General features: G+C 45.5%; 2 protein-coding genes and 1 long non-coding RNA gene across 3 annotated transcripts; all 3 read right to left on the bottom strand.

The window, feature by feature from the left end:
* Positions 1-38,555: 38,555 nt before the first annotated feature.
* LOC142578224 (cytosolic non-specific dipeptidase-like) lies at positions 38,556-61,663 on the bottom strand. The gene is made up of 11 exons (XM_075687628.1): positions 61,571-61,663; positions 59,813-59,986; positions 57,927-58,082; positions 55,851-56,008; positions 53,683-53,757; positions 51,630-51,774; positions 46,115-46,214; positions 42,928-43,099; positions 40,215-40,300; positions 39,457-39,617; positions 38,556-38,697 (listed from the first exon to the last, which is right to left on the bottom strand). The coding sequence occupies exons 1-11, from the start codon at positions 61,661-61,663 to the stop codon at positions 38,650-38,652; spliced, it is 1,368 nt and encodes a 455-aa protein (XP_075543743.1). The 3' UTR covers positions 38,556-38,649.
* Positions 61,664-64,170: 2,507 nt separating this feature from the next.
* LOC142577796 (uncharacterized) lies at positions 64,171-66,333 on the bottom strand. Its single transcript, XR_012827067.1, has 3 exons — positions 66,158-66,333; positions 65,687-65,751; positions 64,171-64,290 (listed from the first exon to the last, which is right to left on the bottom strand). It is a non-coding gene; the product is annotated as an uncharacterized LOC142577796 (long non-coding RNA).
* A 3,064-nt stretch (positions 66,334-69,397) lies between these two features.
* LOC142578223 (cytosolic non-specific dipeptidase-like) lies at positions 69,398-98,854 on the bottom strand. The gene is made up of 12 exons (XM_075687627.1): positions 98,771-98,854; positions 97,887-97,956; positions 95,847-95,970; positions 93,960-94,130; positions 91,674-91,832; positions 90,366-90,523; positions 83,950-84,094; positions 81,791-81,935; positions 80,255-80,426; positions 74,668-74,753; positions 71,292-71,458; positions 69,398-69,445 (listed from the first exon to the last, which is right to left on the bottom strand). The coding sequence occupies exons 1-12, from the start codon at positions 98,799-98,801 to the stop codon at positions 69,398-69,400; spliced, it is 1,476 nt and encodes a 491-aa protein (XP_075543742.1). The 5' UTR covers positions 98,802-98,854.
* Between the last annotated feature and the right edge of the window lie 26,059 nt (positions 98,855-124,913).

The raw sequence follows: 124,913 nt of genomic DNA, 5'->3' as shown, positions 1-124,913 counted from the left end.
TATTCCGCGAAGCAGCTTTTGCGATGTCCGCGCTTCTAGCGGCTGCCATTGCTTCAACATTGCGCTTTTTTTTTTTCGTCTTTCGCTTTTTACTCATGTCCTGCAAAGTAAGAGGTGGAATTCAGTTGCCTTTAACGTGCCTCACAATGGCTAGCAGCCCCTGCTTTTCTTCTTAGGGCGCTTTCTCATGAAAGAAGAAAAAAACACTCTCGGCTAGAATAAGGCACGGAGTTCAACCGGAAACGCCAGAAGAAGAGGCTGTAGCATCACCCACGACTATTTAAAGATTCAGTAACCCTGCAGAGATATAATTTCGGTGAAGGTATTTCTAGGTTGTCCTGTGAAGGATGTTCAGAGACTCGCTGCTTTCTCTCCACTGCGAAACGGAGTATAGCAGGCGCTGACGTCTGCGTGTAAAGCTTGTTGTATTCATCGAAGTTTTGCACTGAAATCGAAAGCGCTCGGCAAAAGAACTGTTCCCTGACTAATTTTGACGTCGTCTATCCAGGTAAAAACTCGCGCGAACAGAGACACTACGGCAACTGCGACAAATATATGACACAGAAAGGCAGCTACTACCTACTAGCATATCAGGCTACCACCAATCATAGGGAGTGGATCTAAGGACACGGTATGGTATCGGCCACGCGTATTAAAGAAAGAAAAGTGAAAAAAAAAAAACCAAGAACAAAAATCATGGAAAAAGCATACCAACGAGTTTATGTTTTTGCGTACGCAAAGCCGCTTGGAGGCGCTATTTATAAAACCCATTAATTCGAGGGCAACCGCAAGATATTGCGACTCATCGCAAATCTCGATGACAACGAGTTTCGGCAGTGATCGTTCATTTCGGCACAGATTCTGCACTGCATGAATGCTAGCTGCTTGGTATGCTAAAGGCTCCATCGCATCACCGTTGGAGTTTTGTCTGAACGGCGCACTCGCCGCCGTAATCCGTTCTTGCGCGGTCCTGTATCGAGCGCTGTTTCCTTAAATAAGTAGTCAGACTTCGCACTCTGGTACTCACGATCGGTCTGTATACGCCCGCCTCGGCTCGGATGTCAGGTGGCGCTTACATCAGCGAGCTAAAAAAAAAAAAATGTCGAATAAAGGTTGGCACGGGACGCCTGCTCAGTGATCAGTTCTGAAGTCTACTTGTCGCTTGTTGTTTTCTTTAACGTCCGCTACAGTGCTGACTCAAGACTAGAACATGACAGACGCTAGCAACTTGACTATGCCAACTTAGCGAGAAGTGGTGGGCATACACAAACGAAAGACAGACAAAGACGAGAGATATTATAGTAGCGCTCGCCACTTCGCGCTAAGTTAATCATCAGCCTATTTTGATGTCCACTACAGGACGAAGGCCTCTTCCAGCGATCTCTAATTACCCCTGTCCTGCGCTAGCTGGTTCCAGCTTGCGCCTGCAAGTTTCCCAATTTCATCACGCTACCTAATCTTCTGTCGTCCTCGACTGCGCGCGCTTCCCTTCCCTTGGCACCCAACACATTCTGTAACTTCCATCATGCACCGGTTATCAGTCACTGCGCATTACATGGCCTGCCCAGCTCCATATTTTTTCTCTTAATGTCAACCAGAATATCGGCTTTCCCGCGGTTTCCTCTTTGACCCACATCACTCTCTTTCTGTGTCATAACGTTACGCCTAACGTTTTTCGTTCCATCTCGATTGCGCAGTGCTTAACTTGTTCTCGAGCTTCGTGTTAACCAACAAGTTTCTACCCATAGGTTAGCATCAACAGAGTGCAGTGATTGTACCCTTCTCTTTTCAACGACAGTGGTGAGCTCCCTGCCAAGATTTGGTAATGCCTGCCGTATGCATTCCAGCCCATTTTTACTCTTCAGTAAGTTTACTTCTCATGACAAAGGGGTCTCTGTGAGTAAGTTAAGTTGCCATAGTCAGAACAGATTGTAAGGTCAACTAGCCCAGCAGTGAGTCCTTGTAAAGACTGTAGAAACGATTTTTCAGATTCAAGCTCTTGCCGCTACGAGACTGCAGAGGTGCACTTTCAGCAGCCTTTCTTTTGAACGCAGAATTCTCAAGTCTGGTTTCCACAGGCCGAAGCGTGGGGGAAACTACTGTCCAGAAATAGGCAGCTCCGAAAAGCCACCAAAAACCAGTTAGATCACGTTATAAATCGATATACGTGCTCAGGCGCTGCATGCCAGCTGGCAAGCGCCCGTGGATACCTTGCCATGGAAGGATAGCTTGCACGTCTCCCTATACACGCGAACATCAACGCGCTTAGCTCCCTAAAGGTGCTCGACAAAGGTAGTTTTTTCCCCTAAAATAAGCCATGCGGAGAGAATAGTGCTTGTGTAACTTCATATTGCATGCGGCAGCTAGTGGGAATTGGGAATATGTGTGCGTGCAGTGCAGTTGACCCGGAACGCTATCTTACAAAGCTGCAAACGAACACGAGCAGGGCGTCGAACCTGAATCTTCGTGGTTTCGAGACCAGTGCCCTCCTAAGCGAATGCGTTTGCGGGGCGTAGCTTGTCTGAACGCACCCAAGAAACGTAATGCTTCGAGACGCAGCGAGAGGCACACCGCATACTGAACAGCATTGATGGTATAGTGTCAGCGTGCGTAAAATGAACAGTACTCATATGAAACGTACATAAAGGACATGAATAGAAAGGCGAACACATGCAGCGGATACAAGTGATGGCTATTGGAGAGGTGGAAAGAGAGCGCGATGGCAGGGAGCACATAATTTCGGTGGCCATCTTATCGCACGATACTGCGAAGTAGGCGAAGACATTTTCTCTCTGTATCTTGCAGGTACAATAGGACAAATTGCTTATTTCGCCAAAATTATTATGCACAATTAAATTTCCGTCCGTATAAGCTTTGTGGCTTGGGGGGCCGATTAGACAGACTCGTCTCCGAAGCACATTATGTATGTAACGCAGCTGCGTATAAGTTAAAAAAAACTGGCATGGCAGTTTTGTCAGGTTACAGGGAAGCTCCAACCGCTAGGTACAAAAATACGCTTGTAAATAACCGCCCGGCTAAAGGTAAACCATGCATAAAGCAAAAGTAATTATAATAAAAAATACATCGGAATCAGGCAAGTACGCAGAAAAATAAAGAAATTATTCAAAATGTGAACATAACTCCCCAAAATAAAAACACGCGCATAAGAAACGCCCCAGATACATTGTTCGACGACGGCGCATAGCGAATAAATAGCGGAAATTGATCAGTTACTTTTCTTCATTCAGCCTTACTTTAAATGTTCAAACGCATAATCGATGACTTTATAAAACCGAAGATTTGTTTAAATAGAGTAAAACTAGCTTGGAACTTATTGAAGTGAAATATAGAATAAGAAAAGCACAGGCTCTCATTCTATAATTTGTCAAGACCTGTGGAGTTTATATTCCTCCAAGAGTCTAAGTAGTCTATGTATAGTATCTTGAATATTGAAGGTAGTAAAGTAGTATATTTTACTTATAGCATGGACATAAAGCACACTGAAACAGTCCATAATGTCTAGTGGATCTTCTGCAAAACGTGTACCATATGCGAGAAGAACCGCAATTTTACGTAGAATGGAATTTAATGATTTTAACTTTTAAGGAGATAGTGAACCGTTAACTATTAAGACGTACCTAATGATACACTCTTCTAAGGCCTTACATAGCACTTTCCTGAGGGTGATGTTACGAATTTACCCTAAACTATACATTTAGGCACACACTAACCTTACCTGCTTTGCTACGCATTCAATATGGACATTCCAGTATAAAGTATAATTGAAATGAAGACCTAAATACTCGCACTACGCAATAAGGTCACGTAAGGGTAAGAACAATTCTGGCGTCTGCTGTTATGTCGGAATATTGGATGTGAAGGTGTTAATGATTTGTACTGACTATGGAAACATATTACGTTAGTTTTAAGTTTGTCGATAACCATTCGATTTTCCTTAATATCAATCTACTGAGCACATAATCGACTTTATTTCGAGAGATTGCAATGCGTTTGAGACGCCAGTCAGAAATACTCCAACTCTGTTCAATGCCATGCCTGTCCATAAACTAAAATATATTTCTGTTCCATTTTCCAATCACAATCTTCGTCTTTTCCAATCCGCTCTACTCCCAGAGTAACATGCAAATGGTTGGTCCAGGCAGTGGTCAAAAGCGTCTTTCTTGTGACTAAAAAAAAAAAAAGTTTGATACTTTTCTTTTTGCTAGCGTCTATTATTTTTATTGATTGAACTTCATTATGAACGGACCCAACTCAACAGTAGTAAGATTTTTTGTAGTGAAGTTAGTTGCAGGAGATTCTGTCAGAATCGGTTGCCACATTATATCTTCCGATATAGTCTAGAGCCTTCTGCCTATATTGAAAAAGTCGTACTAAATTTTGCGCATTGCAAGACCCTACATCGCCTTCTTTTCTTTCCGCTTGCCGCTGTATTGGTATATAGCTAAAGAATGTATACCTAATGCGTTAGAGCGTCTGTGTGCAGGCTAGCGCGCAGGAAGCATTTTCGTGATATTTTTTAAATCTTTTGTTCTACATGAACAGCACGCAATTTCTCGAAGAAAGCACTAACATGCAGTATGGCCGGCGTGGAAAGCGGTACATCGTCTACGCACCGTGGATTCGAACGAAAGGCTGGACAGGGCCTCTCACACTGCGTCTGCAGACGTGAACTGCAGCAGCTGAGGAACAGTCAGTCTTGTCAGTACATTGCACCTGTGATGAGATACAATTTCTTTTTTTTTTGCTCTTAACCGATATGCATGGCAGTGTTAACAAAGACGCGTTAGCGCTGCAGCTAAGGTGGCTGTTCTCGTCGGCATGCGAAGCATGTGGCATTAATTTTTGTCAGCGGTGTCACAGCTCCCTCTTTTTTTTTTCTGTTCACACCGGTTGTTCATGCCAAACTTGATGACCCGTGCCTCGTATGCTTCTCATAAATGAGTGAGCAACGCTGGAGACGTTGCGCACATCTGCATGTGCGCGGCGTTGTAACGAGAATGAGGTGTCTCTTCCTTAACGTTCTTAGTTACGCCGGTGAGTCGCATAGAACAAAAGAGCGTCTATAGGTTAGCAAGCACTTTCTTGATGTTTGGGACACAAGCTTGTTGCATATGTGCTTCTTACGGGAGTGGCCTTCATTCTTTCTTCAGCAGAACAAAAAAAGACGGAACACGGTAAAATGATACTAGTCGCGTATTAATCTTGCTGACTTGACACCTCCGTTTGCTTTCTCTCCTTCTTCGCTGTTATCGGAACTGGCGGCGTGTGGCGCCGTCGCGAACTTTTGACAGCGCCGTTTCTCTGAGGCTCACGTGTCCCACCGACCGCGTGGATCCCCGTCTTCCCTTGTGCAGGAGAAAAATAGGGCGGAAGGCGGAAAGAATAAAAGACGATGTCGGGTCTTATAAAGCGCAAAATTTAGCGCGACCTGCTTTTCTGGTACGTGACAGAATGCATGCAGTCGTCTCTGCATTGCAGCACGTCTGAAAATGTGTTTTCAGTGTCCCAATGTAGTACTTGCTTGCCGGTGATTAAACGCGCTCTTTTTACAGACCGGTGGCCCGGGATCAAATATGACGCCTTGTAGTTTCTGCACTCCCACTAAAGGAACTCAACGGTTTTTGGAACCGCGTTTCTATACAATCTAGATAACCTCCTGCAGAGGGAAGGACGCACCGCGAATTTATATTGCCGTGTTTATTTTTAAACTCTTAATTTCTCATTTTATTGAGCAACTTTGTGACAGATTCAGAGGTATTTCGTTCTGCTTGACCTTCGTGTAGCTTCTTCTTATTCAAGAAGACGTTTCTTTAGCACGAAGTGCTTTCTTCTTGAGGAACACTCTTCTGTGCTTGGGGTACTGTCTGACATCGACACTTACATGCTTGCACCAATCACTGCCAAGACAACGTGCTTTCATAAACAATTCCAAAAGGAGAACGTTCCCCAGCCTTTATTGAATTTTTCTTTAGAGAAAACGGAATCTCCATGGCGGACGTGCCGATGGTGTATAATGAATTTATAGAGTTTCTATGCTGCGACGGTGGTCTATCTTTCTGAAACATTTTAGTGCTGTAACATAACGGAAACAGAGAATATTGACTACGCCGCCGATAAAATTGGGCAAAGGCGGTGGTATCGATATTTTCTCAAAAAACGGTGCCAAAAATAATTGATGTAGTAGCAGTTGAGCGTGGAATTGAGCGCAGGATTTGATCCGGTTGAATTTATGACAATATTCATTATGAAAAGAAACGCCTGTACACGATTAGCATCCCTGGAGTTAGATGTCCATTTGCATTACACCCAACTATCTGTAAGAAATGTAGAATATTGATAAACTCTCTTTCAAGGAAAATAATAGGAAGGAGTACATATTAATACATAATTTTTCAAGGGGACTATTGCAGTGAAAAATACTTGTCGAGCACCGGCCGTGTTAGTTGTTCGTGCTTGGTAATTACTAGGCGGCAATGTCTCACTTCATACTTTATCTCTACTTTGTTATCACTTTACTTCCCCCTTCCCTCTTTCCCCAGCGTAGGGTAGCAAACCGGATCTTCCCCCCTGGTTAACCTCCCTGCCCCCCCTCCCTCTCTCCCCTCTCTCCCCTCTCCCTCTCTCTCTCTCTCTCTCTCTTTTTTTTTTCTCCGCAAAATCACAACATGGCAAGTTCTGCGGGCACGCGACGCTTTGTGACGGTGATAGTCTTTATTCGCGCATTTTACTTTGACCCACAGTCAACAAACCTTCATAGCCTTTCGTTTACATGATGTTTTTTTCTGTAAGGCGCATTTGCCGTACAAGCAAACCACGCGTTACAGGCGGTTATTAGCAAAAACAGTAGTTATGGTATACGTAAAATTGTGTGGTCTCGAAGTTGATGCTCGCTCGTTGGCTTAAGAAACACTACGCGCAAGTCTGACAGGAAAAGATAAAAAAAGATGAAGTAATCGACAAGCATTGAAGCTATTTTAAGATTCAATTGACTAAAATTATTGGGCTACTTTCAAATGATAAACAGGAGGAGATATTCCAACTAAGTCAGCATATAATAACAGGCGTTTCATGTGTACCAGTGTGATACAGAATTTTGTATTGTATCACAAATCGACGCCTGCTTGCCTTTATTTCTCATGGTCGGTTGCCTAGTTGTCATTTTTAACACCGTCCGCCATATTACTTAAAGACGTCCGCAAGACCAACATGTATGGATCTTATTTAAGCAGCCGACAGCAAACATTACAAACCGCGCATTCATTTTACTGTCTTTTCCGAGTGGGTAATTTTTTCTTTTCGTTCTTTACTCTTCAGACGAGGATTTAGTGCCACATTTTAAAATCACGTATAAGCAAAGCCACTAGTGATACTTTGGTTCCATGGCCGTAAATCAGCCTATGCATCACCTGTGCACACACAAGGGGCCCATATAACTATAAACTGAAAAGCTTTTTAACTATAGATTTTTAAATGTTTTTTTTTAAAGATAGCGAGAGAGAGATAGAGAGGTAGAGATAGCTTGAGAGAGAATGATGAGTTTAGCTCATTCACACGCACTAAGCAAGGTGCCTTGTATATCCGCAGTCGGGCACCAAAGTCTTTCGCCTTCAGGTATACTGCAGAAGAGCTCGTGCTGAGGCGCCAGCGTTTTTTGAAAAGCAACCATGTGAAAGTGACGGCGCTGAGCCCATCTCATGCACCTCCTGGGGAGTTCAGAACATTCAAGACCTTTTAGGAAGTGATGTAGAGCTGTCAGGACCCTCAGAGTTCTTGAAGTGCCATAGAAATACTCATAATGCGACTTGAATGCTTGATCGGACAAACCGTGTGAGCGGCCCACTTTTTAGGGGCATAGCGCGCTGTTTGCGCACACTTAGTTCGGCCACGAGTGCCGAGTGGTGAAATATAAATATCATCGTCATGGTCAACCTACTTTAAGTCCACTGCAGGACGAAAATCTCTCCCTCCTATCTTCAATTACCCCTGTGCCGCGCCAACCGATGCCAACTTGCGCCTGCGAATTTCTTAATTTCATCACCCCACCTAGTCTTTCGCCCTCCTTGACTGCATTCCCCTTCTCATGGTACCCATTCTGTAACCCTAATGGTCCACCGGCTATCTAACTTACGCATTACATGACCTGCCCAGCTTTCTTTCTTTCTCTTAATGTCGATTAGAATATCGGCTATGCCGGTTTGCTCTCTGATCCACAGCCTTCTCTTCATGTCTGTTAACGTTACGTTTATCATTCTTCGTTCCATCGCTCTTTGTGCGGTCCTTAACTTGTTTTCGAGCTTCTTTGCCAGTCTTCAAGTTTCTGCCCTATATGTTAGCACCTGTAGAATGCATTGATTGTACAGCTTTCTTTTTAGTGATAATGGTAAGCTTCCAGTAAGGATCTGAGTATGTCTGCCGTATGCGATCCAACGCAATTTTATTTTATATACACGCCCGATTACGAGACTTCTGCGAGAGAACATTATACAGCCTAAATTCATCCGCCGGCTTCGCTCTCGCGCAGTGTTCTACAGTTGGTCATCTCATCATGCAGCACACCGTTTCCCCCACCGACTACCCCAATAATTGCTCTTTCTTCGGTGCCAGTCCAACACTGTATATACCACATCCTATGGGTGTGCCCGAGCACCCACCGCGTGCTCCCCGTATTCCCAACACTGACCCCACATTCCGGGAGGCGTGGAGTATCAACCCTGGCTGATCACCCGGGATCTCGTGGTGGCCACGTGAGTTCTAAACTTAGGACTCCACACGGATGGCGGAATCACATATTTCTTTCTTTCAATAATTTTTCTGTTTCTCTTCGCACTCGCTTTACGACAATCGCCTTCGCACTCACCCCTCTATAATGCGTCTGGTCTTGACGGTGCACTAAATAAATAAATAAATAAATAAATAAATAAATAAATAAATAAATAAATAAATATGAGATTTGTCAGAAGGAAACACATGAGTTCAATACACTGCAGTGTCAACTGGAGAGGAAAACGAATTTTCTCGCCGGCATAAAATTGATGACTGCCACTGAGCGCCAGCCGCATGACATGGAAAAAAAAATTAGGGCCCTGACCTCTCCCTAAATGTAGCGCCAGGCAATGCACCTTTCTCGCTTTTGTGTGCTCAAGACTTTCTCGAGACGCCTTGTAGATGCGTTCGCTGCGCACATTGGAAATGCCGTGATTCTTTTCACTGGGATTCAGGCGGACATGCAATAGTAACGTTTGTTATTCACCGCGGCTTTAAAATTTCGGCCCTCTCTTTTATCATGCTGCGTCTTGGGGCTGTATTGACGTGCTTGTAGCGAAACTTGATAGATGCAGACAGTCGGGTAAATATTCTTCTCTCGGCGACGCCTTTTCAATACGCCTTGAGTTCAGACAGCAGTCTAGACAGGACCCCCGTGTCCTTAGGTTTCGCATTCAGGCTCTGTAATTCACACAGCTACTTCTCTATGAATTCAGTGAATAGGGTAGCGTATATTTAATACCGAAACATTTTCCGTCTGCTTTTCTTTTTCCATCGGCGCCTCCAATAAGCAAATATTTACATACACTGCTTCTAAAGCACTTCACGATCGCTGGGTATGCAAATAACTTTTTTTTTCAGCGGCTTCGCTTACAGTTCTTAACGTCGCTGAAAAAAACAAAACAAATTTATATGCAGTGTCTCATTTATCCCGTACAGCATGTTAGGATGAACCAGAGTCAGGGCGTTCGGTATCTGAGTGTTTCGGTCGGCGATTAAAATAAAAAGAACGGTAAGATTGGAACATCAAGAACAGCAATGAGTGCATTCGCCTTAGTCGCGTGGGTTCGATCACGTGCACGAGGAGAGAGAAAGGCTTGGAAACGCTGTTCATGTTTTTCGTCAATTGTTGCTGCGTGCTGTATACAGAGCTGCACATTGTCTGCACAAGCAGACAAAGAAGCGCCAAAGTGCGCGCAACAAATCACGTATGCATGTAGCTGATGGGACTTCGCTCGTTGCCATTTGTATTTTCTGTCTTTGTTGAGACTGCTCGGAATATGCAGTATTCGTGTGCCTCCTACAGGTAGCGCCAAGTATGTTACATTGATGCCACATATTGTTGTTACTTTGGTGATGGCACATGTGTTACATTTGTGTCACCAATTGGCACACTGCTTTGACACTGTTACACTGTGTAAGATAGGTCCGACGTCAATCTTCCTTACAATTCGAATAAGGTCCCGCATGAATTTAGGAACTTCATTGTTGTACAAACTTGTTCTTCATGTGGAGCTATATACAAATAGTTCTGGTCTCTTTTATGAATATGGCTTCAGGTGGGAGGCTGTCTTGTTAGCACAACTACTTGTACTGCGACATCATTTCAGATTGAGTGCAGTATTCTCATTATTTAAATACTCTAAAATGTGCTTGTAAATAGATGTAAATTATAAAATTTCCAGCACAATTGCCTAACGTAAGACTGTCTCTTTACATAAGCCACACTGACCAACCGAACAAGTGCATATTACAAACATCTAGCGAATCATAGGGATATTTAAAAATCTAAGTTAGAGGAAAACTGGCTGCGGAGGTTGGCAGCACTAATTGTATACGTCGTTCAGCTATGCCTTGTGCGTGCGGCCACTCGTAGGAAAACGTGGAACACGTTCACTTAGGCTGCTCTAAGATTCGGCAACATAGACGTGCTTTGAGCTCAGCAGTGAATTACCTTGATGACCGTCCTTTCAGTGTGGAAACGTTGCTTGGGCCATAGAGTAGCGCTTAATTACAGTGGTCTTCTCTCAAGCCTTAATATCCTTCTTCAGATAAAGTAGTCTTGCGTTTATGTACTCGTATTACCACTTAGCAAGCCCTCGCGTGTTTCTTTATGTTATTATATATTATTCTATTTACTTGACCGGTTGATCTGTGATTACTTGCATAAACTGCAGGACGTGCTGTTTTAGTCGCTCGCCTTATTTTTCTATACTGGCTGTTCAAGCACGTTTTAAAAATGTGCTTGAACACATCATTTTCACATCACCTCGTGTTGTCATTCTTCGATATTGGAACGATTTGTCGTTTGCGGAGAAGCAAACGATTCAATAAGTGGCAGTAGTTCCAATAACTTAAACAATAAAACCACTCAGAAGCACCACTTGCAACCAAATTAATTATGGGGTTTAACATTCTAAAAGGAAGCCGTAGCTTGGGGCTCAGTTTTAGCTTCGACCAAACTGGAGTTCCTTTAACGTTTACCCAAATCTAAGTACACGAGCATTTCTTATTTTCATTCCGCCGCCCTCGGCATAATGTTTCTCGCTAAAACACCTACAGGGAAATCTGGCGCCACCGTCTATGAGAGTTTCCTAAGGGGGCTCTGTGCCGTCATGAGAATGACGCTATATGTGTCTGCGAGGCCTGTGTTGGCTGGTGTTGTAAGAGGCTAAGTCTAAAAAGTGGATATGGCTGCATAAATAACGCGTTCTTTAAAGTAAAATCTTCAGAAAAGGTTTTAATTCACCCATATTACATCTCCTAATGAAGTTTACTCACCTATAATGCATAACCAAGCGAAGAAAAGCAAGAACAGGCGACAAACTGTTCCAAACCGAGCGCAAATCTTGTCTTCTGTCCTCCTACTTCAGCGGCTCGCTGATACTTCTTACTTTTCATATAATTGTACATGCCATAACAAGTTCTCATATTCAAACAAAAAACAAACATGTTTTGTGGAATAATAAGGCTAAAACAGCTTTCTACGTGCTGTTTTAGTAGAGAATGAATCATTGTGGCAGATGGAGCGTTGCTATAGCCAGGCGCACGTTCAAAGCGCCCCGGATCTTCGAAAACGATGCCAATCCGAAGTCACAATATACCGGAATTTCCATGCATACCACAGCGCAGCATTGCCCGATTCCCCTATAGGTGATATAGTGTGAAACTCTACGGCCTCCGGAATGTAGCCGAGTCGAGCCTTCGACTCAGACTCAGAGAACAGAGTCGAGCCTTCGACTCTGTGGTCAGCAGCAAAACGTTATGACCACTCAGCCACAGCGGCAGCTGGCTCCATTTGGGACAAGAAATGACGTACCAATATGACTAGAAACACTAGGCCACGACATTTAGCGAGAGCGCTTGTACAATGGCGTTATATGCTGTGTGCGCGTTTCGAGGAAACGCAAGATAATTTTCTAAAAGCGCGCACAGACGTAGTTTTGCAGTGAAGCCCTATCTGGCATACAACTATTAAACACTGACAGTCGAGATTAATGGATGTCCTTGTACAATCGAACCGGAGCCACTAAGGCTTCTGCGTAACGACCGTTAAGGCTTTGTGTCTGAGTTGATTTAAAGCACCGCGGAGCGGACAGCACTGTTCTTTTCGTGCTCTAACGTATGTTTTCTTTTAAAGCTGTGAACAAGAAACATTTACTAAGCATTGTCCTGCACGTTCTCTTCTGCGCAGATCACCCTTCTCTTACTGTAAAGCATGATTTACAAAAGGTGAGTAATTGCAGATAGGGTATTGAAGATGGGGATGACGGATGCAGCCTTTCTGCACCTGTTCACCGTACAACGCTGCTGCACAGTGCAATTTCGCCAAAAGAAACAGTGAAAAAATGCGTTGAACGGATTCAACATAATTTATTTAACTACTGTGAACATGCTGGCATCGTAGCGAAGGTCTGTCAAAGGGACGTCGTTTTGTACACGGGTTTCAGAGCAAAGATTGTGTCATGGTTATGCACGTACGTGCATACCTATAAACTATTATGATTTTATCACAAAAAGTTAATATATTTAGAGCTTGACCAAGAATGTTGTGCTGACACCAATAATTTTACTATTTCTCACTTGCGCCTGTAATTTAGAGCGTACCCAAGATATTTTTTCGGGGGAGGCGGGGGGGGGGGAGGGTCAGCTCAAGGTAACCTCTCCATGCAAATGAGGCGGAGAGGGATGCATCAAAACTGAGAGCTGGGCAGTTGGTGCGGTTCCATCTTAACAAAAAATGCGCGAAAAAGACGTAGACGAGAAAGAGAGAAACGCCCGTGTTTGTCGTTTCTCTCTTTCTCGTCTACGTCTTTCTCGCGCAATTTTTCGTTAAAGGGAATGGGGGTACCTTTACTAGTACAAATGCGAATAATGCGAACCGTTCGCCGTAAAGACGCGTAAACCTGCGAAAGAGAAATGAAATAAGGTTTATCTCACAGGTACGCCTGTGAGATACACCTCCCATTTACTTGACAAACAAGGAACCACATCATATGGACTCGCGCAGGAAAGAAGCGCAGGAAGAACAGTAAACAAGCGAAACTGTAAAATAATGATTTCTAGTAGCGTTTCTTAAATTAGTTCTGGAAGAATTATAGAGAAATACATATTTGCGGAGCAATCACATTTTTTTGGATCCCTCGTTTACTGCTCTACCAAGTTAATTGCACGTGCAAGCCAAAACTGACTCGCATTGTTATTTGGGAAGTTGCATAACGATACGTGGCCTCCACTCCCGTACATCCGCGTAGAGCGCAGGACGCTGCGGTTCTAGACATACTGCGACCACTGCGAAAGGTTAGAAAAGCACCCACATAAGCACAGCAGGGAAGGGGCTGAGGGGACAATGAGACAAAGGGCTGAGGGGAAAATGAGGGAAAAACGAGACGAAGTAACGGGTGACATCCATATTGCTTATGAATTTAACGGCTACTGCAAGGTTTCATGATGGGCGCTGTTTTGCATGATCTTATTTTCCACCTTATCGAACCCGTATCACGGGATATGGTTCCGAGGTTATGCCAGCGTCGCGGCTAGCCGTCATTCGAGGAATTAATGAAGCAAAAGGAAAATTTGAACGAGGCTGGCGTTTTCTCCGGCCGCAACTCGTCCCACGAGCGTACAGACCAGCTGACTACGAACCGAATCCCTTTCCTGGTCCCTGGATCAGTCTAAACAAAGAAAGTCGAACTAACGAAGCAACAACAACGCGCGTGACCATTGCAATAGATGGTGACAACTGAGCGCATCTCAAGTTGATTGTAGGGTCACCGAATCGATGAGAAAACAGGCCTTCACTCCCCTGGGGTTGCCGATAACTACCGCCACCGAAAAGGAGAGAAAAAGGCAGCAAAATGTTGACAGCCGAATGGCTGTCGAATCTCAGGATTGATTTGGCGGCGCTTTAGAATGTGTGTGAGGAGCGGTGGCGTGGTGCGAGGGGGGGGGGGGGGGTTATGCCGCATAATTTCGCCCCCCCCCGATTCCTGGGTACGTGCCTGGTTTAGAGCAAGTTTAACCGGACACGGACCGTTTTTTAATCGCCTGATATTTCGATCCCGTCGATTATACACACCTTCTCACGCCCCATCAACACCAGCTTATTCAACGAACTCATAACGGCAAACGAAATTTGAGAAAAATGTTTTGTGAATAAACTTCATACACATTTTTGTTGCACAGATCATTTTTGCTGCGATTTTCGAGCAGTGAGCCTGTTCAAAACATCCCAACAGAACAAAGTCAGCGAGTATTTAAAGCAGCATCACACACTTTCAATATTAGAGCAATTCCCAGTATTTTCACCAGATTTTATATTTTACGCTTGCACGCCCGTGTCGTATTTATTCGAATTTAGTCCGGCTTTCAATGGAGACCAACTCCCAAAATTTTGCAAGTTAGAAAGAGAAGAAATTTCCCTCGAGTGTAATGCAAACGAAAAGAAAGGCAGTCGAATGCGCAAAGAACATGCACCATCGTCGAGATGTTGCACATTCAAAATGATGGCATGCCGAATTGACGAATTTCATACGATGCTACCTCGACCTCGTTCAGTACTTGATTACGCGAAGTCGACATGTCAAAGGCATGCCGAAGTGCACAATTGTCTGAACTTTCTCTGAGCGACGCCTCGAACATCTGCGGACTCATTCGCCTTTGCCTGTATGATCTCCGTCGTCACGGACATTCCCACTTCTCTTTAGCGTTCTGATAAAGTCGGTAACATCCTGTTCCACCTCGTGACATCGACATTTCTGCGGTTGGCAGAATCTAGCGGTTGCGGCCAAATTGTTGGTTCAGACGCGTTGCCGGCACTCCTGTGTCTTCAAAGCGATCTACGACGTGGCCAAAGTGCGCACCCGCGGGGGCCTCATCTTCAAAGCAATCTGAGATGTTTGCAGAGGTCACGTAGTGCCGGTAGCTTCGTATGCGCTGTGATTTCGACGTTTCATTCGCGTTAAAGCCAGAGATGCACGCAGGTGACTTGCTGCAGCCGCGATTCTTCACTTCAGCATTTTGACAGCGAGTTTCTGCGCTCATCGAGCGAAATGTGTTCACGTGCACCTGTGCGCACGTGACACCGTACTCGTTAATTTAGTTAAAACACGTTGTCGGGCTAGTTGGTTGGAATCCATCATAGAATGTGTAAGCGCGGCTGAAAAAGGACACAGAAAGAAACAGACACACAAAGACAGCGCTGTCTCTGTGTGCCTGTTTCTTTCTACGTACTCGTTGAGACAGGCTTACACATTCTATCATTGTTAATTTAGTTAGTAAGCGAATGTTTACAAGTTTATACGGCCGATAAAACTAATATCCTTACTTGGTACAGCTATCTACTAATTTGCTATCGCAATAGGTGCTTTGCTATTTGGGCGGATCTGCGACTTCTTTTGTTTTAGAAATCGGCCTACATTCGACTAAATACGGCATCCTTCAAAGTGTAAGGTTGTCGGGTTGGTGATTCATAGGTTCAAGTTAATTAAATGTGAACCACCAGATATAGCAAAAATAACCAAAGATGTCTAGAGCAAGCAGGATATGCTGACGATTTGAAATGCATGAGATTAAAAATATTATATCTGTTTGAGGAATATCCTTTTTTTTCGCAACTACGGATTTTACACCTACCCATGAGCCCAGGTGAGCGACCTGGTGCATCCCTTTCGATGGACAGCGCAGTACCTTTGACAAAATAGATAATGAAGTCATACTGCACCTGTGAAATTCGAGTGCGTGTCTTTGGCATAGTTTGCGTAGGAAGTTCGCAATTAGTTTATTTTGTTATCTCCTTCATGTCAATTGAAACACCCCATCAGAAGTAGCAAGCCCTAAACACATGGCATGGCGTATATATATTCCGCATTCATTAACCCGTTTTTGCATGTCACAATGCCGCCTAAATATTCTTCATAATTGCAAATAGTGTAATGTCATAAAGAGAAACTACACGGGCACCAAGTAATAGCAACACTTCAGTGAATTGAAAACTATGTTGAAAAGAGGGAACTAGGGACAGAAAAAAAAAAGAAAAAAAAGGGGAGGTGGGGAAGAAGGGAAAGAATATTTGCACCTACAGGAGATCTGAAAGTGACAGACTATTGATGACACACAAATTGTCCTAATTACGATTAGCCTGATGTTTAGTATCGGGATTTTAAAATCATGATGGTAGAGATAAGATTAGATTCTCGAAATCATGGTTTTGTGCTCTATAGGATTCTGTGAGTAAGGCTGAGTGCACGAAGCGGTATAAATGCTGGTAAGAAGGAAACCAAAAGGAAAGTAGTCCAGCGAGAAAAACACATTCAACCAGCCCAAAATAGCTGAGAATCCCGAAATGAGTCCTTTCGTCTGTCTTCAACCCCCCTTCAACTACGCTATCAAAGAGCTGCCAGGAAAAGACGCCACGTCGGCCTTTTTCTCCTGTGCTGTCTCAGCGCGCCTTAATTTCCTGGAAGACCCGCGACACCCCCTTTGTCTGATAAGCGCAAACACCGCAAGCGGAAACTTCGCTCTCGCTACGCGGCTGCCGTCTCTGGCTGGTTGGGCACGGAGTTCAGTGTTTGTGAAGGTGGCTCTGTTTAGCAGCACTCAAGAACGATATACTGGCTTGGATCCTTTTCTTTTTCCTCATTCGGCGAGCTTATCAGCGTCGCGGCATATAAAAGAGAGGGCTTAGAAAAGGCGAAAGAACAAAAACGCAAAAAAGAAGGAAGAAATTGTCGCAGGGTCAGCAGCTGGCTTTGCTTTCAAAGCTGTGCGGTACTTCCGACGAAAATCATTACCTTGGATTGTCCCACACACACATTCATTGGCTCTATATATACACGAAAGCTCTATGGTGATTCACAGCGAAACAGCGTTTCTTTTTTTCTGTTGATAGCAACTATATGGATACTCCAGGCGCATTTCTGCCGTCGCCGTGAGGTTCCGTATGAGTGAAAGCGTGTGAGGGTGAGCCAGCGAACGCGATTCAATCTTGCGTGCGCGAGCGAGGAACGCGGCCCTCTCCTGTGGCGCGCGAGGCAGGAGGGGCGTTCTTCTCCGGTGGTTGCTGCGGTGCCTCGTTGTTGAAGGTAGCGACATTAAGCGACATCTGCCGCGCGCGCCACCTTGGAAGTTCCTGTAGCAGGCGGCGCCCAAGCTAAACCGCGGTGCCGCGGCATTCGTGAGGCGAAAAAATATCCGCACACGCCCGGAAATAAAACCTACTGGTGCCTGACTGTGGTGAAAAACGAAAGAAGGGCCCGAACTGCTAAATATAGTCCTTTAATTTCAAATGAGCGCTGAAAGAAAAACGCTCGAGAGAGCGGAATGAGGGCTTGATCGCCTCGATTCCACATGTTTACATTTAGTTCGTTTGCGCTCAATGACCGCGCGAGCCTTGGTGATTGCTTGCGCTTAATCCCGTTTGCTCTGTTAATTCTTTTGCTTGTAAGTGTGCTGCGTACGCACAGCGGTTACTTTGAACAAGGAATTCGTGTAAAAAAGAAGGCTGACTGTCGCTTGGACCGGGAAACTTTCCACATAACGTCGCTGAAACGTGCCATCCTCACGGCAACTAAACAACATCCTGTGTGAGTGTGTGTGGAAACGAGTGCGCCAACAGTCTCCTTGCCGCTGAGTGTGTCTGTCGCGTAGCGATTACACGACGACTGTTGTGTTTTGTGGTTCAGTGCTACGAGCGAGTGCAACTGTCGTGACATTCTAAATTAAGCGGCGCTATGGATCGTGTCAGCAAGTCTCCTCGACCGTGTTCGGGCTGCCAGCGCGATCTAATCTGGCGGCACACAAACATCGAGCGTAGCGTGTGCGCGTGTGTGAATGCGGTTGACTGTTCTCGTGAACCGTGCGACGTCGCCACGCAAGCTTGAATCATGACGCGCATTGTTGTGTTTATGCCTTTTCGCCTCCGTGTACTGCTAAAGCCCGTTAAGAATTAGAGAGCCCTTATAAGAAACGCACGCGAATTAGCTTAGCTATTACTGCACTGTGTTTTGCTGGTAATTCGTGTATCGCTTCTGCCTTATGTTAATTTGCAGTTGTGTGTTTTCATCAGTAAAATGGCATCGCCGATTACTGAAACATCTTCGAGCGTATGGGAAACTTGGAAGGAATGAGCTCGCAGCTGTATGTAATGTACTTTGATATATTGTATTATACTTTACTATTTGATGGCCTGTAGCAGTGGCTATGCAGTATTTGTTTTTAAAAGCAGAGTAATGCAGACACTTAGGAATATATTTATTCACATATGCAGTGCACAAAATACGATAATGATATGGGGAGTTGAAAATGACTTTTTGGAGATATTGTAAAGTGCAGTTTACAACGCGCGCACAAACACAGGAAAGTGTAAAAGTAGAATTCGCTGCTAAAATGTGTTATTCTTTTATAGCACGTAACGCAATGCGGATATTTATCAGCGAGTTAATGCGCTTCTGCCCCGCTATTTACTGGCATGCTAGGTCATACTGAACTTGCCAAGTGAACGGGCTCTTAATGCACTAAAATCAATAATCTCCACAAATTTCGGCCGTCAACATTCATGCGCGCAAGTGAAATACTATCGCAGCTCTCCACACACACGTGTATACTTTCTCTCGCACCTTCGTATCGCTCTGCGTTACTTTCCTCGCATAGTCGTGCAGTTACCGACGGTTTAGTCTTTCCGTCCAATTCTATGCGACCACATTCATCTTCTGGTTAGGATTTGTTTGCCGCGCGGGATGCAAAATACCTTCTTGCCTTCTTCCGTCTGATCTCGGCACTCACCCGCACAGCAACACGACATTTCGGTCCTTCGAATCCTATAGGTCATACTGAGCTATTCAGCGGGCTCCATAACGAACTAAAATAAATAATCTCCACAAACTTCGGCCAAGCTCCTGATCTCTTGAATTTTCGCTTAGCGTTAACATATGGTAAGGAATGCCAGAAAAACATTAACCACGTCAGGTCTATAGCCAACTTGACACGAAATAGAAGCTATTATGCTACAAGATTTCCGGAATATTGGTTTGTGCCATACCCACGTACCAACTATGCGAAACAAAAGCTCTCATATACTTTACCGCATTTATTAAATAAGTTAATGAACGATGGTATTGATGTCTTTTCTTGCAGTAGAAACAAGTTAATAAATTACTTTGGTGCCTATTAGCCTTTAATGTCTGTATAAGTAGGCTTCTTCTTATTGAGTTATGTATTTTTTCTATTGCTATCTGCTGTATGTACACTTGTATGAGAACGTTTACTGTTTTTTTGTTTTTTTTTGCCATGTGTTTGTTTACTGCTGCTGCTGTCACGAGAAGGATTAAGGACTAGTCAAGTTGCTCTTTTGTAACTTTTTTCCTTATATCCTCCATAAACTTGCATATTTATGGAAATAAATTCATTCATTCATTCAACATTCATGCGCGCGAGTGAAATACTATCACAGCTCGACACACGCACGTGTATACTTTCTATCGCACCTTTGTATCGTTGTATGTTACTTGCCTCGCATAGTCGTGCCGTTACCGACGGTTCAAAGTCCTTCCCTCCAATTCTATGCAACCATACTTTTGTTCTGGTTAGGTTCTGGTTGCTGCGCAGGATGCAAAACAACTTCTCGCCATCCTCCGTCCGGTTGCTGCACCCAACCGCACAGCAACAAGGCATTGCGGCCCTCCCAGAACGAAATTATCGCAGCAATGTGCGTAGCACAATAGGCGAAACGCGCGCTCTTCGCCCGGCGCGCAGGAACTTTCATGGCGGCAAAGGGGCGGAGCAAGGTCACATGTCACCGATCAGCCTATCGCTGGCGTCGTCGGCTGGACCAAAGCCTTTCGGTACTTATGGCGTTTTTCACTGGTCGATTCGGAGCAGTATTTCTTGCTCCGCGGCAACGAATCCGAATTTCACTGGTCGATCTGGAGCGGGTTCGCGCGTTCCACTGGTCGTTTCGGATCAACTCGCTCCGCGCCGGATCGCTCTCACTTGCTCCGCCGCCGAGGCGCGGATTCGGGCGGAAATAGCTCGCGTCACTTCCGTCTTCAAGCGAAATCGGTACCCGCTTGGTACGCACAACATTGTGTTGCTTCGCAAAATGGCTGCGTTCGGTGCTGCTGTAGCGCTCGCGAGCGATGAGAGCCCGGACGACAGCGATTACGAAGTGACGCAGGTGCTGTACGAAGACTTCTGTGCACGTTGTCCATGCACAATCCTTGCGGGCGCGACATGGAAATGACGGACTATGCGACTGCCACGGTCAAATTACACACGGGGAACGGCGAGTTTGGTTGCCGTGGAAACGTACAGAACGGAAGTAGGGCATGGTTTTCGGAACCGGTTCGTGCGACGTGTACGCAGACTTCCTGTGTGATCCGCCGCGGAGCTTTCTTGCGCTCCACTGGCCGATTCGGATTTGTGAAACCCGAGCGCTCGCTCGAGGATTTCGGCGGCCGCTCCAGATCGACCAGTGAAAAACGCCATTAGGGACTTTACTCGTCTTCCTCACGCGCCGCGCCGTACTGAGTGGAGACAACCGTGGCGTCCACTACGGCGTTGGCCACGCGAATTGCGGATGCCCTACGGACGCGTTGCCGGCGCTCGTGTGTCTTGAAAGCGATCTGCGACGTGGCTAAAGTGCGCGCCCGCGCGGGCCTCATCTTCAAAGCGATCTGCGATGTTTGCAGAGTGCGCGTAGTGCCGGTAGCTTCGTATGCGCTGTGCTTCCGACGCTGTGTTCGCGCTGAAGCAAGACATGCATGAACGTCAGTTCGCTTTCTGCTGCCGCGATTCTTCACTCCAGTGTTTTCACAGCGAGTTTCCGTGCTCATCGAGCGAGATGTGTTCATGTTTAACTGTGCGCGCGTGACACCATGCTGGTTAATTTAGTCAGTTAGCGAATGTTAAAAAGTTTATACGGCCGATAGAACTATTATCCTTACTTGGTACAGCCATCGACTAATTTGCTATCGCAATCGGTGCTTCGCATTCCGGGTGGAACTGTCGATTTTTTAGATGTACGAAAGAAAACATCCTCTCTCTCTCTTTCACCCCCCCCCACACACGCGCGCGCGCACGCACAAAAAGCTAACATAAAATTTTGGGCAACGTTTTAGCGCCAGCACGCAAGGACAAAAGGGCGACGTAAACACCACCGAGCAGACAGGATAGAGCGTCGTGATGTCTACATCTCCCATTTGTTCTTGTCTGCTGGGGCTAAAATAGTGTGTAAATTCGAATGCGAACACGCACAACACACAACAGAACTACAAATGCGAAAAGACTAAAGTTTCTTTTTAAAGGCGAAGCTTGCATGCCGAGTTCCACGCACGTTTTCGTACGTATCTCGCCTCTAACGTCGCACGCGATTTAACGGGATGGAGCCATCTAGGAATGGTGCAGCGAAGAATTAGTGTACGAGTTTAAAGTTTCAAACATAGGGTTTCATGCAACACTCACTAGAGGTAACTGTGGCGCTAGTGTCTGTGGGAGTTCCAAGCAGGGTGATTCAGCCAGAGGTGATTCAGATTGGTGGCTGATAAATGGACTTAGCTAAACTCTGTCCCTTTGGCTTCAAACGGCATTGTGACTCATTATTTCAACTCATTATTTTCAACAAAGTGTGCTCTTATAAATAATTAAATGAACATTAATAAAATTGTTAGATGACAGGATTCTAACACAGGATCTCTAGCACACAAGCCTGATATTGAAACAATTACGCCTAGGACGGATGCGTCTACAAGCGACATAGAACACCTTTCATCGCGGGCAAATGAGCGAAGCGCGTGGAGACGTTTGGCTCGTTTTCATCCGCACTTGCTTTAGAAGAAATTGACGCATTAGAAACACAACGAGTGGAGCACGGCACTATGTATCGCCACTGAAAATTGAAACAAAGGATTTAAAGAGATGAATTAAGTTCTGGGGTTTAGCGTGCCAAAACCTCAATGTGATTATGAGGCACGCTATAGTAGAGGACTCCGGATTAATTGTGACCGTCTGTGGCTCTTTAGCATGCACCCAATGCACGGTACACGGGCGTTCTTGCTTTTGACCTCCATCGGAATGCGGCCGCCTGGGTCAGGATATTTTGATCTCGCGAATTTGTGCTTAGCAGCGCAACACCGAAAACGCTAAGCAGCCACGGCGCGTGTTTAACAAGACTAGAGGGTGCTCTTATAAACACTTCGAATAAAAAGTTCGAGTACTGTGAGCGGGAGCGTCGCATAAAATTGCAAACACAAGACGGTATTTCCGAATAAGCCATCGTCAGGGCCAGGACATAGGTGGACTAATATGAAAACACACACACACAAAAAAGAAAAAGTAAACAAAGGGAGGGACTGTTGCACCCCATGTTTTTTAAGCACGCTAAAACAGACAAGCCACTAACAATGGCGCTCTTGCTTGTAGCTTAGGGTATGACTGCACTAACGAGAGAGAGAGAGAGCGTAAACTTTATTTTCAAATCAACGAGATTCGAGTCCGGCGTCCTTTTAGTGGGTCTGGGCAGCCGCCGCGGACGCGGTTCCGAGACCTTGTCTCGAAGCGGCTTCCTCGGCTCGCTGGACGGCCCAGAGTTGTGCTGTCAGGTTCGAGCTGAGCAGTGCAGTCTTCTAGCGCGAGCGGAGGCTGGCTGTGGAAGAGACAGAGCGGTCGGCACTGCCCGACTTGTTTATTAAGTGCCGACACTCCCATAACATGTGATTAAGTGTGGCAACCTCGCCACACGATCTGCATCTGTTTGTAGTGTACATGTCTGGATACATGGCGTGTATGAGTCTGGGGTTTCTGTAAGAATCCGTTTGTAATTGTCTGAAGTGTACTGCTTGCGTCCTTTCTAACTATAGCGTGAGGGATCGAATGGGTATACGCGTCTTTGTAACTGCTAGTGTGTCGCGATGTCGTGAAACCTGGTCATACGATCCTCCCACGCCAGACGTCTGCAGTACCCCGCGGGGGCTCTTCCTCCGATGATGCTCTGTGAGTGAGGCCTCGAGCAACGCGACGACGAGGGTGAAAATTTATTTACAGGAGTGCCGAGAGGTTGGCCTGAATCGGCGTACTGCAGCCGGCTGCTCTCCACTAAGGAAGGAAAAGAAATGATAGCATACGGTGATTATAAAGAATAACGGTGCATTCTTAAATTACGCTTTAAACTACGAAGTAAAAGAGTGACGCAACCACTTGAGGATTTACTGTAGTTCAAACCAAACGGTACTGTGTCCCACCGTTGCGCCGTTTTTACCCACTGACGGGTTTACGCAGGTTTACTTTGGATGAACTCGCTGATCAACTCGCACATTTAGGCACTGGACAAAATTTCTACTAACGTCATCTCCGGACTGCCCAATATGCCCAATGTTACTAAAGTTGAGATCGGTTGAGTTGAGTTGAGCTGAGATCGGGAGTTGAGTAGGACGCTGGCAGATGATCATATAGAGTGATGATACGCAGAAGTTGGCTGGCATTACGGGCGCGTTCAGTCTGTTTATAACGGGCAAACGGGGACTTGTGATAGCCCTTGGCAGCCAACTGTATTTAATTCAGATGATGCTGATTATGATCCTGTGAAAGCGTCCCAACGTGATATTAGATTGCCGGTGACATATTTGCTTGAAAAACATATTTATTTCAAGTTCGAGAATATGTCATACATAGCACAATGTCACACTGTCGAGAACCGTGTCGTACTCAACGGAAAAGGAAAAAGAAAAAGTAAGAGAGTTCGGTGACACAAAACCGTCGTACGATAGATCTCTTGAATGTTGTGCTGCATAACTGGGTGCACGACAAAAGGGAAACCGGAATACGCTTATTTTCGTGCAGCACAGGGAAAAAGAAGTGTAGAAGATATTAAGATCAAGGGGCCTGCATTTAGCCCCTAAATGTCACCGTTTAGGCGCCAATAATTTAGCTCTGCGTACGAGCGTATGCACATAAACGTTCGCAAATGTCACATGACTCTAAAAAAAAAACAGAAAAGAAAAATCCTAAGGCTGCTCCCATTTCCTGACCGGAACGCGAAGTGACAAGGACGACACCCGCACTTGCCGACGTATGCTGTTCTGGCCGAGCCGACTCGAGCGCATTAGGACTCGTCGAGAAACGTGTGCGCGATCACGCTCAATTTGAATTCCCGCTGTAGCCAGGCACTATAATTTTGCACGGTTGACTGTTGCAGAATAGCGTTTGGACGCGAGAGCTCACTGTATGGCCGAAAAGCGGACATTGGAAGCGCGCGCTCTTAGAGCCCATTAATAACCAGCCAACACGGTGGACGAAGGTCGCGCTGGCAAACTGGAGCAGTAAACCTGTGTGTTCTGCGCATTCGGTGCTTTGCAGTGCGAACAAATAGGCTCGCGATGCGAATGGGTCTCCATCAAGGGCTTAGGAACTACTGTTCTTATGCGTACGTTCGCAAATGCCGTGTTCAGACGCGGCTGTGCTGTAATTAGGACGAAAACAGAAGAAACGAAGAGAACTGCTCGTTCTATCCATTTTTTTTTCCAGAAACAGAAAGAACAGTGACGTATCGAAGAGCCCAGGCAAAAAAAGAAAAGAAAAATGAGAGAATATCACGCTTTTATTCATGCCTCGAGCTCTGGCATGCGAATTCTTACACCATGCGACTTTTAGAAACTGGCAGAATACGTTTTATTATGTTACAATATTAAACGCCACTATGCGTAGCACAATCCTACAGAGTGACTTGAGCTTATGAAACAACACTGCGTGACTTCTCCGCAGTATAAATGATAAGACAGTCAAATGTAATAATTACACACGTGTTTTCTCGCACCCACGAGCAAGCAGATGCGCGTATACGCGCGTCCGCACTCTGAGGAGCATGCGCACTCGCGCTCAAACATGGATACCTAATGCGTTTACTCGCGGTTCGAATAACTTTAAAGCGCAAACACTTCACAGCACACTACGTGCACGTAACTAAACAGTGTTTCAGTACTGAACGATGTCATGGATTTGATTTCCCATCGCATTTTGCTGGGAATAGAATGCAAATATGTGTGTCTAGCACTTGGGCGTACATTAAAGAGCCCCAGCATTCATAATTAATCCATAGCCCTCCACAACAGCACCTCATAGCCCCGCACAACGCTTTGCGATGTTTAACCCCATATACCAATCATAACGGCTGGGCCTTCGATGACAATGTTTCAGATCGCATCCCCAGGCCTACTAGTCTTCACAGATACTTGCAGTTTTGCCAGTTTTGTCTATCTTTCAGCGATTTTAAATTCTGGAGTCATAATAAGCCCTCCACTGTCCAGCTTCAAGTCCGCTCTCACTGTGAGCTCAAAACAGGGGCCTTTCAAAAATGAATATACTTGAAGCGTAACAAGTACGTAACAAGCGTCACGTAACAAGTTAGGATGTTAGAATGCTTTGGCGTATAGCTTGATAGCTTGTTCAAGAGACTTGGAAGCGTACGAGCGGATAAACGAAAGCGTTCAATGTATAGCCCAACTAGCACTTGGGCATGGAGGAAGGAGGAACGACAGTTCACACACATAGCCCTAACTTCCAACAAAGTTAGAACGCTGGACCTTGGTTGCTGGAAGTTATCGCTGTGTGTGCGTCCTGTTGTTCTTCTGTGTCAACGTATTAGTCGTGATGCACTTAACGCCTTCGTGATGACATGTAAACAAGCCTAAAACACAACCCCAATCTGTTCGGGCAAGAATAATTAATTTCTCAGCGAATCTACACGGTACATCACAAGTTTAAAATTGACCCGACTTTCAGACAACGCAAAAGCCAAGGGGACGTTTGCTTTCACTTCCCCGTAGACTGGGCGCATTCGCTTGAGGTTGACTGTGGCAAGGCTCACAAGCATGCAGTACGCACACGTGCAATTGGCCAGTTGTATATTTCGCTATATCGGCAAACCTACCTGCGAATGCAAAACAATTCCCGTCGGCCTCATCAATTTCGCCTTGTTCCGCGCTCAACAGTGGACAGGCAAAACGCTTGAGCAAGCGCACTTTTCCACACATCTCGCCTCACCTAAGCAGAATGGCAGACCAAAGGATATGGAACCGCAAATAAGGAACCAGCGCGCGTACTCGTGTTGCCACGCCTGATGCCCTCCCCGCTCGCACCATTCAAATGCGCCTCCCAGCTTCCGCAGCGCTATCAGAGTGTATTAGAATACGGTTGAGTAGGGCTAACGGCTTGGGCGGCGCATGCTTTGCAGTGAGGCGCGCGACGACGAAAAATACTGTGGCGGCGCTGCGGTCTAAGTGGATTGGCAGCATCAAGGTTGCGCCGTTGTTTTCTCTTTTAAAACCACTCATCATCATCAAACTGCTGGCGATTCTGCTCGGCGGGGTCGTTCGTACTGCTTCGCGCGCTGCTGTTTGCGATCAGTACGCTGAAATGGTGTTTGTAATTGGATACGACATATATTTATGCCTCAGGGATAGATGCCTTTCTTTCTCTACTTTATTTAATTTTATTGATATTTAATACGGCACGGTGAATGCACGTGCATTGCGGCCGCAGTGTCGGCTTTCCCCCTACTATGTTATTGTAGGGCTCCCTTTAGAGAACAAATATTTTACAGCGCAGCTGTATACCTCTACCGTCTAAGGAAATTTTCGTGTCATTGCCGTGGTATAAGCAAAAACTCCCCATACGTGGGCCGGTCCCGGAGATAGTGCTATGCCTGGCCGACCCGCGGCGGAGAAGGGGCCCGCGTACACAGCTTCGCTGGTCATTCTACTTCACAGAGTGGAAGGGCACTGAGTTTTCTTTCTTGTTCTTCAAGAAGTATGTATCTCTCGTGTGTATTTTTGCGCATATAGTTTTTCATCAGTGGGTCTTGCAGAACGCCGATGAAAAAGAAAAAAAAAACATATGTAAACGTCCTGCTTGCCGCTTCAAACAAATAAAACATATCGGTACCATCCAGCGCCCTGTATTCAAGTTTACGGGAAGTATTCTTATAGAAAGAGAAAAAGAAACTGCAGTGCAAAATTTCATTCATGTTTCCGTCTTCCTCGCGTAACAGCACGCGGAGTAATTGGCACGCGTGTTCTTTTATTGCGGTCGGCACTCGGGACCCAAAAACAGTTTTAGGTAGCGATTATATATGCTAACAAACTATAGCAACCTTCGGCCCGTAAGCCGTGGGAAATTTTTTGTGCAGTCCATGCTTAACAACAACAACAACAACAACAACAACAAAACTCAGTGCCATTCCACTCTGTGAAGAAGGATGTCCAGCGAAGCTGTGTATGTGGACCCCTTAATGGCGAACTGCACCTCCACCGCGGGTCGGTCCGGTATTGTGCTATCTTCGGGATCGGCCCACGTATGGGGATTGCCTAACGCCTGCGTCACCTCCGCCGCGGGTCGGCCTGGCATTGCACTATCTTCGGTATTTTTTCTTCTCGCGGACGCGATAGTGGAGAAGGTAGTTGTTAGCAGCGTCGCTGCTAAGTGGATATGGCGTTGCGCTGCTAAACTCGAGCTCACGGGTTCAAAACAGATCGCGCAATTCGATGGGAACTAAATGGAAAAACACTCGTGTAATTCTGTTTAGGTGCATGTTAAAGAACTCCAGGTGGTGAGATCTGAATAGGGTGCCTCATGCATATCTGCAGCCGTAAAACGCTAGAATTTGTTTAATTAAAGAAATCAAGAAAAAAAAAAGGTGGTAGCTGTGTTCTTCGGCTTTTTTCTAGGGATGTAAACGAAAGAAATTATTCTCGGTTCTGATTTGTGAGAAAAACATGTTCTATGAAAAACATACGATATTTAATACCTAAATGTAATGCCGTTCCCGACTGTACGTCCGCTCAACTAAGCAGCGTCTGTATTATAAACGGCTACCTTCAGTTATCCGGTGCACTATCATAAGGACAATAATGAAGCATTTAAAGGAACGGCATGCTTCCCATACACGTAGAGCTTTTTATAGATCCGCTGTGTTCGTTGAAGAAGATAAGTGTGCTACCACATTGGGCACCCAGTTTTAATGGGTTACAGTTTTGCAGACATGGTGAGACTGTCAAAAAATGTTTTTCTTGCCTGAATCAAGTTTGCAGATTTACAGGGTGTCCCAAAACGAGGCGTTTATATTAAATGACAGCTAGGAGCTTGTTCAGCAGAACTGATTAGCCGGCGTGCGTTAATTCTCTCAGGAACTAGTGCGCCGTTACGCAGCAGCCACGACTCTTCAGCAGCACAATCATTCGGAATAAGAGTCCTCACTTGCATCGGCCCCTCACATTCGAGTCTTCAAAAGTGCTGTTATTTGTTACATTCGATTGCAAACGGCTAATCAATAATTTTTATTAGTGAATTATGAAGTCGAATACGATCTGAATAGCAAAAGCCATTCGATTAGGCTATATGTTCTACTTCATTTCGCCTGCTGGCAAGTTGAAGGAGATCGCCAGACAAGCCACGGAAATTACTTTGGTAAAGATTTCCCGGTCTCCCCGATTCAGTCTGAGTACATTGGCAATAGCTTTTCCCTAAAACTGTTGTTCATATTAACGTCCAATAATTGCCTTGATTCCTCTTGTCGGAAAGTCGATTGGTTCATCTGGGGCTGGCGCAGCTTTTAAAAGAAACACGCTTATTGTGGACGGGAGCTTTCACTTTTGCAATCAGCGTACTCACAACATTTGATAATTTTTCTTTTACATATATGTCGTGGATATATATGTCTATGTACCCTTGCATTTACCTAGAAGGTCATCTGCATTTCTGCTCGCCACGCAGTTAGTGAACCTGGTTTATTTCACTATAATATTGTTTTTTTTATCATTGTCCCTGATCAATATTCCGCCAACATGAAGCGTGCGTCAAATGACACGATATCAATAGCATTTTCTTACTTAGCTTCATGTTGCAGATAGGCGGCCTCAGTGGCAAAAATTACGTGTTACATTTAGAAAACAATGTTAAATATAGCAGTTCACCTGGATGAAACTACAATTGTTACCGGCCGACGAGAGTCGCGGGCGTACCAATGCAAGTATAACCATAAAAAAAAAAAAAGCCTTACTGCACAGACTTCACAGAAAAACTGGGCGTCCGCCAGCGACCGCGCAACGAACGCGCGCTCGCTAGCAGACGAGAAACTTGACAACGAGAGCAAAACTGAAGACGTCATGTTGCATAACCCATGCCTCAAATATGTATACGTAGCGAAAAGGCGTCAATATAAATGTGCAGTGGAAATAGAGCACTATTTTAAGAGCGCACGCGCGCAGTCGCTCTCTGGGCCCGCAGCGAAATTACGTTAAATATGCCACGAAGCGCGTCTCGCCCTAATACAGTTCGCTCGCAGCGCCCCCGCAAAATTTTTCCACACGCGGCGCCTCAGCGGGAAAGCGCCGTTCGGCCCACTCGACCGTACACTCCAGTATACATTCGAGTGCTATTAAAGCGAGGGCGGACATCTTGGCTAAGGGGAGTTAGGCGAGTGGGAAAGCCTTGGGGGCTCATAGAATTTTGCATATCGTCTTTTGTGCACCGACAAACCCCTGTCCGCCTTCCTGCGTGAGAAAGGAAAAAAAAAAGTACGAAAAAAGGAACTGAAATTTTTCGCCTAGCAGGATGCCAGCAAGTATAACTGGCGATATTGCCCGATGATCGCCCCAATGTGGCCCTCCAGCTGTGTTAGCAGGAGAGAATAATTAAACGCGGTCTTTCAGAACCAGCCGCTTAGTACGAAGTAGAGTGTCGCTTTATTGTTACTACACTCTTTTGTTTGAAACGAGGGGCTGAAAATAATACAATATATGGAACTCTGCTGTGGCAGCACAAGAAAGAAAAAGTGGTAATTGGGACAGTGAAAGCTCTTCGGCAAAACCGTCCCGCTCTCAGCATTCAAATTTATGTTTAATCAAAATGCCATCGGCATATCGCATTTACGCACGTATCTCTAGAACCGCACGTAGCACGGACAACGTTAACGTTTTATTCTGCTTCACCATTATGAGCTCTCCCGAACGAATGAATGAAAAATGACAAAGATGGGCGTACCTATTCGCGTAATTAGTGGCATACTTGCCCTCTGGTGGTCTTCTGAGCCGTATAATTACAGTGCTTATATGGCGATGACATTATGTTTTTTTTTCTTTTTTTTTTAGTAAGCGTTAGATTGATTTAACATTCGATCGCTTTCGAAGTCAAGTTATAGCAGCAGGCGGAAAACGTGCGGAAATCCTGCAAAATATTGTGCCGAATTATAGCATTATTGCCTTTCTGATAGAGAGTGAAGGAAAGGAACATCACACTTACAAAGTTAGGGCTGGAGACTAGAATTAAATTCTGGCGAAGAAACTTGCTCAATTCGATGGTACAGAACACTTTTTACCTTTATTTATCTGAGAAATAAGGCGTACAAAACTTTCTTTCGACTCACGAATGCGGTATTAAAAAGCCGGATGTGTCCTTCCGGAAGCAGAATAATTGAGCTCATTGTTATTCAAATGCTTCCCAACTTAATGGACCCTTTCTTTTACGATGGCAACTTTCCCAGAAACCTTTTTTTCCCGCGTTGCGTAATTTTTTTCTCGTTGCGCTAACTCAAGCGTCGGACTGACGAAAGAACGAAATCGCACTTTTCTTGCCCTTCTTCTTGATCCACAATACGATCTCCTTATGCGGCGATGAGACACTAAAGAGGTATGTTTCGCAATGCCAGAGCCGTTTGAAAAACTTTATCGTTATTCGCGAGAAGTAAGTCCCACGCACCAACGCGGACATTACTATAACTTCGGCTTCGATTATCGTTACGGCAACGCTCGGAATTATCACGCGTTAACTTGAACAAAGCGCTCAACCAAATGTGCCGGATACTCAATGTGCATTTTAATACCAACGTAACTTGAGATTGGGGCTTCAGTTAACTTTGCTTTCTCTTCCCAAAGTTCTCCTCTTGCAAGCGATAACTTTGTTACGGGCTCATCGTAGGATGCGATTTCGGTCTCGTTGTGTCGAAGATGGTCACGTGGCTCTTCAACGTAGAAAACGAGCAAGGAAAAAAGTTATGCAGATCCAGCGCGCATCTCAGAATCTTTGTGAAGCGACACCTTCGTGAAGTCAGTTAATCAGGTGCTGTAAATTTACACATTGCATTCACGCGTCTTTGGCGCAGGGAAAGCTGGCGCGCGCGCATGCGTTGTGGCGCACACGTGCTACGACATGTGACACACGCGGCGATCATATCAAAGAGCAAGTTCGCGTTGGCACGGTAGAAGTTTCCGTGCGATTGTGGTGGACGAATGGTTGGAGCATAGGGCTGATGTGCTGCGGAACCGATGTTGGATTCCATCAACTGGCCACGTAGTTAAGAAGTTTTTTTTACAGTGTCTGAGATATTCGGTAAGAGAGCAGCACCATCCAGCAGCCACGGAAAAAAAAAACGAAAAAAAAAAAACGGGAGGACTTTCAAAGAAAGCTTCGGTTAAAAACACTGTGATAGTAGCCGGAGGATTTGAATTGAAACTGTTCTGCTCGAAACGGAAGTATTAAGACTGCACCTTTTGTGGGAATCAGCGTGATTCGTATGCACATCGTAAGCCTCTGTGAGTCCTATAAAGCAAACTGACTGCGGTTTGACTAGAATAATAATAATAAAAAATGTGAAGAGGTCACAGTTGAATGTATACTTTCATGAAGCGAGCGTGGAAACAAGGATTTTCGAAGCGACAACAGAGAATAAGTGAATAGCATAGCGATGGAAAACCTGGGGGTTAAAGATGAAACTATGGGTAAAGGTACCGCCTCTCTGAAGATATTCTCACCCAATAAAGAGGGTAGCAAAATTGAAGATGAGTCCGTGGCTTAGTCGTGGCCTAATCACGAAAGCCCGTCCTAGGTTGAGAGTTCACGTGTTCGATGCCGAGTCGTACCCATTTTTCTTCGCTTTGCTTTATAATCTAGCTTAAACGAAGTTGGTGGCTCGTTCCTTGGCCAATTTTTTCTGGACGTACATTGACATCCGATCCCACCATTGAAGTAAAAAAATAAGTGTAGGTGCCCTATGAATGCTTTTGCACGTCACCACTGTACGATATGACCTGCTTCGCTATTTAACGAATGTGTCGAACGTTGGGCTTCGTTATAACCTTATATTTGGACACTTTGTCTGCGAGTACGCAATCCGTAGATCAAACGCTGAAACAGCATCAGAACAACTACGGTTATCTACAACGGTATCCTGCCTGACTATAGCTGCATTCTCTGCATTGTCCTGTATTTTCTATGAATTCGTTCGAATTTTGCAGAATGCAGCTAAACAACAGGAAACAGGGAACTTTCATACTTGTGCTGTCTGCGATTGGTCGGCACGCCTTGGCTGTTATTTCCAACGTAGCGATTTGCTGGTACTTGCTCTTACGAACAGTTTAAGCCTAGGAAATATCGTGTGATAACGAGCTCAGGTGAATTATCGTCTGTCATTAAAATAAAACATTACGTTATCAACTTCGAATTGTTATGATGTAGGCATAAAGCGACTGCGTCGATTCTTCAAAGGCAATAAAATAGTATTTTACGTCTGCGTACGCGCATCTGTATGCAGTGCTTGTAGGAAAAGATTGTCAAAACGCTTAGCTCCCTTGTACAGTATCTTCTAACTGATACTCATATAACTCGTCATACGTTCGAACTGCTTAAATCTAACTTTAAAGACCCTTTCATTTTGATATTTATTTGTATATTTATTTTAATTTTATGTATTTCATACTGCGGATAAACGATCCAAGCAAGGGAGGGTGGTGTACAAAAACATGTGAAGTTAGATATGGTAACAAAACATACATTAGTAGGTAGCAAGGACGAAGTGGGTGGTAATGGGTTCCACTCCGCAATTGCTCGCGGGAAGAATGAATATCTATACAGGCTAGTTCTCGCGAATATGGGCTTGATGTGGTGACTATGCTGGTGACGTGAGGCTCGACCGGTATGTTTGTCTAAGTAACCGTGTGGTTGTGTTCCCAGGTTTCCAATGTAGACAGAAGCTAAACAGTTAAGACGTGCAGAGTTCCTTCTTTGAGCAAGCGGTTCTAGATCGGACAATTGTATACTGTAGCATGGCCGAGGCTGAGTCAAGTCGTTTGAGCCGTTTGTAGACGTAGCGGACAGCTAAATATTGTATTTTTTTTCCGAGTTTTTCTGCATTTCCCTCAGTAAAAGGGTCCCAAACTGCACTGCCCAAACAGCGCTGCTATTTGGGGGCCACATATCCAGTCACTGAAGCTTTATTAACTTAAAGGTACCCATGAGCAGTAAGTGAACAATACTAGTTCATCTGACATCGATATCTATCTCAATGTTAATGCTTTTAGCAGCCAGTTCATTTTTTTTCATTTCCTTGCACAAAACTGGGGCTCTGTACCTCTACTTCCTATGTTTATACACTTTGTATGCACTAGTGTACTGGCGCCAAGGCCCTTCAGCTGTTGGCAGACATTGAAATGAACAATAAACAATACGCGTTTAGTTGATAGCATTTGCTTTATGTAAATTTCACTTCGTATGAAAGAACGCTACACGCCGACATTCTAATAACCGATGTGACAACATTAGCTTTGAAGCAGGACATCGAGCTAAATTATACGTCACTTTTATCACACCGTCATCAACGCTAGAGGGCCATCCCATGGCTGCATCCTTGCGGTGCCACTGTTAAAATGCACACATGCGTTTGTAGCGAAAATAACATAAAAATGAAAGTGTGGATACACGTGTGAGCTTGCTTCTCAGTATTAGAAATACAAAACAGTAGTATGCAGGGTAGAGAACGGTGTGTGGCAGAATTCGCTTATTGCCAACAAGTAACACCACACAGGCTATGAAAATCGCGGCAAGCTAAAACACGTTACAAGTCCGCATTCCCAATTTAGACTGAGAATATTTTAAACATGCGCAACTCGGAGCGTGGTAAAAATGTGCTGCATACAGAATGAAAACGTAATACAAGTAAAAAAATAGTTGCTTAGCAAATGACTGCGAACGTTCTGTCAAGCGAGCGGCATACACATGTTTTGAACGTCAGTAGCCGCACACTGCAGCCGATTACGTCCGAGTGCTGTGATCTTACTCAGGCCACGAAAAGACATTAGGCTTTAGTGGAGAATATGAAGCGCTTTCCCTTCCCTCACTTCCTGCGCGTTTGCATGTGCTAATTTCCTCGTACAGGCCTGAACTTAACGTGACGCCGCATCACAAAAGTATCTTTCCGTAACTGGTTTTAGGATGAAGCGTGAATGTCCTGGAAAAAGTTATGGGAGATCATGAGATCAGTAGTCAGCGAGAGGTAATATTTTAAATAGAAACGATGAGCTCATATTTTATGGTGGATTTGAAAGCTAGTGCACGCGACTCTAGAAGCGCTCGAAAACATTATGCGCGGGATTTTACGGCATCTTGGCAGAACTAGACAATTCACTGAGTTTATATTATTACCTGGAATCACGTAACAATATATTCCCATATTTAGATGGAATAAGGGGCATTTTCAGGGTGATGTGTTACAAAAAAAACTTTGGAATTCGGTGTCTTATTAAGGGGCTAAACGAAAATTGCTAATTCATTGTTTCTTGTCTTTGTAGAGGCATTAAATTAAACGCTTACAAGCTTTCCGCGCTGCCATGGGAGACTCAGAGGCGGTAGCTGTTCTATATTTGAAGAGTATAGGGTCAATGTTAGAGAGTTTTAGAATAAGGGGCCCCAAAAGTTTGGGGCTCCAAAGAGTTTTGCGGGTGTTAGATTTGGGGAACGCAGAATTAGAATAGGGCTTTGCGTTTGCGGTTAGCGTCTTGCACTGACGGTGCCACTACGGCGTCAAAGAAAATCTATTAGAAATAATTAAATAAAATATACCATTTATAACAAGAATAATTTTGACTTTCGTGTTTTCGCGTTTAGTTACAATTTAGAGGTTATTCTATTAGCAGCAAGCAATTAATTGCGCTTAGTTTCGAGTAATCAACTTTACGTGCCTTCACCAGCCAGGCTAAGGCGTGTTAGGCCTACGAGCCATGAAATCGACAATCGAATTCGCAATCAGCGGTGTCTGATCAATCAATCTTCATAACACACGCTAGTTGAGAGAAAGCAATAACCGCAGTCACTTCTCCTAGCATGGGAACTTCGCGCATTACCACGAATCGAAACCAGTTTGGTGCTAGGTTGGAGCCGTCGCTCCGATAGATGCCGCCATATTTGTTGACGCAAATATTTTGGGGCAGCTTTTGGGGCTCCCGCTAAATCAGCGAAATAGCGTGCCCGACGCAAAACCCAAACGCAGTTTGCGTCTCGCGCATGCGCAGTGGCTTCAACACTACTTCTTTGAGGCCCCAAAAGTTTGGGGCCCCTATTGTAAAACTCTGTATTATGTGTGATGTGCACCGAATGTTTTGAAGTGCGTCAGCTACTTACAACAAATCATTTATATAAGCGTTCCAGTTCTTTACAAGCGTATTTTATAAGACAGCTAGGAAGTGTGGCCAATGCCATTAAAATACTCAACATGATAAAATGTTCACAAGGTCCCATACGTAATTTGTGGGAAAAGTTTCAATGTCATCAGTTAATTGCAGCCTTTGCAAATATTTATTAAGCAAGTGCTTGAAAGCGTTATGCGACCGTTATTCGCTATATTTTCCAATATCCCCAGAGACCTTAACGCTACACCGAGTTTACATTTAGTGAACATTGGGCGCAGGCTAAGTGTAATGGGTGGCGGAACTTAAAAGTTGCTGGTTTAATTATGATATTTCCAAATAATCACTGAACCCTCATTTTCTCTCTGCTTGCATGCGTTCGACGAGTCACATGGTGGCTATCCCTGAGGTCCTTGGTAAACTAAGGGAGGCACCTCCTTTATGTTTGGTGGCGATAAGAGGCAGGTTATGGGCAATGCGTATTTAGGCGAAGTACAAAGTTTGTGGGCTAATTGCGGTCCTTGCACTAAATCACGTATTCAACCACCTCGGAATGTTATAAGCGTGTTTTAAGAACGGTGCAGAATTTATCCCGCTGCCCTGATAGGACTCTAAATGCCACCAAGATGAAATTTAATGAAGAAGGAGAGAACTTCATCACAAGTAAGAATTCGAAATGAAACTTGTGTGGAATAATTGTAGCTTTTGGGAAAAATTTCTTCAGCAAGTTCTCGAAAGCGTGATATATACGGTTGCTTACCACTATATTTCCCAGTGTACAAAAAAAAAAAAGCTCTACGTCACCCCGCGTTTGTATTAGGTGTTAGGGAAATGTTAAATATAATGTGCGGCAAAACTTTCACATTCATAGGTTAACTAGGAGCTTTGCAAATAAATACTGAACCCCCTTCATGTATTCGTGCGTTATACGAGGCGCCTGCAGTGTATTCGGCGTATAACACGAGTCGCCTTGTTTATATTTCGTGAAAATAGAGGGGATATTATGGGTGATGTGTAGGAAAAGCTTGAAGTATGTGGGTTTATTAGCTGTTTTGCAGTAATTTACGTATGCAAGCACCCCGGAATGGTATAAGCATGTTTTATGAAAAGTGCAGAATTAGCCCGCCGTCCTGGGAGCACTATAATTGCCACTGAGATCAAATTTAATGAAAACCAGGGAAACAATATGGTGACGTGCATGCGAAGTTAAGAGGGGGAGAGAGAAGGGAAGAAGGAAAGGCAGAGAGGTTAACCAGACTATGTCCAGTTTGCTACCCTACACGTGCGGAGGGGAATGGGGAGTGAGAGTTAAAGTATGTGAGTTAAGTATGGACCTTCCTTAAGGTTCCTTAAGCGAATGCTCGAAAGCGATGTATGCGGGCAGTGTTGCAAACAGTTGAGTCCTATGTTTCAAAGTGTGTGGTTTGATTGCAGGTAACCCGCCGTGGTTGCTCAGTGGCTATGGTGTTGGGCTGCTGAGCACGAGGTCGTGGGATCGAATCCCGGCCACGGCGGCCGCATTTCGATGGGGACGAAATGCGAAAACACCCGTGTGCTTAGATTTAGGTGCACGTTAAACAACCCCAGGTGGTCAAAATTTCCGGAGTCCTCCACTACGGCGTGCCTCATAATCAGAAAGTGGTTTTGGCACGTAAAACCCCAAATATTATTATTATTATTATTACAGGTAACTTAAGCAGGGAATGCAACGGCTCGAAAGAAGCAGCTTCGCTGGAAATGCGGCTGTGGTTCTGCAAGGTCACACGCGCCTGCTGTAATTAAAAAAAATATATTAGTCTAACATTTAGATTAGCAAAGCAAAAGCACGGCTCTTTTTCAGAAGGGAAGTACATAGGGGCATGCACTGGCTTCACACTCCGCTGGTGCAAAGTTTCGGGGGCTGCCACTCCAGAAGCACTACTTTAAGATTGCCTTGGCCAATCACGCCAATCATCATACCAGTACTTGATATGCGTATACCTTCGACGATGTATAAGTCGTACTTCCTCGTAGGAGCAAATGGCGGGAGCGGGGATGCAGGATTCGCGGGATGCATAGAGGTACCTCGACAGGGGGGGGGGCACAGTTGCACGGCGCGCTAGACTGTGCAAGGCCTTCCACCGTGCTCACAAAGGGATGTAGAGCAGAGTAGAGTGCTTCGTTTCACCACAAAAGTGTACTTACGTATATGAGTCGTCGTGCGTATACATGCCGATGAATAATAATCGCATGATATGGATCCATAATAATATCGCCTTGCACTCGCTCAAGTGTACAGCAGGAGGACCTGCGAGTTCTTCTTGGAAGACGGCCTATTTTTGGGGCTGTTGTACACAAGAGCGGATGAAACGCTTTGTCACCGTTGTAGGTAGGGGCGCTTCTCGCCATTGAGCAACTATTTATTTGCACTGCACAATAGCCGCCGATGAAGTTTTGAGCGACAGCGATGAAAGGTACTGTTAAGATGTTGCTTTCGTATGACTTTGCATAGGCGTAAATGAAATCGTGTTGAGTCCCATTCTCACGTAACGCACGCGTCGAATGACCGTTACTAGCGATATCTATTGAAGATGGATCAACGTGCGTTGTATTTTTTTGCACTGCGTGTACTCGACATTCGTTACATACAGAAACAATGCTTTTCTATGGGTGCCGGGCGGCGATGCTAGCGGTGTGTGATTAGCGTTTCTTTTCTTTTTGGTCATGCTGAGTAGGGAGACAAGTGTGCAGAGTATTTTGTGATTGAAATGTGGCCTTGAAGTAGCTCACTTCTTTGTGGCATCTGGCGCTTCCGTGAGAAAATGACGGGAGAAGCAACTTCACGACGATGTTTTGGTGAAGCTTCTTTATTTAAGCCAGTTGCTCACAAGTGAGTGAAAGCAAGGAAGGTGGAAGTTGTTTTTCCTCTGGTGCTGAACCATTCGACGCTTCACGGAAACCTGGCGACTTCGTAGCAATAAGCTGCGAACAACTTCGCCTGCAAATAAAAAGCAAGGTTTAGCGCTGCGTTTGAGCTCCTCGGATGGATTTCAAACAATACGCGGAGTGACAGAGCGCGACGCAGCATGTGATGCGACGGTAGAATGGTTGTTTGCAAAATAGAGCACACGGGGATGACGAAAGCAGCTCACTAGTGAAAAGTTGTCGCACATTACTTTCAGGATATGACCCTCGTAAATGCTCGTGTCCTGCCAGGAATAAAACCAATCGGCTATTGGCGTCAGTGCTGTCTATCTGTGTTCCTTTGTCTTCTCTTCAAAGCACAGGCCTGTGGTTTTAAGTTTTTATTTTTTATTTTGTGCCACTTCTATGTTGCGACACGGTAAGCCAGCCACAGCGTTCCAGCTGCTGTGGACATGTGTCGGCCTAATCGGATGTGCTAAATATCTACCTTGCTGGGCTACAGAGCTGAGTCGTTGTGTTCAACCACTGAATCCTTCCAAGAGGCACCCATGCTCACTGGAAAAGCTACATATGACAGCTTGCTGCTATACTTGTTAAGGAGTGAAACAATGAGCATAATCGAGGCACCTCACCAAAGCCCCAGTGGGTTTGCCTCTTGTTAAGGTTTTTTTAAGCGTTTCTTTCTCTTCTAAGATGAATCCGTACCAAATAGGCCAACAACACCTTCTTTATACTCGCTTTATCTGAGTGCCACAATTATTTTACCAGAATATTTAGCGTCCATTGAACTATATTCAGAAAGCCGTACAGGGGATGCCATCCCTCAGCTCACCCCTCGAACCAAGTCATCGACGGCAATGTTCTCGTTGACGCAGTAGCCGCTGGCCGCACTGATGGGGACCTGGATCGTGTTGAGGCTCGCTCTGGCGTACAGCGTGAATGCAGCGGCTACGCTGGCACCACTGCGAATCAGGCCTGGCACCGTGCCGTACACTGCAAAGGACAGAGGGTAACACAAGCGCACCATGCTCTTGATGTGGCCGCACTCGGAAACACACACCCATTATTATTTTGCTTGCCGAGGAACCCTGTGTTATAACGCTCTCATGGTGTTTCATTTTCAAGAGCCAGTATTTCCTATGCTGTACATTATATATATATATATATATATATATATATATATATATATATATATATATATATATATATATATATATATATATATATATATATATATATATGCTAGGGATGGTATAGCACGCCTGATAACAGAAGCGAAGTCTGCCGCAAGGGGTTCTGCTTAAAACCTCTTGCTGAACATTGTGCATGTTCTAGAGCAATTTCTGTTTGTGGCATTTGTAATGTCCACGTCATGAGATTACAATGATGCATGATTAAAGAGAGCGCAGAAAGACGAGCAATACAGTCGATAGGACGAGAGCTCGTCTTGACGCCTTCTATCTTGTGCCCGTATATTTTTTCCCGCGCGCGTTGTATTCACCATCAACGGTATCCAGCTAGCCCCCTGACCTTGCTCTACTATACCCTGCAGGATACTGTATACTTCATTGCACTTGTGGTAATAAATACCTTGCTTGACGGCAGCTTTCGCGGCTCGGAAATTGGCGGTTCTTGGGTACGTTGTCCACGGCTCGCAACTGGTTGTCATCGTGACCCTGGTAGAAAGAGCGAGACACACTTCACATTTAGCCAGCAGACGACAATAGAGAGAGAGAGAAAAAAAAAGAACGCTTCGCAGATTTACGTCGATCTGAGGTAACTGATACTTAAAAGACAGAGAAGCTATATGATCGAGTTCTCACACCTTTCGGAAGCGTTAGGGCACTGTTTGCTGGCTTTGCTATAGTGATGATTCACTACCGATGCCACCTGTGCGTTCCCATTGACGCCCTGGTAACACGCCGCTTCGGATCTCCCATTCTGCTTGGTTCACACGCTGGCTGCGTTGCTGGGCACCGCTCACAGCTTTCACCGCAGCAGCCGTACAAATTCCTAGTTCATCTCGATCATGGAGCCGCCAAAAACGTGACAACTAAAAATTACGCAATACTGGCTAAGAAAACCACGCAAAGAAGTTGTTATCTATTCCAGGGAGGTATACGAAAGGCAATTATTTTTTCCATGATGATCGATAATTACGGTTCAAAGCAAAAAAGAAAAAATCGGACTCTGCCTGTTATTTGATTGACATTTGATTCAAGAGCACAACGCCGCACGCCAACCTTCACCGGCGCGCAAACAAGGCTGCGAAACCTCCCTTAACAGCTTCGCTGCTGAGTTGAATGAACAAATGTCATCCTCAACATGCAACACGACGGCAACAACGACGGCACAACGATGGGCTCGAATCCAGGTTACGTAATAGAGGTTTATTACCTGGTGGTTAGTACTGCCAACCGCTCGTCGTTATTGATACATGCCCCAAATCCCGCCGCGCGGCAGGTGAGTGGCTATGATGTAGCGCGTATGAGCACATTCGATTCAAGTGCCAGCAGCGGCGGCCGCATTCCGATATGGACAGAACACAAAGAAGCTCGAGTACCGTGCTGTAGGCGCGATTTAAGGAACCCGTCGTGGTGGCAGAAAAATAGTCCGCTGTTCTCCTCTATAGCGCCCCTGATAACCGAAAAGGAAAACAGAAGCGCGAAAGAAACGAGGACGAGACAAAAACACAGGACTGGCGCTTTTTTTTTTATGTTTCTTTCGCGCTTCTGTTTTTCTTCTCGGTCACGAACCAACTCATCTAAGGAGGTGCATTAGTAACTCCCGAAACGCACTGTGCAATTTCGGGATGGTGAGCCCTTAAATTTAAATACGTGCCAAAGACGCCATGAGCACTTCATGAAGTACTTTTAACAGAACAGAAAGTTGGTGGGTCAGTTTGTACGAACGCATGATTGGAAGACGACCGACGAAGCGTGTGCCCGCTCGTTTTCCCCCCTTTTCGTTCTTCTTGCGCCGTTAGACTGAGCGTATTCTGAACAGCGTATTATCTGTGGAAAACTAAAGTGATGTTTAACAGTCTCGGAAGAGAACAGCAGTTTACGATAGGTAGCGAGGCACTGAAAGTGGTAAGGGAATACATCTACTTAGGGCAGGTTGCGACCGCGGATCCGGATCATGAGACTGAAATAATCAGAATAAGAATGGACTGGGGTGCGTTTGGCAGGCATTCTCAGATCATGAAAAGCAGGTTGCTATTATCCCTCAAGAGAAAAGTGTATAACAGCTTTGTGTTACCAGTACTGACGTACGGGGCAGAAACCTCAAGGCTTACGGAAAGGGTTCTACGTAAATTGAGGACGACGCAACGAGCTATGGAAAGAAGAACGATGGGTGTGACGTTAAGGGATAAGAAGAGAGCAGACTGGGTGAGGGAACAAACGCGAGTTAATGACATCTTAGTTGAAATCAAGAAAAAGAAATGGGGGGCACGGTCAGGGCATGTAATGAGGAGGGAAGATAACCGATGGTCATTAAGGGTTACGGACTGGATATCTAGAGAAGGGAAGCGTACCACGGGGCGGCAGAAAGTTAGGTGGGCGTATGAGATTAAGAAGTTTGCAGGGACGACATGGTCCCAATTAGCACATGACCGGAGTAGGTGGAGAAGTATGGGAGAACCCTTTGCCCTGCAGTGGGCGTAGCCAGGCTGATGATGATGATGATTCTGAACAGATAGCAGATAAGCTTTTTTTTTTTCTAGCATGAGCTCTAAGCGGGTTTGCCATGGCAAAAAAGTCCACATGGTTCTTACTATAGCTGGTTCTCACCATGCTTCTATGAAGACAACCACTACTACCAGCGTATTTTTCGGCAGCGGTGGCATCAGCCGCGTTCACACGAATGTTATAGTATATATCGCGCATCAACTTTCTTAGCGCACGACTGTTATTTTATGCGACAGTGTTTACGCGTGGATCATCCTCCTTCGTCAGAAACAAGCCGGTGCTAGTTTCCGGCGAGCGCGTCTCGCCGGTCAGTGGAGCACACGACGGCAGCCGAGGCAGACTTCTCTCTCCCTCATTGCGATAAGCCAGCGTGAACATGTCCCGCGATAGACGACTTGTACCTTCTCGAAGCTGCCCTCCCTTGGCGCATTAATGCGATTGCTTGGCGCATTAATGCGTCGTTTTCATGGATCCGACGAGCTAGAAATGCGATGCGATGCGCCACTTCTCGCAATCATATGTAAACGCTGCTATTGAGCCTATGCGCTGGGCCTATTGAGCCAGTTGGGTCTGTATTGGGTCTCATTCTTTGTCTGCGGCGAAATACTTACTTCAGTCTGTTAGGACTATTGCGCTTGGCGAACTCGCTCTCGAGGTGCCTGGTGATGAGTTCGCACACTTTTTCGCTTCGCTGATATTGCACTGTGCGAACGGAGAACTTGCCGATCACGTGACCTGGAATCACCGCCTTCTCACCAGAACCGGAGTAAGCTCCCTGTATGCCTTTAGAGAAGGGGAAAAAAGTGAAAGCAAAGTTATCTGACCAGAACAGTGGCTCGCGACAGGCTTCCAAGTCTGCGTCAAAGGCGACGTAGCTGCAAGTAAAGGAATGCCCAAAAGGCTATGTAGAATGGCATTGATAACGGGATGAATTTTACATAGAGGCCCTCCAAGACACTGTGAGTTCGAAGGCGACCGAGCCTTGCGTTTCGGCTACAGGCTGTTGCCGTCGTACGCGCGGTGCTACAAGTCAGTAAGACAGTGCTCGTAAGACTATGCCACAGGAGGCGAAATAGGTTGACAACGCAGGACAGGCAAGTGAGACGACGAGGAAGAGCGTGCGCGCGACTGCGTGAAGCTTGCTTGCAGGCGGATCGCATTAATGTCTCTCGTATATGGACAGGTCGACAGCTTTTACTTTGGTTACGACCCACCGTGGTGGCGCAGTGGCTTTGGCGTTCCGCTGCTAAGCCCGAGGACGCGGGATCAAATCCCGGCCGCGGCAGCCGCCTTTCGATGGGGGCGAAATGCGATAACACCCGTGCATTGGGTGCATGGTAAAGAACGCTAGAGGGTTAAAATTAATCCTGAGTCTCCCACTACGGCGTACCTCATAATCATATCGTGGTTTCGGCACGTAAAACTCTAGAATTTATTTTTAAAATTTTGGTTACGTTACATGCAGGACCTTGTTGTCGTTATAAAGTATGAAGGAGGTACCGGAAGGTCGTCCGAGAAGGGCACGTGCTTTTATATGAATTATCAGAGGTGGTTTAAAGACCCTTTAAGGTGGGGATTCAGGCTAAGTGGCTCATGTGGTTCGCGTCATGCAATGAGTATAAGCAGGGACGTAGTGGAAAGAAGGACATCAAACACTGACTTTATAGCGGCTTATTTTGAATGAGCGAACAAATTGATGAATGATAAGAGATATCGGTAATTCTTTTTGCTGAAATGCAATTTGCATGGTGCACATAAATACGGTTTCGCTTTCAAAAATGGCAAAGATAATTGTATCGATGTACAAAAGCTGCTCTGTGCTTGATCAAGGAGATTACATCTATAGCGTGGCTGTCATGTGGCTATGGCTAATCGCTCAAATTATGCAGGTAGATGTGCTTTCGCATTACTTTTTCTTGTCAACATGGATAGCTGGGCGAGTTGATTATTATTTACTTAGCTTGCGGCGTCTGGGCGACACAGGACAAGCACACAACGCTTGTTCCATGCGCTTGTCTCTTTCTGTTCATATAACCTCTTTTTGTTGGAAACACGATTCGTACGATATGTCAAAATTGAACACAACCTAATGGCTGGCCTTCTGCTGGCCAGTGACAGCCTCGAGAACATTGCAATAGCAACATTGGAGAAACTGAGTATAATTGTGCGGACTGTACGCAGGTGCAGCCAGTAGTTGGTTAAGCGCCGACTAAGTCAGAATGTGAATGCTTTACTTACACCTTGCTTCGGATGCCCTTGAAGACCAGCAGCACGACAGCCCTAGTGAGCCCTAACTATCGCGCTCGCCAATGGTCAGCGTGCTCTGTTGTCTCGAGAGAAGTAATGCGAAGAGAAATGAGGTACTTGGGAGTACCTCTAGAATGCTATCATGATAGCGCGACATATTGGACAGCGCAGACGCATGATACACGTGGAAAGGCGGAAAGTTGGAAAGGAACGAACTTAACGATTTTTGCTAGAGCCACCGTGTGCAATCTGTTCTTTATTAGTAGGCTGTGGTATGTAATGCAGGTGTTACATTGTGCAAGGCTCAATGTGCAGAAGCTGCATCGAATTTTCACCATTTTCGTGTGGGATGCGCAATGGGAAAGGTGCAGCCGAACGAATTTGTTCAAAGGAGTCAAGAATGGTGGATTGGGACTGGGACACCTTTTTTTTTGCGGCAGATTGTGAACAGGTTTCTTTTCCTTCGCGACGTCAGAGATCCTTTATTGAGCACCGCATGCCAAGTAAGGCTCGGGCACGCGTTGCCAGACTTTGTTGTTTCAACCGAAACACTCACGGGAGGCATTTTTGGATATTTTAGAGAAGTTGTCGCAAGTGTACGATTCCTTGCGACGAGGTTTTCACATGAATATTTATCTACTGTCAAAAAGAAAAAAAAATCGTACAAGGATTTGTGTGACGTTCTGCTGGAGTCCATGTGCAGAGCCTTGTACAGTGGAGGCCCTGGTAGGGACGTGTTAAAGGGAGTAAAGAAAATGCAAGTTGTGCCAGGGGTTGAAACCTTTTTTTTAAAATTACACACTGCAACGTTGCCAGTAAAAATGTTTTTACAGGAAAAGGGCTTATTTCTTCCATGGGGATCTCACTGCCTTTTCTGCAAACAACCAGAAACGATAGATCACGTTTTTCTTCACTGTTGGGAAGGGGTATTTTTTTGGGACGTACTACAAAGAACGTTAAAGAAACAATTTCCCCTCGACCCTCAGGGAATACGGTATCTACCCATTACTAACGAGGATGATTTTCCGTTTGATTTAGTAATGTTAATTGGCGTCCACAGTATTTGGCGCTCTCGAATGGCAGGTTACTACTGCGATCCCGACGCACGACCAATGCGAATTTATTTCCGTGGAACTGTGCATCGGTTTGTTGAGATTTTGAAGGCCGGTGGCGATACTCCCGAGTGGCTGTCAAGGGTGGAGCCATTGATGGCTCTAAAGGAATTTTAATGTGGCGAAGCCAGCCCCCTACCAGGCTGATTGTCAATACGACGGGGTCATTGTATCCTTTATATTTTGTTTTGTGATTGCTATTGCTGTTCTTTCTTTGTCAAAGTCAGGCAATAAAGAAAAAAGAGAGGCTGCTTTTAATGAAGGAGAATTGTTTGCTGCATGATACTTTGTGCGCGGCTGTCATTCGCGAACACGCACACACGCACGCACCCACACACTCTCTCCCTCTTTCCATATCTAGATCTCTATCTCTCCCTCCAACTCTCCTCCCATTTTGTCTTGACCATTGATGAAATCAGAATCGCTCGATTTAACTTACCATGAATGCTAAGAGATGGGCACTGCCAGATACGCTTTAATGCCGCTACCTTGTCTTTTTCTGTCAGCTGAGGCACACCCAGATTCTTGCGAAAGGTCTCCTGGAAAGCAATGTCCGTGAGTGTACGATTTGATTGTCATGCTTGCTCAAAGAAGCAATCATGACCTTACATAAAGCCTAATTTTGTTTGACACTTTGACCGGATCTTAAGGAACATGGGAGAATGTAATAAATAATGATGGCTGTACAGATTGTACTTTCTGACGACCGCATTGTTATCGATGAATGATGTCAAATGTGCGGTAAAATGCACTGCCGTTATTTTAGCTAGCATAATGGCGAATAATGCTTTTAAATGTTAGGATAACGTGATACCCTGTGTAGACATTTTCCGTTGAATAAGTAAAGAAAAAGTGTTTTGGTAGCTGAATGTCTGCCCGTAACACAAAACGAACTAAAAGAAAAAAGAACATTGATTTCGGTTAAACGAACAGTTTGTTCAACGACACTACTAGTGAAAAAGGCCTCGAGGAAGTACATATGACCGTTACAGTGCGGTCAAGAGGACTGTTTCTTGGCAGAGTTGGTATTTGTTAAAAGACGCAATTGCTGCAAAGAGGGCACACGTAAAAAGGAGGCTTGGGGCTACTAGCAAGACACGCAGGAGAAGAGGTCACTCCTCTACACTGTTGACCAAACGGGCCCCGAATTGATAACCAACCTCCTCCAACCAACCCGAGCAGGCAACAGTGTTATTCGAGACACGTTTCCGGACCTGCCATTTGTCAAAAATGTGAGGGAATACTCGTGAACGCATCTGGGCGAAACAGTGGGCAGCGATCACTACATCCTCAGCATCTCAGTATCCGCTTCGAAACTCAAGAGAACAATTGGCGAAATTAGGCTCACCGACTGGGGGGGCCCATCGGCAGTAGCCCCCGCGTGAGAACGGTACAACGGACTTAGCGGAATAGATGCAGCACCTCATGAGGCTCACATCTAAACCACCAAATTCATCTAGAGCATGGTCGAGACGCCCGAAGTCGACTACCGGCTCCTAACACATGTGGGAAGCTCGTGAAGGCCTCCTTAAATGGTGGAAGAGACAGCGGTTAAACCGGAAACTCCGTCTCCGAATCGAGCAGATAACAGAAGAAGCCAGTTTTGCCCCTTGCTCAAGTGCACCCCGAGTACGGCACAGACGCCGCACAGACGCACATATCACACAGACGATCAGGCATCCTGCGTTACCTGATCGAGCCCGACAAGGCCAAATTGGCAACCAGTCGGACACTCCAAGAAATCGCTCACAAATTCCTCGGGACCCACCAGGGATTGATTGCCGCCTTAAATACCGGATATTTGGGTAGTGACCCCGTGCGACCCTGTTTCCTAAGATACGAAGGGGGACCAGGACCAGTACTGGACGCTCCAATCACGGAGGAAGAAGTGTACGCTGCGGCGCGAGCCTCGCAGCGCAACACCATTCCCGGGGCCGACAAAATTACCAGCGCCATGATTAGAAACCTGAGCCCGATGCATATCCTGGACTCGACCGAATACATAAACGAAGAACTCTGGAGCAAGGACCACTTACCGAACAAGAGGAAACACGGGGAAATCGTGACTATTTCCAAGCCCGGCAAGAAGCCAGTGATCGACGCCCTGCGTCCCATCTCGCAGACTTCGTGCCTCGGCAAGCTGTACAAGAGGGTCATCGAAGCCCACTTCCAACACTACACAAAGTGCTGCGGCCTTTTCCCTCACACCACGCTGGGCTTCAGGCCGGGACTCTCTGCGCAGGATGCTTTCCCAATCCTAACAGAAGTCCTCAACGGCGTCCCGAAGGAAGGAGAAGACCTCCTGCTCGCACTCGACTTGAAGGGGGCCTTCGCTAATATCTTTCACGAGGCCATCCTCAAGGACTGAACGGCATCAGGTGCGGAGAGCGCTTCTCTAATTACGTCAAATCGTTCCTGACGGGTCGGACGGCGACCATCGGAATAGGCCAGACTCGATCGGATAAGATCGACGTACCGAACAAAGGAACGCGTCTAGGGGCGGTAGTCTCCCCGATTCTCTTCAACATCGCGATGCTAGCGCTGACCAAAGAGCTGCGAAAAGTGCCGGACCTTGGTTACACCCTGTGCTCAGACATCATGCTCTGGGCCACCAAGGCTCCATCGCGCGAAAAGAAGCAACCCTTCTAGAGGCTGCGACGGCCGTGGAGAGATTTAGGGGAGTGAGCGGGATGTGTTGCGTGCCCGAAAAGTCCGAGGCGATCCGGGTGCATGGAGGTGAAATATACAAGTCCCCCGACATCGTCGACTTCTATATAGAAAGACAGAAGATCACAGAGGCAATAAGACCAGGATTTTGGGTTTTTAGATCCAGGGGTGCTATAACGTAAAACTATTCCAAACTTTTCTATTTCATTTCTGCAATCGGCCCTCCACGATTGGTCGAAAACTTTTTTGGACAACCCCTACTTCACCTGTCTGTCACGCGATGTCATGAAAACCGCGATCGCTCCCCATCTGATATGACGTGTACACGCTGATTATGCATGATTTGACCGAACAAAAGAAAAATAGCTATTTATGATTGGATGTCTTTTCGCCATTAGCCCTCGGCTATTGGTCAAACATTTTCGGGCTGCGGCCACTTCACCTGCCTGTCACGCGACGTCACAAAATCGCAAGACCTAACTGCGTCAAATTTACGTGTACGCGTTAAAGATGCATTAAATGCCGGAAAAAACTGAACTTTCTTCTGAATAGCCTTAGGTTGCCCCGTTCCGAAAGGAATATGTTTTTATTCCAATCTCCTGACGTCAACTTTGCGTAACCACCGACGCAAGCACCGGGCGGTCACCCGCAGAGTTGTCTGAACAGACCAATCAAACGTTCTTCTCGTTCATAGAAGGTCACTTTGTTTGCTTGAAAAACGAACGACATTGCCTACGCTGAGCGGCTTGTCTTATCTAATTGGCTGACAAGAGGCGAGAAGCAAGCTCAAGTGGAGAAGGATCCGATGGGGCTGAGCCACTGCACTGAAAATCGATAACCGGATGAAGAGGGTGGTGCCAGCGTCTGCGATTGGTCCACTTTCCTTTACTTAGCCTGTAGTGGCAGGTCAAAAATCGTGGCGGCATACAACGGAAGCTTAATATGCCGCTAAAACGGATCCTCAGCAAAGAAGAGTTGGCAGAGCGAGGTCGTAAACGTGCCGAAAGTGCTCGAAAACGTTACACGGCCACGCAAAAAGATTTATTGTACGAAAATAAACTCATGCTTTCCGGCAGGTTCGAGTAGCCGGTGCCTGAGCGATCGGCGACAGCCATCTTTTATTCCTTTCGGAACGGGGCAGCCTGCGGCTATTCCGAAGAAAATTCAGTTTTGTTCGGCATATTAATGCATCTTTATCGCGTACACGCCACTTTGACGCGGTGAGTTTGTGCGGTTTTGTTACGTCGCGTGACAGGCAGGTGAAGTGGGTCCAGCCCGAAAACTTTTTGCCAACAGCCGAGGGCTAATGACGAAAAGGGGTCGAGTCAGAAAAACTGTTTTTCTTTTTTCTGTCAAATCATGCATAATCAGTGTGTACACATCATATCAGATGGGGAGGTATCGCGGTTTTCGTGACGTCGCGTGACAGACAGGCGAAGTGGGCGTGGTCGAAAAAAGTTTTTGACCAATCGTGGAGGGCTGATAGCAGAATTGGAATAGAAAAGCTTGGAATAGTTTTACGTTATAGCGCCCCTTAATATAGAAAGCTAGTTGCTATGTGTACAATATAATCAGCATGCATATGATTACATTAAATCTTTGTGTGCCCTTTTAACTCTTTTGCTGCTCTAATATTAGACGTTATTATTCAATGATTGGTGGTTATAGTGGCGATAGAGAGACCCAATTTGAACTGCGTGCTCCTGCTTTTAATCGCCGTGCCTATACTTAGCGTCAACTTGAATGATTACCCTACAAGATAACGCTACTGTAATTACTAGAGAGACATTGCAATTGCTTTGTTGAGCACCTGCAGAGTAATTTATTTATTTAGCTATTTTCAATACTGCCAGTCTCTATATCGAGACCGTAGAAGGTGGGCATGTTAATACAACGTGAGCGTACAACGTGATACAGCACATTTCAGCGAACAAGAAGCCTGTGTACGAAATACAAAAAGGAAATAGGCTACATAACTGTAATAACAGACTCTAATACAACGTAAATATTTACAACCTAGCAGTCTATAACTTATTACAATCTAATACAACATAAGAAATTGACATGAACAATGTAAGACTAATTTTACATAAATATGGGGATCGTTTTAGTAGTTTAGTGCTTATTATTCTCTATCATGTTACAAAATATTGATGGCAATTCTATGTTAGCTATAAATGAGTCGAGGCACTTCCACTTCCTAACTGCAGTAGGGAAAAATGAATACCTAAATGTGTCGGTATTGCTAAAGTACTGAATTGACGTTTTGTTATGCTTACGACGTGAAATCTGGGACATAGAATAAGTTAGTATACGTTGAAGAATGTATGTTGAAGCGGTAGTGAAGCAGATTATGCATAAATTTTAATCGAGCTCGCCTTGGTCAGTCTGTCAGTGTGTCTAGTCCAAATGACGCTAGAAATACTGTGTGCGAGTCAGTACGTTTGTATTTGTTATAAATAAATATCATCACTTTTCTTTGAATTTTTTCCAGTTCACCAAACCGTGTTAGCGTACTCTAGTACTGAGCGTACAAAGGTTTTGTAACATAGAAGTCTGATGTGACTCGGAGGAGACCCCAGAGACCTTTTAAGCAAGAACAGCTTACGAGCGGCTGCTGAGGTGATGTTGGCGATGTGTTTGTTCCACTTCAGGTCAGATGCCAGAGTTAGTTCTAGATACTTGTTTTGTTGAACTTTAGCGTCGAGGTATTCTTTTTTGTTGCTACCTTGACCGACACTGATTTGTCGGTGTTGATAGACATTTGCCATTGTTCGCACGAGGAATTTATCACGTTAAGCCTTCTGTTCAGGGTGAGGTGGTATTCGTAACTTTTTATTTCTTTATACGTAATGCAGTTATCTGCAAACGGTCCTATGTTACATTCAATGTGAGTGACGATGCCATTAATGTAGACTAAACACCTTAAGACCTGTAGACTAAATGGGCCTTAAGACCAAGCCTTGAGGGACGCCAGACGTGATAGGAATTATATCAAATGGCGCTGATGGTGATAGACAGTGATGTTCATTACTTCACGAGGATCCGTCGCAACAGCAAAACATCACGTCGCCGCAGATGTCAGACCCTATGTAGACGCAAGGGTGCGAAAAAGACGAGAACATGAAAGCACACAAAACGTGCATCTCAAGTGATACCGCGTTTGAACTACAAGTTGGCCCATGCGGCGTGCATTCGGTCTGTCTCCATGTCCTCGACCTTGTCGTACCATTGCGTTGATTCTTAAATATGCACCAACTAGCACGAGCCTCAGTAGAATGTCATACCAGGTCGAACAGGGCGTGTTCTAGAATCCGGTTCTCATCTTCCGTGATGGTGGCCAGTTCATCGCAGAAGCCCGGCACTGTGACGCAGCCGTCATCATCAGTGAGAGAGTTGAGCAGACTGACCAGGTCAGACATGCCTTCGAAGCTAGAGACAAGAAAGGGTGAAAGAAAGAGTGAGATAGAAAGAATGTTACGGAAGGGGCAGTGCGAGATAATACACACATTAGTTGAGCGCTAGCGCCGATAATTTGGCGATCTGTTTCATATTGAGATTATTCTCTCCAGAAAGAATGAATCGGGCGGTAATAACCGCAGCACCCTCTTCAGTCTTTCTGGTGGGAGCAATGCCATGGAAGAAACACCAAAATTCAAGCGCACGCAGAAACCGTAGAAGTTGACTATCGAAGTAAGCTTCTTGTTTTTCGACTACCTTGATCACCTCGTGCCTCTGTCGAGCTACACACCTTTAGACTAAATTCATCGTGATAGCTTAGTGGCTATGACGTAGCGCTGCTGAGCTCGAGGTCACGGGTACGATCCCAGCCGCGACGATCGCATATCGATGGAAGCAATGAAATCCGAAAATTTTTTGGGGTGTCCCCTATTACGGCGTGCCTCATAATCAGATCGGAGCTCTGACAGTTAAGACTTCGGAATTTAATTTCATATTTGTCTTAAAGAAGCTTCAAGTGCAGCGCCCCTCTTCAATGATTTAGGGCCACTCCACTGGGGGTCATCTGTGTAGTCTTGTACAAAGTGCCAGCCCCGAGCGCAAGTGTAAACAAACACCACTGAACCATGTCTCTTCTGCCGCGACCGAGCGCAGCTGCGCCTCCGCTGCGGCGCGGGGTTCACGTCATCACTGACCCAATCAGTCGATTGGCATTGCGCCCTACGCACGCCTTCATCTACTCCTCAGCCCTCTCGCAGCCTCCTTTCCACACTTCCTATCAAGTAGCTCCCGTTGCCTCATTCCCTTCTCCCCTTCCAAGTCTAGCCACAGCAGCACCAACAAGTGGTCTTGCCAGCTCCACAAACAAATAAAAAACATTTTATCATATCACGAGCAAAAACCACGATTTAGTTGTGAGGCGTAGTGGGGTACTCCGGATTAATTTTGTCAGCTGGGATCCCTTGAGATGCATCTAAATATGCCTGCACGAGGGTTTTCGCCTTTTGTTTCCAGTGAAATGTGGCCGCCGCGATTGGGATCCAACAGGCGACCTAGATATCTGCAGCGGAACGCCATGGCCACTGGGCTGCCACGGCGGATTTCACACAGAAAGCTTAGCTTTAAATACAAACCAGCAGTGTTTCCAGTGAATAAGACTGCCCTGTTCGAGGGCTCTATAGTCGGGTACAACTATATAGAGGCAGAGGAATTTGCCCCTCAAAGGTGGATGCGCACGAGCCTCCGCCAATGGGCGCGCACTCTAAACTGACATCATGGGCCGGACGGCCGGGGACTCCGTCGACGGAGAACATGGCAGTAGTCCCTGTTCGAACTGGGCCGAGTCACGTCATCGGGACTATTTCTTTAGTCGCGGAGGTAATGGGCTGCCGCGCTTCGGTCATCTGGGCGGAACATCTCCTGCCCTCTTAAGTTGTACCCTAACATAGACAAACTTTGCTTACATGGACAGAGAGTCTGAACAGCTGAACAGATACACCTGTTCTTGCGACACGCGAAATGAAGCCGCCACTTTTAGGAAGAAGAATAAATTCAAGGAATTCGACAATGAATATGTATTTGAAATTACTTCGCACCATGGGTAATCGCTGATTGTTATATGGTTACTCGTTCACACAGACACAAAAAAGTTCAGTACGTTGACACTCGAATACTACCGAACGTTACGAAGTCTAACCAACTAAAGCTGCACAAACACCCGTCTTCATTAGCTTGTTTAGGCCGTAAACTCACTAATCTCGTCGCCTGTCAATCATTTCTCGCCTGCATGTTCTCTAAAGCAAGCTTAAGACATCGACAATGCACTTTTATACGCCCATTTAGTTGAAACAGGATACTTTGATAGCCGTCCATAGGACTCACATTGTTCCTCCATAGACGCCAGAGTGCAGGTCTTGACTGGCACATGTCACGTCGACTTGGAAGTAGCACATGCCCCTGATAGAGATTTCAAAGGAGAATGTCGAGAACAGGCTCAAAGAGGACGTTCCGTCCATACACTGATACGGCTGACACACAGATATATCTCGCAGACACCTCAATGACCATTTTAGTGGCGCTTGTAAGGTATATATTGTCGCGTTGCAGTGATGTTGAAAACACAGTAGCAAAAAATTCGCCGATTATTACGATCCTACTTAACGTGAAATTTGAGCGCAGCTTTATACGTGTTTTTATTTCGTGATATATTGGCTGGCGCGGACAATCTGTCTCGTGCGGCACGCTGCAAATGGAGCGAAGTGTGGCGCGACCGCCTGGCTAATCGGAAGATCGCGAGAGGCAGCGTGGGGGTGACGCGTGGCCGCGATTCACAGCAGCCGTCGGAAACAGATCTCCGCCAATGCAGCGTTTTCTTTTCATATATAGTATCGTTGAACGCGCTCGCCGCATGCCATCGGCGAACAGACGACGCGCCTTACTCTGGCGCCATCTCGTAGCCATCGTCACCGCAGAGCGGCACTACGCTTTTCTTCTCGCGCTTTTCCGATACCATCCTCCACTTTCCGCCTCATGCTTTCACTGTAGCCTCTTCTACCGTTCTCCTACTCACGCTCCGTTCGCGTTTCATCCCCTGCTGCGCTCCGCGTTCGATTTTTCAGCCATCGCTATGCTCATTTGCTTGGTTACGCCGACGACGCCGACGCCGGGGCACGCAGGAACGGGAGCTTAAGAGCTGCGCCCCAAAAACTGCGAATGACGAAACTAACTCATTATTGGACGGACCTGTGCGCAGAAAACAGGTTAGACTCAAAACACAACGGTAATGACGAGCCCAGTCGGTGATTGCCGAAAACCTGATCTGTGTGTCAAGCACGTCGGCGTTTATACATGACTCGTCGAAGGTGCCAGCGTAATCCCTGGTGCCCGCGTGCCTTGCAGAAAGTACCACACATTTCGTGTCGCGGATACAGCCTGATTACACAAGGTTCGGTGAGAACATACTCAACAGATAGGACCCACGATAACATTCGAGTGAGTTCCAATCTTGCGGGTGCGTCTTGCGCTGAGCGCTATCGTTGTTAGCGAGTGACATGCAGTCCCCGAGAAAAGGATAAACAAACGCACGTGTCAATATCTACAGTAACCAGCTATAAAAAACACAGAAAGAAGCGTGCATATGCAGAGCACTGATCATCATCCCGTTTTAGGGAGATCGTTTTGTTCGTATAGTGACGTGTAATACAAAACTATTGTGTTGTGTGTTACAATTAGGAATGTGGGCTACCTGTCTGTTGTGAACTCAACCAACGTTTGAAAAGCAGGAGGGGCACTGGAATATTTCAAGCGGATATTACGTCATATAATCGTACCTGGCTCTTTCTTATTCTTTTGAAAAAAAAAGGTGCTGACACGATTAGATCGCCTATATTTTCCCTCCGACCTTTTTTCGCCGGCCTAACCACTGCTACCAAGTTATGAATCGATTCAAGGCGCGTATGCAGGTATCGGGACGTTCCTGAATGTTTGCACCATATTTATCGGGAAAGAACCTTGTCTAATCAGGTTGCAGATGTGAAGCAAACGGTGGTGCTCACTCATATCAGATTTCAATGAGCGATGCCTGTGCTCACCGCTATCATCGTGCTTTGAGTGTAACTTGTTTTTCTTGGTTTTCAAGTTCATCCAATAATATATTAACTTCGTTAGTCACAGTTTTTGCTACTACCTGGTTCTTGACTGTCACTAAACGTGACAATACCCGCGAACTAAACAGCGATAGCTGATGTGCGATGATGTCGAATAAAATGCTCTCAGAGGTTGGTGATAGTCGCACAAAGCTAATTCACGGATTTTATTATACTGGTACAGGATCGCAAATACATAGGCTGGTAATTAAAGGCTACGTGCGTCATGAAACTGCGCGAAGTGGGTGTAGATAATGGAGGCAAGAATGCATCGCATTCGCGCAGCTTTTTCCGTAATCATCACTTACCAAATAAGTCATCTTTACAATTCTCTGTATTTCGCAAAGGAAATGTTAACAAAACGAATTTATGTCAGGCACCGAGAGAGAAACCAAAATATCGTACCTCAGGCCGAAGGAAATGCAAGGTTTACTTCCTTCAAGCCAGCAGCCATCTGACAGAACAACGCTGGAGATTCTGCAGTAAAAATCGGAACTCATCGTCGACTTGATATAATCCATGACTTCTTGGGAGCCCACTTCCTTCGTGGAGTCGATGACGAACTGTTCAAGAACAGCAGAAATTTTTACATCTCTTTTGCTCACACCTCCTTGCATGCTATCCTTCTTGAATTTCTTTCTCTACGTGATGATGCAATAGCGACTGACATGAAACGTGCGAGGACATAGCGTCGGTTTAATTAAACTGCACTGCATCTAACATGTTTCCGTAAATCAAGCTCTTCGTTAAGCAAAAAAAAAAATCGAAAAAAATTTGGAATAGAAAACGAGTTTTTGAATTAATTTCAACCCCCTGGGGTGCTTCAACGCTGACATTTATCAATGCTCACCTTAATCACTCTGCACTTATCTCTCTCTGTTACTCGTTCATACAGTCTCCCATTAATTACGGTATATCAAGTTGGGGAAGTATATAGAGCTCGCACTTGATATTATTAGAAAGAATGCAAAATCAGGTCATAACATTGCTTACATTTAGCGCATTGCACAATAACTACAAAGAATTCCTTACTGACAATGGATTTTCATAGTCGATGAGCTAGGTAGTTACAATCTCGGTATACTTGTGTTCAGATATATCAAAAATGAAGGTCCGACTGCGTAAATTCTAGCAGCATATCTGGCCAATACTAACAGTACTAGGTTTGTTTGAGACAATAACTTACTTCTTCCGAAAATACGCACTAACTATGGTAAAGAGAAAGTAATATTTTCATCTTTTTCATTGTGGAACAAAATTCCACCACTACTAAATTTCTTGCAGCCTACTTACTCGCCTAAAAAACAACTTACGAAAATTTTAATGATGGACATAACCAACGTAGCGATTGTTATTGTGGCATGCTTTGTAATGCCAAAAATCTTGTCCTCTCTTGTAATATTCTTCTTTGTATTTCTTACACATATGATAAACTTTCTTACCCGCCGTGGTTGCTCAGTGGCTATGGTGTTGGGCTGCTGAGCACGAGGTCGCGGGATCGAATCCCGGCCACGGCGGCCGCATTTTGATGGGGGCGAAATGCGAAAACACCCGTGTGCTTAGATTTAGGCGCACGTTAAAGAACCCCAGGTGGTCAAAATTTCCGGAGTCCTCCACTACGGCGTGCCTCATAATCAGAAAGTGGTTTTGGCACGTAAAACCCCAAATATTATTATTATAATCTTTCTTGCTTTTTCTTTTGTAAGCTTTTACTTCCCAACACGCCCGCCCCTGCTTCTTGTTATAGCCCTGAGCTTCTGATTACTATACTTGCGTTTTATCAGCTGTTTGCGTATCTTTGTTTTGCACTGCGTACTTGTGTTTGGTTTGACTCTGCCATTGAATTTCGTTGTATTAATTGTAAAACATTGTATGGTGTTCGTTTTTTTAACACTCGCCGTTGTTAAAGTTATACTGCACGCTCGGACAAATAACTTCATAATATATTTTGTCGCTGAAACTTCTTTACACTAAGTCTGTCATGATGGGAGGTCCTCCGTGGAGTCTCCGACTACGGAACCTGCTCCTGTATATGACACCCATAGAAAATTAGGTAATGCTATCGAATCAATAAAATATTTAAAAAATCTGAAAGTGCAGAAGCATCTTCCGGTGTCAATTCCATATTGTAATGCATCTGCAGCGGCCGCGGAACGAACCTGCACCCTCATGCTCCGAAGCAGAGCGCTATAGTCAATGAGCCACAGAGCGGGGTGAGTTCTCATTACCTCGATGATCATTTGCATGAGTCGTCACCAAGTTTAGGTATCATTTCTGGAGCAGTGAAACCTAAAACCGCGCTTCAGTGTCAGGCCAACTAAACTGGTCCATCTGCAGCATAACTTAACTTTGTAAGATATGATACAGACACTATAAATTTTGCCTGAAGCGAGAAGTTATGCGCTCCCGTTTTTTTAAAAGTGTTCACATTGTAGCAAACACGAAAGAGGTGATTGTCTTCATGGAGTCTGTGGCACTCACTCTGAGGTTGACAGGCAACGCCACGCCGGCTATGTTGAACGCCTTCAAGGCCCATATCCAGGCAACCATGGGCCCTTTGCCAGCAGCACATCCTCGGCCGTAGACCTTGCCATCCCTATCTTCTGGAACGAACGGCTCCGTGTCCCAGCCATCCGACTGCACAAAGTGAAGATTTCCTTTTTGGAGGCAGAAATAGTGATTGAAGGAAAGCCCGTACCGAAAGTTACACAAATCCGCATATCAGGCCTCCAACTTCAGAGCGACGGGGGAAGCGCGGCAGCCCTGCAACATCTGGGGAAATCCACAGCGCAAATCATGCACCTCATACGTCGTGTCTTAAACAGACAACACGGACTGAAAGAAGCCAACGTAGTCAAAATGATACACGTGCTGATTACCAGTAGACTGACCTACAGCACTCATTATTTTACATATACAAGCAGTGATGCGCTTATGTTAGACACTCTTCCTATAAGCAGGCGTTGGGGCTTCCGCAGGGACTTCCACCAGACGCATGCAGGAGCTCGGTATGCACAACACAATACGCGAACCGATGGTGTCGCCCCTCGTGAGCCAGATGGAACGGTTAGCGCTCACGGAGGAGGGAAGAGCTGTCCTACGGCATACAGGCCAGTCCGTGCCACTCAACGAGAGGGCACAGAAGGAACGCATACCCCCCGAACATGCGTGAGAATATATACGTGAGCATGTCGCACCAGTATCCAGGAACATGCATCCTGAACACAACAGAAGCCGCCGACGCGCTCGCACGGAAGCATTACAAAAGAAGTACGCCAATTCTCCCGACACGCGGTACACTGACTCGGCCAGGTACAAGGACAGAGGTGCCCACGCTGTCAGCGTCGGGGGCTGCGTCCTCCGTGAGATCGCCTCGGCAACGATACAGCGCATCGACACCACAGGAGATGAAGAGGTAGCCATAGCCATAGCCATGGTCGTGGACCTCCGAAAAAACACACATCAGGATAATCACAGACTCACACGAAATATGTCTTAACTACGCAGCTGGTAGAATTTCCCGAACGGCGATCTCCATTTTAAGCACGTCTACTTTTCCCGAAAGGGCCACAATAGTATGGACACCCGGACACGATTCTGTTGCTGGGAACCTGAGGGCCCACGCCTCGGCTCGAGCGCACACTCGCCGAGCCTCACAGCGAGACAGCAGTGACGAGGCGAGTTTGGAACCAATCCCAAAACAATTTCACGCCACACTTAACACTACAGGCGCAGGAAATATTTCCCACCGCAATACTCCCTCACGTGCACCGAAGCAGCTTCGTGTGGAGGCAGCGTATACACCTGCGACGACAAATCTTTGCGTCTTTAAATAGAGAGCTCTCTCTCTCTCTGTAGCGAGACGGGACAGAAAGACCGCAAATAGACATGACGTACAGTCAACCACAAAAGTTTACGGACCAGGGGATCTCCGAAAACGTTCAATTTCCGAGCAGCCTGTAACAGCAGTCAGTAAAACCGAACATCACAATGTTTGTGAGGGTTGCAATGTGTCCCCGTGTGTCTTCTTTTGTCCCGTCTTTTAATCGCGCTACCGTACACCCCTTGAAGATCACAATGTTGTTCACATACACTGGTAGATGCAGTAAACGCGTGTACTGGGCTGCGTAATAAGGCTGCGCAGATTTTCTCAGATTTCCGTGTCCCGTAAAATTTTCTGATTGACTCTGAATCATTATGAACACCACAGCTTGAAGATGCCTGTTGATGTTCTACACTCAGGCCCCTTGTGTTTATAACGTGAGTTGTAACGTTTAGATATGCATATTTTCTTGCTTTGAATGATTTTACCCTGTGGACGATCTGTATATATATATATAAGCGGACGAGAATGTGATGCAGCGTACTTTTTTAGCCGGGTGCACATCTAGGTAGCCGTATGCCATCACAGTGTTCTTGCTGTTGTCGTATTCCGTGGAACCCAGTAGAACCGGAGGCGTAGACCGGCTTTTGCCGTACCAGACATTTTGGTCCCCCATCAGCGGCACCAGATCCACACGCACACCTTCGTTTTCCAGCGCCTGCAAAGATATTTACACTCAATACTGTACGCACGCGATTTCTTTACGATTCTGCTGGAGAGACTCTTCAAAAACTGTTCTACTATTAAACTTAAAAACTTGCTTCACATAGGCAAAAACGACCACATTGTACACTGATGAACTTGGCAAATAACTAAATAACTAAATAACTAAATAAATAAATAAATAAATAAACTTTTGTTCATTGCGCAAAATAGATGAAAGCGTGAGAAACAAAAGTCGTCGTTAAGGAAGCTTGGTGGTTTGTGTGAACCGCGTAACATTAGTAGCAGTTGAAGTAAAGAATATAAGAAGAAAGAGAGAGAGAGAGAGAGAGAGAGAGAGAGAGAGAGAGAGAGAGAGAGAGAGAGAGAGAGAGAGAGATGAAGAGGAAAGGCAGGGAGGTTAATCAGATATCAGTCTCCGGTTTGCTACCGTACACTGGGGATGGGAGTGGGGGTTAGACAGAGAGGCAAACGCTAAACACACACACACACACACACACACACACACACACACACACACACACACACACACACACACACACACACACACACACACACACACACACACACACACACACACACACACACACACACACACACACACACACACACACACACACACACACACACACACACACACACACACACACACACACACACACACACACACACACACACACACACACACACACACACACACACACACACACACACACACGCGCGCCGGTAGATCGCACAAAGCGCAATAGCGCTTGCACGGCCTTCTTCTGTGACGTTAGGTCCCTTCGGTGGTGCAGAATTATTTTTTCCGATAGCGGTTGGTCGTCCAGTTGGTCAAGTTCGTGGCGAAGGCATTCCCTCTGTGGACTGTACTGCGGGCAAGCGCGCAAAATATGGTCAATTGATTCGCCATGGCCGCAGTGGTCACAGGTTGCGGTGTCGGTCATCCCTATGCGGAATGCATAGGCTATAGTGAAGGCAACGCCCAACCAGAGTCAATACAAGAGCGTGGCGTCTCCACGGCGTAGTGAATGTAGCTGGGACAAGATATATAAATATCGTAGGTAAACTTTACAATGGAAGAAATTTTTCACATGAATAGAAAAGTGAATGCAGCTGCAGCGAGATATACAAAGTAAGAATGCAGACCTAGTTGCTGTTGTGTGCACGAGAACACACGAAAGGACACGTTTTTCGTTTCCATTCAAGATCACGTGCACGTCAGTTGAGTGCGAGAGAGACGGGTGGCCGTGTGTCCCCGCGCTCCATAATGAATATTGCAAGTAACATTGCAAGGCTGGGCAAAACGCGACGAGGAGAAGGAGGTAAACAAGGCGGACGCTCCGCGTTTGTTTTGACGATCGATTACTGACTATCCGGATTGCCCGTGATATAATGGACAAGTGTGCGTCAGGCAAGCCGTTGGATCGGGATGTCGAAGAAGCTAGCGCTCAGCGTGAAATTCGGAGGACGTTTGCTCATTCTGGTCGAAGAAAGCCGTATAGGCCCTTACCCATAGAATCAAGATTTAAGTATGGGCTTTTACGCGCCAGAAAAACAATCTCACTACGAGGCACACCGCAATGGGAGGCCCCGACTTAATTTTGACGCCCTGGGGTTCTTTGAATTCGGCCTCGAACCCGCGACATAGCCCTGAGCAGCGCCCCGCCATAGCCGCTGTGTTATCACGGCGGGTAACATGCGCAGTCAATAAAGCCACACAGTGTATCGTAAAGAATCCTGCAACTGCTCCAACAAACGTGTGCCAATCCGCCAGTGGCATTGGGGTGCGACGCCAAAGAAAGTGCAATAAATGTTCTCGGCCCCAGCTTTTCTAAAGGGTTCAAAAGAGCCTAGGGCTTCTTACAGACTGTCTCTTTGCAGAATTCGATACAGACAGAGATGTCCACCTTTATGAAAAATTGTGTTCATTCACCTGATGCTCTGTTCAAATTTGTTGAGAACGTGATCTCTTCTTGAAACTGCAACTGCTAATTGTGTCTTATATACAAGTATTCATTTACTACTACTACTACTACTACTATTACTACTACTACTACTACTACTACTACTACTACTACTATTACTACTAATTATAATAAACATTATTTTTGCATTTACGCTGCACAAAAAGCAGACCGCATCAACTGTTTTAAGGCAAGCTGAACTGGGGCTCTTATGACCGAACAATTCAGCAGTTAAAGTAAAAAATAGAACAATGGGGCTCAGTTATATCTCCGCTCCTTTTCAACTTACTCATGCTGGGTCTCCCCAGCAAACTACGGGAAATCAAAGGAATTCACCACCTTATATACGCAGACGATATAACGATTTGGGCGGACCGCGGCAGTGCACAAAACCGCAAGTTGGGGGTTCGAGTCCCTCCTGGCCTGCCACATAATTAAGGCGGTGTTGTAATTTTTGACGGCGAAATTGAGAACGAACTACAAACGGCCATTCACAAAGTCGAAGAGTATCTTCAAGGAACGTTCCTCAAATGCTCCCCGAGCAAGTCCGAACTACTACTTTACTGGCCCACGCGCAGAGGCATGGCACTAAAGAGCTACACGGTATCCCCGGGAGTACGAGGAAATCGGCCTGTATACATCCAAGACGCAAACGCAATACCCAAAGTAAACAAGATCAAAATCCTGAGAATTATCATTGAGGCCAACGGAGCTAACGGTGAAACCGTGAGGAAGATCGGAGCCAAAGTCACCAGCGCCATGAGACTCATAAAGAGGATAACCAACACACATGCGGGCATGAAGGAAGAAAACGTCATTCGACTGATACACTCCTTCGTTGTCAGGCCAGTTGTGGTAGGCGCCTACGTAGCCGCCTACCACAACTGGTACGTCGCGGAAAAGAACAAGATCAACGTGCTCATAAAGAAAACATACAAGATAGCCCTGGGCCTCCCGGAATCGACGAGCACCGAGCTCCTGGCCCAGCTGAGCATACACAACACCCTGGAAGAAATAGCCGAAGCACAACGCATCTCGCAGCTCGAACGCCTGTGGACCACCACGACGGGAAAGCACATTATGAACAAGCTCGGCATAAGGTACCACAACCAGCACGGCCATAAAATGCAAATTCCCAACAAAATCAGAGACACCGTTACGGTGGCAAACATCCCAAGAAGCGTGCACCCCGATTACAACCGAGGCAGAAGAAAGGCAAGAGCCGAGGCTGTGCTCCGTTCATTCGGCAGGGAGAGATACGCGCGCTTTGTCGACGCAGCCGAATATCCGAAGGGCCAAAAATACTCCGCCGTAGTCATAGACACAAACTCCAAAATCAGAATCGCATGCAGTGTATACACCAAAAACTCGGAAATAGCGGAGGAAGTAGCGATCGCGCTGGCCCTCCCATAAATGGATTGCGAAGTCGTACTAAGCGACTCGCAAACGGCAGTAAAGAATTACCCCAAAGGTAGAATTTCCAAGGAAGCCTTGTCCATTCTGGCCAGAGCGGGCAGATCCAAAACCGCGAGCTCGAGGATGATATGGTTCCCCGCGCACGTCACCACGGAAAGCGACGCGCTCCCGAACCTAAACGAGACGGCGCGAGACATGACCCGCCGCGCCGAACAGAGCAACGCCTCTCGCACGATAGCGAACACTCCTCGCGCAGAACGGGACAAGCTCACCAGATACAACGACATAACCAGTGCATATCTAAACGCCAGGAGGATATATACCCACCCCCGAGTCCCAAATTGAACAGGAGGCAGGCCGTCGCCTGGAGAGAGCTCCAGACGAACACCTTCCCTAATCCATTCTGTCTGAAACGTATCTTCCCAGATAAGCATCAGGACGACACGTGAAAATTGTGCCAGGAAGGACCAGAAACAATCAAACACATGCTGTGGGAGTGCAATGTAGTTATAGGAAGGATGGCAGTTGCTCCGGAGACCCTGTCGTCGAGGTGGGGCGCCACTCTGCGCAGCTCAGACCTCGGAATCCAGACGCGGGCTGTCCAGCAAGCCCCTGAGGCGGCGTTGAGGGATGGCCTTGACGTTTCCCCGGGGGAGACCTGAGCCCGGGTCGCGTTAAACCTTGCCGGACGTACAAGAAAGTTGTACCCATCCATACATGTCTTGTTGCGCTGAACAATGCTGTTCCCATTGAGACAAATTTATGAGCCTCAATCTGCAACTACTGACGTGCCTTTTTAGTCCACTCGATGCAGCGTTTAACGTCCGCTCGATGTTTGGTCTGCGCCGACACGCTTGGAATGGAGACCAGTTCCTTGAGAGAACCCACCATTGCAGCCTTGTTCTCATCGATTATCCTGGAGAAAAAGGGCGAGGTTAGAATATTCTCGTCGCTAGACACGTGTACAAGTAGAACCGGGCATGTTCGGTGTAAATTTAAACTCTGGTTCTTCATATGCCAGAACCACGATCTACTTATGAGCCACGCTCTTGTGATAGGGGACTCCGCACTGATTTTGACCACCTAGGGTTGTTTAACGTGCACATCAATCTAAGTACGCGAGTGTTTTTGGTTTACGCCACCATCAGAATGCAGCCGCTGTGGTTGGAATCGAACGTGATATCTCAAGCTGAGCTGCGCAATGCCATACTCGCTGTGGTAGCTACGTGAGGCTGATCGCTGCGGTAGCTAAAGCCCCGCACGCGTAACGTTTAGAATGTGGGTTCGACTCCAACCAGTGGCAAGTTGTCTTTTCGTTCAAATCATTTCACTAATACTCATTATTTCAATCAAACGTAAATGTTAATTTTCTGTGCCATTTCTCTAGCATCATTGTCTATTTTCTTCATATGGTTGTGTCTGAACTGAAAATTGAGACTCTCCGCTGCCCTTATTCTTTTCGTTCGGTGGGGTATTAGTAAAAGCGTTGAGTCTCTTTCTTTACTTCTGATCGTTTTTTTTTAAAATTGTGCTTCCCTGCCTTGTTTTACGCTGCAGTGTAGCAGTGTTCGCTTGCCTCGGTGAACTTGTCTATCCTTATTCCTGTGAACAAATCCTCTTTCCCTTGGCTACAATGCTGACGCACAGTTGTCAATTGGCCAGTTACCTCTCAGCAACGACGCTAAATGATAAGCACAAATATCGTGTTGTTGTGCAATCCACACACTGGAACACGGCGTCTACAAAGCCGAACTCATTATATCGACTGCGTACATGGTTTATCTTTTCCCGGTGACAATTCTGTTGCCCACTAACCACTGCTACAAGGTTATCGTACGGCTCAAGACGCGCCTACACGTGTGAGAACTTTCCCAGTTGTTGCCGCCGATACTGACATAGCGAAACCATCTTTTCCAATTCGATTGCGCGGTCAACGAGAATAGCAGCGCGCATTCTGGAACGTACGCGAGCACCGGCGAACGTGCGATCAGTCTCGCATAACATAGACGACGCACTTGAGTCGTATTTCAACGTCCGTCGATTACGCTCACCACTGTTGTCGCGCTGTGAGTTTTACTCGCTTTTAGGGGACAATTTCACCCTAGAAGCAGCGAGAGTCGTGAGTCACAGTTTCGTCACTCACTAGTTCTCCACCGTCATTACAACTTGACGACATCACTTACTGTCGGGATTCGTACCTGCTACACAAGGTGTTGAGGTACGAAACAGATTGCTCAGCACACGGTACACCTTTGGTCTATAATTTACATTATTGGTCTATAATTTACATTACTATCAACATATGTGCTTACCTGAAAATTGATTGCAAGTCTTTGGAGATATTTGTGCTTCCCATTTTCAATAGGTCCGTCCGCCTCTGAAACACAAGCGAGCAGTCATTTCCCTAATGCAGGTGGCCAATAATTTCAATAATTCTGTGGCTCGTATGTAGTGTGCAAGAAAGCGACGATATAAGATAACTCTAAGCAGTAAGTGCAGCTGAGTCGTTCGGCGGGTTATTTCGGCGAAGTTTGTTTTGAAGAACGGGCAACTTTGATGACGCGTAACAAAGCAATAACAATTCTAACCACCTGTAAAACTGGACTCCTCTTGACGCGCTGATTAGGGCTGCACAAAACAGTAACAGGAGAAACGACTGAATTCGTAATTCGCGACTAGATGTTATCAATTACTTAAACATTGACGAATGCTAACGGGCCAGTTGATCTATTAAAACTCGTCATAGCGAATACGCGTATAGCGTTGGCGTAAAGCATGCCTACCGGCGTCCTCTTGGAGCAATAACTCTTTTCTTGCAAGTCACGCACCTTTAGTTGGTCGCCGACGCTTTGATGCCTAACTGACAGTTCGATTCGTCAGACAAATTCTAGGAAATGGTGGAACTTGCAGCTGTGTTGTTGAAAAATCTACGATGCCTTTTAAGCTTCAGTAGCGCAAAATCGCAATGGGATGTACGTTGCAAAGAAAAAAAAAAGGGAGGGGGAGGCTTCCCGCGCATGCGCACACTGCCCCGACTATTCATCGCAGGCGTAAGATAAATGTGCTTTTCGGATCGAATTCTGGCACGAGCCTGCAAATCAAGGCATCGCGAAGCACCTAAACAATGCTCAAACGCTCGAATGCAATTCACGAAGACATGTTTATGTGCGGTGATGGGGAGAAAGTGTGTTGGAAGGGCGGTGCTTTTGCCTTCGCACTACGATAAAAAATAGCTGAAAGCAAGCGATATATGCAGCATTCCTTAAAAATGGCTGGCCATCAACGTTTTTTTAGCACGTCGCTGAACGGAAACAAAGTGGCTAAGTTTTCGCAAGATGGTTCTAAAATTGCTATATCGCCAGAACTAGAGAGCGCATTATAAACAATCTAGGCGTTTTGAAACCCTACAATGTAGGCTAACATAGCGTGACGGATCTCCCGAATTGTGTGACGCTCGTCTATAGCATCCACGCAAGTGAGGAATAAGCAGTGAATTTATTAGAAGGATGTAGAAGACGTTTACTCCACTAATGTATTTAAAGAACAATGCATGATACTGGCTGAAATTTCGTGTTTAGCTTCAGGTCCTAAGATTAAAGTCAAGCATGGCCCGAAAGCACACGTACGGATCAAGTGTTTTTTTTTTAGCACAAGTAAGCATATGGTCCACGTTATGCCTGAAAATTCTCTAGTTTTCAGCGCATGTGGAAGGAGAACTAAATTATGCAAGCCAAATCTTGGTCTTGTTAACATGATAATGTCAATTACGTAACCTTTATGCAAGTCCACTACGTCGTTGCTGAATCTTGATCCACCTGAAAGCTTTGTACCGCATTGATTTGTCCGAAATTTGCGAGAAATGCAGGCGGTGCGTTCAGGCTTGCATGAATAAGCCCATCTGCTCAAATACATATACATTCTTTAATTAATTAATTCATTCATTCATTGGGAACTTTGAGACGCACAGTACAGATAATATGCAGCAGTCTGGGACAATGCCGCCAAAGGCTACAGTTCGCCTAAGTGGGCTGCAGCACTCTTAGACGCATTCACATTGCGCGCAATACAGCGGAGAATGGCGAGGCACAAAACAGTCGAAAAGAAAAAGAAAATAGCGTACAAGTGCATCCTGCAGCTTCACACATAAATGGTTTCAAAGGTTTGCATCGATGGCAGCCATAAGAAAAAAATGCATCACGAACATAACCGTACCTACAGCATATTAAGTCATTCGACCGAGTGCAGCACTAGTACTCTTTTAAAGACAGAAGATAAATAAATCCGAGGCTAATTCATGAGGTATTAAATAACTTTTGTTTAATAAAGAATGATTTTGAAAGACTGATGTCCGAGTGCCACAGTTCATACGTGTGCGCGGGGTTACAATTTTATTTTGCCTATGACTATAGGCAGTCTCTTCGAGAGAGTAAGTGCTATCAAAGTGGTGGCAGTTCATGCGTCGTTGTTGAAAAGCTTCAACACCAAGCCTGCACGGGAGTGCAACTTCTACGGGAAGTAAGTAAAGTTTGACGAAGTATAGTGAAGTGTTTTCAAGAAGTGGCAAATTACAAATGGACCGTATAACTCTTTTCTTGGGTCTTAACTGTCATGCAAGTGTAATTTTAGAGGTGGTTCTCTCACAAGAAAACAATAATGTAAGCGATTTGCTGCAGTTACTCTATTATCTTAATTCACCTTCTGCGTTGGTAATCTCCTCATAAAAATTTTATTGCACTAAGTTCTGGAAAGTTCATTTACTGCTGCGCTTGAGAGTGTCCACCAAGCGAACGCAAATAGTCGAACGAGCTTTATTAAAAAAAGAGATTCATGTTGTGGACAAATTTTGACGCCCGCTTTTCCTCGGCACAATTAACCGCGGCGAATGGCCTCCGTGAGTGCCGACCCCCGTTGCTTAATCATGATCACATAGCCCATGCACCGTACAATCAAATCCAGCCACCTTTCTGTGGATCTTTAATACTAAAGCGCTTTATAGAAAGGGATTTTCGAAGCAATAAAATCAAGGTAACTAGAGTACTGCGAATCCTTCTGTAACGTCGGTAAAAAGGTGTCACCGGTCGCTAAATAGAAGTATTTGTCGCTAAAGAGGCCAACAGTCACTGAACCTAGCGAAAAAAATAGCTAAAATGACAACAGTGCTGGTCACCGCGTACGAACGAGTAGTTCAAATCAGCGCAAATGCGCAGCGAGAGATTTTCATCTGACGCACGGAGAGGCTGATTCAGTTTGCGGACGGAGCATAGCGTAGATCGAGGGCACAAAATTTTGGAGCAGCAGCAGCTCGTCTGCGGCAACATTGTAACGCGGTTATGCAGAGCCAAACCACTCTCACTCCGCATAGTGGATTGGCAATTCACTCCGTCGTCTTAACTAACCCATCACAGATGTGCAAGTGCCATGCGCCGACCCGACTAAATAACTGTTCTATATGTTAGACGTCACTGTCGAGGTTTCCGTAATAATTTTCAGGACTTACATGATTCTGTAACTTGAACCGAACTCTGAGTGTGCGATATTTTTTTTTCACAGTTGGCTGCAACAACAACGGAGCCGGTGCGATCCCTCAGTCAAACCATCGACAACGTAACCAAACTAGATATCTCATAGCGAGACAACGAACGCCACAGATACCGAGAAACCGCGGTGCGCCAAGCGTGACTTCCGGTTACCCGTCTAAGTGAACAATGTATTCCTCCGCGGGTACACATGTGTGGAACACAACAGTACAACTTGAAGTGAATAAAGTCGTTTTATTCGTAATTATATAAAAAATATTTTAATATGACAATTTCTGTATCGCGAATGTCCGAAAAAGGCACAAAAAGAAATCCTCCTGCGAGCAAAATACCACCGGGTCAGATTTTGATTTGCAGTTGCGCGGCACAGAATCCCTCCAGTAGTGCGGGCTCCGAAATGTCGACAGCGGATTTCTCGGGCCTTGTACCGGTTTGTAGGTGGACTTCCAACGTGGAGTCGGTGCCTCGATCGCGGTACAGGATTGATCAGGAGAGCTTGGACAGTTCGAACATGTACGCTGCGAACAGCTTCGCCTGTAATGCAGCATCAGAAACACATTGGTAAAGTCAAAAGTGGGCTATAGAAAATATCGTTTAGAGATACGACTATACTGTGCATCTAATTTGAACCTTTATATTATTACGCTGTGAAATTGTGGCTCTAAAATAAAGCCTCTCCACGTAATTCCCAGTTCAGAAGAGGATAGCGCGCTCAAAAGAAAGCTCTTTACAGTTGGGTCCGGCGACAAATTTCGTCGCTCGCGGAAAGGCTTTGCAGTGTTTCACAAATGCTGTACAAGCCGACGGGTATCGCCCATAGCGACGGGGCTTCCCACTATAATAGCGCAATCATGGAACAGCCACGCGTCTTTCAGGCACAAAATGCCTGAATAGCGTGTGTGACGGGTAGTGTCTGAAGGAGACGAAGGCGATGGCGTGATTCCGCCGCACTTTAATTAGATCGATGAAACGATAGCAGGAACTTGGCGCGGGACCAGCTGCTTGCTCCCGTAAATTTATTTCATTTTACCGCGACAGTAGTCGAGAGTTCTAAAACAGGCTCGCTGTGTCCGTGCGCCGTCTTCGTCTCGTTTTCAATCTACCCAAGACGTAACCATCGCAATATGGCGGAGAGCAACGAAACTTCTCCCGCTACGGCCTCTACCGCCAAATGGGTATCGAACTGCTGCCCTTGCCGCAACGTGCAGTTCGAGGCCGGACGCGGTAACTACTGACCGATCGCGCTACGCTCGGGCGGTCAGTAACTTGTGTGGGGTTTTGTGCGCCACGCAAATCCTGAGAGTCGTGGCGTCAGTGCATGGATTTGAAAGGCCACGGCAGGATGTAGCGGGTGGAGACGGCGTTGCGCTCTCCGTGACTGAAGGTGGCAGAGGCCGCTGTGAGAGCACGGTTCCGTCGCAGGCAAGAGTGTTCGAAGCTCGTAGAAATCGCTGAAGCCCGCGGTTCCTTCATTCTTTTTTGTAAAGATTTCGCGTACTCTCTTAGGCAGCATGTTTACTCGTGCCTAATCAAAGTGAACGCACATCGCTGGGCGCACGGGAAGTCTGAAACACTGAGCTAAGTATAAAACCAGAAATAGTCCCGTAAGAGGAGTCGTAAGCAATTAATTGGTTCTTATGGAGCGTAATGGTATAGTAGAACACATCCGCTACTACAATAAAGGCAGTCAACCGGCGTAGGAGGAAATGCGACGAGAAGCGTTTGAAATATAAAGTGCTAGTCGAAGCTCGGCTGCGTCTCTCATTGACAAGGCTTGCGAAGCATCGGTAATGACGCTCACATACCATGCATGCATTTGAAGTCTGCTCGTTAGCCCTGAAATGGGTGACGGAGCTTGCACTTGTTCTCGCTATCGCATTTAACATGTATATAACTTCAAAGATTAGGCAATTAGCTGAGTATAGGATCAGCTAAGCGCCATGGAAGCAGTAGCAAACATAAAAAGACAGTAACGCTATTGTATGCCGACGGATGGAGCCTTTATGCACACGCCAAAATGGCAATGCGGCACGCCTTCCTGTGTATAAGCGCATTGACCATGGCTTCCGGGAAGGAATGCCACATGGTAGACAAAGTGGCACATTCTTCTCAAATCCACTTACAATCTTGTAAATGATAAATGAAGAAACGTTTAAGATAACCACAGGCTTTGCGGAATAGGCGTACGTGTCCGCTGTGGCGCTCATTTCAGTAGAAGCAATGGCCGGTTGCACAGAAAAAGGCGTCGCACTACGACTATGCACATAGAAATAGCGATGCTGAATCGCTCATATCTGACGGTCAAACATTAGATGCGTAAAATACCCGAAGAATGCACGCGTTCATACTACATGCTATCGCGCTGCGGCTGGCCACTGACCCCTGCGACGAGGTCTTCGACCCGGAGGTACTCGTCATTTGAGTGGAATCCGCGGCCGGTGGGGGTCATGCTCACGACGACCAGGTCGGGGCACACGTGCTCGTGCAGATAGCCGGCCGCAGTCACGCTTCCGCCTTCACGGGTCAGGTCCGGCCTCACGCCGTACGCTGTGCGACAGTGAACGAGGGACAACGCGTTGTTATTGCGATAGCAATTATATGAATACTCCCGGCGCATTTCTGCAGTCTCCGTGATGTTCCGTATAAAGCCCAAGGGCGATAACATCGTGGGCGCACACCGTATGCTGTATGTACGAGTGAAAACGGGCGAGGGTGAGCCGACGATGGAGGCCCAATCTCGCACACGGAAGGGAGGAAAGCGGGGAGGAAGCGCGCCGCCTTCGGTCGCGCGCAAGGCACCGGGTGGAGAGAATTCTGTTACGTTCTTGTTTACCTTTGCGTCAGTAAATTTTATGTGCTTATGTATTTTGCTCCATGAGCCGTAACTCTATTTACTTTGGTTTGTCCATTATCACTTGTGCTAATGTATAACCGTCTAGTCACTGCCGTTATTAGTTTCCTACTCATTACCAGCGGGCAAGCTTTAGTCAGGTGGGAATAACACCTTTTGCCTGCCCTTCCGCTGTATTGCTTGTAAATGAACGCATGCAATAAAGAAATTTTACATTATTTGTAAAATGATTTGTCATGTGTTAGTAAATTGCCCTTCTCCAATACCTAAACAGCCACTCTCACAAGCTCACCGTGACGCCATAGATGTTGATGGGGACCGCCCGGGCCTAGTTAACGTTTTATTGCTAACGATGGACTACACTGTAATCTAACGCAGCCAAAGATTGAAGGTGTGAAGTTTCAGAAACTTTTAATAAGCCATAAGGGCCAAGATACGAGAAAACACCTTGAAATCTGTGACGTTGGTTTGTAGTTCAATAAATAAAGCTGTGGCCATCATATTTTTTAGTAAGCCCCCTATTACCGCGAAATAAACCTAGAGTTCTTAATTAACTATTCGTCTAAACTGACATCTTGTTTCTTTAAAGTCAAGAAAAAAGAATACACAGTCTTACTGTCAACGGAGGATTAACAAACGAGAAATGAATAAAAAAATACACGAAAGAATACTGGAGACGTCAACGTGAAGTTTCTGCAGTTGTTCTCAATGACGTCATGAATTTCGATAGCTTATGCTTTGGGATAGCTACGCGTCTTTCGATATAGATGACATTTTATTTTGAAAGTAAGCGAATGTCCGAGCAGTGAACTTTTGTGACCTTATTGGCAAAAAGCGACTGAAGCAAGAATACCGTGAAATTCATGACGTTGCATGGTGGCATGGTTTGGGCGGGAAGTGTGAATGTGTAAGTCTGGCCTGGTAGTTTTTTTTCTGTTAATGAACATTCTTTGGCCAAAGAAGCGTGAGTAGTGTTTTAAGTGAGTAACCAGGGCCAGCATATAGTGATATATTTTTGCTTATGGTTCCTGCAAGCAGTTTCACAAGAAGCGACGCAATAGCCTTGGTCACTATTTCGGGTGTTCCTTAGACTTCCCGTAATCTTTATATATCGCATGTGGCGGATGGCACAAAACGATTTCCTTGAGGAACATTACTTGAACAGTACTTGCATGAAACCTTGAGATGCATACAGAATACTAAACAAATCACTAATTAGCTTACCTACTATATTGCGGCACATACTGTACTTCACCAATTGTTGCCGGTCAGTTTGCAAGGACTATTCACTTAGAATGAATTCTGACGATGACAGCAGTTTTGATATATTTAATCCCAAACTGCGTGACGATATACACTGGCGATCCAGTTATTCGCGAGCTTCAATGCATAAAAGGGGCGCTTTCTTCAAATAATAATTTGAACAAGACTCTATCTCTGGTATCGTCAACAGAATTCATTGCACGCGGATATGTTTTGCAAGCTAACCGGTTTGAATTAATAAATTCTAATATATGCCTCAAGATACACAGCTAAAACTTAATTAGTGGAAGTTCATTAATTATTCAATCACTTATTTTGATTTATTGTACAGAAAGTAACCTCTTCCTCTTCGAGCAACGCAGATCAAGGAGTGGAATTGTGCTATCTGTTATAGGGAGTTTAAAAACTGCGTTCGAAAAACATAATATACATAAGTAAATAATCCAAATTATCACTTACCCCTTGACGGAATGAGTAAGAAATTATGGCGTGTGCCATACCTCGATGTATAGACAGTAATAGTTCATAGTCACAAATGTATACTTTTTCTGCCCTCAGACGCCTCACGCATAAGAGAGCCTCGAGATTACTAGAAATACAGGTTTAGAAATAATGCAGCGAAAGGAATCTAGGATACAAGTGCTTCATGTCTTGCAAGGTTAGTTTTTACAATGAATGCGTAACAGTTTCATAACATAGGCGATTATTATTAAGTTCAAACTTTCACAATATATATATATATATATATATATATATATATATATATATATATATATATATATATATATATATATATATATATATATATATATATATATATATATATATATATATATATATATATATATATAACAAATTATTGTGTCAACGTAGGATAATGATAACGCTTACAGAAAAGTGGTAAGCGTGCAACCATGCCAAATAGTGACAATAAACGGAGACAGAGATTGCTTTTCATTCTGTGATAATGGCGGTTGTGTAAAAATTTTAGAAAGCAAAAATATAAAACATCGCTACTTAGAGCAAGTTCCGATGAATAAAGTTATTTTGGCTGGGGTGCCACAAAGAAGCAGCATGGTAGATGAATTATGCATGTACTAGAGTCTTACAGGCATTTAAGGTACTATGGCGCCCTAGAAAACCTACGACGTAGGTAGGACAACATGAATTTAGAGTTATGATAGCGTGAACTCAGTGCGAATTGGCCCATCATTGGTTAACGGAAATAATAACACGTAGATATTTGCACAAAAAAGATGTTGAAGTATGGACGGTAGTTTCTCTATCGGTATCATGCGCACTGTGCCTCGTCTTTTAATTTCCGTCACGCTGTTGCTGTTCCTTATCCGACGATGTCCTTGATTGCAACATTCTTACTAGAGACGAGAATGCTGGTCAAAAGTCCGGAAGTACTTTCCCTGCAGTGACGTGGCCGATTTTGTCGTCAGTAATGCTCGTGTTGGGGCTACTTGGAACATATATGCTTTAAGCCTACAACGTGTGTGTTTGTGTGCATGTTTAAGTGCCTGTCGTACAACACTACGCTGCTGTATGTAGCCCAGTAGTTTGCGAAATAATATAAGCTATACACAGATAAGCCTCGGTGAGGCGTTTGTCTTTTAAACACTGTAAAAGAGCTCACTGTGGCGCACGGCAGCCGCAGCGGCCCTGATGTGGGGCCTCTGAGTTTCGTTGAACCACGTCTCGGTGCCCTGCGTCATCGTCACCCTGGAAACAGAAGGAACAGCCCCGAGCAACGTCAGTCATGTGCAAGTTCCCATGTAACCGTGACATTTTCATTCTAAGGCAAAAGTGTCCGCTCATATTACCTCAGAATCATCATAACTAATTGCAGTTACGTTGAAAAGTAGTAAATGGGCTGCCGTGTCAGGGAATTCATGGCAATCCTGTATAATGGCGGTTACAATGTACACATCGCGCACGTTGAGTGGCTGTAGCGCTCTGCTGCCGAGCACAATGCGGCGGGTTCGTTTCCTGGCAGCGCAGCGGCTGCCTTTCAATGCGGGCGGAATGCGCTCAGATTCAGTACAGCACTTAACGAGCTCCTAACTTTCCATAGCCTCAATATTAAACTAACGCTACGTGACTTAGCTTCATAATGCACTGAAGTCACACTCGAAACTATAGCTTTACAACGTTTTCATATGAATGAAAGCAGATATTAAAGAAACAGCGTATAGGATAATTATTTTTTCAGTCATTCTGGTTTACTCTAAGTCGTCCAACATTTTTATGCAGATGTTCTTGCCGAATGGAGAGCCATAGAATACGGTGACACTACAACTGCAAAAAAATTTTTCGGCAACAAAACCGCAGTGACACATTACTAAAACGTTACACGCGTGCAGAAATAGGCAGCAGAAAAACGTTGCAAACACGAGAAATTGCTAGACTAGTTAATAAGTTCTGCCTATATGCTCTTACAATGTGGTGTTCACTCTACCGATGGCAGCACCACAACACCAGTATTTGCAGTGGAAAGTGGAGAATGGTAAAATAAAAATCCGTGAGGACTTATAAGAAAGCAATATCATGTTAGCTGCTTGAAGCCATCGAACTAAACGTGACAGGAACAGTAGCGTAATTGCTCCCCTATAAAGTTCTAGTGTGCTCTTTCAGAGTGATGTAGCATATTAACTCTAGGGTCGTTGATAATGCTGCATTATTGTTTAAATACTTGAAATGTGGTTCTGGCGCAAGGACAACTAAGATGAAAGAAGAAGAAACAGAAAGAACGCTAAATTCGTTGGCGTTCTTTTTGTCCCTTCTCATTTCCCTTTAGTTCTGCTTGCTCCTGAACCACATCTCAAGCATGAATCAACCAGGCCAGCATCGCATTCTGCTGGTGTAAACGTTTAATTCGCAACCTTGCTCTTTCTTATATTTCCAACCAATCTTCTGTTCTGACATATTTTATCTTCTATACTCAAACTGCAGTACTGTTGTTTCCTGAAGACTTGGTTTGTTTTATGACACCCTTGCTATAGCCCTGCGTTCTGCAGCATATATATATATATATATATATATATATATATATATATATATATATATATATATATATATATATATATATATATATATCTGCACCGCGCACTTCATCACTACATCTTCACTCCTCGATGAAGACGGAGCATACAGGTGGCCTAAAGCGTCGTGAGGACGAAGGACTTGTGATACAGCTTGAGGCGATCTACGTGCACAGTTTCGCGGCCTCAGCGACGGAGGACCGTAGGGGGCGTCAGAGATTCGATAACTTAGTTTACTGGAAAAGTTTTCTGTAGGACCCGGCAGTGCCCATGGCATCTGGAGACAAACTTGGAGGGGACACCTGGTGTCGAAGTAGGAGGCACCCACCACCTAACGAGGGCGTCAGGCGAAGAGTGTTGGTGCCCGTCGTCACAACGAAATTTCTGTAGCGCTTGCTCTTGCGTTGTAAGGGAGTGCTAGTTGTTGACATTCTTCCGCATACCGGCCAGCTTCGGAAACGGTGTACCCTCTGACAAGTCGGGTCGGTAAGGAAGAATACTGTTAATGGGAGATGACGGTTCTCGGCCATATATTAGAAAAGGGAGAAAAGCCCGTCGTTGCCTGGGGTTGCCGTATTTTATTGCGTACGTGACATAGGGAAGGACGAAGTCTCAGTTGGTGTGGTTGGAGGTGGCATACATCGAAAGCATGTGACCAAGAGTTCGGTTAAAGCGCTCTGTCAATCCGCTTGTTTGCGAGTTATATGCGGTGGTACAGCGGTGCATAACGTGGCATTCAGCGAGAAGTTCTTGAAGGAGATCGGCGAGAAAATCGCGTCCTCCTTCGCTCAGGAGCTCGCAGGGAGCGCCGTGACATAGAACCAAGTGTTGAAGCAAGAAAGAGGAAACATCACGAGCTGTCGCGGCAGGCAGAGCGGCCGTTCCTGCATACTTCGTGAGGTGGTCTACAGCCACAATGACCCAACGATTGCTAGCAGCTGTGTATGGCAGAGGCCCGTATAGGTCGATCCCAACCCGGTCAAAAGGTCGCGAAGGGCATGGCAAAGGTTGCATTGCTCCAGAAGAGCGGCAAGGATCAGGCTTGCGGCGTTGACATTCTGTGCAATAGAGAATGTACGTTTGCACAAAGGTGTACATACCACGCCAATAAAACCTATGACGTAGTCTGGTGTAGGTCTTGAAGATACCAGCGCGTGCGCACTCAGAATCGGCGTGGAAAGCGGCGCATACATCAGCGTGGAGATGCCGGAGTATTATTAGCAGCCTTTTGCGGCCGTCGGAACGGCAGTTACGGCGATAGACGATTTCTTCACGAATGGCGAAATGCGAAGCTTATTGGTGTAGCGCTCGGGATGGTGGGCGTGCTGGCGTTTTAGAGAGGTAATCTATCAAATATCAAATCCAGGAGTCCTTGGGCTGCTCCAAAGCCATGTCGACAGAAGCTAATGGAGGAAGTTGGTCGTCTAGGACGGAGACACTGACAAAGTCGGCGTGGATAGGCGAGCGGGAAAGAGCACCGGCATACGCGTGCTTCTTGCCTGAGCGTTAGACAATCCGGACGTCGTACTCTTGGAGCCTTAGTCCCTACCAGGCTAGGCGACCGGAGGGATCTTTGAGGGACGACAACGAAAAAACTGCATGGTGATGGGTAATGACATCGAAGGACCGGCCGTACAGGTGTGGACGAAATTTTGTTATGGCCCAGATGATCGCTAGACATTCTTCTTCCGCGACTGACTAATTCGATTCAGCTTTCTTGAGAGTACGGCTCGCGTAAGCAACAACATATTCCTGGTAGCCGGGCTTTCGCTGGGCGAGCACAACGCCAAGACCACCACCGCTAGCATCCGTATGGATTTCCGTGGGAGCATTTGGATCGAAATGGCGCTGTATCGGTTGTGTTGTGACCACGCGACCTAGCGTTGCAAAGGCATCATCGCAAGCCGGGGACCACGTGGAAAGATTGGGGTCTCCCCGAAGAAGCTCTGTGAGCGGTGCCATAATCGAAGCGAAATGTCGAACGAAGCGGCAGAAGTACGAACAGAGGCCAATGAAACTGCACGAGTCTTTTAGAGACGTGGGCCGTCTTTTATATATATATATATATATATATATATATATATATATATATATATATATATATACATGATAATCAATGTAAAAAATCAGCATGTATGACCATAACGAGGAAAAAAGAACCTTCAGACTTCTGCTACACCATAAATGGTACAGTTTAGACTAAAGTACAAAAATATAAATATCTAGGCTTAACAATAACGTCAGACCTAAGGTGGGACGAACATATTCACCACATTACCTCATCTGCTATGCAAAAGTTATTTTTCCTTCGCAGATCACTTCAACTCGCACCCTTGTCAACAAAACTCCTAGCATACAAAACATTTGTTAGGCCGATCCTCGAATACGGAAACACTGTATGGTTCCCTCACACCCAAACTAACATAAACAAAAAAGAAACAGTACAAAGGAAGGCCATTCGATTTATCCATAACAAATTTAGACGTGAATGCTCTCCCTCTAACCTTCTAGCAATTTCTGGGCTCCTTACGCTCGAAGCACGAGCGAAACAGGCACGTTTGAAATTTCTTTATCAACTTCTGCATAATTCTTTCAAAATTGACATTTCAAATTACATTTCTTATTCACAAACACGACCTACCAGGCACAAACACACAAACACCTTAGTAGAATATAAATATACTAATAATGTGTTTAAATATTCCTTTTTTCCGGTTGCCATCCGTGAATGGAATATGTTATCGCCTCTCACCACTAACACAGAGTCACTGTCTCAGTTTGAATTAGAAATTGAAAAAATTGTTTAGCAAGTTAAAATTGCTAGTGCTATTATTGATCGTGCAAACCACCATGTACTTGTGTCCTGTGTATGTAGTCGGGTATGCACTGTAGAATACCTCAATTGCCATTTCTTACTTTTTTTTTGAAAGTTCGCATGTACTTTTGTTTGGTGCATACATTTTGTAGTAAAAATTGTTCATGTTTTAAGGTGCAAAACTGACGTTATACATGTATTCATACTTAACATTATCAGTGTTCTTTGTTTATGTGCATATATATAGTGCCCTCCTGCTATGGTCTCAGTAGAGACTGGCAGTATTGTAAATAATATATATATATATATATATATATATATATATATATATATATATATATATATATATATATATATATATATCATAAGAAGCCAACAAACACTGACACCAAGGACAACATAGGGGAAATTACTTGTGCCTAATAAATGAAGTAATGAAATGATAAATTAATGGAAATTAAAGGGGATGAAAAAACAACTTGCCGCAGGTGGGAACCGAACCCACAACCTTCGCATTTCGCGTGCGATGCTCTACCAATTGAGCTACCGCGGCGCTGTTTTCCCATCCACTTTCTTGGGTATTTATGTGTCCTAGTAGAACCCTGGGAGTATATATATATATATAAGCTCTCTCCTCCTTTGTCTACCTCCACCACGGGATCAGCTTTTCCCACTTCGCACACATACACTTTTGTGTACTTTGACACTCCTAATGCTAACGCAAGAAAAAGCATGCCTAAATACACGTTCCCGCATACACTTCGATTTCACATGTTTTCCGTATGATTTCTGTGTAAATTAGATGGAATTTATATGGCTTCCTTATAGATTCCGTAAAGAATATAAGAAAGACATACGGGAAATTATAGAATTATTTCAATGACATATATTCAACGCTTAAGTAGGGATTGAAATTTTAAAGCCGCCACGGGGAAGATTATTACGCGAGTGTGAGAGACGCGCCACATGATACGGAAGTACAACAGAATAAATCCATCGGGGGAGAAGAAAATTTAGGTCACACGAGCTTCCCTTCATGACAAGGTGACACCTTTCCCCACCGCTACACAATGGGCCAGCCCTGAGAAGTATAGATGTTGCTGCATTAAAGAAGCGTACCGATGATGGCAAAGACCACCTTTGACAACAAGTACATTTTCGGTACTGTAAGGTTTATAAAGGCGGACGTGGGAATTTATAAGAGTGCCGGATGCCTTTAGATGGGAAAATATGCGCATGTTATACATCTTATTGTGCTTGAAGTAAGCTTGTCCCTCTATGAAAGCTCATGCAGCGAAGTCCGAGGCCAATTTATCTGGTGAGATACATCTTTCTTTAATCTCTCTCTCTCTCTCTCATGTGCTCACTTGAAGCTGTTGGGGCTGTTTCGTTTGGCGAATTCCCGCTCCAAGTGACTGGTGACGCAGTCGCGCACCTTCTGGCACGTCTGGTTGGGCACCGTACGCACAGAGAACTTGCCCACCACGCGGCTGGGAATCACTGCATTCTCGCCGGGTGACCAGTGAGCGCCTTCGATGCCTGTCGAAGAGCAAGGACACAAGGCTCGAGAAACATGTGCGCCGCACTCAGCGCATCCGGTGGTAGCATTTCGTGCCTCCACTCCGACTGTGGCGTTGTGTGTGTGTAGAGCAGCTTGACGAGGCAGCCACATTTGGGCGTGACTGAATTGACCGTGCAGTGTACTGTTATTGACTAAGACAAGAACTGCAGGGGAACACGAAACATGGCACATTAACTCTAGGCGAGACGTACAACATACGCGCTAGACGTTTACTGGGAAACATGAGGCCTCAGCTAACGTCTAGTGTGTGCATGACTGTCTTATTGTGTGCTGAGCGAAACGTGAGCAAAATCTTCAACCGCTGAGCACTGAGGCTTGCTCTTTCCTACGTTGTCAGCTGAGCAATGCCTGCATGCGGCAGCACCGAATACCCGCCATGTTACAGCAACGTCTGGTTTGTCTAAATTTTGTTAACGTCAATTTTCTTTATGCTCACGACAATTTACTTTGCCGTGAAGAATTATTTGTGAATGAATGTTGCGATTTTATAGCACGAGCGGGCTCTCTATATTTTACTGACGCCCATTGGTTATTAAATGTACGCGCGAAAAGTCAAGTACATTGCTTAAAACACTTACTACACTCAGCTCTTGAGGCATAAAATTTATTGACTTTGATGAAATGGTCATTTAGCAAAATGCATACGTAAAGGCGCATTGCCAACCAACAAGTGCAGTGGCTCTTCAGTATAGGCCCCATGTACAGCGTTGCGAAGCTTTATGTGTTGCGGCGGAGTGTGACTATCTTGCGCGAAACTGCTAAAGTTTCATTTTAACAAAAGATGCGCAGCGCATTACGACAGCCAATTCTGGACATATCTTTATTTATTTATTTATTTATTTATTTATTTGGTTGTACTGTTAACCCTCCAATAAGGGTCGTTACAGGCAGGGAAGAACAACATTTACATTTCATAAGCACTTCAATCAGCAATCATGAATCAGAATTCAAAATTAGTACACCATTTCTCAAAGACATATCGACACCCAACTCAAATTGTTGCAGCTCATTTATAAACCACTCGAACGCCCATAAGGCCACAAGAACAGTTGCTATAAGAATTCGCCGCCGCCGCCGCCGCCGCCGCCGCCGCCGCCGCCGCCGCCGCCGCCGCCGCCGCCGCCGACGACGACGACGACGACGACAACAACAACAACAACAACAACAACAACAACAACAACAACAACAACAACAACAACAACAACAACAACAACAACAACAACAACAACAACAACAACAACAACAACAACAACAACAACATGTTAATGTACTCAGACGTCAACGATATTTCGTTGCTATACTTTCTCCCAGCTGTTCGTACCGTGTATGGTGAGAGATGGATACCGCCACCTGCGCATCAGCAGTTGCACCGTGTCGTCGATGGTGACGTGCCAGATGCCATGCTTCATCTGGTACTCGTCCTGCGATAACGGTTGCGGTGGCACTGAGAGTGGGCTTCGGTAGATCTGAATATGATGCAAGACGCCCATGCCCGAGTTCTCTGGCACTGTTTAAACGGATATCTGCTGTTAGGCGCTTTCTCTGCAAACCAACTGTTATAGCAAACAAGGCTTGCTGCTACGTACGCTATTGTAGCTGTGGCGTATACTGTGCGTCCGCATTTGAACAAGACCACTGATAGCGTAATGCTACAAGCGTACAAGTTGCTCAGGACCTAAGCAGTTCGAAAAGCTCATGTTCGGGATTCTTCCTTTTTCGAGCCATATCTGAGCTATGAATATCACGGCCAGGTGCTCGTTTATATTTCATTAAGACACCACATGGCATGGCTAAGGGGACCCACGTCCCAACATAACGCTCTAATTGCTCGATAAAAAGCAGTCGTCTCCAGTGGACGACGAAGTGTGACGTCATTGGTCAAGTGATTGGAGGCCGCGCCTCAGCGGCTGCTCTTTTTTGAGCCGCTGCGTTTCAGTTGCGCTTGAATTAACTCAGTTTAGCAATTAAGTATGACTAAAGTAATTATTTCATGTCCTTAAAATTTCATACTAGGTCTTCAGATCGTCGAGTGCCTTTATGACAAATACCTGTGCTCGCAGAGCTTGCCGATGAAAATGATTAAAATGTGTTGTTTGAGCATTACACAAAACGGGACGTTACGGAATCTGGAAGTCGGTTTGTCAGGACTAACTCTCGTAATAAAAAAACTCTTGTATTTGTATAAAAAATTAACTATAGGGTTTGGAGAGAATAAAGTGCCAAGAGAAAAGCGACAGAAGTTTCCTAGTCGTTCACTCTTAAAAAAGATTTATATATATGGTCCTCTACATATCAACTAGGTACATTTAGTTATATAAATAGGGCCCGGCCTCGTGCATATTTTGCGCGGCTGTCAGCACCTTATCGTCTTCAACCCTACTCCGGAGCTTATTCTTCTGCGCGGGAGCCGGTATTTTCTGTGCTGCCGACATTGTTTCTGCATCGCTTGTTCCACTTTCCTCTACACTGGCCGCGCATTCTGCAGCGTGCCCGTGAATCGTCTTGTTTCTCCTCTCTTTGCTGCTAGAGAACGTTGCTATTATAGACAGAATAAACCGTTCACACACGCGTGCAGGTTGGCCGCTTTCGTTAGTGAGGAGAAATGAATGTGAGTATATATATATATATATATATATATATATATATATATATATATATATATATATATATATATATATATATATATATATATATATATATATATAGATGAGTACACACACACACACATACACACACACACACACACACACACGCACACGCACACACACACACGCACACACACACACACACACGCATACACACACACACACGCACACGCATACACACACACACACACACGCATACACACGCGTACACACGCACACGCATACACACGCACACGCATACACACGCACACACGCACACACGCACGCACACGCACGCACGCACACACGCGCACACACACACACACGCGCACACACACACACACACGCGCACACACACACACACACACACACGCACACACACACACACACGCGCACACACACACACACGCGCGCACACACAACACTCAACACACACACACACACACACACACACACACACACACACACAACACACACAACACACAACACTCAACACACACACACACACACACACACACACACACACACACACACACACACACACACACACACACACACACACACACACACACACACACACACACACACACACACACACACAAACACGCACACGCACACACACACGACCGATATTGCAAGTATCTCGCTGAAGGAGGATAGCTGAACTATATCGCGGCGAAAGACGAGCCATCGCAGTCGGTCTTTCTTCACGCTGTCTCCTCCCTCCCATCTATTGAGCAAGCACAATGCGGCTTACCTTCGGCGACCTGACGAAAACTGGGGTACTTAACATAACATAGCACACGTGCATTTAATATGCCTCGTGAGTTTCCCGTATAACCGCTGTTGTTCCCACCGGATCGAAGTCCACGTGCTCGTACAGCTTCCACTCGGAGTCCGAGATGGGGGCCACGTCATCGTGGATACCATCGACTGCGATGCGACCGCGGGTGCCCATCAGGCTGTCTAGCAGGTGGACAAGGTCTGCCATCGCCTCGCTCCTGCGAGCACATGTAAACGGACTATGACGATAATAACGGAACGAATATTAGTTAACCCATAGTCCTAGGATCCATGGGGTGCTGCCGCTCAGTCTTACCACCCGACCAAAAGCAATCAAGCTGGTCTTAACCAGGTGCATTTGCGGCGCAGGTTAGCTGGCACGAGCGAAAGCTGTCAGATGGTCGACACGGCAATAGTAAAATACCAGCATGCGCTATTTTGAAGTACTTGAATAACTGGCTGGGTTCAACGTACCAAATCCGAAGTTTGGTTACGGGGACGCACTAGTCGGTAAGGTTTCCTGGTTACGTTTGACTGCTATAAATTCTTGAATGTGAACCTAAACAACAGCACAAGAGTGCCTCATAAGAATTCGGTCGTCGCGGCCGCGAATTGCACCCTCGACCTAGGGACGTATTCTGCGACGATCACTTTCGGCGACAGTGTCGTTTCGGCGATAGTATCACCGTCAGGCGCGCGCTGATTGGCTGGTTGAACGAAATCGAATGACGTATTGCTCAAACAGCTAATCAGCTCATCCGATTTTGCTAAAACAGCCAATCCGCGCACGCCGATGGCGAAGGCGTGTCCAAGGCGATAGCATCGCCGAAAGTGGTGGTCGCAGAATACATCCCCTAGTCTTCAGCGCAATATCATTCTCCGTAGGCCGCCGTGGTGGGGGGGGGGGGGATAGCAAAAGTAATAGTTTTCGTGTCAGAAAAAAAAGTATGCCATAATAATTCAAAAGAATGCAAACATATTTAATTACTACCATGCGATCAATCACAACCATGCAACCTTGAGGTGAAACAAATTGTAATCAAGTTCTAGTGTATCGAGTATGAAACTGATGTTTTGTTAATAATGTTTAAAATTTGCTGAAACTTGCTTTTACCTTCTTCAGTGTAAATTAACAGAGTTGTATGCGACTGGAACACTTCGTTCCGGTATAACTATGCGGTGCGGTAATTGAGACAAGCACTGCCAATTTATTTTGTTGATCACGAAGCGTTTTATTTGCTTAACGCAAGTTCATTCTGTGAGTTTTGAGGACATAACGAAGGGAAATTCAGCGTCGAACACCAAACTTGAGCATTTACCGAAGTATTTCCACCTGATTGATTCTGCGGAGAACGGCACTATGCGGACTTCCTAAGGTGGCTGCATGTCCGTTGTTTATGAGCGTTGTTGACAAAGTAACTCGATAGCGAGAAGATGTTCTCGTTATCGAGTTACTGTATCAACAACGTTGTCAAAGCGCTCTTGAGATTGCATTCTTGCTAAGGCAGACCATCATGAGTCAGACCCCTCGTGAGTAAAATGCACAGGACTCACAATGTTCCACCGTCGACACCGGAATCATGATCTGATCGTGTGGCGGCTATTTCCACGCTGAAGGAGCATAATCCCCTGAAAAAATAAAGGAATAAGAAAAATCTCAGTTTATTAGTTGAAATTCTGGAAGACTACCTTACTCAGCTTATTCATCATCAACCTATTTTTGTCCACTGCAGCACGAAGACCGCTCCCTGCGGTCTCCAATTACCCCTGTCCTGCGCCATCCGATTCCAACTAGCGCCTGAGAATTTCCTAATTTTATCGCCCTCCACCCCCCCCCCCCCCCCCCCCGTACTCTTCTGCCGTCCTCAACTGCGCTTCCCTTTTCCTGGCACCCATTCTGTAACTCTAATGGTCCACCGGTTATGGAACCTACGCATTACATGGCCTGCCCAGCTCCATTTTTTTCTCTTAATGTCACTTAGAATACCGGCTATGCCCGTTTGCTCTCTGATCCGAACTGCTCTCTTTCTGTCTCTCAACATTATGTCTAGCAATCTTTGTTCCATTGCTCTTTGCCCGGTCCTTAGCTTGTTCTCAAGCTTCTTTGTCAGTCTCCAAGTCTCTGCCCCATATGTCAGCACTGGTAAACTGCACTGATTGTACAGCTTTCTTTTCAATGATAATGGTAAGCTTCGAGTCAGGAGCTGACAATGTCTGCCGCATGCGACACAACCCATTTTTATTCTTCTATGAATTGCCTTCTCACAATCAGGGTCCCTTATGAGTAATTGACCTAGGTAAACGTACTCCTTCATAGACTCTAGAGGCTGACTGGCAATCCTAAACTCTTGTTTCCTTGCCTGGCTTTTGATTATTACCTTTGTCTTCTGTATATTATTCATCAACCCCACCCTTACACTCTCCCTGTTAAGCTCCTAAATCATTTGAGGTCCTTGATCATTTGTGGACCAACAGGTCACGCCTGTTGGATGTACTCGCCACGTGCACTTAAGGAACTTTTACGTTATGCGTCTACGTACTCAAAGATTGTGAAACAAGCCATTGCTTCGACGTGTCTAGAATCTTAGTTAATGAAATCCTGTCATTACACTGCGAACCAGAGTCTCATTGCACCGTTAAATAGGCTGCAGGCTGCGGGTTACCCAAGTGCGGTGTTGACATCAGTCTCTGAGGTATTGCTTCAGAAACTGAAAGGGAAGCGTCACAAAAATAAGTGGGTTACACAAAAGAAGAGGCCTGAAGTAGTGCTGTATTGCCATAGAGTGGCTCACAATCTAAAGAATGTCGCCACTAGATACCAAATCCCAGTAGCGTTTTCTGCTCCTCATAAACTGTCAATGTTGTGCAGCCGTAATTTCAAAAACAAGTAAAAAACCAGATTGTGAAAAGAAGATTGTAGCGTTGGTGTGGTATATAAGATTCCGTTGTCATGTGGCAAAGTGTATGTAGGGCAGTCAGGCCGCTGTGTTAACGAGAGCCTTAGAGAACATGAGCGATACATACCGACTGGTACAGGTTCCCATTTAGCTCAACAATGTAAAACATGCAAGTGCAAAGCTACGTTTCATGATATTACGATTTTGAAAAAGGGCCATGATACCACCACCCGAGAATTATCGGAAGCTTTTTTCATACAGTCACTGGGTTCGCAGTGCATTAGTGTGCCTTCTTTAACCTTGTACAGCGCTGTACATGGTTTCTTGGATTCTGTCACAGGACTGCGCTCTGGTGATCGGATGTTGTGATGGTTCCTGCACATGGTTGTGTTGGTTCCTGCACCATATAGAGAGGCTGACTGTACTTTGTAGATTTCTAGATTATCTGTCTGATCACATGGGTGCAATCCATTGTAGAGTATCCCTTCCTGAAGCCAGCCTGTTCTCTTGATTGAAGTTAAGCGCTGTGCTTATTATATTGGAAATTATCTTGGTGAATATTTTATACAATACTGGAAGTAAGCTAATGGGTTTATAATTTTTCAATTCTTTAACGTCTCCCTTTTCGTGGATTAGTATAAGTTTGGCGTTCTTCCAGTACTCTGAGACCCTTAGGTCGTAAGACATTTCGTATAAAGGGCCGCCAGCTCTTCAAGCATGATGTCTCCTCCATCTTTGATTAAATCGGCTGTTACTCCATCTCCACCTGCCGCTTTTCCCCATTTTATGTCTTGCAAGGCCCTTCTAAGTTCATCACTAGTTATAGAAGGAGCCTCTGTAACCTGTTCATTACTACGTCGAATGGAGGTACCATAGGTCATCTGGGTTATAAAATTATTCGCCTGATTTTACTATACCTTCGAAATTGATGATGATATTACCGTGCTTATCTTTCAGTGCATACATCTTGGCTTGTCCTATGCCAAGTTTCCTTCTCACTGATTTCATGCTGCGTCCATTTTCTTACTGCTTCCTCACGTTATAATTTCGAATATCCCTTACTTTCTCCTTGTTGATCCGTTCTGACAGTTCTGCGAAGTATATCTGATCTCTTGAGTTAGACACTTTCAACCTTTGTCGTTTCTTTATTAGGACCTTCGTTAGTCGAGAGAGTTTACCTAGTTGGCTTATTAGTCTATCGCAAAGTAGTGTGATTATTCATAGGGATTAGTGTGAATCCTTCGCTCTAAAGTAAACAACTTTAGAACTGTTGTGGAAAATATCTGTGAGTGGTTGAAGTTAGTGACATCATGTACCCTAAAGACAAGTAACGTCACGGAATCTTGCTTGATTTTTTATGGTATGTCAGGAATTGTTATAGCCAGTGAAGAAGAGTCCATGTTGAATATTTTGCTCTCGTTCAGTTAAAGAGCCACTGAGTTAAATAACTAAGTGATTTCGGCGCGGCTTAAAAAAATTACAGTATTCGGAAACGGTTTGCATATTTTCGGTTTTTTACAGCATTTTGTTTATACATTCGGGCGAGGGCCCATCCAAATGATCTTTTTCGCACAGGACAGCAAGAACAAGTCGCATGTGTGCTTTTCACTAATTTTCCTTCACTGCTGGGCCCCTATACGGCCCCAATTATTGATCGGTTCGCACTACTCCAGTCACTAAGGCCTCTCAGGAAACTAAACCTCGTGCTCCCGTATCGTCATCGCATTAAATACGCACTGAAGTGAACTGCTTATTCACGGTAATCTGAAACTGTTATATCATGCTCAATGGTATCAAATCTAGCGATGAATATTTACAGCTTTCATTTCGGCTATTGGGCCTTACCTTTATGTCCTACAGCGACTATAGGCTTTATCTAAGGAATATCCTTCTATTACCATTGTAATCAAAGCTAGCATTTGCAGAGTTCTGAGCAGCAGAGTGAGGGCGCGTTTGTAGACGTTATCGCGATACATGACAAACGCGGCCCATGACACAGGTCATATACTGCCAGTGTTGCGGCAGGCCTCACACAAGTCTAAAATGAAAACACATGATGGCCGGCTCCACCACCGGAAGAGATATTATAGGACTCCCCCCCCTCCCCCCCCCCCCCCGCAAAGGTCTTACTTGTCTCGTTCTATCATTGAAGTTAATGAAACTAAGTTGTCTGCTTTACCTCCCCAAAGCTGAACAGTGGGTTATCAGAGACGTCGTGGTGGATATAACTCAGGATTTTTCTAGACAACCTAGTATCTTTTTACGTAGCCTGTTGCAGAGCACACGAACGTTTTCCATTTCGCGGTCATCGGAATGCGACCTTAATATGCAGAAAACTAAAGTAATGCTTAACAGTCTCGGGAGAGAACAGCAATTTACAATAGGCAGCGAGGCACTGGAAGTCGTAAGGGAATACATCTACTTAGGGCAGGTAGTGACGGCGGATCCGGATCATGAGACGGAAATAATCAGAAGAATAAGAATGGGCTGGAGTGCGTTTGGCAGGCATTCCCAAATCATGAATAGCAGGTTGCCGTTATCCTTCAAGAGAAAAGTATATAATAGCTGTGTCTTACCAGTACTCACCTACGGGGCAGAAACCTGGAGTCTTACGAAAAGGGTTCTACTCAAATTGAGGACGACACAACGAGCTATGGAAAGAAGAATGATAGGTGTAACGTTAAGGGATAAGAAAAGAGCAGATTGGGTGAGGGAACAAACGCGAGTTAATGACATCTTAGTTGAAATCAAGAAAAAGAAATGGGCATGGGCAGGACATGTAATGAGGAGGGAAGATAACCGATGGTCATTAAGGGTTACGGACTGGATCCCAAGGGAAGGGAAGCGTAGCAGGGGGCGGCAGAAAGTCAGGTGGGCGGATGAGATTAAGAAGTTTGCAGGGACGGCATGGCCACAATTAGTACATGACCGGGGTTGTTGGAGAAGTATGGGAGAGGCCTTTGCCTTGCAGTGGGCGTAACCAGGCTGATGATGATGATGATGATGATGATGGAATGCGACCGCCGCAGCCGGGGATCGAACCCGCGACCTCTTGCTCAGCAGCGTAACGTCATAGTCAGTAAGATGCCGCGGTGGGTCACATTGCACATTGATGCAGTTAGTAATTGTGATAGGTTAAGTTGAGAAACCTCAGCACAAAACACCATAGGATTAATTTTGGGACGTCACGAAAGCGTATAAGAAATTCTTTAAATATAATATGATGGCGTTTCTGCGAGAAAAAGAACCAGATTCTGAAGACACCCGCCGAGTGTGGCGCCATATACAGGGTGTCCCAGTTAATTTTAGCCAGAGTTAAAAAAAATGCAAATGCCACGTAGTTGCACAAAGCAAAGGTAATGTTGTTTGTGGCCGCTCGGAGATACTCAATGTTTTTCATTCCGCCTAATTAGATAATTATTCTTAATTATTTAATCAACTTCTCAAATGTTATTAGATGAAAAGTGTCAATGAGAAAATTGTAGAGCGACATGAAAAACTCCCGATACTGCTTTCTGTTGCTCAATACGCGCTGCATAAAAGTGTTCTTAAAACGGATCGAGATAAACCAACATAGAACAGTCACATCTACCTGAGTCCGTAGCTGATAGAGGGCGTATGCGGGCTCAGCCAGCAGCCGTTGGGGATGCAGACAAAGTTTATGCCTTTGAAGAAGTCCTGCTTGGCGCTCGCCTCCAAGTAGGGTCCCAGACCCAGTGAGCCGACTTCCTCCATGCTCTCGACAAGGAACTGCACCGTAACAGCGACAGAGTGTGTCAGAGCACACACGCAAAAAAGAAAACCTAGAAAGGCTGAGCAAGCTGTTTGGCCTTCACTGCGAAGCAAGGAGGTGCGACAGCCATATTTATTGCCGTCTACGCAAAGATTATTGAAGCGGCATGTGGTTTTTGGTGCGCGCCAGATCCCTCCTGCAGTGCTTCTTTTGTGTGCTTTTAATTTGTCATTAGAGTACTGTACTTTGCGCTTCATCTGGACATGTCCTCAAGAGATCATAATGCTAGTTTGTTCGGACGCTCGCGGCTTCTTGTCTATTACCGAAACCTGAAAATAAAATTGTGGGGTTTTTACGTGCCAAAACCACTTTCTGATTATGAGGCACGCCGTAGTGGAGGACTTCGGAAATTTTGATCACCTGGGGTTCTATAACGTGTAACTAAACCTAAGCACGCGGGTGTTTTCATACTCCGCCGTCACCGAAATGCGGCCGCCGTGGCCGGGATTCGATCCCGCGACCTCCGTGCTCAGCAGCCCAACACCATAGCCACTGAGCAACCACGGCGGGTCCGAAATTTGAAGAGAACCAGGCTAGCAGGTAAACGAGATGAATCAGTTACCGCATGGTAAATTACTCCATAGCATCTGTAATTTTTTTTTAGGTCTTGCACATACACCTTGACTTACACTTCATCAGACACCAACCACCCTCTAGTGACCAGATAGACTGAAGCCTTTGCAGTCTTTCCAGAAGACAGGCTAACGTCCGTGACACTAGACAGGGCTGCAGACTAGCGAGTAATTCAATGAGCTGGTCAAGCAAAACGAGTTTCTTCAGGCGAGCTATCCAAACCAACGTCAATCTTGCAACTCTAGCCGAGCTCTCCATCTTGAATAGGTTTACGGCAGCGCGATTAAAAGACAGGACAAAAGAAGACACATAGGGACACAGGCGGTGCTTTTTTTAAATCGCACACACACAACAAACGCACACTGCCTTTTAATCGCGATACCGTAAACCTATTCAATATGCGTTACCAACAAGCACACATTGCAACCCTCGGGACCTCTCCCGTCGATGGTTCACCTAAAAGTACGAGTGTTCACATTTTAGGATCGTTCACAGTAAGTCAACACGATGACATGCCCCTGCTTGTGGTCATACCTTGAGATTGACGGGCGAAGCTTTTGCGGCGCTCTTACGGAAAGCGTAGAGAGCTCCGATCCATGCGACCAGGGGACCCTTGTCGTGCGCTACGCCCCTTGCGAAGAGTCGGCCGTCCTTTTCCGTAGGAAGAAACGGGTCCGCCGTCCACCCGTCCTCCTGCGAGGTTGTCGCGGTGGAAATGACCACTTTTGTAGCGATTCCGCACACAAAGAATATCTGGACAGAAACCATCTCAGAGTGACTGTCGACGATAGCTCGATTAGCATTGAATCAATGTAGCGGCACACCGCATCCCCACCGCCGAAACGCGCCATGCCTGAGGCGTGCAAGTAGTGCAGCTGGGCTCCTTCCTCGCGCTTCCATCTACACACACACATTCTGGCACATTGTAACGGCGCCGTCGCTGCGAAGTCCACGCGTGGCACGGGTCTGAAATATGTGACGCGTGTCAGTGCAGAGCGGCACAAGCCCAGTTATCCAAGTTTGCGTGAAACTGGTGCATTGGAGAGAGGCACAAATAACCAGTATCACATACCCAGTGACCAAAGTTGGTCCGATGTTTGGTTTCGAACACCGTTCCCCTCAGCACAACAGCCCGGTGCTCTAGCCCATTAGGCCATGGAATGCCCAGGAAGCCATGTTGGTGTGAAATAGGTTAAATATGGACGGGCAAACAGACATACCGCAAGCTGCGTTAAGTTCTCAAAGAATGCCAATCGCATTGAAACCCAAAATGCTCCCGCTTATCGAAGAGTTCGTTGCGAGGGCAGTCTCAGTATCATCAGATTACGGAACAAGCGTGTGCCTTATCGCTACACATGTTCTGTCGCTCAGCTCAGCCGCCGTATTAAATACCACGGCACAAATACCAGATAGCCATCATCAACATATTTCCATCACGAGTGGCACATCAGAATTACGTACCGAGATTCCCCTGCACTGATCTATGTTTGGGAACAGGCACACAAACAAGCAAAAACAAACAAAAAGACAAATTATAAAACGAAAATATCTGCAGCGCATGTCAGCGCGCGCTGTCGTGGCTGTTAAGCCATGATACGAACGATGGGCAGTACATAAATTTTTTTGAACTTCGCCCTTCCATAGTCGGGCACACCTTAGGAAAGCGGGAGAGGCCCCGCCCAGATAACCGAAGCGAGGAAGCCGATTGCCTCCGCCCCTAAAGAAACAGTCCCGCTGACGCGACTTGGCCAAGCTCAAAGCGCGGGCTGCCATGTCTCCGTCGGCGGTGTCACCCGCCGTTTGGCCCATAACGTCAGTCGAGAGTGCGCGCTCATTGGTGGAGGCATGTATGCATACGACTTTGAGGGGCAAATGCCGCTGCCTTCTAAAGTTGTACCCGACTATATATTTGAATTTCTTTGCGGCGAGCTAAGTCTTCGTCGCGAATACTTTTTCTGGCAATGGTTAGGGTAAATTAGCGTCTAATTGTTACCATACGCCAGTGTTTCAAACAATACAGAAAAAAATATTTGTTAAGAGTATAAAAATATTTTGTTTTGGTGCGCATCGCTGTCCAGTTGCTATGTAGATATGAAATGCATTTACATCAAATTGCCGTGACCTAATTATTCGGCAAAATCGTGTGACAAAATTAACAGCTAATGAAAGACATTTCACTGCTGCGAATAAATGTTGTAAGAGGTGCACATCGGCATAACCTAGACCCACTGAAGAATAGCGGAAGCCGCCGCACGTTTTCTCAATGAAGCCCTGCATTATTGTAAAATAATTTCCTCGATTATCCACGGTCTACAGCGTTGCCGAACGATTGGCGCGTTAAATTTCTCAGTATAGAACTTGCACATTTGCAAGCTCTCTTGCATCTTCATGTATACGTTGCACAGAGTTTTACCTTGGCAAAAAGATGACCAAGGAGGGTAGATAGTTGGCGCTTCGTCCGTCCGCGTCCTTGTCTCCTTCTTCGTCTTCTTTTTTCCAGTGCAAACCTCAGCGCAACGTAATGACGAACGTGTACCAACTGGAACCTTTTATCGCTTCTCATGCACAAATATCCCTCCGTATGCCGCGGCACAAATGGCAAAACACAATCCAAGATGCGCTGCGACAGCGCTCTATAGATAGCGATCTCGGCGACTCTAAACCAACACAAAGGTGAAAAAGTTGACAAAATCAAGTTTGTCAAAGCAGCCGCATGATACACTGATAGCAGAGACACAGAAAATGAAAGCAAACACAAACTCGGTTTTTGAAGGAAAGAAACCATGTAGGCTCTACTGTGGCCCCTGCGTTCACCATTACCTTGTGCGCCGGATAGACGTCCAGGTGCCCGTAGACGCACAGGGTATTCTTGCCGGGCTCTTGACTGGTCGCGCCCAACAACAGTGGAGGCAGCGGCAGCGTGCTCCCGTCTGGCAGCTGCTGGTCGCCTAAGGGCACCGTGGTCACGTGGACGTCTTGTTCTAGCAGTATCTGCGACCCAGCGATAGAAACGGTTGCTTTTCCCGTGGCCTAACAATTTCTGCCTCATGATCAACGCTGTTCTATGATATCTCTTTGACAAATTATTATTGACGTAACACCAAATTGACAAAATATTTTCCTTCAAGGGCTTCGAGAAAAAGTGTGCCAAAGACTTTTTTGTCGGTGATGTAGCGAAACACAAGGAAGATGGGCGACATTGCAGACTTCTGTTTTCAGACCATGGGTATCCCTTCTGCAACGCCCACGCACTTTATTGCGATTGCGGCAGAACATGCCGAGGACATAAATATAATCTTGAAGGTATGTGCAGCGTTGTAATTTTTTAGGCGCTCTCGCTTGCTTTGTAGCCACCAATGCTAACCGAAAGCACTGCTAAGCAGAAACCAAACGTAATATGCGGCATTGCAAGGGGTGTGATGCTGGACACCTTGAACATGAAGGGAAAAAGATGTGCTTCGAATGACGGCTGGATCAAATTATGCGATGACAAATGAGTTAGTGTTCGGGCATGCACAAGCCGGAACAAGAGCAAACGCGCCAGCGGTGACCGAACTGCACTGTGGCACACCGCATATAGCTTCGACTGTTTCAGTTTCAGTTTCAGTTTCAGTTTATTCGTCATTCAAAAAGCAATGAGTAAACAACAAATAGTATGCAGACGAGGGTCCCAAAGTCAATGACTGCAACGGGACCCTCGGTCCTAAAAAGAAAAAAAGAAATTTGTACAAAACGTGGGTTAAAGCAGCAAAGATAAAACAAGTACAAGGAAAACAAATGAACTTAGCAATGTTAATACTCGATGCTTACGCCGAATCAACGATGCCTCTGTCATAGCTTCATGTCAAGCATTGCTGTGGGCTACGACGTACGACAGTGATCTTGAGAAACACAACGCACCTCAAGTTGATTTTGGGAAAATATAAAGCTGTCTTTTCAGCAAGCGCTCTTACGTCTGAGACTTGCTGAAAAAAAAATTAAAGAAAACAACGAAGAAGCCGCCTTTATCGCTATTACATTCATGTTTTCTAATAAAGGGGTAGAAGTGTGTGTGCATGGCGGTTCTGGGGGTTTATTCTTAGAGACGGATGCGTATCCTCCGTTCTAAATCATGCAAACGCTGCAACAGCCATTGATGTAGCCTTAGCTATTAACACCAGAATTGTCCACTTGTGTCATTCTTCAGGACATTTTCTAGTGGTTATAGTGAAAGGCATATACGACATTATATTGAGCGCATTGCGTACCCCAGTGCTGTACGTATTCTTGACTTCTCAAAGTGGTCCATGAAGCAGCGCTTTACGTATCACGCGATAAAACGGCCGCCAATGCAGTTTTCTGTACAGTTCTGGCTTGGCACTGAAGTTGAGATCAAGTCAGCCCATTATCGAACACATGCATTTGCCAATACCATTAATATTAACTAACCTAAATTTTGGTTTCGGGAGGACCATTGGCACCAGGCAGTGCTTACAAATTCGCGCACATGTATTATAGTCAATTAGTCAGCGTATTGCTGAACCAATGAACCAGCTAAAGGAGAAAAGGCCCAAGTAAACAAGAATGAGCTTGTCTGCGGGAAACTGAGTCCGGTACAGTGAGTATTAGCAAAAAAGACCTACGCGAGAAAAAAAAACAATACAAAAGAAGTGGAAATATGTAGACGCTGGAGGACACCCTTTTTGACTAAGTTCCTTATTGTTTTACCCTGTTCGTTTCTTTGATGACGTGCATGATGTCCTTGCGGTGTTCCTTCTCGGCTGACACGCTGGGGATGGCAACCAAATCCTTTAGCCACGCGAGCATCTGGCCCTTGCTTTGCTCGATGATACTGCACACATAGACATGTGTCAGCACAATACTAAGTATATGGACACGAAAAACTCTGATGGTGCGCGTTCATGACAAATTTCATTATAAATTTTCCGTCGATCTTAATGAGGTAGGCAAATTTTCATTACCTGAGTGCAGCAAGTTGGAGTAATGACAACTTGTTTATTGTTTTACGGATACGACCATATTGGCTGTTCCGTGTCAGCAAGCGACTCCAGGTTAACAGGTTCAGAAAATGGAAACGCGCTGGTTAGCTTGTGTACGCCCGTGGTAAACAGATAACGCATGATAGGGAGTTATGATCCCACGTTTTGTGATATTTGCAGGTACATATCTGCATTCACGTTGCCGCACGTAAAGCGTTTGTAGCCCCGTTTTCGCAAATGCTGTAACAGACCTATGTACTGTGCTACAACCACACGTCTACTTATTTTAGTGTGAACAAAAAAACTGTTTATGGTCTGGTGGCAGCTACGCAACTGTAGGACTACACTTCGATAACTTTTTTGTCATATTAACATCTTTCCCCTCAACCCGACCAAAAGCCGCTGCTGGTACCACAAAGTTGGAACGTGTCTTTGCAGACATATATTAACAAAATCTTGTGATTTTGACTGCACGCTTACATGCCGAATTTCATAGGCATAAATGGTGTTTCCTGGGGCGCTATAGCGTAAAACTATTCCTAACATTCCTATTCCAATTCTGCAATCAGCGCGCCGCGATTGGTCAAAAACTTTTTTGGACCACCGCCACTTCACCTGTCTGTCACACGACGTCACGAAAACCGCGATTACTCCCCATCTGATATGACTTGTACCCACTGATTATGCATGAATTGACCGAACAAAAGAAAAAAAGAAGTTATTTCTGATTCGACGCCGTTTCGCCATTAGCCCTCGGCTATTGGTCAAAAGTTTATGGGCTCCACTCACTTCACCTGCCTGTCACGCGACGTCACAAAACCGCAAAAACTCACCGCGTCAAAGTGACGCGTACGCGTTAAAGAAGCATTAATATGCCGAAGAAAACCGGATTTTCTTCTGAATAGCCGCAGGCTGCCCCGTTCCAAAAGGAATAAAAGATGGCAGCTGCCGATCGTTCAGGCACGCGCTACTCGCACATGCCTGAGAGCATGGGTTTATTTGCGTATAACAAAACTTTTGCGTGGCCGTGTAACGTTTTCGAGCACTTTCGGCACGTTTACGACCTCGCTCAGCCAACTTTTCTTTGCTGAGGATCCTTTTTAGCGGCATTCTTAACCTTCCGTTGCATGCCGCCGCAATTTTCGACGAGCCACCGCAAGCTAAGTAAGGGAAAGCGGACGGATCACAGACGCCGGCAGCCCCCCTCTTCATCCGGTTATCGATTTTCAGTGCAGTGGCTCGGCCCCATCGAATCCCTCTCCCCTTCATCGTGCTCTTCGCCTCTTCTCAGCCAGTCAGATAAGACAAGCCGCTCAGTGTAGGCAATGCTATTCGTCTTTAAAGCAAACAAAAGTGGCCTCCTATGAACGAGGAGAGCGTTTGTTTGGTCTGTTCAGACAACCCTGCGGGTCACCGCCCGATGCTTGCGTCGGCGGTTACACAAATTTGGCGTCAGGAGATTGGAATAAAAACACATTGGAATAGTTTTACGTTATAGGGCCCCTGCAAACGACTGCTTGTGTTACATTTTGTTAGGCACATTTGCCACACTATAAGCACGTTTGGAAGTAATCGCGCTATATTTACTAGCACTAGTTTCTTTTTCAACTAGTACTGAAGGTTTCAGAACACGTCCACTGGCGTCTCCATGTAACATACTATGTGAAATATGGCCAACGTTTATCTTTATCTGGCAAATACAGTCGCGTTATTTAGTATGGCGAGGAGCTGGCACATAGCTTCTTATGCCTTCGTTTATATCACTTACTCAAAGATGCCTTCTAGCTCCTTAGGAATGCCTTCGTCAACTGTTCCTGCGCCGCATGATTTTCCTGGTGCTTGAAACAATGAGAAACATATAAAAATTACAAAGAACTGCTTTTACATTTACAGGTTTGAACATACACATAGTCTGCACATTAAGCAGCGAAAAAATAAAAAAAAATACAGCTATGCAATGCAGGTGCGAGTGAATATTAGAAATGTTTTAAATGTCGAGTGCTGCGAGTGTTAGGGTTAAGGGGCTCTAAACAACTGTCGAATATCTGAAATGTCGGGAACGATATGCGTCCCATATAAGAAGATAGCTTTGAAGCAATACCCCGGACGTTTCAAAGGTACACATTTAAATAAATACTTCAAAAATTGTGTTGTTTAATAAACACGCAGTGCTGAATGCAAGTCGATACGGGCTATCTTTTTTGGGGCCTGCGTCTTCAGTACCTCCTACGTAACCATCCTGATCTGACGTTACGCCCGATTTGGGTTGCCCCCCCCCCCCCGACGAAAAAAAAAACAAAAACAAAAAACAAAAAAAACAAAGGCTGTATGATGGTTTACTTTTTAACCTCTGACAGCTGTCTCTAATAATAAATACTGAGAGCTCAAGATTCAACCGCACAATTGAAAAACATTCACAAAAAGAACGCAATTTAACATCTAGATTACGCACGAAAGCGATGAAATACCCATGGTGAGCCACAGTCCCCTCATAAGTGGACGTGCAGGAGGTAACGTTGGTGTTGCTTCACAACGCATCTGAAGAGAACTCGCCGAACTGTTTTCAGCTACCTATACCCTTTAGTCAAGTACGAGAATTTCTTTGCACGACACTTGCAGCCGAGTACGATTTAACGTCCCAGAAACTCTTACCGGTGGTATCAGGCGGAGATGATGCACTCATGTCTCAGCTGAGATGATCGACGACAGGTTCCAGCATTAGCCGTTCTTCTTTCTCTCAGACTAGAAGTGAAGACACGCGCGCACGGTTGACACTGAGTGTACTTCTTCATCGTCTTCTAATTATGCCAGTTCACAGCGTTTCGCAAATATTTAGAGAGCTTGTTGTTGGCAAGTAAAACACTGCACACGTTGGGCAAGCACATGAAAATTGCGCTAACACTGAAGTCTCCAGTCTAGATATACGCGTAATCTCGTGCAACTCTGATAGGAGAGATAGGCTACTTTACTAGACGTTACTAACGCTGCAACAGTCGGAGACGACGACGAAACAAATGAAACAGAGAAGTACAAGCGCTTGTTCTTGTTCATCTGAAGACCGCAGAAGACCAGTGAATCTAGAGCTGATAAAGTTTTTCACTCACTCACTCACTCACTTGTTGGCTGGTTGCTTTCCCTCAACGAATGGCCCGTACCCTCCGTGGGGTATTCGCCGAGAATCGGCTTAGTTAGGAAAATAGTTTGAATCTAAAAAGAAACACTAATTAAAAATTTCGAATTGATCTGTTTCTTTGGTTTCGACCTCGTAAAAAAAGATTTGCTGGGGCTTCGTTAAGGTTAAGCCTGGATATATCGAAGCGAAAATGTTCGGCGATGCTCATGGTTTAGCTTATGGTTATGTTTTATGATTTAGCCTATGGTTATGCTTACAGTTTAGCTTATGGTTATGCTTTATGATTTAGCCTATGGATATGCTTACGGTTTAGCTTATGGATATGCTTTGGTTAGCTTACGGTTATGCAATACGTGTGCCTTGTGTAGTTATGCAAATTGCTTATCAATGATCTATACCATAAGTTATGCAGGATTATTAAACTTTATTCATCATTGTTGGGCACATTGTCTTGCGATTTCTGTACAGCCATAAACACAGCTCTCTGTATCGGTAGTATCTCTCTCTTCTCCTTCCATGTTGAATGCGCACGCCTATACTCTGGCAAGCGGCTATATAGTCGGCCTCCGCGATAAACACGCGCTTGCGGCGAACGTCGAACGATGACGCATAGCGCGCGGCAGTGGCCACCTGCGCCGACTCCGAACACGCTTACGGAGCCAATTCCGGCTCTGAACACGCTTACGGAGCCGATTACGACATACGCCGGCTCACGCGAAGCGCGGGCTGTGTTGACGTGTTGACGGGCTGTGTTGAAACGTGTGGACTGGCTTAGTGAAGCTTTTCGCTTCAAAAGTCGCGTTGTTATGCTTTGAATCGCACAGAACGCGCTAATCCAATCTTTTACGTTAATAAGTAACTTATAGCTTTACAGAGACGTTAATACATAGCGAACGTTGGTCTTACACAAGTTATTTTTTTTCACTGGTAGCGCATTCATTAGGTTAATAAGGCAGAGTGAATGATGGTTGACATCTACGGAAGGCGAAACACTGCGCTAATCGTTGCAGCACGAGACGCCGATGCGTGCCGGGCCCGAGAGGCCCGAGACGCGCCTTGTCGTTTTGCGATTGCCTAGCGTTTTAGGAGCAGCCGCGATGGCGTACAAAGAGCAAAGGCAAGGGGTATGGTGAACAACAACAACAACAACAACAACAACAACAACAACAACAACAACAACAACAACAACAACAACAACAACAACAACAACAACAACAACAACAACAACAACAACAACAACAACAACAACAACAACAACAACCTAACAATTGTGAGTGAGCTGTATTTTCCTCAGCATATGCCATACTTTCCTAGCGTAGCTTTCTATTCAAGAGCCCCGATGGCCGGGGCGCAATTATGGGCTGTCAAGAGGGCCCACGATGCGGCGGTCGGGCATGGCCTGACTGTCCCAACGTGGGAGCGGCCCGCAGCACGCTGGGACAGCACGCTGAGCGGCCCTCAGGACTTTCATTAAAGTTTTGCATCCATCCATCCATCTGTATGTATTTGGTTCCTTTTTTCAAAGCCAAGCGCACGAAATTGCGTCGCAAGCAAACATACAAAAGTTGCATGCAGTATGTTGACTAGGCGGTTATAACTAGTTTTATGTGTTTCGGTGTATGCTCGTAAGGGGGGGGGGGGAGGAGGAGGGTGCTTTAGGAACCTGGGCGGCTAAATAGAAATAACACGGTACCTTGGTTTCAATAGAAAGCTCGATAGTTTTGCAGTGTGCTTCTGTGGGACTCCTAAGTATGTAATTTATTCCAAAATAAAACAGGCGAGCGTTTAAGGATTAGGTGAATATGAAAGAAATAGATTTCTTGCAGCAGCGCCAAAGTCGGCGATATGGCTTCGAATTTTGGAAAACCATCCCCGAAGGGTTGTGCACCTCTGTCGGTATAATCATGAGCTAAATACGCAACAAGAATTACGAACGGGGAAATGTTCTTTGAAAATCATAAAGCAGCAGCCTATAGTCGCTTTCCATAGAAAATTGTCGTGAACAACAAAATTTCACTATCAATGTTCTTGGAGGCAATTCGACTTTTCTGTGTAAAAAAAAATCGCGTAAAACGGAACTTTACCATAAGATCCCCTATATGAGGCACACTACCGGTTTAAGTAACAGAGGTGTCTTGAGCTGAACTACGCACCTAATGTTAAATAAACAACAGCACACGGGACTCGAAATGTTCAAAAGCGTTCCCCCTCAGTCAAGTTCTCTAAGTCAGAGAGTCATTCCTGGGAATGCTGGAAATCGATGCCAGTTTAGCAGCTAGGCTGCTCAGAATGTCGGTGCAGGGATGATGTCCGGGTGGTTCCCGGTGCTTCGTGCAGCCGAAGGCCTCCGCGAATTCTGGAGAATGCATGGTCGCGTAACTGCAAGCCGACGCACTTATCGGGTCACCGCACTTCATCAGGCATAGTCTGCCGAAAAAGACTTGCGTCCTCGCCTTGTCGTTCGAGTCAGTGGGCACGACCGTTGAATTCGACGACAACGAACTCCCTTCGTGATGACCGGAAGCTCCGCGGACTTTCCTAGCCATCAGGGCTGTTGCATTCAACGCAACCCTGATGGCCCAAGGCACCAGCAATGCGTTCGTGAGCAACACTTCATCGGAGGCCCTGTCGCTCAATGCGTGATCCAGAGGGTGGTTCTTTCGCACGCAGTTACCGTACGATGCAGCCGTCGCCGACCAGTGGTCCCTGAGCGCTATTACCGAGCGCGCCCATGAAATCAGGACGGGCACTCCAACCACAGGCATGTTTAGGCTGGGCTCCGAGGCTTCGGCGTGCAGCAGGTCTCCGGATAGGTACAGCGGAGGTACGAATACCGTGTGTTCGCTTGCCGATAAAGAGAAGGCGAGGCTACTGTGGGGCTGGAACGTTCCATCTTTCATCACCTCTGCCACGACTGCACGAGAAAGCTCAGCGTTGATGAACCTGTCCTCTTTGAACATAAGGACAACGTTGCCAACAAAGTCGTCGGTGGAGAGGAATGGCGGGGACAGGCTTTCCTTGCGGCACGCAAACTCGCTTTTGTGTCGCTCGGCTGCGAAAGTAACCAAAAATAGATTAGCCAGACCACGAGTTGGGAGGCATGGCACGGGCGTATTAGTGCTCATTATTTTTGCCTGCGCCCATTTCTCAGGAACTGTAAAACTTGGCCCATGTTCCAGACGTAGTTCGTACGCTGAATCATTTGAATAAGGAAACGCCGGCCAATCGCGATAACGAACCCACATTAGCGAAGACTCTGCCAATGAAGAAGGAAAAGTTCGTACGAAAGAAACATTTTGTGAATTGTGTGTTTATAGAACCCATTAAACAAATAATGTGGTGAATGAAGTTTTCGAATGATGATACCGTTGCACAACTTACGGATGGGGACGACTTTGAAGGGAACATGCGCATGGGCGCCGTTTCTTGCCAGGTTGTCTTGGTCAGGAACCGAAATCATAAGGGCGCTCCTGAGCGCTGACACCATGTCGCCGAAGTACATCCGGGCCCGCGCAGACTCGGTCCAGGCTGCTACCAGCGAGGAGAATTCCGAAGCAAAGCAGCGCTCCGTTGCACGAAGGCAGGCAGGGATGACTCTGTCTTCGCGGTTCTTCCTGGGAACCAGCCATGGTCGGACGTAGGCGAACAGTTGGGCCGCCGGCACAAGGAGCGTGTACAGGTTGGCCGCATCCGTTTCCGTCGAGTCGGCCAACGTGCGTATGACTTCTCCCACTTCGACGAGGCCGCGCACGTAGAATGACAAATTTCTTGGACCCTATGAAGATGTATAGGCGCAAGTATAAGCTCCGGTTCTAAGTTCAGGAGCAATTATAAATAGCTGAAAAAAAGTATGAGATACCGAAGAATACCTAGTACAAAAAGTTATTAGACGAGGATGAGCTACACTTGCGCATTTCTGCGTCCGTTTTTTTGTCCAGTGTTTTTTTTTTTGCGCTATTTGCAATTATATAGCGGATGCTACTGCCCAAGTTCTGTATATCTAAAGTTCAGTTTCGAAGTAGCGTCCAACTTCACCGACGGTGTCTGCTATTCGTTGCGCTGGTAATGAATCCACCTTTATTACTATTAACATGGTGTAGCAAATCATTGATTTACTCTGTAGATGGGGCTTGACGTCTCACCCACACCCAGCCACGACGCGCAGCCAAAACGCGACGCGTTTCGGTGACACTGAGCTACATGACGCTTGGTACAGGAACTGCATCAGCGACTTTGTTCATCGTGTAAATCTAACTTTAGCGACATTAACCTACACCAACGCTGCCTAAGCATTTACCAGGCCCGGTCCGACCAGTCTAAAATCAAACGCAAGTGCTCACCGCGAACCAATGATCTTTTATGATCAACGCAAACCGTGAACAGAGCAGTGCTTATGCGGCACTGCATGCTTGGACGATGAAAGCTTTTCCAAACCAGTGGTCTCTGACACATGGCGCAAATGCACTTATAACGTCATTGATTTGGTTTCAAAGACAGAAGCGTCAATTTTTTCCCGATATGTACGCATGCCAAAAATGTCTCGGATGCAAATTCGGGATTCCGAAAATCCAACTGTAACACACTGTGGAAAATGTTCTTTCCTAGTGAGAGCAAACTTTGTCTTGCTTAGGGAAGTGCTCTTATATTGGTATCAGGCTCCAAGTAAACCTCTCTAAAATATTTTATATGCAGGGCTTTGTAAAGCTGCGGAAAAACAGTATTGCGAAGAGAGAAAAACCATGTAACTTGCTGAGGCTGAAGCAAACTGTATGTTTTTAAAAGAAATGTCGAAAACACCATCAAAATTGCACGACAGGCTCCAAGACTGTCGTGAAGCTAGCAAAAATCTTTCTTACCACGAATTTCCAGGGAGGAGTAAGACGTTTGTACTGTATTAAGGTTAAGGTTAAGGAACATTAAGGTTAATTAAGCGCTGGTTAGTGGCAAAACGAAAGAATAGCATGGAGTTATATAGTCACCATGCTTGAAATTATTAAGAACGGTACCTTTACAGCTGGAAATTTGTCCTGACATCTTTCCTCGCGACGCTGTTTTCTAATCATAAGGAGCCGCAGGCCGAGGTACAAAACGCGGGCTGCATTCACAAAGCGTCTTGTTCGTTTGTGTCGTTCGCCACGGGTCGGTCGCCTTCGCTAATAATATCGTCAGCGTCAGGAATTTCCTGAAATTTGCCCTCACGAACAATTCATACGCATGACATTTTTGCGGATGCAGGCCTAAATACGTACGCCGCTCGAGTCGAAGAATGTCTGGTTTCGCAGGTCTGGTTCTAGGAAAGAGTGCCAGTGCAGTTCGGCCAGCTTACGAGGCAGCTGCTGGTCTTGGACGTTTCTAAATGGCTCCGAACGAAGCCCGCCACCGAGCTTTCTTCGGGTGCTGTCGACGTAGCCGTCCAGTTCGGCTATCTTCGACCAATGCACGTCGAGCTGAAGTTCCTGTAGTGCCTTTTCCACGAACCATCGAGGGCGCCCGGTTGCGACGTCATCGCCATCCTCGTCCTCGCCGTTGGCGAGGCTGTGTTTGAGGGTCTCGCCGACCTCAATAAATATACTGTGCCCATCTGGGCTCCTTCGGACTCTTATCACGGAAGCCACGCCACTGCGAAGGCAAGCAGCTGCGACACGAGCCAGCAACTCCTGGGAATTTCTTGAGCTCAGCCACGCTGCAGCGTCAATACCAATCTGTAAATATACATGTGTGGGAGAAAACTGAGTGTTACCTTCTTTCTTGGGTGCTTAACGAGCCAGCTTTAGTACACACCCGTGTATGGTAGTGTGTCAGATCCCGTTGCCCGTTCTGTGTGCTACGTAAAGCACCGAGTTCCTTATAAGTAGAGGTTCAGGTCACTCTATGTAGGCAGCGATATGCGAGACTTCTACACAATAATATCTCGTTTAATTGGTCTCATTGGTGTCATCGGTCGACAAAATGAGACCCCGTATGGGAAGAACGGAAAGCTTGGAATAACGTTCTCATAAGGCGAAAACGTACCTTGATTCAATTTTTAGGGATGAAACAGAATGGAATTCATCATATAGTTTACGCCCATATTTGCCGCAATCCGTAGATCACTACGCTCAGCCTCTTTTAGCTATGAAGGACTGCTCACCCCAGAGAGCGCAGCCTGTAGAGACGGCATAGACGGTCGACGCCCGAAGCGAAGGCAGCTCGCGTAGAAGACGGCTATCATTCTATTGCGCAACTCGCAGCCACCACGAGCCGGCGGCACGTCAGTACCGCTCCTGCCAGAGTCGAGTGACAAGCCTGACAATCTGCGGTGGATGGCCACGAGGAAGTTGTGATGGTTCTCGGCGGCGTAGCTGCGACGCCTCGGATTTCCAGCCCGCCATCGACCACACATGTGCCTGCATATAAAGATGGGAATAGAAAAGAAAATATATGTTTAGTTCTTTTTAATCTTTCAAAAGCGCTCCAGGTGTTCGACGTTTGCCAAAACTTCATTAGATGAATGCAATGCATATATTTAAGGCAGGCAGGCTTGAAGTATGGAGCCTTTGGTGGCTGATGGCGGCAACGATAATAATTTTTGTCATGAGACGGGAAGCACTGGAGACTACAGCAGTGGGACAGATAAATAAGGCTAAAGGAACAGGACTGGCCCGGATACTAGCGCTGAAACAACGGTATGGTGAAAATCAAACATCAAGGTGTGTGAAAAAGTAAAAAAAAAAAGGAAAAAGATGCCGCACTTTCGCCCGAAAGGTGAAGCATCCATTGCGATAGCAAATTCGACAGCTAGACGAAGTAAGGATAGTAGATTTATCGGCAGAATAAACTTGTAAACACTTGTTTACGAACTAAATTAACAAGCATGGTGTCACGCGCGCACAGGAAAATATCAACACATGTTAATCAATGATCGCGGACACTTGCTGCGAAAACACTCGCTGGCGCGAGGAAGAGCAGCAGCAGCAGCAACAGCGAGCGAAGTGCCCTTCGTGCTGCCTCTCGCTTCAGCGCGAAATAAGCGACGAGAACAAAGCGCACATGAAGCCTTCAGCCCTCGGGGCCCCCAGGCTCTGCACCGCAGATGGCTTTCAAGACAGGGCCTGTGCGGCTGCGCTAAGCCGCGCCATAGACAGCCGCCAACAAAGTTGAACATTTCGATGTGGGCGAAATGCAAAAGCGTCCGCGTACCATGCGTTCGGTGCACGGTAAAGAACTGCATGAGGTCAACATTAAACCGGAGTCCCCCAATTACGGCGTGCATCATAATCACATTGTGGGTTTGGCACGTAAAACCTCACAATTCGAAAATGAAACACGAGTCATTATTCGATATGTCACTATATGAGCCAAACCTGTAAAGGTCATCGCACGGGGACACGTCCGTTTCCATGGGCTCCATCAGCGAGGCGAGGGCTCTGTCGCAGGTCGGGTTGCCGCAGACACTGGACCAGTCACGCCGCTCTAGTCTCGAGCGTGCCAACGAACCCTGAGTACGATTCAAGCGCGGAAGCCAGATGAATATCGCCAGCAGGAGGAAAGTCAGTGCAGCCAGGGGCACGATTTGACACAGGAGGCACAAAGTACGCCAGCCGGTTTCCGTTCCACCCGTGGAGTTGCTGCTTTCGGCTTTGCTTGATGTCGTTGCATTGGTGGAATTCCGAGTTGTACGACCTGCTGACATAAGGACGATGAAAATTTCAAATTATGCGAGAAGTGGGAGGCGGAAATCGGGGGTCCATTTGCTTGAAAAGTCTAAAGCTGTTTCACAGGTATACATCTTCCTTGTCGAATGAAAGTTCTGTTTCGTGTTGTCTAAATGAACAGCCTACCTAGGCAAGCGCCTAGGTATGCTGGTAGGTAGCCTACCTACCCGCGTTGAACAAAAGACGTCGTTATATCTATAGGAGCGAAAGAATTCTAAGTGAGCGGCTGCTTTACGGCGAAAAATCATGAATCTATTCTGTTCAGCTGCGGGAGCATTAACCTTACCAATTAGTTGAACAGCTTCAACGGTGAAAGCTTTCAAGGAACCGTAAGATGCTGCATGTGAAATACAAATTGGACATCATTCGTATATAAATGTCAAACCGACAACGAGTGTTCAGTCATTTGGAGTAATTTTACGATATGTGCTTTGAAATTTTCAATCTGCTGCAACTTCAGTTTGCAGAAGCTTCAGCGGATCGATTTTTTTGGTGCTTAGGAAGCGTTGTTGCGACATTACGAAAACGAAAGCCATAGCAGTAACAAAAACGAGATAGTTGTTGAGTATATGCGGGCATGCTCGGATAGCGATGGGAAAAAGTATAAACAAAAGGCACTCACTAATAGAGTTCGACGTTTCCGACCGTGCCTGTGTGCCTTCGCCAGTGAAGCCGGAAGTCACTCTGAGCCCACTGGCAGGTGCGCGAACTTTCATATATTTCTTTCTGCGCGTGGTGCGAAAAGTGTCGGTACTAGTTACACGCGTTCCGGTGTCGACGGTAGTGAGCTTCGTGGCCTGGGACAGCGTCTCCTCGAACGTGGACGTGTTGTTCGGCGGCTCGACCGGCAACGTGATGGTGGTTGTAGTTGTGGACTCCACAGTTTCTACGCGGCTCGCGGGGAAGGTCATGGAGTGCTCGATCCGTCGTATCATATCGCGGATGGCTGCCTCGTTCGTCATGTTCTGCAACTCGATGATGCGCTCCGTGTCCAGTGAGAAGGAACAGTTGCGCTTCGACGTTGCAAGACCAGCCGTAGAACGTCTCATAGGCGACAGCTCTCGGGATCTGATGAATGTTCGCGCTTGAGATGCTAGCGTCCACGTCCGATCGTCGGCAGAGACATTGGCAGCACTCGTGGCAGGACTGGGCTGTTTCACGTGCACGGATCCCGCGGAGCTTGCCTTTCGACTTGAACGGTTGTGGCGTGACTTATCGGCATATAATAGTGGTTCTGATGAAGCACGGCTTTTTATTATAAAAGGTGGCGCCTTAGAAGGGGCGTGCCGCTCTTTGGAGCGCGGCCGTAAATTCTTGCCGTTCGAGGCCCTGGAAGAAAAGGCATCTCTCGCTGAGTTGCCGCTTGCCGTTGCAGTAGTAGGAGTGTTAGCGTTGCTCTCGATACGCGTTATATTTGCTGCTCTTAGCGGCTCCGAGTCTGTCAGGTGGCAAATCGTTTGCGGGACAGTTACTCGGCTCAGATAATTCGCTAAAGCTGCACGTTCGTGCTCGGATCCTCCAAGAACGCGTTGTTCGACCGTCTGGCTAGAGCGCACCTCGTTCGGGCTCGCTACACTGAAAGACGTGGCGACGTACCGTGGCTTCGTGGAGCTGCTTTGGTTCTTGCGGACTCCGCTGCTTACGGATGGGACGGTTGCCGCACCAAGGACATCTGATGTGGACGACTCTTTCGTCGCGTTTTTCATTGCCAACTTCCAAGAACGCAGACCAGACGGAGTGCAGACAAACGGATGCGGTGAATCTTCTTCTGTTACCCGTACAGGAACGGCCCGCGCTGACAGTGCGTGATTGGCCATTGCCTCTTAAATCGGCCAGCACGCGCCGTGTTGTGCACGACGGGCTATCTCGGAGGCTATGCATTGGGAATGTAAATATTTATTTCGAGGACTGATGGCAGCGCGGACTACGCCTGCAAGCTTTCTATGGCATTGTAGCACTGCAGAAAGTCGATCTAATGCACTGGTAAATTAATTTGATAACAAAATGAAATTGCCAGTCGTTCATTCTTCTTCTTTGTCTCTTGGTAGTCTGTGATCCGTATCTACTACGTGATTGTTCTTAAAAAAGAAGTTTGGTTGGTTTACGTGTTAACCTTTATATCTACATCTACCTCTACTTGCTAGTGCAGGATTTCACAGCGTCAGCTTATAGCCTTGTGACATAATATTTTCATTTCTTTACTACACTCTTTCTATGGCGCATGAAAAAGAAAAGTTCTCGTCCTAACGTTCCTTGTTCAGTTTAAACTGATTCCCAATTCAACTAAGTTTCCTTTTACTCGTGCCCTCTCAATAGTATCTTATAAGCCAGGACTCGAATTTTTGTCTTTAGCCTGCAGTGAGGGAAACCTCTGTGCGATACCTCACAATACGTAGTTTATTAAAACTGACTGTAAAACTACATAGTTCGTATCTTAAGGGGCTGAGGGAGCAGGGGACATCTTTAGCTACTGTCATCGTAACAAAGCTTTGGATCATCATCATCATCATCATCATCATCATCATCATCATCATCATCATCATCAACAACAACAACAACAACAACAACAACAACAACAACAACAACAACAACAACAACAACAACAACGATGCTTCTGTTTTTGGAATCACTGAGAAGCAACAGAGAATAGACATTTCAATGTGCACATTATAATAATATATGTGCCATCAAATCCAGTGCTTGAACACAGTGGGATTGATAAAATGGACATAAATTTTTAATTATTGACACAGCTGATTTCTCACAGCTTTAAATGCGATTCGACACGAATTGTTGGTTGTGACAGCACCGTGAAAAGTTTTCTTGGATGCATTGCACGAAGCCCTCTTGAAGCGAAAATCCCTGAATTAGCGCGTTCTCCCGCGTAATAATACATATATAATGCGACATCCTAATAACGCGGCGTACAAAAAGTCGTATTTGCATCCGGGACGTGAACAATGGATATGTATCAGAGGCAGTACTGGTCGTACATGTAACATCTCGGTTTGCAGTATGTTGCGTCATGCCAAGTAGTTTTCAGTCACGGCCTACGATGGTTCAGGCATGCGTTTGTCCCTCGCCATTACTGGAGAAAAGGAGCTATTAAATACTGTTGCATACGAGCACGTCGAGCTTCGCTAAACGTGTTCAAGAGGCTGATCATATATTTCCATGCTATCGGACTGGAGTGTAATCATAAACGCATGGCATGCGTCTAGCGAATTCTACTGAAATGTCTAGAACTCTAGTGGATACTCATAAACGATAAAAAAGAAAAAGGCCTGTGTTAACAAAAAGCGTTTACGATATAATTTTTCGTAAGAGAAAGTTTCAGCCAATCCTGATGTTGGATATATAATATTACCGCAAGCGGCCGGCCGATGGCTAACAATACTTACGAAAGTAAACCTTTGCGAATTCGGCCAGTTGTTAAGGCTCGATCTCCAATGAAAGTATAGGGAAGATATATTACCAATAGAAGGTGATTCCCCCGAGCTGCAGCGTTCGAAGGTATTACGAATGTGGCAAAAACAGCCACTGTACTCGAGATGCGCTTCCGAAGAATTGACTTTTTTCGCCTAACGCAAGCCGTTGCTTACCTCCAGAAGGATGAAAAGAACTGGGTGAATTTTCAAGCCTTCAAGGCATTGAACATGTTCAGACTTTTCCTTTCCTCGAAGTAATAATAACCCTTATTTATCGTATGTTTGCTGGCCCTTGAATTTTCGTTGGGGACAGGTGACTCTGAGCTCGTAATGATCACATTTATATAGGTCTCTATTATTTTTCCAATTGGCGAACTATTTCACTGTTGTAGTTTTCCTTCCGGGAGTTCTTCTGGTACGCGTACAACTTTGTTGGTACTGTTTCGCTTCTCTGTCCGCTTCCTCAGACACCAAAGGAGTTCCATGATTAAAGGGATGTTATCGAATCTCCGAGATTTTCTAATTGCTAAGGCCGCCGCATTTGACCAGCCTTACCAGACATTCATTATTCCGACGGCAGCTTTCATACCTACACCACCGAACTACTTTCGGATACGTGCGGGCTTCTTGGGCACACAAAGTGCAGCATTCCACAGTCTCGACCCTTTTCTGCACGGATAGTCAGCGGCACAGAGGGAATTTTAAGCACGAAAGCTGCATTTAAGAATGAAGAAAACAAGAATATCAACAAAACGACCACTGGGCACGAGAGGCACAGTTTCAGTAGTTTCAGTAGTTTCAGTACAGCGTATGACATGGTACTAGTTAAAGTGGCCGCGTGCGCAGACCGCCCTCATTGGCATTCGCCGGAGCCTCGCATACGTTGAACACGTACTTTGGCCACTCACTGCCGGCAGGAAGTCAAACCTGCGTTCTCATTAGTACTTGTTTTCCCGTCACGTTCAGCTTGAGCACACAGACTGAAGTTCTGTAGCTCTATGGCGCTGAACTTACTGCAACGCCCCCTATTGACAGGTCCTGATTGGCGATAATTGAATTATTTCTATGGGCCGGGAAATTATAATTGTGAAGCCCGCAAAAACATTGTTTTTCTCTTACTTTAGAGAAAAAAGGGCAAGAAATAATGCGCATTGTATATAATTTCTTGTTCTGTCTTCCGTTTTACAATGAAATCCTCAGAACACTTTGAGGCAGCGAGAACGACAGCCTACAATCTTGAAGCGGGGGTATGTGTTTGAGATGACAGCATTTGAGCTCATTGTTTATCCATTAGATGGTACTAGTTATTCAAATTGTTGATTATCATTCAACGAAATGGCCTCGTCAGTGCGACTTTACAGTGAACATTCAAACTGTATATTGCAAGACACATTATTACACCGATTATTACACACGCACGCACACGCGCACGCACGCACACACCCACGCGCACACACACACACACACACACACACACACACACACACACACACACACACACACACACACACACACACACACACACACACACACACACACACACACACACACACACACACACACACACACACACACACACACACACACACACACACACACACACACACACACACACACACACACACACACACACACACACACACACACGCACACGCACACACCTGTAAACCTGTTTTCTCAGTGGTTTTCAAAGCCTGCCATTAGCATTTAGCAAACCCACTGAACAATAGATGTGACGTGGATTTTGTTTTCACGCCTGAAAAAGTGCCCTGACGCCACTGCAACCTTCTTTTTTGACGACGAAGCCGGTATTGTTGTCAATAGCGAAATAACTTAATTGCTTCGCTCGCGCCGGGTGTTTCCCTGGGCAAAACGCTTTATGGCGGAACAAAACATCGCCTTGCGAGAAAAAAAATGAAGATAAGACGAATTAAATGCTTAGAGCACAAATTGCGAGAGGACTTCTGTCTATATCGTCAGATTGTGTGTACAACATGCTCGTGAACGGACCACCTCCAGAACTTCCAAAGAAATGAAGGGAACAAATACACGCCTACAATCACAAAAGGAGGAGGGAACGATACCAGTTCGCAGCTTCGGAGTATGTTGGATACTGTAACATTTTTCTAAAAAGGCAATTCATACGTTGGACGAACAGAAAGTCTTTCAAAACAAAAATGGATGACGGAAAACGCTGATCGCGGCTAACGAGATTTTGATTACCTGGCTTCGTGCGCTTCTTATTTTTGGCTGAAGAAAATACTTGTCGCGTGTATCATAGGTGAATAAAAGAAACGACAGCCATCCATCTCACATTCCTTCTGTTCTCTTTCAGTGGTTGTTACGAGAGAGGGCTGAAAGCTGACGTACGACAAGAGGAAGCTTAAGGGGCTCACTCAGCAACGCTTCAGTGCACCCTAATGCAGTCCTTAAGCAATGCGCTCACAGAAACAATAAATCTCTGCTATATTTTGCAAAGATGGCCGTGTTTATTTCAAACTGATGTTGTTCTTGTTTAGAAAGCGTGAAAGGGTAACGGTAGCTATAACGGCCTTGAAAAAGAAATTGAGATGGGCGATGAGTAGCTTATGTACGCAGTCGGATACTTCTTTTGGGGCATGGAGTGTGTGGAGGAGATGACGAGTACATGCTTCGAATAACGGTGTTGGCGCACAACCAGAAGAAGTGTTTTCTCACAACGCTTCAGTTTGTTGAACTTGCAGAGTTTGTTGAACGTTTCCGCGGCTGTCTGTAAAGTTAAAGTATAACCGTAAACAATATAACAGAAGTGATAAACTCTGTGACGAAACACAACCGCTCACGTCGGTTCAAGAGGACACTTACTGCATAACGTCACTGAAGTTTTGGCGTCATGTGGTGTTGTACCAGTTCGTATAACCTTCGTTTTTGATATAATTTAATGATAGCCGCCCTAGAATAACACACGCAGACACACAAACACAAACGTACCCCCCCCCCCCCCCCACACACACACACTGTTAACCTTAACATTCCCCATAATTTTAAAAAAAGCTCCATAACTTCCTCGTGGTTGAAGGTTGAATATTTCGGCTCGGATCACCTATGTTTTGACGTCTAGACCATGACCCGGATACAATTCGTACAGCAAGTATAATTTTTTTCTGTGTTACATTAAAAAAAACTGGCGGTTCTGTCTCCTCCTCAATTCTTGCGCTTGTAATAACCAATAAACAAACTGAACAAAAAAAGACGCTCAATGAATAAGTAGGAAACGTCAGCGGTTGTTACTTAAGCAAGAAGAACAATCCACGTAAGGGTAGAGAAGGGTTCCATTCGACAAAATCGTTCGATGCCGTAGGGAAAACTAACTAACTTAAAAAAAAGAAGAAACAGTGCACGCCAAATACATCTGGGTAAAGAAGAAGAAACAGAAAAAAAATGACAACACCGATAGAAAACGCAAAGAACCGCGGCAGCGTTCGCTTTGGCATGCCGGCAGATATCCCCCGCCCTCTACGTAGCTTCTTGAACTGTCGAGTTCTTTCGCTGCCTTTTCTCCCTTTGTCTCTCAGGTCTTCCGCTCATGCAGAGATGGCGCACTAACGGCAAAGGCGGCTGCTGCCATTCCAGCACCCGTGCAAGACGGCAAGGCATGACTCATTATGGCCAGCGATGTACCAGCTACTGAACAAAGAGTGGCAGAGCTCTGTTCTTTGCATGCACCTTGCTTGCTTCTTTCCTTTCTTCCTTCCTTCCACAGTGTTTCAAAGTGTCCGGGTCATCTTTGCGGCTTCTGCGTACAAGCTCTAAATTGATTCCTCGTGCATGCAGCTGCCTCCCTATCTTTGTTGTTCGCTTCAGTTCGCCTCCCATCCTTTGCCCGCGTGCTCTTAGCGGGTTCCAGTAGCTCCACGCCGATTTGACGGGCATCGAAGCCGGCACTCACTTCCTTTTGGGCACGCTTTCTCATTCATCGACTGCGTAGCGGCAACGGCTGTGCACATGCGTCAATGCCCTGCTGCTGCAGGACGAAGGTGCATGGGTGCTTCATCGACGCGCTTCTTCTACGGTAGGCCCTCATTTACCGGCTTCTTAATATATTTTCTTTTTTTGCTCTTAATTTCGGTAGTCGCTTTCGCGCCCCGTCTGCAGCTCATCTATTTTTGCTGTTTCGACTGTCCGGGACTGTCTTTCGTTTTCCAGCTGGTTGAATCACGGCGTGTCAGCGCATGCGGAACCAAAATAGTGGTGCCAGATGCGCGGCTTCGATATCCAAGCGAAAGACCGTAACGTGAAAAAAAAAAGAGAAAGAGACGGTCCAGAGTTCTTTGAAGAAAAGAGCTTTAGTGAACGACTACGAGACTCGACTTTTTCATGGGCTTCCTCGGCGGGGTTCTCTGTATTTCTTTTTTCTACTTGTCTTTTTAGTAGAGTTTCTTTTTCATTCTTACGCCCTTTTTTATGGTCTTCACTTATTCTACCTTCGAAAGCGCAGTGCTCTTTTGATATGAATGGAGTTTGGACAGCTCGGAGATATGTACTCGCTTCTTTAGATCTTATTCTTCGAAGCTCGAGTTTTGTAATTATTCTTTCCGTTCTTTTAATAGAACTTTCCGTGAGTGTATTTAGAAGACAAACAGACAAGCAAAGAAACTTTATCGTCTCTTTCTTCATGGAACGAATGTAGAGGGCATAATCCGTTCAGAGTGTCAGTATGAATCTGTAAAGAAAAAACGAGCAGGGCTATAGTCACAGAGTTCGCTTTCTGCAAAAAAACATAGGAGCGCAGCATATTTTCTCCACTTCATAGATTATTCCTCCCTTCACGCTCTTTATGGAACGTTCTTTATACGCTCTTTATAGAACGTAAGCGAGATAGCATTATTACTTTAATTTTCTTGGCTGTGTGTGGCAGATGTATCACTTGTTATACGAGCAAAACTTCGAAGGATTCTGGAAAAGGTCCTAAAAGTATTACTATATTGTCTTTTATTCGTTTCATTCTGGCCCGCGGAGTACAGATGTGGCGCAAGGTAGATATCTGCTTTAGTGGAAATTCATTATGAGGCACCACACCTTTGCGTTATTTCATTGCTGCTTGACAGTAGTGTGATTTGTCCTCTCTCTAGCAAAGTGACGAATTCAGCACCAATAGTGGAGCACTTTGAAGGAAGCTTCAATTTTAGTCATTCCTCAAACAACTCATTTGCTAATCTTTCGCTGCAATGTCGGTGACATGCTGACAGTTCTTCAGGCCACAGTGATGTAAACAACAATAGCTCTCAAAAGAGAACGCCGTGGCAGAGGCTGACCTTTCTGCTTCATGCCATGTGAGGAACAATTCAAATGAAATTTTACGACCGGAAACGTTTGACGGGGCTTCAGATAATCCAGAATAATGGATAGTTTTTTTATGAGGAGGCAGCAAAATCCGATGTATATCGATCTGAACCAGACAGGGCGGTAGGCATGCAACCATTTCTTAATAGGGTAGCAAGAAAGTGGCATGATTTACGCTTCCTAACACATGTGGCTGAGCCGTGGTGTGTGCGGAAAGAGAACGTTCTGTCTAGATCTAGAAGAAATAATATTCAACGATGAGATCAGTCGCCATTATATCGTTTCAGGTTTGGTTCCTCGCTTTACTACCTTTCCTTTGAGAAGCAGCGACAGCTTGAACTCGCTGAACCAGAGTTTCGATTAATATCAATAATAGCCCCCATATATTCACGGTATATCAAGATATTTGCAACGTCATGCTCAAATGAGAAGGCTCGAAACTTTCAAAGAAAACTAGAGCCGCTAAAAGGCTTCCCTCACAACTAGTCTGAGCGAAGCTCCAAGACGCGGCCAGATTTTGAGGGATTGTCACATTCTCACTCCAGTAACTCAACTATGATGTCACCCCAACTTAGAAAAAGTGCATGTATACTACACACCGCACGACCGAGTCAAAGGCCTTTGATGACTTACGCTCATCAACATCATTCAGCCAAATAAATACCGCCGAATAATAATAAATTTTTCCCTCTTATAGGAAACGAGATAATCTTACTATTTCTTCAAGTTTACTTCACATACAACTTGAAGTGAATGAACAGGTTATGTCAGCTCTGCTCAACAGGGGAGCATCAACATAAATACTAAACAGAGGCAAATCAAATACAGAAGGCATGCACGGGTAGAACAGTCCTTGTACGAAGTTACGGTTGTCGTAAAGAGGAGCACTGCGAATGGGGAAGCTAAGGTTTGGTGATAGAAGGCGTCGAATATCACGTCTTTCTCTCTCGCACAGATATGAAGTTGTCGAGACTAAACATTAATTGGTACGTTACTGCGTCTGTAAGCCCCAATGAAGATAACTCAAGAAGTGTGGATGATGCCAAACGAATTCTCAAGCCCGTGAATGGAAACAGTATTTAAAAATCTACCCTATTTGTTTTTCTTCCGAGACTATCCCCCCGGTACTACCAAGTTTGAAGTCCACTTTAAGCTATACGACACTACTGTAGTCATAAATAAGTCATATAACCTATCGATAGAAAAGAAGACATGGCTAAAAAGGAAGTTTCGATAGATATTAGACAGTATTATCCACCCATCTGTAGCACCGTTTGCATCACCAATTTCCATCGCTCCAAAAGCAGACAACAGCCTTAGACTGTTCACTGAATATAGGATCGATTAATAGCCGGAAGCAGATTTTTCCATTCCTGATGTCTCGAACAGACAGCATCATTGACCGCATAGGTGGATGTACCTGGTTTGCAAGGACATATCTGTGCAAAGGCTTCTGGCGAATGTCACTTCAAGAAGGTACCGAGCAATACACTGCCTTCGTGACTCCATTTTGTATTTATGAGCGTAATCGTCTTCCGTTTGGTTGCAACAACTCGTTCAGCTGGTGCTTCAGAAGTTGATGTGTGGTGTTCTGGACCCTTTCATTGGTCGATATTGCAATGTATATGCAGACGACGTCATTGTTTACTCTAAGAGTGAGCAGCAACATAAAGTCTGAAGCAATACTTAAGGTAAATTTTAAAAAGAGCGAATTTTCTTTAAAAGCAAGGTAACCTTCTTGGGACGAGCTTTGGATAGTACCACCAAGAATACCAAGGAAGGCTCCGTGGCCTGCATCGCTAGCCTTGAGAAGCAATCTGACGTCCACTCGCTGCACTTGTTTTTGGGACTAGTCGTTCATTTTAGAGAGTTTATCCGAATTACGTTACGATAACATGGTGCTTAACAAGGCTGAATCAAAAATATGTACCGTTCAGTTCGACAGAAGAAGGTGATTGCGCGCACGACGAGATGGTTCAGCTATTTTCTTATGACCCTGTGCTTTGCCTTCCGGACTTTTGACTTCCATTTGAACTTAAGACAGACGCGTCGCATTATGGAAAGCGAGCGGTTTTGTATCAGCGAGACTACACTCGGACACCCATAACAGCTTCGCATAGTGGGTTCCTGCAGTTACACACTTACAAAAGAGAAAGTCAATTAAACAACTGAGAAAAAAAAACTCTTGCTGTCCTAGAGGCTGTTCTGCACTTCCTTGCCTGCTTAGAAGGAATAAGATTTAAGTCTTATGTGGAACGTCAAGCACTTTTGAAGTTGGAGGAAACCAAATAAAAAAATCGCACGCTGGGTGATCGAGTTTCAGCAATGTGATTTTTAAGTCAGCCATTGCGCGGTGGTTGCGGATGCTATGTCGAGGTTAGTGGTCACGGCTGTCGAAGTTTATCAAGAAACAATAAACTCCGTTAAAATTAGGGAATGCACTGAAGCACACCAGTCCACAGCGGAAGGGAAAGTTGCAGTGCCTTCGATTGTGGCATCGAAGGTCTTGGACCTCTTTTGTAATAACCCTCATTCACTTGAAAATGATGGATTTTTTATAACCCATATGAACCTTGTGAAGTTGTTCACACGGCCACACATGAAAGGAGACACGAAAAGGTGTGCGCAGTCATGTCACCAATTTCAGATGGATAAGGTGAAATTCGAGTAACCAACTCAATGAACGACATTACCGAAAGACTTAGGCGCACCATTTGATGTCGTTCACTTGGTCTTCACGGAGCTCCAAAAGAAGTCTGAAGGTGTCAGGAAAATGCAAGCGTGCCTTGTGTGCGTGCTCGAATTTGTGAGGATGCCAGCAGTGAAGCCAGGAGAGAAGGCGCCAACAGAATGGTATCTCTGTTCAGCCGCAAAACGTTTGAAAACGTGAAAGTTTTGTTGTCGGATAATGGCCTAGCCTTTCGAAGTCATAAACTACTCGAATGAGCAGAACAACATGATGTAGCCCTCACGATCAACACCCCGTGCACCATCCAGTAGCTAATAGATTTGTGGATCGAAATATCCGTGACCTGATGCAATACGCCAGTATGCACTCAAGTTTCTCGGGAGAATGGAAGGGCTGCCTTGAAGCAGCGGTAGATTATCACAACTCCTCGCAGACAGCTGGTCTACGACGTACACCTCTTTTTGCTGCAATTGCTGCAATGCAACGTACCTTCCTGGTGATGTATCCCTGGGAGTCGACAAGATAGTAAAGCTCACAGAAACAAAAGGGACCGAAGACAGCCAAGCGAACTACTGCGAAATAATGAAAATAAATTTCGACGAGAAACAAAACACAAAGCTGCTAGTTCTGGACAGGAGATTGTTCCCGTGAGAAAGGGTCTATAAACTTGTGACAACGGCATGATAACGGCAAGTTACGAAATCAACTGAGAAACTGTCTGGTATATCGGCGCGAACAAAACTGAGGAATTGGCTTCCATAGCAAATGTGTTTCAAATACCATCCCAGGATGGATGAAAACTATAATGAGAGGGGAGTGCAACATGCTAAAGATGAAGATTATGAAGTTACCCTAAAAAACACCCGATGACGGGGAGGGGGGGCGAGATAAATGAGGAAGATGGGAAAAGTTAGTAATGGCGACATGACGCGCTTGTTTCGTATATTTATCATGTGCGGACTTATTACAACTCATTCAGCTAGGCCTTTGGTAGCATCAACTTTGAGCTACGTTCGGTTCGAGTACTATTTCCGCCTGTGTAGGAGTTGGTCAAAGGTCATTATTAAGGAGGAAATTATCCGCTGGGCTATTACATTGTCAGCGCGCGTTCAGGACATACTTCCCATCGAAGTACTGATCCTTTATAAGGGCATTGCGCAAATGTTCGGTTCATTCAACCTTCTGTTGACGTAATTCTACGTAATTCTGCTCACGGGTAATTCTAAGCGCCGTAACGTGGTGTATTTTATATAACAAGTACAGATTTTAAACGCGATACGCCATCGTTAAATTAATGAAGTCCTAACTACTGTAAACCAATTATAGAAGGAGCAGTGTCCGTATTCAGAATGGAGCTTTTACGCTAGAATTGCCCTTAAGAGCAAATTCCGACCAATACTGATGCTGGACATGTTTAGCGCACGCTGCCGATCATTGAAAAACAGCACTTATGAGCGAAAAGCTTTGTGACCCCCCCCCCCCCCCCTCCGCGGGCTCGAGGGGCCGATTTCACAAAGCTTTTCTTTCTTAGGTGCTCTTTGCTATTGGCTGGCCGCCTTCGCTAATATGCGCAGCGTCAGCACTGGCTGCCGTTTGCTCCAAGGAAATATTGTATCATAAGAGCTTTTTTGTGAGAACGGGCAAAGCCCTGCGCGAGATTCCCGAAGATATTTTATAGCTGTCTCCCAAAAAATTGGCACTAAGATGCACACAAAACGTGCTTTAGGCATGGACGCGTTATTACAACGGTAATACATAGAGATGCACGCTAATTTAATAATTAAGAAGTATATTGCCCGCGATTTTGTCACTGAGTAACTTTTACTACGCTTTAAATAGAGCACCTTTGCATTCTGCCATGATAGCTTACTGTCCGCAAATCCGCGACCACTGAATTATGCGTTCGTGATACATACTTAAACGGCAATTTTTCTGAAATAGAATCAGGGCCAGCAGTACTAACTTCTCGGTGAATTTAAAACTGCTGACCTGAACGCAAAGTTTGGAAACAACATCTTACGAGATTTTTTTCGCCGGATGGACACCTTGTGACAAGCTGCCATATGATACATTTGACTATGATGCATATCTTCCCTACCAGTATAAGCGCACGCGCAGTTCGTGCCGTGAGAATGGCTCTTTCTTGTCACAAACGGCCCGAGGTCTCGGAGGAATGGACCTGTATTTGAGCGCATGTAGTAGGTTGCACAGGTTCACAGTAACACTGCGAGGGTATGGACGATGAGAACAACGAGGAGCTGAGAAACATGGTCTTGCGTTTTTTCGTTGTGTCCGTTCCTTAGCCGTGTTCATTCGCGATAGCGAAAAACATCGTACACCCTTTTTTCTTCAATGTTTGTGTAAAGTGAGCGAACGTGTTCTTCAATATGCATGTGTTTCTCTAAATGGAGACTCTGCACAGCTCGCACAGATTCCTGTCAGCAAGCGCGAAGCTTAAACGTCAGCGCGTCTCAGCCAAATTTCACAGTTCTTAGCACTTCCTACTGGATAACCAAACAAGATATCGAGGTAAAAATGGCAAGTACGAGTTTAATGATTACGACGTCGGTTGTGCCGTGTCGTCTTGCTGCGTCCGTCGTTTTACTTGGCGCCTTTGTCATAATCAGGTATAGCCAACTCGCCCACCAGCGCGTGCTAAGCCCGAGTTGGAGAAAAGTTTCTGTATATTATTTCGCAAGTCATGAAAGTGGTCTGTTTAAAATTTCGCTTAAGAATAGTGCATATTGCAGAGTACGCTGCTCTGTTGCCGACGGAGTGTTTCCGAAATCTGCAAACAGTCGACTTGAGAGAGGCTAGATGAAATTAAGAAGAGTTTGAGGCAGTGCGGGATAACAGCTGACATGATATGCTGTATGTTCTTGTTAAAGGTTGCACAATTCTGCTAGGACCCGCTGTGGTGGAGTAGTGGCTTTAGCGTTGCGCGGCTAAGCCCGAAAGCGTGGGATCCAATTCTGGCCGCGGAGGCCGCATTTCTTTGGGGGCGAAATGAAAAAAAAAAGAAAAAAAAACCCACTGTCTACAATGCATTAGGTGCAATTTAAATAACAATTAAGGGAAAACAAGACATACACTCAATGTAGCAATTGCTAGAAAGGAAACCCATACCGGTTCCTCGAAAGAAAAGCCCCGCAGTTGAAGAAAAATTCGTCCTGGTCTAGGACTCGAATCCGGGACCACCGCCGTTCAGTGGCAGCCGCTCTACCATCTGAGCTAACCAGGCGGCTAGCAGATGGCAGGGTGAAGTCGAATTTGTCAACAACTAGAAGCAAACGCAAGTGTTTGACGCAATAGTTCTGTTCGAGGGACCCGTATGGGTTTCCTTTGTAGCAGTTGCTACGATTGGGTGGATGTCTAATTTTCCCTTAATTAATTACTTCTCTCCACCTTGCGGCCTTCCCCAGAACTGTTGCGTCAAACACATACCTTTGCTTTGAGTTGACAAATTCGACTACGCCCTGCCATCTGCTAGCCGCCTGGTTTCCCGATGACATTGCCCTGTTTGTTGCAGATAGGGAGAGTGCTAGCTCTTTATTAAGAATTACTGAAAGGTTTGTAAGAAAAGTGGCAGTAAAATCAATAAGCAAAAGAGTATCGGTCTCTGGCATGGCCACTGGAATGCGACGCCCGGTGTTTTTGAATATATCCGGTGGCTAACGACACCTAGTACTTACCTGGGGGTACCTTTGGATGGGTATCGTGAGAACGAGTCACTCTGGGTCGAAAAAACTGATGAAATGCGTGCAATGGCCGAAACATGGGGTGGCTGTGAATAGTCGATTTTTGTACGGGCCACTATTTGTAACGTATTTCTCGCTGCGTAAATTATGTATCTTCTGCAGGCACTGTATTGTACATGTAAGCACATTCAAAGATTTCATCGAATCTTTGCACCGTTTATCTGGTGTTCTACGTGGGAGCGAACATCAAGGGCATATTTGTTTCGTCGAGTAAACAAAGGTTAAATTAATTAAATTATGGGGTCGTTTTACGTGCCAAAACCACTTTCTGATTATGAGGCACGCCGTAGTGGAGGACTCCGGAAATTTCGACCACCTGGGGTTCTTTAACGTGCACCTGAATCTAAGCACACGGGTGTTTTCGCATTTCGCCCCCATCGAAATGCGGCCGCCGTGGCCGGGATTCGATTCCGCGACCTCGTGCTCAGCAGCCCAACACCATAGCCACTGAGCAACCACGGCGGGTTAAAGAAAGGTGGTCTGTCGGTGTGCCATTTGTTTCTTCATCAAGTTGTGTCACGTTTCATATTAATAAACGATGAAAGAGACCCGTTTGTGTGTTTTTATTTCAAACCATGTCAACAGTTTCTATGCCTGATTTTTTTTTGTTTCTTGAGCCATTGCCCCTCATTACACAATTTCAATGTTCTTGTGTGAAGTTGTAACGTCCTATCGTTTCCTTAGGGCAAGATTTTCCCTTGAGCACCTCTCGAATGTACAAAGAAAACATCTAATGAAGGATCTCATTGAGAGTGCGTTCCCTGTTCCATTGTATCGGTTAATGTTTCAAGAATGACCTGGGCAAGACGAACTTAAAAGGGTTAAAAATATGTGGATACCGGCAAACGTTAAAACATCTTTCTTCATGCTTCACACGGGAACCTTGCCTGTTAAAACGTGGTTAGAGGAAAGAGGGATTTATGTGCCATGGGGAAGCAGGTGCTTTCTGTGCAACAAAGCTGAAATGATCGAATATGTCTTCATTGATTGTAATAAAGCCATATTTTTTGGGATACATTACAGAGAACTTTAAAGATAGGCCTACCCCTCAATCCACATGGCATTCGTTTCTTAACACCTGAACGCGATTTTGAACAGATAGATGTTACCTTTTTACTTGAGCTGCGCGCAGTCTGGCGTAGTCTGTTGGCATATAGAGACTGTGATGTTAAAGGCGGATCTGTGTATGAATATTTTGTGGAAATGGTTGTGAAGGTACGTGACGTGTACAAAACGAATGATTGTGATGAATCTGTGGTGTCAATGCTTGACACTTTACCATATAAAACGAGTGTGATCTACGATCACAAACCCTTCTGAGGCGTGTAGCCAAGCTGTAAATAAAGAAAAAAAGACTGATTAGCTCAGATGGTAGAGCGGCTACTCCGGAAAAGCGGTGATACCGGGTTCGAGTCCCGAACTAGGACGAATTTTTCTTCAATTGCGAGGCTTTCATTTTTTCGAGGAACCCGCATGGGTTTCCTTTGTAGCAATTGCTACGATTGGGTGGACATCTCCTTTTCCCTTAATTAATAACTTCTCTCCACCTTGTGGCCTTCCGGAGAACTATTACGTCAAACGTCAAATAACACCAGGCTATAAAAGTCAATCACCTACGGCGTACCTCACAATAAGTTTGTGGTTTTGGAACGCAAGCCCCAGAATATTTCATTAAAATTCGGCTAGGACTTTCTCAGACCTCACGTTTTATCCTAAATTTGTAAATAACATGTCTTGGAAAATAATTCATATTGTACGGAGCATTCGTTTCAGAAGCATCAGATACTGCATGAATTTTTTGTCTTCTCACGCTCCAGTGAGAAAACTACAATAATCACTGCATCTGGGCCCAGCGAAGTGGTAGTTAAAATATTCTCAGCAAAGAGCAGAATTTGGATGACCATTCGCGGCGCAAACAAGCATGGAAATATAGCATTGCATTGCAAAAGAGACAGTATGGTTCAGGAATTAAGTTCATTTTGAATCATGTCGGCAGGCGTGTCCTCTGTACTTGTTTTCCGATGTTTGGTGCTGTTTTAGAACGTCTCCGGTCTACGCCAGGAGTCAGGACATCCGTAACCTCTCCGATAATGCCATGTCAAATGAAAGGTCCGCTTGTCAACAAATCTGTAAGCGAACAATTATAACATATCATATTGACCGCAAAAAAGACGGGGACAGAGGGAGAGAACACATAAACAGCACGGGAACACACGGCATGTGTTCTCTCCCTCTGTCCCCGTCTTTTTTGCGGTCAGTATGATATGTAGTAAATACCAACTAGGCCAAAGTGAAGTTCTTCTGGAACAATTATAAAGTTTTTTTCACCCTTTTTATTGCTTAATCATACTTCTAATTTGTGCAAAGAATCAAATGAGGTTTTTCGTAGTGCTCTATAATTATTCGCGAAATCCAATTGCGTGACTCTCTCGTCAGATAACTAATTTAGGACAGAACGCATCCATTTTGCATAGTACCAACCTAAAGCTTTTTATATTTCCCTCGTTTTTGTTCAAACAAAAGCTCCCCTACCAAATGTCACGTCCTCCGCTCCTAAATGTCACGCACTCTGGGAGGTATTTGAAAGCCGGGAACAGGCTCGCCATTAAGCGTTGTCAAAGCTATCTACACATTTAGAAAAAAATCGGCTTGGTGCTTTCGTAAGTGCAGCCATTATGAGTCTAGATGCTTTCTGACATTTCAGTTGTACCTTAAAAATCCCGCATAAAAACGAGAAAGAAAGAAAGAAAGAAAGAAAGAAAGGAAGAAAG

The sequence above is a fragment of the Dermacentor variabilis genome, chromosome 4, assembly GCF_050947875.1.
Source record: "Dermacentor variabilis isolate Ectoservices chromosome 4, ASM5094787v1, whole genome shotgun sequence".
Lineage (NCBI taxonomy): Eukaryota > Metazoa > Arthropoda > Arachnida > Ixodida > Ixodidae > Dermacentor > Dermacentor variabilis.
This window is presented reverse-complemented; position numbering and strand designations above follow the sequence as displayed.

Coding starts and splice junctions, on each gene's coding strand:
- LOC142578224 (XM_075687628.1), bottom strand. CDS start 61,663: ATGGCGGGGCGCTGCTCAGGGCTATGTCGCGGGTTCGAGGCCGAATTC. Junction 58,083..59,812: donor ATGTGCACCCGGCTAAAAAA/GTACGCTGCATC, acceptor CACTTTGTGCAG/TCGGATGGCTGGGACACGGA. Junction 38,698..39,456: donor TCGATGACTTGGTTCGAGGG/GTGAGCTGAGGG, acceptor TTTTATTTGCAG/GCGAAGTTGTTCGCAGCTTA.
- LOC142578223 (XM_075687627.1), bottom strand. CDS start 98,801: ATGAGTGCATCATCTCCGCCTGATACCACCG. Junction 91,833..93,959: donor ACGTCTATCCGGCGCACAAG/GTAATGGTGAAC, acceptor ACAACCTCGCAG/GAGGACGGGTGGACGGCGGA. Junction 81,936..83,949: donor AGCACGTGGACTTCGATCCG/GTGGGAACAACA, acceptor CATCATATTCAG/ATCTACCGAAGCCCACTCTC.